At 31.7% G+C, this 138818-nt stretch overlaps 8 protein-coding genes and 2 long non-coding RNA genes across 11 annotated transcripts; 5 read left to right on the top strand and 5 right to left on the bottom strand.

The window, feature by feature from the left end:
- Window positions 1-4431: 4431 nt before the first annotated feature.
- On the top strand, window positions 4432-9521 carry LOC132722661 (uncharacterized; the record flags this gene model as incomplete). Its single annotated transcript, XM_060707182.1, is given in 3 exon segments — window positions 4432-4544; window positions 5115-5183; window positions 5421-9521. Coding segments are annotated over 3 exon segments (2326 nt in total), but the record flags the coding sequence as incomplete, so codon positions are not given.
- Window positions 9522-18630: 9109 nt separating this feature from the next.
- Window positions 18631-27092, bottom strand: LOC132722654 (uncharacterized). The gene is made up of 8 exons (XM_060707175.1): window positions 26471-27092; window positions 24860-25069; window positions 23559-23668; window positions 22308-22476; window positions 21454-21582; window positions 20753-20962; window positions 19482-19601; window positions 18631-19122 (listed from the first exon to the last, which is right to left on the bottom strand). Exons 1-8 carry the CDS (start codon window positions 26535-26537, stop codon window positions 18857-18859), a joined length of 1281 nt encoding a protein of 426 aa, XP_060563158.1. The 5' UTR covers window positions 26538-27092; the 3' UTR covers window positions 18631-18856.
- A 3690-nt stretch (window positions 27093-30782) lies between these two features.
- On the bottom strand, window positions 30783-48281 carry LOC132722660 (zygotic DNA replication licensing factor mcm6-B-like). The gene is made up of 16 exons (XM_060707181.1): window positions 48125-48281; window positions 46545-46688; window positions 45827-45937; window positions 45379-45541; window positions 44861-45000; window positions 40596-40708; window positions 38157-38302; window positions 37494-37644; window positions 36789-37180; window positions 36042-36197; window positions 35219-35347; window positions 34433-34594; window positions 33982-34117; window positions 33383-33529; window positions 32632-32771; window positions 30783-31945 (listed from the first exon to the last, which is right to left on the bottom strand). The coding sequence occupies exons 1-16, from the start codon at window positions 48214-48216 to the stop codon at window positions 31823-31825; spliced, it is 2445 nt and encodes an 814-aa protein (XP_060563164.1). The 5' UTR covers window positions 48217-48281; the 3' UTR covers window positions 30783-31822.
- LOC132722652 (uncharacterized) lies at window positions 40934-43522 on the top strand. Its single transcript, XM_060707174.1, has 3 exons — window positions 40934-41259; window positions 42658-42879; window positions 43243-43522. Exons 1-3 carry the CDS (start codon window positions 41212-41214, stop codon window positions 43381-43383), a joined length of 411 nt encoding a protein of 136 aa, XP_060563157.1. The 5' UTR covers window positions 40934-41211; the 3' UTR covers window positions 43384-43522.
- A 4410-nt stretch (window positions 48282-52691) lies between the features above and the next one.
- Window positions 52692-67302, bottom strand: LOC132722659 (activin receptor type-2B-like). The gene is made up of 7 exons (XM_060707180.1): window positions 66993-67302; window positions 65907-66068; window positions 65337-65525; window positions 63956-64677; window positions 62999-63137; window positions 62541-62671; window positions 52692-61712 (listed from the first exon to the last, which is right to left on the bottom strand). The coding sequence occupies exons 1-7, from the start codon at window positions 67096-67098 to the stop codon at window positions 61488-61490; spliced, it is 1674 nt and encodes a 557-aa protein (XP_060563163.1). The 5' UTR covers window positions 67099-67302; the 3' UTR covers window positions 52692-61487.
- A 4118-nt stretch (window positions 67303-71420) lies between these two features.
- LOC132722658 (uncharacterized) lies at window positions 71421-73450 on the bottom strand. Its single transcript, XR_009624640.1, has 2 exons — window positions 72046-73450; window positions 71421-71737 (listed from the first exon to the last, which is right to left on the bottom strand). It is a non-coding gene; the product is annotated as an uncharacterized LOC132722658 (long non-coding RNA).
- Window positions 73451-77825: 4375 nt separating this feature from the next.
- LOC132722657 (uncharacterized) lies at window positions 77826-80950 on the bottom strand. The gene is made up of 2 exons (XR_009624639.1): window positions 80387-80950; window positions 77826-78759 (listed from the first exon to the last, which is right to left on the bottom strand). It is a non-coding gene; the product is annotated as an uncharacterized LOC132722657 (long non-coding RNA).
- A 4973-nt stretch (window positions 80951-85923) lies between these two features.
- Window positions 85924-86705, top strand: LOC132722662 (chaoptin-like). Its single transcript, XM_060707183.1, has one exon. The coding sequence runs from the start codon at window positions 85932-85934 to the stop codon at window positions 86703-86705; it is 774 nt and encodes a 257-aa protein (XP_060563166.1). The 5' UTR covers window positions 85924-85931.
- A 282-nt stretch (window positions 86706-86987) lies between these two features.
- On the top strand, window positions 86988-88593 carry LOC132722656 (uncharacterized). The gene is made up of 2 exons (XM_060707178.1): window positions 86988-87150; window positions 87742-88593. The coding sequence occupies exons 1-2, from the start codon at window positions 87038-87040 to the stop codon at window positions 88064-88066; spliced, it is 438 nt and encodes a 145-aa protein (XP_060563161.1). The 5' UTR covers window positions 86988-87037; the 3' UTR covers window positions 88067-88593.
- Window positions 88594-89116: 523 nt separating this feature from the next.
- On the top strand, window positions 89117-93324 carry LOC132722655 (slit homolog 2 protein-like). Of its 2 annotated transcripts, XM_060707177.1 has the most exons (5): window positions 89117-89258; window positions 89523-90315; window positions 91357-91518; window positions 92537-92745; window positions 93050-93324. In XM_060707177.1, exons 2-5 carry the CDS (start codon window positions 89537-89539, stop codon window positions 93109-93111), a joined length of 1212 nt encoding a protein of 403 aa, XP_060563160.1. In that variant the 5' UTR covers window positions 89117-89258; window positions 89523-89536; the 3' UTR covers window positions 93112-93324. The 2 variants fall into 2 exon arrangements, with proteins under 2 accessions (XP_060563160.1, XP_060563159.1); XM_060707176.1 differs by having other exon boundaries at window positions 92537-93324.
- Window positions 93325-138818: the final 45494 nt, after the last annotated feature.

Raw genomic sequence — 138818 nt, 5'->3', positions numbered from 1 at the left:
CTCCCTATAAAGTAAATCTTTGAAGTTTTTAGGTGCAAACCTGGATCAAATTCTTTTGGCGTCGCCCTTTGATGCTTTGCATCAATGCTTTTCTTGTTTTGCTTATTCAAATATTTGTATATATTTTTTTAGTTCCGCCCTTCTCTTTACTTGACCATCCTTCTTATAGGTAAAATGGATTTTTGCTATTGCTTTGTTGTATTGGTTCGGATTGTTTTCAAACTTGAGCACACAAGGATACAGTATACTTTCAAGTTAACCTGGTATACCTTCACGTTCACTCATGAAAGACTTTTTAATTCTTAAATTTTATTTATCTATATTATTTTTTAGCTGTAATTGACTATGATCATACTTTGTTATTAATTAATGGATTGACACAACATTATTTAGTTTAAGACCTTATTTGCAATAAATCAAGCTCAAATTGACCTACTTAAGATCATTTTTGACCTTGACCTTGAAGGTTAAATTACTGAATTTTCACTTCTTTTTTTGTGGCAGTTTTATTATTATTATTTTTTTGGCATTATTGACCGTAACTTGGTAAATTATACATTGATTTTCTTTATACTGGAACAAAACAAGCATTTGAAAAAGACTTTCTAAAAGATTGAATTGACATTGAGCTTTAAATTACCTTAACAATCAAGGTCAAATTATTAAAATTCTGTTAAATTGTCAAAATTTTATTTTTGTACGGATAAAACGTTGGATATGTTAAAACAACTTCCTACCAAACAAGCACATCAAATGATTTATATGTGACGTTGACCTTTAATTGGCTGACCATCAAGGTCAAATTAATCAAATTTTATGTTTTTCCTATAACTTGCTATTACTTTGTGTTTTTTTTTGTAAATGAATTTACTTCATATTTAAAACAAAACATTAGTTAGGTCAGAACCTTCATACATATTAAACTCACATTGCCTTGACTCATGTATGACCTTGACCTTGAATGTGAAATTATTGAATTTTCAAAGGTTATTGCTATAATTGGCCACTTAACTTGGTAAGTGATCAATAGATTATCTTCATATGCGTTTGTAAATTGTACAAGACTTTTAAATGGTTGAATAGACCTTAACCTTGAGCTTTAAATAACCTTGACCGTCAAGTTCAAAGTATTGAATTTTAAGTTTTCATATATTTTTTATGTATGTGTTTGATTCATATGTTGACAAAACAACAATTGTGACCAAACAGACATGTTGAATAATTCAGATATGACCTTTACCTTCAAATGACCTTGACTGTTAAGAATGACTTGATAGACCTACTAAAAAAGGGAGGGGAAACTTTGGGGGTTTTTAGCTCGACTATTTTAAGAATATGAGAGCTATTGTAGTCGCCCCGGCGTCTGCGTCCGCGTCTGCGTTGGTTAAAGTTTTTTGTAAAGTCAAATATCTCAATTATTACTTGAGATATTCAATTGAAACTTACAATACTTATTTATAGTAACAAGGTACATCAGATTGACAAGTTGGATAACTCTGTCTACAATATTGACAGAATTATGCCCCTTTTTAACTTAGAAATTTTGGTTAAAGTTTTTTTTAAAGTCAAATATCTCAATTATTGCTTGAGTTATTCAATTGAAACTTACAATACTTATTTATAGTAACAAGGTACATCAATTTGGCAAGTTGGATAACTCTGCCTACAATATTGACAGAATTATGCCCCTTTTTAACTTAGAAATTTTGGTTAAAGTTTTTGTAAAGTCAAATATCTCAATTATTGCTTGAGATATTCAATTGAAACTTACAATATTTATTTATAGTAACAAGGTACATCAGATTGACAAGTTGGATAACTCTGCCTACAATATTGACATAATTATGCCCCTTTGGAACTTAGAAATTTTGGTTAAAGTTTTTTTGTAAAGTCAAATATCTCAATTATTGCTCGAGATATTCAATTGAAATTTAAAATACTTTTTTTTAGTAACAATGTACATCAGTTTGCAAAATTTCATAACTCTGCCTGCAAAATTTGCAGAATTATTTGCCCCTTTCAAACTTAGAAATTTTGGTGAAAGGTCTTCAAAGATATTTACTTGAAACTTTACACATGCACTTAGGGTCATAATTGGAGGGTCATAATTGTATGTCACTGACAAGTTCCATAACTCAGCATTAAGGCTGATTCATATCCCCTTTTCTACTTAGTATCTTGGTTAATGTTTACATGCAAGTTTTTCATATCTTAATTACTATTAAGGATATTTATTTAAAACTTCACATATGAACTTAGGGTCATAATTGTAGGTCACTGACAAAGATCCATAATTCTATCTTGCATTTAGGCTGATTTTTCTCCCCTTTTTCAACTTAGAAATTCATGGTAAAGTTTTGCTTGTAAGCTGTTATCTCAATAACTACTGAAGGGTTTGTGTCTTTTTTGGGACAATTTTATGCATTCATAATAATAAAGCAGTGATTTACTTGATAAAACATCTTAATAACAAGCCTTTGTACCTTTTCTGTCAAATTTATGTATTCATAGGTAATTAGTATTATTATACTCAATAAAACACCCTTGTGACATTACCTTCCGAATAGTCAAGCCAATACTGTATAATTAGACTCTCTCTAAGGCCTATAACATGAATTTATAAAAAAAAATTAGCCCTTTTGTGAACTTAAAAAATTTAACATTATCAAGGCTCTTTTACTATCAAGCACTTAGAAAAGTCGAGCGTGCTGTCCTACCGACAGCTCTTGTTTTTCTTAAATTTTCTTTTCTAAGTTTTGTTTAAACTGTTTATTTGTTGTTGTTTTTTTTAAAAAAGAAGAGTAAAACAAGTTGAGTGTTGTTTGCCCAGGTGTGGCTCTTGTTTATCTTATAAGATTCTACATTACCTAGTTTCTTGTATTACAATCAAGACTGAGAATAGTCTAGCATGCTGTACCTACCAACATCTCTTGTTTAGCTGACCCAATACTCTGCATTAAATTTATTGTTATTCCTAAATGAATCAATGACAAAAATCTTTGTTTTTATTAGTCCCCTACCGGTTTACCGGAGGGGACTTCAGGTTTATCCTCCCTCCGTCTGTCTGTCTGTCTGTCCGTCCATCCGTCCACAAAACTGGATCCCGCTAAACACAAAAAGTACTGAAAATATTTTAATGAAACTTGGTATATGGATAGATGGCAGTATGGAAATTATGCACGTCTTTTTCTTTTCTTCCTATGTTGAAAATTCTGGTTGCTATGGCAACAAATAGACTGAAAATATGGCAAATTTTACACATAACCTGGATCCCGCGATAACACAAAAAGTACTGAAAATATTTTTATGAAACTTGATATATGGATAGATGGCAGTATGGAGATTATGCACGTCTTTTTCTTTTTTTTCCTATGCGGAAAATTCTGGTTGCTATGGCAACAAATAGACTGAAAATATGGCAGATTTTACACATAACCTGGATCCAGTGATAATGCAAAAAGTATTGAAAATATTTTTATGAAACTTGACATATGGGTAGATGGCAGTATGGAAATTATGCACATCCTTTTCTTATCTTCCTGTGTTGAAAATTCTGGTTGCTATGGCAACAAATAGACTGAATTTCAAGATTTCTGATTCTAGTTTTTAAGTTTTTTCACTATAAGTTCTTTATTTCTTAAGGTATTTTCTTCAAACTTAAGTTGCTAGTCATCAACCACATCATATGTGACAAAGTTTACAACTCTAGCACAAAATTTATCAGAATTACCTCCCTTGAACTTAAAATTTTCATGAAAAAAAACATTGTTTTTTTAATAACTTCTTTTTTTCTGAACGTATCTACTTCAAACTTCATATAAATGTTTCTTATTATCACTCAACATTTGTGAGTGTTTCAATACTCTAGCAAGACTATTTCCAGAATTATTGCCCCTTTTGAACTTAGACTTTTTTTTTGAGAAATTGGTAATTTTTACTCCAACTTCTTCAATCATGATAGAATTTTCTTCAAACTCCCACATCATTATAATATGACAAGGTTTATAAATCTAGCATCCATATTTCCAGAATTATCTCCTCCTTAAACTTTTAATTTTTCCTATTTGTTCTTTTAACTTTCATTTACTTCAATTTGAAAATAAATATTCAATATTCATACCTTCATTACTAATTGTTCTTTGTTACACTCACATCATGTATGACATCGTTATCTCCTCTTTTTTTTAAATTTTGCTTTTAAAATGTTATATTTTGATAACAGGGATGTTTAAAAAATAACTTTAGACTATCCTTCAGTCCATCTGTCTGTCTGTTCACTGTGATCACTTTTAAAGAACTTTTTCAACAAATTTACTTAAAATAGAAACATAAGTGAATGGCCAATGGCCCTTCAGAATGTTGCTTGGGCTCTTACCGGTAGGGGACTTATGGATTGCTTGCAATACTATGATAATTGCTTGTTTATTTTAGTTACCATATGGCCAGCAATGGTTTGAGAGATTTAACTTTAAGATTCCCAGATGGAAGAACTGCAACAGTGACTGTAGATTTGCCAACTTACAGATCTGCTGTAGAAGAAAATGGTAAAAGAAAAAATATGTATACAATTAATGTATATAATTATATTATATCTGCTTCGATCTATTCTATATACATAAACTAATATATATGTTGCTCATTTCCATGTCAAAACTGTAAGCTTCTTTTTAGTTGTAACTGTTGTAGTTTGACGCAAATTCATTCAGAATTATAATTTATTTATAATCATTAATCAGATGTAAGAATGAAACTGTGTTGAACAATCCTGACTCTTTATATCCAACAAGTTGTTCTTTATTCAATAAATATACTATGAGACCTTGAAATAAATTGTGTGTAATATATTGAATCACTATTGATCAGCTAGTATTAGCCAGTAGCTAATAAGCCCTGCCTTAATTCACCTGGCATCACCTCTCTGTAGTATCATTAGTAAATAGATTTAGAAACCAGACGGCTGCATTGTTTAATCTCTCTACAACTATAATAAAGTGGTAATATTTTGAACTGCTGTTCATCAATATAGGAATTTGTGTAATACATATGGTATGATGTAACTACAAAAAACAGGTAAATCTTTAGATATATTTTTGTTTTTTTTCTCTTATTTTCAGATCAGTCAGTCATTGATGAAATAGTGAAGAATTACAATGTCGCAAATGAGATACAGCAGCAGACTGAAGGTACTAATCATTATCATAATTAAAGTATATGTCTTGACTATAAGTATTTCACGTTTAAACAGTTTACATTAAGCTGTCAATAATAAATTATAATTTTCCTTAAAATTCATCTTCCATTTAAACTCTGGGAATCTTAAGCCATTTATTTCTAAGTAAGTCATTTATGATTAACTTAAGTATATAATGTAATACATGTATATGTTTGTTAAAAAATATAAATTTTCTTTATCATGTCAGTTACAACTCAGAGTAAGCATCAGCATGTTGCTGACAATGAAGAATGTGAGGATCAAAGCACTGGAAACGGGATGGAATTTAACTCAACTAATCGATCGAGCGTGAAGGAGAAACAGAAAACTAAAGTTGCTATTCATCATGTACAGGATGAGGCCGATGGTGCACATTGTGACAACTTTGTGGATGAAAGTGATGATTTATCAGATAATTCTTCCGTCGAACCAACTAGTGATCATAATGAAAGTTCTGACAGTCTGAGTGAAAATAAGTTTAAGCCTGGTCCATTAGGAACAAAATTCATGGAAATTGGTGAACTCATTAAAGTAATGGGTGGGCCTTACACAGTGTTAGCTGAAGTTCCCGCAGGAAGAAAAGATGGCCATTATTATGTAGTTAATAACAAATTGAACTATGAACGGAGGTCAAACGGTAAGAGAGTGGAATTCTGGGATGACTGTGGGTCATGGGCAAATGGTACGTCACCCATTTTCACGTTTATTCATAAGGGAGGTAAACTTATCTCCATTCAAAATAGATCTGGGATTTATTGTATTGAAAAACAGAAACAGAAAAAGAAAGTATATGAACCTCTAGAGCCCCAACCGTCTGGAGAGGAACTGCTTATTATCAAACGCTTATACAATACTTTGAGTGCTAGTGATAAGGGACTTGAACAATTTAGAAGGAAATGCACCTGGATTGAAAACATACCGTCGTCAATGCCAGAATTATCAGTAGACATTGCTATAGTGGAGTATGTAGGAACATTTCCTGGAAGAAAACCCCACGGCAAATCTATTGTATACAAAAAACCGTACATTCGTACAAAACCTAGTGTAATACGTGAGTTAAAAGGTCAACTTAAAACGCAATCTGTGAAAACTGTTATGAATGGTATGAATAAGAGCACAAAAGATGACTTTTCAAAACAAAGAAACGCGACACAACTAAGGAATTTTAAATACCAGCAGACCAAACTGTCCTCTAATGCTTTGTCAAAGGCAGACAATAAAATTATAAACCTGGCAGAAATGGTGAAGACACATGACCTAGTGTATAGTGTTAAGCATATTAAGGGACTCCAGGACCCAGTTATAACTCTGTGCAACGATCAACAAATAACTGACATAAAACGTTTTTGTGGGACAGGGAGAACAGTTCTGGGTATAGACAAGACATACAATTTGGGGGATTTTCATGTTACGCCAACCGTATATCAAGATTTATCTGTCATTCGAGAAAGCAACGGACATCATCCAATAACATTCGGACCCATTTTCATTCATACAAATTCATCGACTAAAACGCTGTCATCATTTTTTCATGATATTGCTGATAACTTATCTGAGGACGAATTGATTAACCTTGTTATTGGATCCGATGATGACAATTCCTTTAAAGTCGCAATTGAACGTTGTTTTCCTGAATCTACTCATACTCTTTGTACCCGACATCTTCGACAAAATACGGACACTTATCTGAAAGATCAAGTGGGGTATTCGAAGCCCGTTAGACAACAAATAACCGAGGCCATTTACGGTGATGACGGCCTGACGTTTACTGAAGATATCAACACCTACAATTATAGACTGGACCGTCTGAAAGAAACAATCCAGTCACTAGATAGCAATGCAGGTGGTAAAACATTTCTGCCATATTTCAATGATAAACTTGTACCCGTTTTAAAAACGTTCGTGATTGATCCATCAAACAAAGGAAAACTTAAGCGCGGGTGGACAAACAACAAATGTGAGTCCGCAAATCACTTACTGAAATCAGCAGCACAATGGAAACACAGCGATTTACCGAAATTCATTAATTTGTTAAATGACATTGTGACAGGGGAGGTAATCGAGCGTTGTCGTGCAATTCGCGGTATGGGTGACTTCGAATTAGACAGTATGTTTCTACATCACAAAATAGACATTGACCGATGGTCAAGCATGAGCCAGGAATGTAGGGACATTAGAGAAAAAATGTTCTTATCGGATAGTGGAAAATTAAATATAAACACAACGATGTCCGCCAAAGGATCTAGAACAGTTAAAAGAACACCAACCTCAGGCGGAAAAACACGACAAGTTAAACGTAAACTCCCCAGAAGTTCGAAAACACCTAACTCAAAACGTGTATTATTGGCATAGACTTGTAAGAACTCTTGGCAAGCGTTATTTTTCAAACATGGTTTTATATACAGTAGAACTTCTATGAGTCGAACTTCGATTAGTCATTTTTCTCGATGTGTCGAAGTAAAATGAAAGTCCCGATTTTTTCCCTTATATATTCCTTATAAAAACCTATCTATGAGTTGAGATTTTATGTGTCGAGTTTTTCGATGTGTCGAAGTTTTTTCGTGGTCCGTATGGAATAAATCTAGTACAATTTACCATAAATAAGTCGAAGTTATTCGGTTATTTTGACACCTTCGATCTCGAGACATTTTCACACCTTTTCTGGCCGTGAAGACGATTTCCGATCAACTTTAGTGACAGGTGTAAATTACACAGCCGAGTGTTCAAACAGCCTTTGTATGCGTTTAAATGTGTGAAAAAATGCTTTAATTACTACTATTTTAATTGCCCAAGCGGTATTTGAAAGAACATGTAAACAGTAAGAACTATCATTTGAGTACTTCCGTGACCCGGTGTCGCGTGATAATCACTCGCGAAATATTTACTATAAGCTGGTTTAGTTATTGCCCTTTCGTATTGTTACGCCTTTTGTAACTTCATTGTATATGTCAACAGGGAGTCCAAATCATTAGCTGTGAAAAGTTAACATGTCACATTTATCATTTTATAATGTAAAATATCAAATTAATGAACGAAAGAAAAACATGAAATAGGTTATGTTATAAATCTTATAATTAGGGCTAGCCACGGGTTGAATTTTTGTTATGCAATTCAGACCGATTCATGAGTCGAAGTCCCGATGTGTCGAAGTTTTTACGCAAGTCCCTCCAACTTCGACTTACCGAAGTTCTACTGTATGTTCTTTATAATACATAAACCTGTTGTCAATGTTTATTGTATGTATGATAAATTGTATCTGTCTGAGGTTTGAACCATGTATCCAATGCCTGTCTTGATAAACCGCGCCAGTTTGTTTGCCCATATGTAATATGTGTTGATATGTTATCAAGATTCTTTAACCCTTTCCCCCATGAGCACATTGTGAAAAATGGCCGTTTTCACTGAAAAGCCTGCTGTTACAAGTTCAAACTGCTATGAAACTATGAAAAATGCTTCAATATTAATCAAACTTGGCACAAATGTTGACTGGACCATTGCCTTTGTAACAACATGCTCAGTCCTTAATTTCCTGTTACCATGGCAACGAGGGGGCATCTCAAAATTGCCAAAAATCACTATTTTGCCTCGATTGTTTCCATCAAAATTTATTTCAAAGTGCTGCAACTTCTCAAGGGATTGAGATAGAGTCAAAGGCTTTTCAGCATTGGTTACACGTTACATTATGATCGACCTGGGGTCATTTTTAGCCTCTCACAAGTCCAAAATTTTCTTGGCGAAAGTGCGTTGTTTCGCGTATATATGAGGTAAAGGGTTAAAGCATAAACTGTTAACCTGTTGTTATGTTTATTGTATGTATGTTGAATTGTAACTGAATTGAAATTTATGAGTATCTTTACATGGGTAATAACTTTTATAAACATATATTTCTGTATCTCTCTTTCTTTTCTTGTTATTTTAACTTTTTTTAATAACATCAGGTTGGGCCATGAGAGAGTTCCTCTCCGTTGTATGAGCTGGGTATTACATTTCGCAATCACAATCAAATCCATTAATTTATTTTTAGAGAACCTTTGACGAAATGTAATAACTCAACAAACGAAATTTTAAAATTGCTTTTGTTCACTATTTTGAATAAAGATTACTATTATTATCCAAATAGTATTGCGCCAATGAATATGTCTTTATATGTATTTATATTTCAATGATGAGTCATAACTTTATTATATTCGAAAGTATAACGAAATAAAAAATAAACTGTTGATGGAGCAAGCGTTAAGAATAGAAAAAAGTTCAATTATTTGTACCCTGTTAGGCGTTTAGAAAAAGAAAATTTTATATAAAATATATACATGTATTGATTTATGCTGAGTTATATTCTGTATCTTCTGTCCACCACGGAAATGAGTTTTAGACCTGAAGAATGTGCAACAAATGGAAGTCATATATTTTTAGCTCGACTATACGAAGTATATGGAAAGCTGTCCTACTCGCCCGGCATCGGCGTCCGCGTCCAGATTTAAGATTAAAGTTTTGGTGCAGTAAAATATTTTTCACTATAACTTTGTCATTTCTTAAGGTATCAACTTCAAACTTCAAATATATGTTCCTTATCATCAACCACATCTTATGTGACAATGTTCATAACTCTAGCACCAATATTTTCAGATTTATCTCCCCTTGAACTTAGAATTTTCCTTAAAAAATACTATTTTTTACTGTTACCTCTTTATTTCTTAAGGGATCAACCTCATACTTCAAATATATGTACCTTATCATCATCCCCATCTTATGTGACAAGGTTCATAACTCTAGCACCAATATTTTCAGATTTATCTCCCCTTGAACTTAGAATTTTCCTCAAAAAATACTATTTCTTACTGTTTCTTCTTTATTTCTTAAGGGATCAACCTCATACTTCAAATATATTTACGTTATCATCATCCCCATCTTATGTGACAAGGTTCATAACTCTAGCACCAATATTTTTAGATAAATCTCCCTTTGAACTAAGAATTTTCCATAAAAAATATTTTTTTTTTTACTATTACTTATTTATGTCTAAAGGGATCAACTTCATACTTCAAATATATTTACGTTATCACCATCCACATCTTATGTGACAAGGTTCATAACTCTAGCATCAATATTGCAAGAATTATCTCTCCATAAACTTAGATTTTTTTACTAGAAAAATGTAATTTTTTATTATAACTTTTTATGCTCCCCGAAAAAATTTCGGGGGAGCATATAGTCGCCGCCTTGTCCGTCCGTCCGTCCGTCTTTCCGTCCGTCCGTCCCCTTTTCTTGTCCGGGACATAACTTTGAAACAACAAGAGGTATCAAATGAACTTTGTAGGGTTAGATAGATCTCATTGAGTAGGTGTGCAGTGCACAAGAACCGTACTCTGCCTTGCCTAATTTTTGAAATTATTCCCCTTTGTTTATTTTTACACTTTGAACTTTGTCCGGGACATAACTCTAAAAGTATAAAGAGGTATCAAATGAAACTTTGTAGGTAGATTTAGATCTCATTGAGTAGAAGTGCAGTGCACAAGACCGTAACTCTGCCTTGCCTAATTTTTGAATTATCCCCCTTTGTTTATTTTACACTTTGAACTTTGTCCGGGACATAACTCTAAAAGTATAAGAGGTTATCAACATGAAACTTTGTAGGTAGATTCAGATCTCATTGAGTAGGTGTGCAGTGCACAAGAACCGTAAACTCTGCCTTGCCCTAATTTTTGATATTACCCCCCTTTGTTTATTTTCACTTTGAAATTTTTCCGGGACATAACTCTTAATGTAATTAAGAGATATCAACATGAAAACTTTGTAGGTAGATAGATCTCATTGAGTAAAAGTGCAGTGAACAAGAACCGTACTTGCCTTTTCCTTTTTTTAAAATTTTCCCCCCTTTTTTTTTTTTTAAAACTTTTAACTTGTCCCGGGAAAAATTCTTAAAAAATAAAGGGTTAAATGAAATTTGTTAAAAGGGAGATAATTTTATTGAGTATTTTCATGCACAAGAAAAAGTAATTTGGACCTTTCCCAAATTTTTTAATTATCCCCCCCTTTTTTTATTTTTTACTTTAAAATTTTTCTGGGACAAAAAATCTAAAAATATAAATATCAAAGAAACTTTTGTTAAAAATTCATTTTATAGGGGTGCGGGACAAGAACCCCCTAAATCTGCCCTTTCCTAAAATTTTAATTTTCCCCCCCTTTTTTATTTTTCACTTTTAAATTTTTCCGGAATAATTTAATTATAAAATTCAACATAAAAATTTTAGGGAAAATAAAATCTCCCTTTTTAAGGGGTTTTCAGTGAAAAAAAATTTTAATCTGCCTTGTTTTTTTTTTTTAATTACCCCCCTTTTTTATTTTTTCCCTTTTAAATTTTCGGAAAATAAATCTAAATATAAGAGATTAAACAACATTTAAAAAAATTTTTTTAAGGGTAGTTTGACCTATTTGGGTTTAAATTGAGTGCACAGAACTTAAAAACCCGTCTTCCTACTTTTTTGGGGTTATTGCCCTTTTTTAAAATTTTACATTTTTAAAATTTTTTGGGGCATTACTCTAAAATTATAAAAGATATCAAAAATGAAAATTTGTAGAAAATAGGTTTTCCCTTTGGGGGGAACATTTCCCTTAAAAATCATTATTTGCCTTCCATTTTAATAAATTCCCCTTTTTTTTTACCTTTTTACTTTTGTCCTGGGCATTACTTTAAAACTATTTAAAATTTCAACATGAAACCCTTTAAAAAATAGCTAAAAATTTAATTTGGGTTGAACTGCAAGGGTTAAAAACCCAAAAAAAGCCCGGGGTTTAATTTTTGGGGTTTTTTGCCCTTTTTCATTTTTTTTACACTTTCCCGTGGTTCCGAAACCTTTTTGGGGGGGATTTACCCGGGTTTAAGGTTTTTGTTTTTTTTTTTAAAAATTTTACCCTCAAACTTCAAAACTTTCCTTTATCAATTTTCATTTTTTTTGGGGCAATTTTTTAAAAACTTTGAACAATTTTTTAAATTTATCTGTTTTTTTGAACTTAGGGTTTTTTTTAAGGGAAAAATTAACCCTTTTTTACTTTTTATTTAAAAATTCCCCAAAACTTTTTGTAAAATAAAAATATATATTTAAGTTTAAAAGATACCTTAAAAAATTTAATAATTTTTACTTCAGACTTTAAAAATTATTTTTTATTTATTTCACAAATTTTAAAGGGGGTTTCTTTTAAACTTCAAATATATTTTCTTTTCTTACACAAAAAGTTGGTTTTGACAAGGTCCCTAACTCCCGCAAGCTATTTTTAAATTTTTTCCCTTTATTTGGAATTTAAGTTTTTTTTTAACTTAAAATTTTATACATAATGGATTTTTTTTTTCCCTAGTTTTTTCCTTTCCCTTAAAGTTTTCCGTTTTTTTATTGTTTGACTTCGTGTCTCCCGTGACAGCTCTTTTTTAAGTCCCTTTACAAAATGACAGGGTAAGCTTTTTTGACCTTTTTTCCGGGGTTTGTTTTTTCCGCCGTCTTCACCTTTCCCTAAAAATTTTTATTTTGTCCCCCCAAGGGCTACCCGGGGGGAACTTTTTTTTACCCCCCTCCCTCTGTCTGTCCTCCGGGCATCCCGTCCACAAAAGGATTCCCCCATAAACAAAAAGTACTGAAAATATTCTAATGAAACTTGGTATATGGATAGACACAGACATTTGGGGTTTGGAGCTCAAAACGCCTTAAAAATCCAAATAAAATGCATATTTGTCACATGCCCAGCACATGTACTGATCATATATATCAAAAAAACTTAATATAAGCTGTTTTGAAAAATTTCATATTTCAACATCTATGATAATTATAGTTGTTGAAATATGATTTTTTTTCAAAACGGCATATATTAAGATTTTTTGATATACATGTATATGATCAGTACATGTGCTGGGATTGACAAATATGCATTTTATTTGGATTTTAAAGGCGTTTTGAGCTCCAAACCCCAAATGTCTGTGTGGATAGATGGCAGTATGGAGATTATCCACGTCTTTTTCTTTTCTTCCTATGTTGAAAATTCTGGTTGCTATGGCAACAAATAGACTGAAAATATGGCAAATTTTACACATAACCTGGATCCCGCGATAACTCAAAAATTACTGAAAGTTTTTTTATGAAACTTGATATATGGATAGATGGCAGTATGCAGATTATGCACATCATTTTCTTTTTTTCCTATGCTGAAAATTCTGGTTGCTATGGCAACAAATAGACTGAAAATATGGCAGATTTGACACATAACCTGGATCCAGTGATAATGCAAAAAGTATTGAAAATGTTTTTATGAAACTTGACATACGGGTAGATGGCAGTATGGAAATTATGCACATCCTTTTCTTATCTTCCTGTGTTGAAAATTCTGGTTGCTATGGCAACAAGTAGACTGAATTTCAAGATTTCTGATTCTAGTTTTTAAGTTTTTTCACTATAAGTTCTTTATTTCTTAAGGTATTTTCTTCAAACTTTAAAAATAAGTTGCTAGTCATCAACCACATCATATGTGACAAAGTTTACAACTCTAGCACAAAATTTATCAGAATTACCTCCCTTGAACTTAAAATTTTCATGAAAAAAAAACATTGTTTTTTTTAATAACTTCTTTTTTTCTGAACGTATCTACTTCAAACTTCATATAAATGTTTCTTATTATCACTCAACATTTGTGAGTGTTCAATGCTCTAGCAAGACTATTTCCAGAATTATGCCCCTTTTGAACTTAGACTTTTTTTTGAGAAATTGGTAATTTTTACTCCAACTTCTTCAATCATGATAGAATTTTCTTCAAACTCCCACATCATTATAATATGACAAGGTTTATAAATCTAGCATCCATATTTCCAGAATTATCTCCTCCTTAAACTTTTAATTTTTCCTATTTGTTCTTTTAACTTTCATTTACTTCAATTTCAAAATAAATATTCATACCTTCATTACTAATTGTTCTTTGTTACACTCACATCATGTATGACATCGTTATCTCCTTTTTTTTTAAATTTTGCTTTTAAAATGTTATATTTTGATAATAGGGATGTTTAGAAAATAACTTTAGACTGTCCTTCAGTCCGTTTGTCTGTCTGTTCACTGTGATCTCTTTTAAAGAACTTTATCAACAAATTTACTTAAAATAGAAACATAAGTGAATGGCCAATTGCCTTTCAGAATGTTGCTTGGGCTCTTACCGGTAGGGGACCTATGGATTGCTTGCAATACTATGATAATTGCTTGTTTTAAATGACATCTCCTCATAAACCACTAAGCCAATTTCATCCAAACTTCACAGGAATGTTCCTTTGGTGGTCACCTTTAAAAATTGTTCAAAGAATTTAATTCCATGCAGAACTCTGGTTGCCATGGCAACCGAAAAAGAAAACTTTAAATATCTTCTTTTAAAAAACCCTAAGAGCATGAGCTTAGATATTTGGCATGAAACATCTTTTAATGAGTGTCTACCAAGTTTGTTCAAATAAAAGCCCTGGGGTCAAAATTGGCCCCGCCCAAGGGGGTCATTGATTTTCCCTATATGTATATAGTAAAAACTTAAAAAATCTTCTTTAAAAGAACCCAAAGAGCTAGAGCTGAGATATTTAGCATGAAACATCTTCTAATGAGTGTCTACCAAGTTTGTTCAAATAAAAGCCCTGGGGTCAAAATTGGCCCCGCCCTAGGGGGTCATTGATTTTCCTTATATGTATATAGTAAAAACTTTAATAATTTTCTTTTAAAGAACCCAAAAAGCTAGAGCTAAGATATTTAGCATGAAACATGTTCTAATTGGTGTCTACCAAGTTTGTTCAAATAAAAGCCCTGGGGTCAAAATTGGCCCTGCCCCTGGGGGTCATTGATTTTCCCTATATGCATATAGTAAAAACTTTAATAATCTTCTTTTAAAGAACCCAAAGAGCTAGAGCTAAGATATTTAGCATGAAACATGTTCTAATGGCTGTTTACAAAGTTTGTTCAAATAAAAGCCCTGGGGTCAAAATTGGCCTGCCCCGGGTGTTATTGATTTTTCTTATATTTGTATAGCAAAAACTTAAAAATCTTCTTTGAAAAAACCCAAATAGCTAAAGTTTAGATATTAAGCATGAAACATCTTCTAGTAATTGTCTACAAAGTTTGTTCAAATAAAAGCCCTGGGGTCAAAATTGGCCCTGCCCCGGGGGGTCATTTATTTTCCCTATATGCATATAGTAAAAACTTTAATAATCTTCTTTTAAAGAACCCAAAGAGCTAGAGCTAAGATATTTAGCATGAAACATGTTCTAATCGGTGTTTACAAAGTTTGTTCAAATAAAAGCCCTGGGGTCAAAATTGGCCGGCCCGGTTGTTATTGATTTTCCTTATATTTGTAAAGCAAAAACTTAAAAATCTTCTTTGAAAAAACCCAAATAGCTAAAGTTTAGATATTAAGCATGAAACATCTTCTAGTAATTGTCTACAAAGCTTGTTCAAATAAAAGCCCTGGGGTCAAAATTGGCCCCGCCCCAGGGGTGTCATTGGTTTTAACTATATGTGTATAGTAAAAACTTAAAAATCTTCTTTTAAAAAAAAACCAATGAGCTAGAGCTTTTAGGTTTCGCATGAAACATCTTCTTATGGGTGTCTACCAAGTTTGTTCAAATAAAAGCGGTAGATCGTTGTTTTTCATTATATGTGTGTAGTTAAAACTTAACATATTGAAACATGGCCCTCTTGTTTTAATTACCAATAGAATTGACAGTTTTTGTATATTCAGTTACATGTATCTATGAGTTGTGTCGCGTTTAGTTAAAGAAAATATGAAATATATGCATGTATTCGAGTCATATCCGGTATCTTCTATCCATCACGGATAAGACTTATAGAACCAGCAACAAATAGAAGTCATATGACTTGTATCCGGTTACGGAAATCAAACATTTTCTTTTCATCTAGAAATTGTTTTCAACTTGCTTTTCTCAAGTATCATTTGTAAAGTCAATGAATGTTTAAAATGCTGTATTCATAAAGAGTTTTTTTGCAAGCAATTCCACTGTGTTCTTAGTCATATAGGTTTTCATGTTCCGTAATGACATCTCACGCTTTCATATAAATACATCTACTTGTCTTATATTTGATCAAACTCCATGTTTTCCGCGACATTAATCATTTAAACAGGCTTTAAAATGGACAGTAATTTCTAACATTTACACACAAAAATGGAGCATAGGACACTCCACTGTTTTGTCAATATACTAACTCTAGGTCAAATATTTTTTGGGCTACGCGCGACCAAACTTGAAAATTGCAAATCGTTTACTAAGTCAAGGACAAATACTGAATAAATCCACAAGCGAGTGCATAACTGCACATGCTGACCAACATTACTGTAAACATTTAGGACTCCAGGTCAAATACATTTTGAGCGAATTAAAAATTGCAAATTTATACTAAGTGAAGGACAATTAGATCTAACAAAACTGATACAATCCGCACTCAAAATCTTTACATGCTTACGATAGCTTCACATGCTTACGAACATTCCTGTAAAGTTTGTTGATTTCGGATAAAGCACCTTAAGAGGTATACATGACACAACATTTTGGAATTGTCAAAGGCAATTGCTCTACAAGTTATGTGCACAGCCTCATTTCTATAGTTTTGTGGCTCCAGGTCAAATACTTTTTGACCTACGCGCGACACGAGTTGAAAATTTCAATTTTTTACTAATTCAAGAGCAATTACACTACATATATACTGAATATATCAAGAGGCAAACCCCAGGTACACAGCTACATATGCTGACCAACATTCCTGTAAAATTTCATGAAAAGATCAAATACTTTTTGAGCTACGCTTGACACCAATTGAGAACGCACGAACAAGGGCAAATATAAATCCCCGTCCACCCCCACAAAATGAGCAAAGGATGAGACATGTATCTTTTTTACAATTTTTACAGACAATGAGATCCTTTGGTATTAGTAGTTGCATGGGTTTGTTTCCTTCCCTCTGTGACATAGTGTCGTGTGGTCCTGCAGTGTAAGAATGGCTGCTTATGCCTGTAAAGGATAATTAAATAAATAAAGATCAACAATTTCTGGCGTAAATCAAAGAAATATGAATAAAATCAGCTCTTAATACATAAATGGTCAATGGAAAGATAATGAAACACAATGATTTCATACAATTACATGTAGAGGACATGAACAAACGCTTTGATTAGTTAGATAAAAAAAAGATTAGTAATATATATATTGGGACAATCAACTTATATATTGCTACCTTGGTTTCATACACTAGCGGCATGGTTCAATATAGTGTGGTTTAATATAATGGATTCCGGTTAAATAAGGTGTTTTTCAATTCATATAGCCGAAGTGAACTTATATATTATCCAAATGGTTAAATAAATTGAAAAAGAACAATAGACAGCCATGGCTTTCCATACTAGTCTATATAACTTCAAAAATTGTGCCTTATTTCTCAACAGTATTAATAAACAGCATCTCTTCTATTTGTCTTACATGGAAATTTTTAGCAAACAGAATACAAAATATGCCATTACCAGATGAAATCGTGTTGATTATGTATACGTACTTAAAGGCACTCTGCTTAGGTACAAAGGCCTAAAACCTAAACTTTCAAAACTTACTAAAATGAAGTTAAAGAACTTTTAAAAAAATGTGCTAAGGATAATTAAGAAATATACTCTGAATTAAATACAAAATCGATTTTTTGTGTGATCCATAGCCGGATTTGAGTGGTTTTATTTTTATAAAGGGAAAGTGGGGTATCATTTTCCAAAAATACAAGTTGTTGGTCCAAACCTACATTGATTGGTACACAAATCACAGAAAACTATTTCCAGTCCCGTCACGTCAAAATACCCAGTGAAGTCCCTATATAAAGTATGTTTTGCTTGACCAATTGATAAAATCATAATATAAATCAAAGAAAGTTGTACTGTTATATACAGTTATGATGTTTTCATTGACATTGTAATTAAATACAACATAAATACAACATAAATACTACGCAGTATGACCGTTTTACTGTTCGGTAGTATATATAATGAGGGGAACAGCATATATATGATATAGTAACTGGTAAAGACTAGTTAGTAAATACAGTCAATGCAACGCAATTCAAAATCAAACCTTTGTTAAATAAGCTGTTCTTTTATGGGAAATTGGTAGTTTTCAGGTGGCAAGTTCAGTCAGTCGTGTTCTCGCGGTGTAGGTTTTATACATGCAGCAATGTGAATCTGCATGAACATTATGAATTGCAATAAAACGTATCTAATGTAAACTTACCAGCACTTTATGGGAAATAAATCGAGATAAGCATTTATTGTATGATTTTCTCGTACTCCTATTTTGTCGAACTGTCGAGATTTATTTTGTGATTGGTTTTTAACAATGAGCACAAAGGTTACAATAAATTATATTTATTTTGACACACAAGAAATCTGCAATCTAACACAGATCATATAGCACAATATATACATATTTTATATACATTTGTCAACATTTACACACATACAATAGTCATGTACACAATGTTTATATTAGATATAAGTACATGTAGATCTATTAACAAAAATAAATTATCATATAATACACAACTGGTCATATTTTGCTTCTAAAGAGATGAGACATAAAAGTTTAATGGATCAAAATATGTTGAAATAACGAATATTTAGATAAAATGCAACAAACTGTACAACAACAATAGACATTAAATTCGTTAGCCGCATGAAATTGTTTCCTGCAGATGCCGTTACACTGAGAGGCGTGGCAAATGGATCGACAGTTGGGAGAGTTTCAGATGTTGATCCCGCAGATGTAGGCTGTGTAGCCGGTCGTGTTACCCTCGGCGTGGTTTGTTGTGGCGATATGGTCGACATCGGGGTTGTTGGTGAAGGCGTAGATTGTTTTTCTGGAAAAAACAAAGATCACTGTTACAGAACAATAAACGATCTAAATTATTAAATTTTATAGTAATGACAAAATGCCTATCATCTGCTTTGATTTAGAATGCATCCATGTGTATACCCAGGGTCTTTCAAATAGACCCTGGTATACAGAAATTAACCATTTTATTGGCCAGTATTGTTACCGCCATACGTAAAGTCGATTATACTTAATAATGCATGTTGTCGAGGTTTTGTGGATGCATACAAATAACGTACTCGTACATAACACAATGGACTAATTTGGCTCCCTTTCGAGTCTGGATCACTTATGTTGAGCAAAAAAACAACGTTTTTTTATTTCACGTTCTAAAAATAAACTTACCTTGTACGCATGCGTACTTGTGTGCCTTTTTGCACCAATCAACAACTAGTTGCCATTTACCATTTTGTTTTATAGCTGCGAAACATCTGTCTGATTGTTCAATGTCTTTGGGACTGGAGTCTAAAATGATTAAAGATAAAACATGTATTTTCCGTGTCATTTGCAAGTTCATTATAAAAATTTCAAATTTATGATACATATCCTTTAAAACCCAATTAAAGTAATGAAATATATGTATTTATAAGTTCTTCCATCCATGATGATTTGTAGTAGGCTCATACGAAGTTTGATTACTATATGTGCGAGTATATGAACTGCCAGAAATTCTAAGGGTGTTTTAGAATACTGTACCATAACAAGAGCTGTCGGTAGGACAGCAACGCTCGACTATTCTTAGTGCTTGATAGTAAAAAAAAATGCTTGATACAGTTACCTCCTTCTGTTTACAGGTTGGGGTAATGATGGTGAACAAGTGTGCAAAGTTTCAAAGCCATATGTCAATGGACTTGGAAAATATTTGAACTATTACAAAAACTTTAACATAAATTCTAAGTCGAAAAAGGGGCATTATTCTGTCAAAATGCTTGATAGAGTTACCTCCTCCTGTCTACAGGTTTGGGTTATGATGGTGAACAAGTGTGCACAGTTTCAAAGCCATATGTCAATGGACTTTGAAAATATTTGAACTATTACAAAACTTCAACATAAGTGGTTACGCCGACGCCGACGCAGACGCCGACGCCGACGCTCGGGTGACTGCAATAGCTCTACTTATTCTTATCGAATAGTCGAGCTAAAAATGGTTTGCAACTACATCTCAGTATTCAGTATTAACGATCATTCGATATCTTCAATAATTTTCCTTTTTATAAGGGTATACATGCAACAGTTACAAAACGGTGGTCCTATAACAATTTAATTTTCAAATTCATAATGACTTGTGTGTCTGTAGTCTATGCGAAATGAGGTCCGTCCATCTACACTAAATTCAGCTTTCGTTGTCGAGTACTGACATTAAAGGGTTAATTTCGAAACATAAAGTGATGATAATTTACTTCCATGTATATTCCATGGGGTACTAGCCAAAGATTAATTTTGAACCAAAAGAAGGTCACTGAATGGCGGCCAATGAGAATCTAAATGTACAATAACCTGAGACAACATGAAAAGAAGGTAGCCCTGAAAAAGGATGTTGGTTTCCAAGCAAAGGACATGCCATTCATTCCGTTACTCTGTGACATAGTTAAAGGAAGTGTATTTATATGACCTACCATAACTCCAAACGATAACTTGTTTTCTATGAAAAGCGGTCCAGTAAACTGGATCGTTAAACATAACTTTCTGTTTGAAGTAATTGTTGGTTGTCCGATTCACGGTCGCTAAACGACTGGTAGTTCCTTCGCATTGTATGCGTGCCTGGTACCACGTGTTCAGCGCATTACTTTCTAGAACACACATGTTTGGGGGTGCGGTGCATTGCACTGAAATGATGATCAAAATGTCTTAGCAAAGCATCATTGTTTATCAAATAAATTATATGGTATCAAATTCAGCCAAATATAATAATGGTTCAGTGACGAGTAGCGTGTCTTAAAATCATCGAAAAACATCAGATTAAATGATGAAGTATGGATTGTTATACGTGTATTAGTATGCGATATAAAATTATACATGTATAGCTTATTTATCCCACTTTTATAGGCAGTCGTCGACGGAAGTTTAATAGTATGAAACTACAATCTATTATCAATGCAATATTATTTTACATACGTATACGTTAAATATACACATTGACTTGCTTTTTTTAGAAACATTGCAGTATTAATTATATCAAACAGTTAAAATGCTCGGTCAAATAATTTAAAATAATGCCCAAAGGAACATCTTGTGTTTCTCTCTACTTAGGGTGGAAATCATGGAATTTAAAAAGTTAACGGCTACAATAATTATTACCAATGATGTAGGTACTTACACCTATCGCATGTGAACAACTTCGGCTGATTGCAATCTAGTGGAAGCCATTTGTCTGCCTTGGCATTGTATGCAATGCATTCTCCTTGATTAGGGGCATTCATATCCAGTTGAATTTCTCCTGGTTTCACTGCAAAACAAAATAATTCTCGAATAACTATATAGGGAATAGTGCATGAGGTGTGATTCTGGTTGGATGTATTGCTTAAGCCTTAAAGGCACATTATGCTTCAGAATTCCATTTTTTTATAATGTTAAACATGTGTTTAATAATGTAATAGATTTAGAGCATGTTAGATCGAAAGTAGCGCTCAATGTGCAGTAAAGGTAGCAAATTGTGAACAAATTAGTATTTTGACGTCCATACAAAATACTTATTCACTATGATTATAATAATTGCAAACATAGCAAAAGAAGCAAATGATATTTCATGAGTTTGGCAAATGAGCATGTTTTTTTTAGAAACTGTAACAAGATTCCAAAAATGATAAGTTTTTGAGCATTAATGAGGCATCATGAACCTTAAACTTGTTAAGGTGAAGTTGTATTCAATCGGGCCGGTATGATATAGCATTCCATGTGACATTCATATGTCAACACAATACAAGCACAAATATACATGTACAGTATCCTCATGCATCTGTTCACAAATGATTTTATGTTCCTGTATGTATTATATATTCATTCTTATTCAATCTTTTGGGGTCCTAAATGAAGCTCAGACATACCCAACTTTTCGACCCTTTGCGTAAGGACAGAAACCGGAAGTACAAAATGTATACCTGTTGACAATATTGCGCTATTTACCCCATTAACAGACAATAAAAATTAAAAAAAAAAGAATAAACCACTTACATCTTCTATACATTGAAACCGTATTAAACTGGGGTTCTTGACTTCCGCACCAGGACATTTGTGACCCGGAATTATCCAAGGTTTCACCGGGACACGGTCGTCTGCAATAGACACCTGGCACTGAAACCGCTTGTTGCGGAATGTTGTCAACGCAGTAACAAAACTGGCCCTATTCAAATAAATGTAGATTTTGCTAGATATATACAGTCTGTTTACAAAGGAGTACCGTTTTTTAATAACATATACCTAAAACAAAAACCAAGCAATGCTAGACAAAGTCCGAATTTTATCGGTTCAACTGCGATATATTCGACGATATATTCCCAAATTACACAAGTATGCCAGACAAAAGATTCAATGGGGACATAAACTATGCTGTAAATATCTAATCAACCATCTTTAATAATTAATTATTCATATCTCTTTTGAGAGCAACTGCATTATTCTAATTGGGAAAGTACATACACAAATTAAGTGCAATTTGTAAATTACATACAAAATGCTATACAAGCAAATGACGATTCAGCTTTATTGCGCAAGAGTACTGTTTTCGAAACTGTAAAATGGCACCAAAAATAAAAAGCTTTTGAAAAAAATTAAACATTTATTTTTCGTGTTTATTAGGAATTTGCGAGTATATATTTGATATACTGCAAACATTTTAAAGAAACATTGTTACCTTGTTCTTTAAATTTTCAGACCATTATTAATTAAAGGTACGTGTCAGGTAGGCCGGGAACAAGTGACTAATAGTTACGCCAAACAACAATTTCATTCAGATTTTATCCAACAAATAGACATAGTTCATACTGACATTTGTAATATATGAAAATTAGGTCAGGAGTAACAAACAGTACAAGCACAATTGTATTAAATATAGAAAAAATATGTAAAAAATCCTAAAACAAATATGATAAAGAAGCAGAAATGTCAACCTCATTTGTGTAAGGGTTTTTGTCAACTATTTTGTCCTATTTTGACCTGTTTTTTATACAAATACTGTTTACATTGTACGATATTTATATTCGGCTGACAACGGAAAGAAACAGAAATTCTCGATTAAGAAACCGTTGTTATGTTATTAGGACAATGTCGTTGGGTAATTAAGTATTGTGTTTATTTGGATCTCTCATTAGTGGCGATTAATGAACGCATAATTGGGTCGTTATAAAAATTGCTGTATGCTTTTTAGATGTCTTTGAAGTATCATTATTTATTTTTTTGTATTTATATGTTTCTATTATTTTTTACCTGCAAACCTATGTACGCAGTATCCTGACATTCTCGTAGGCACGTGACTAAATAATTATTCACCAATATTTTGCTTCTTTTAACGACGAGACTCATGTTTCTATAGCAACCTAAAATGGAAACAAACATCAATTTACACACTTTCAGAAAATTACAATATTTTTTTTGTCATTATTGTATACTGGGCAATATTGGTCGGGTCTATGCAATTTCCTACAAAGGCACTACATCAATGTGTTTGTTTTCGCTCATTGTAAAGATATCGTGACAGTTCACATTAGGTTATTTGTTTTTAATTCACTCCGTTCAATCTACGCCTGGAGATATATAGTGGTTAGCCGTACGTCATAAACAAAATTTGACAGCTGCCCTTTGGATAAATAGTTTCTTATAAGTTGTAAAATATTTTCTAAATTAAGTTTAAATTAAAGCAGGGGACATAAATAGTTCGAGCGACCCAATCCTACCTGGAGAAATTCCGTAAACCCATAAATTTTTACCGACGATCTTTTCCTGTGAAATACTTTTTCTTCAAACTGGATTTAAATTTCTAAAAATTAACAACTAATTTGAAACTGTGGCCCTAAACACAAAATTGTGTATTCGGCCTAATCATATAATGTACTTGGCTGAACAATCAACACCACCCTTGTCTTTTATAAGATGATAAGAATTTTATCCTTTTTATAGTACCAATATCAGTGAAAGACGTGGGCGATGAAATGTTCTCTGACTAAATAACCGGGGGCGTAAATTTTACAGTCAAATTGACAGTCCAAAACTATACTTGAATGACTAAACATATAAAAAATCATCTTTTAAACAAAATATATCAAATTACTGCGTAAACCGGTATGATAATCAGAAATAGTACTAACTTTAAATGAAAGCCCAATTATGTTATACAGTTCATATTAGAAAGATGGCATTACCGTGAGTTTGCCTTTCACCATGTGTTTCAGCATTTATTTAGTGCATTGTTTTACACACCACTTCCAATAGCAATTTAAATAACTTTAATTTCACTTTTTCTTCAAATTACAAATATTAGCAATATTACAACTAAAATACATATACATGTACATGTCTCTTAACATCTATGCTGACCGTCTACAAAAATACATTATTCGGCTCATATGAATTAGCTAGATCTCATTTCCCCGCCCCCTATAAGAGACCACACTTTTTGTAAGTAGCTATTTTTATACATTCCCTTTCACTATCTTTTAAATCTGTGCAGTCTATACTGATATAACAATTATGGGTTTTACTCCGTATAAATCTTTAATTAAGTGTCTTACCATCTATGGTTACCGTTTGTGAATAGCCGATATAGCGTCCTACCCAGACGCTCTCCCCCGGGGCTGGTTGAATATCTCTGTCAAAAGCTTGTTGTAATTGAACATTGTCTAATATGGCGAGGGAACCACGTATACTTTTACAAGAAGTTGATGCCTGCTGCCATGTTCCCTCGTTCCGAGACAATACAAAGCTTATATCAGCATAACTGCCTAAAAGAAAGATGTCATGTTTTGAATAAACATAGCGAAAAGTTTTTTTATAAGATTTTTAAACATACTATTTATGATTGTGATAAGAAGTACAAATAGAGAGGGTCTTTCAAATAGAATGGTCTGGAAACACGCTTTGTAAACCCTTCTCGCTACAATTAAAATGTCTCGTATTAACTCGGTATAGTTTGCTATGCGCAAATTATGTAAGTGTTCAAGAAAAGGGCTAAAATTAAATACAGGAGCAAAAATTGATTTTTTTTTCTTTAAAAAATCTTTAAATCTTCTATATGAAAGACCCTGTTGTAGACGATTTTTGTTGTGTAGCATTTTGGTCAAGGCCACTTTTCCCATAAAAATCCACACCCTGATTTATTACTAATTACACCGTACTTTTACCTTTGCCGTCAAACAATCCCTGCATATATTTATGGATATATATTTATATCTGTACAGTATTTAGTTTATTTGCATTCAAACTGCACACTTTTAGCTATTATCTGCAAATTTTGACATCCCACGACATAAACTTTTTCTTCTTCGGAGTTTATTTTGAATATATACTGTAGCCACTTTAATACAGTTCAACTGCCGCTTAATACCAAAAATATAAGTCAGGACTGTAATAAAGAATGCAAGTCTCAAAAGCGCTCTTTTATTTCCTACTTAAAAACTCCTAGTGCAAATAAATCTTGCTGAGCGACCATATATAATTTTAACAACTCTCCAGACAGATTTGACTGTAATTGCTCCAGGATACGCAATTTAAGATATTTTCTCGGAGGATTCTTAAAGATACATGTACATGTCCCATTAACACTCAAAAAAAAGAAAATTCGGGGGGAAAAGCGCATAATATTTCAAAGAAATGCTAAAAATACACCACTTACCAAACCGATGCATCAATCGTAACATATGTACTTATTTCTTTTGACATTTTCGAAATTAGTTTTTCTGACCTTCCATTCATTTTGTCTATCATATGACTGGTTAGTTTGTAATTTGTTTAAAGGAGAAGTATTTTAGTAGTTCTAGCATGCTGTTACAAATTTCTTATCAAAACCCTTGGAACAGCAAATTGAGATAATCTTTTCCGAGTAATTAAATCGTTAATACAATCCGTAAATTTCCGACCACATATAAAATGATATTTCAATTCGAAGTTTGCCATAATATTAAAAAAAAATAAGTTAAGAAATACAAATTAAACATACATACTCATGAACATTTTTAAAGAGTTGTGTTAAATAAAATTATTTCATTTAAATATACAATGTATGTCATCATACAAACTATACATATTTTCTTTTGTTTAACAGTTTTCGCTTTATAAATATTTTTTTCCGCGTTCGTTTGCAAAAAAAAATACATTTACCGATCAAAAGTATAATTCATACTTACCAACAAAAAATAATATGAATATAATAATTCCAAACATTGATGAACATCTAGTCCCAGCAGACGACATGTTTGTTACAGCAGAAGTCAAAAAACGGCAATTTATGATGTAAGTTTCAGTCACTTCCTTTGTTACGTTTCAGCGTTCTTGTAATGAATGTATCAATACACACGCTGGGAACATCCATATTATTTACACGTACTAAATCATTTGACCGTTCAAATGACGCTTATTTTTGTTTCTTATGAGGGAAAGGCTAATCAGCTATGAATAATTGACCATAAAAAACGCTTTTTCCCCACTCGTGATTAATAATAACACACTCCCATAAGTGATACAGATTTTTGGAGTCGCGAGAGAACTGTCACCGTTGTAAAACTCCTGCAGATTTAAACAAGAAAACGCCGGAAAATATTTATCTTGAAAACGAAATAAATAATAACACCGTCTGAGCACTATCTAATAATAACATGTACGTTCTGTGCAGTATGCATTTGCAATACCAACTCGATTTCTTACGAGAAAATTTTTGACATGCAAAATATTTCACGTAATCGACTAATTAAATATCAAACTAATTTGAAATTTCGAAATTTGTATTAAATGATTCAACATTTAGAATTTGACCAATTATGTTGTCACCTCAGTCAGTCAGTAAAAAAATAGCCAGAGGGTTTGAAAAATGCTTCCGAATTGAAGTTTTAAAACATGATGTACGGTGATGGATGACAGCGATTGAAAAATAAACGGACATTTTGACAACATTTCCTTGTCAAATTATAAACATTAAAAGTTAAATACCGCGTTCTTACAACTTGTTTACATTTGCTGCATATTATATGCTGTACATAAGATTTATATATTTAAAATAAACACCTTATGAATATGACGGGCAAAATAGCTACAAACATTTGTACATATATAGAAATACACAAAATGTTATACACACAATAACAACAACACACGGAGTTGTGCATTTGATACTACATATATACGCAAAAATCAATTCGATGTAAGAAATATTTGAGAGCATGAACCATTTTTCTTTATTTTCCTTTTTTCTCATACTAATTGATTGACAGTTACAGTAGTGATATAAATTATATCTTACTAGCGGAAGCCAGTGCTTCACTGATTAGCATGAAATAATTATCTATAATCATTAGCAATTTGGTTATACATAATAACTTGTTAAATATTCAATTTAGATAAGATAATCTACTGACGATATTGTAAACACTTTTTTTGCTGCAAAAAAGGACACATAACATGAAGTTTTATGAGATAATTACGATATGTAATTTGTCTTACTTTATTATTTGCCGCAGACAATATATACTGTTTCAAGTTATCTAATATTGAACCTTGGTACCGAATTTCAGTGAAAACCATGTTTAGCGACAAGTTTAATGATTGATGGTACTTGATATTAACCAAGCACGGAGATTTAAGGAGTAATATCAAACCAGTAACAATTTCTGTATACAAATCTACATTTATGGCATATGTAGTAGCATTTATAGCATAATTATGTAGACAATAGTACCGAGTTTTTTGTTGCTGTTGTTTTTTTTTTTTTTTTTTTTTTTCGTTAAAGTTTATCAAAGTGATCTCGTTTAATTTCACTGTATTTTAATGACATTACGCATAATTACAGTCATGAAAAAGTAACATTAAAGGAAAGGCTAGGATACATCACATGGGTCAAAAGAAAGGCATTAAAACTTGTATGACAACTCAGTCGTTGACTAAAAAGAAGTCATACTAAATTCCTGTTGTTTTGTGGGGACTAACTGGGGGCGGGCTCAGTAATAGATCGAAGTTACTCATTTATATACTGTAAAAACACAAATGAATCACATGTAAACAACAGCAATTTAAACCACAGTTTACATACATACATGTACATGTATTGAACAAAAAACAACTGTCAATAATGTAGTTAGATTGATAGTTTTTCTAGTGATGCATAGGTGAGAATGAAAGAAAACCTTTGTACGCATTTAAAAAGATGTCCATTAACTGTAATGTTATTCTGAATATTTGGGTTTGCCGTCAAAAAAAGATTTGAAATGAATCGTTCAACTCCGACTGGCCTAAATTAAATACTACAAGTCATTTTGAACCTTTCGCCGTCTACCAGACCACTCAATACTTACCATCAACATGTTTTGTTGTTATTGTTTTTTTTCTAAAAGTATATGAAAATCAATATATTTATTATTATTATGTTATTTGTACATATGTTTCGAGGTCAAAATAAAAATAAATTTAACTTCATTCAAGTACTCGTATATAGGTTTTCATATATTTTAAAGATAAGAATCTACGTTGCAATGGATCGAATGACATTCTTCACTCTTTAAAGCACTATAACGTGTCTTTAAAAAGAAATGATTCTTGTCTAAGTTTGAGAATTCAAATTAAACCGTATAAAATATGCCTTTTCCAAGAAACTTAACCAAGTCATGTGCCTTAAGTCTACGGCAAAGGAGAACTTCGTTCTTGTCCAATGAGAAAGGAACAAAATCCGTACCTTAATATATTGATACTCGTTATAAACATGTAACTTGAATTACTGCCGAAACTCTCGAAGAACGATTTAGTGAAAATTATGAACTGCAAAGTTACACAAAAAAATAATTGCTTTAATTTTATTATTTTCGGTAATGAAGAAAATCGTCCAGCGCAAAAACCCAAAATAAAACAAAAACAAGATCTATCAGTAAAATACACATCTCCGCATGAAAGATTGTCGCGGAAAAGGCGGGAAATGATGAGACAATAAACTGTCTCCACGTGTTTTCTCAGACATCGGCAGCAGGCTAGTTAAATTAGAAGCTTATATAAACTTGATTTTTTCCCCAATTTTTGTGGAACAAATTTTTAATCCCGACATAAAGTGTTCCATGAGTCTCATCCCATGCTAGGACATTACACCCTGTTGTCACTAAAAAATCAAAATGCCTTCGGGACCAGAACATAATCGGTATTTTATCTAAAGTAAATATGATCTAAGTTAACTAGAAATGTGTGGTCACGCCACGGATGCCCCCGCATGCAGCCAAAAGTTTCTTAATGATAACACAAACCACGTTTATACGAAGTTCAAGGCCCTGAAACTATTCAGGGTTTAACCGTTCGAAAAATGCATGTAGTGAATGATTAGAAATTGTAAATTTTTAAATCTTTTCCAAGTTCAAGGGGGATAACTGTCAAAAAGATCTGACCATGACAAAATTAGAACTTGACCTGTGTTTTCTGGTAAAACACCAGTACATGCAATGTCAACCTCACACATATATTCCTTCTAAAGTTACAGCACAAACTGATTTTTTTTTCTAAGTCAAAGAATGATAACTCTGTCAAAAATCATCAGACCAAAAAAAAAATTCGAACTTAACTTATTTTCTGTTAAAATACCTGCACATGCGATTTCAACCTCACGCATACATTTTCACAAAAGTACGAGTGCGAAACTGAAATTTTCACTTTTTTCCAACCTTTAAAAGGGATAACTTTGTCCCAACATAATCAAACCATGACCAAATTTAAAATACACCTGCTTATTCCTACGATATATCTATTTGTCAAAGAGTTGAATGTGTACGACTGTCGAGATAATGAACAGAAGCAGATTCTTTTTGGGTTTTTTTTTCAAAAAATCATCGAACTATGACCAAATTCGAACTTTACCTGCATATGCTATGATATATGTTATATAAAATTTGAGTTGAATGTGAACAACTATTGTGGAGATGATACGGAATCTGAAAATTTCTTCTTTTTTTTTTCAAAGTTCAAGAGTGATAACTCTGTCAAAAATTAATAAACCATGGCCAGATTCGAACTTGACCTGCACTTTCCGGACATATCCATATGATAAATTTGAGTTGAATGTGTACAACTACTGGGGAGAAGTGAACGGAAACTAAAAAAAAAATGTTTTCAAAATAAGCCAGAAATCATCAAACCATATAAATTCGATCTCTGTCGACGTATCCATACATCAAATTCGAGTTGAATGTGTGTAACCGTTGCTAAGATAATGAACGTTAACTGATGACTGAAAGAAGGAACTGGGTCAGCCATTTTATGGCGGATGCAAAGAAAACAAGGTAAGGGAAGCTGCTTACACTTACACTTTTTAGACCTCAAGCCAGATAATTAATTTGGCTGTTGACTATTGTGACCGGAAAACAAAATCTAAATCATAGCTGTTCCCGTAATCTGCCGATGTCAGCTCAAGGGGTAGATATGGGCTTTCAAGATATCAGAACGAGTTATCAATGTAATAAACAAGAAAACAATATATCCATTTTTTTCTTCTAAATTTCTATTTTTCTTTCTTTTTAATTATCTCAATAGTGACTTATTTACAGAACAAATATTTTATAACATACAAGCACTTACAGTTAATTGGGTCTTCTTAAAAAGTTCAAAATCATTTCTAATAATTTTTCAACAAAAGAAGTCTCTACAGTTAAGTTTGTATAAAACAATACAAAGACTTAAATGACAAAAGTTTTATACAATAATATATTACTGGAAGTATAGAGTACCAAGAAAAAGATATCAAACATATTTTTTTTTTCAAAGAAAAAGCATTTTTTTTTTACAATTTAACACATTATTTTTGAACACATACCCTTATAGTTAACAAGAATAGTTGGATGAACACATCACCTTTGAACACATACCCTTATAGATAACAAGGTTTTTTGAACACATTAGTTTTGAACACATATTCTTAAACATAACAAAATTTGTAACAAGTGAACACATCATTTTTTGAACACATACTGAAAATATCCTGGTGAACATTGTACAAAATTGGTCCCGTTACCAGCTCAGATTATTTATGTATATCAAAAATCATCATATATATTGAACATGTACAAAATATATGTAAAAATTTAGACAGGCAAATTGTATATATATTACAAAAGACAAAGCATAATCCAATTTATCATAATCTGATATATTGTACAAAATCTTTTTAAATAATTGCAGATGGTGTGCAAGTAAATTAACAATGCAACTTGCAATACCCTACCCGATTGTGCTAAGTTTATAGATCGAGTGCACTTTAAAGGAAATCCTCACTGTTTTGTTATTCAACTACAACACAATTCTTTTTTTACCCCCAACAGATTTATAACAAGAATTAATCTATGTAATAAATCAATGATTATAAAAGTAATTTGAAACTATTTTGCTGACAAAAAATATCAATGCTTTGTTACAAAAGGTTTAAAGAAATATTATTTCAAACCGTAAGTTTCAGATCTTGTAAATTTCATTTTGGAGTAATAACAGATACAGAATTGTGAATTCTACATTTTTTTGGTCTCTCAGTCCACAACATAGTTTGGATGTACAACAAGGAATGGGTCATCCTCTTTAATTAAACTCTCATCATCTTTTTTTAATCTTTTCCCAAGTCCAGTCTGTGTTAGCTCAATAAGAACATGGTCCTGCAAATATAATAATGAAATCCAATATTATGCAATAGATATGTTATAGTTGTTAGATCATGCACATCTCATGAAATCAAACCACCTATATAGTTTCATATTCATACTCGCCTGGAAAAAAAACAAGAACTGTCAAGCAAATGCCCCCAAAAAGGTTTCGTAAGTATTGCTTAGCATTATCATGAAAGGAAAAGAAAATATAAGTAACTAGTTTCTTAATATTGTTTTTGTGACGTACAGAGCAATTAAAATATGACGCTCTTTGAAGCATAATAAATGTACGAGTGGACAAGCTAATTCTAGCACACACTCCATTCAGTACAACTTTGTTATGCCATGTAATCAAACAACAGAATTGAGCTTTCTTATAATTTAAATTATGTAATTAATGACTAGGAATAACATCTCTTTTAGCTTCTGTTCCCCAAACTTATTAGCAGCCTCTTATTGTTTGTTCATACAAAATTCATTACATATGAAAAAGGTTCATGTCCTTATTCACTACAACTTTTTATGCCAGCTAAACAATAGAACTGAATTTTCTTACATGTAATGAATGACCAGGAATTATAAATCCCTTTAGCTTCTGGTCCCAAAACTTGCTAGCAATCCCCTTTGTTGGTTAATACAACGTTCATTAAAAATGAAATAGTTTCATATCGGTTTTATTTAACGTAACAACTTACATGATGTACTAGGCGATCTAGTACTTTCTCTACCACAGATTTTTTCTCGATGAGCTCCGCCTCGGATTCGATTTCACTCTCCATCTCACCAAGGTACCAGCTTATCAGGTTACTGCGACGTAAACCAGCGGTGTCAGATTCTGAAAGATAGGAATCAAATTACAACGATATAAAATCTACTGGTATATGTTAAACGACAATATTCAATTAGGACTCAAAAAGTTCAGCATGAAGCACACTTAAAGATACCCAACTTGCACACAAAACAAAAACATTTCCCAAGTGTGCATAATTGAGTAAATAAAGAAACAGCAAATCAATTGTCTATATTGGACAGCCTTGTTCAGGCTGTCCAACTGCCTATACGGACAAAAGAAATAATTTACAAAATCTACTTGATAATTATCATTAGGACAAGTAAAGAAATGCTTCAGATGAAACAGACCGACTTTGTCGCCCAAGAGAATCCATGCTTGAGATACAAGTATTGAACAGTGAACAATAATATATGACCCTAATATCTTAGTTCTTGCAAGATTCCAAAGTCACATGCAAAATCTTTATTAAATGTAGCACAAAACATCACCACAGTGATGAGATGGCTGCAGCAAAAGAACATAAAACATCCTGTCCTATCTTAGTGCTTGCAAGATTCCAAAGTCACATGCAAAACCTTTATAAAATGTAACACAAAACATCACCACAGTGGTGAGATGGCTGCAGCAATAGGACATAAAAAATTGTGTCTTACCATCAGATTCTTCCTCTGATTTCCTCATGTACAATACCATGAGGTTAGCCATCTGTTTGTACTCATCATATGACAATTTGAGACCCTTCTTCGGGTGACCAGCAGCTGCTTGGTTCTCCTCGGGCTTATCAGTAGCTGGTGGAGTATCTAAACAAATCAAATAAATCTTATATTATCTCATAGTTGAAAAAAATGCTTAATATATTAATATACAATATTTATTCTCTTAAAAACATGTCTTACCTGCAGTTTACATGATAATTCTAAAATTAAATTAAAAACTAAAGTCACCTTCTATAAAAATCTAGAATAATGTTGCAAGTATTTTTATTTTGAGCTTTGAAAGCATTTCAGTGATATAGAACAGTTTCAAAAATATCTCGTTCTCAAACCAAGGGAAGCAACCAAGTCTGGTTCAACCAAGGCCAGCAATTATATATTTCTTAATGTACTTGGTTTAGCAACTTATCTATTGCACTGCACTGGTTAAACCAGGGGTATAGTGCATTTATTTAATCCAAGGGAAGCAACAAACTCTAGCCATATACATTTGGTTATTTGATGATATGGCTATAAAATAATGTGAACATTTGACTCACTTTCATCAACTTCCATCTCGACATCTTGTTTATCTTGTTCATCCTCCTCCTCCTCTAGATGAATGTCTGGTTGTTCTACACGTATAATTGACTTGTTCAACAACCGGAACGCTTCCTTCACATGCTTAGGCTGAACCTGAATGTATAAGGTACACTTTAGTCAATTTAAATCCAATATCAAAATTAATTTTTCGGTTACATCATAAGTTAATACTGAAGGAAATTTTCCCACTTAATTTCAGTAAATTTTAATGTATTTTTACTGATTCCCATAAAAAATTGTTTATATCATTCTGATTGCCGAGTTTACAATAAAATTTAAATCTTTCCATTTTATCAATTATCTTGATAGAAGTATTGTTAACATGACATTACTAGGTCTAGAGAACTATAATCACAAAACTTTACATTCAGCATTAACAGTCCAAAAAAATCATCACAACAATTATACCTCATCTTGACAGTGCATCCTGGCCATACCCTCGGACAATCGGATCATGCTCTCTAGCTGACGTACTGTGATCCTCCATGCAGACTTTGCTGCCCCAGTGCCGTCCCTTTGTCTAAGTCTTTTATACTCCTCTATCATATAATCCTGCGCTTCCTTACTGATCTGTTACAAGATATCAATAATTACTGACTTGCTTACATATATTCATTCCTTTTCATGCAAGTAAACACAATAACCTTACTGAATGCTTCTATTTCTAAATTTTAAAACTAAGATTACATTAAACACAAAATTTTAAAGAACTCTAGAAACGCTAATCGTAAATAGAGGATATTAAATGAATGAAGGTTCAATACTGAATTAATTGAAAAAGTTGAATTATATTGTAATATGCAAGCCTCTGTTTAAAGTCGAAATGAATCATTTTCATTGACGCGCCTATAGCATCATGCTAACATTTAGCTCGTCTTTACACTACATTTGTGCAAGGCGAATGACATCATGCCAAAATATATGCATGGCTGTGCAATACCATTTTTACAAGGTCGCAAAATCAGCACAGGTATACAATAAATAGTTTTAATCGTGCTTAAACCATATCAAGTTGGCATGAGCATTTCATTTTCAAACTCATGAATGAGACACAAATTAGCCTCTGCACTAAATGAAAGTTGTTTTCATCATAAAAGGTTGATAATCTTCAGTAAGCTCTGTAATCAATCCTTAAATTATAATAATGATTCGGCTTACGGCAGACACTTAATGCTGCCATAGATTTGCGATTACCTTGGGTTTGAACTGCCTTGCAAACATCAGGTACCTCATAATATCCTCCACACAGTAAACGCGGTCTACTGACTCCTCGTTGCGACTGTGAAGGTCTACAATACGCCGGGCAATAGCATAATCTGTCACCTACAAATAACATAGTTCACATCATTACTTAATGCACTAACTCATAGTTCTATAATTTATCATATCATTTGAAATCTGTATAAAACCCACAGATCTAATTTGATGCATTTATTACAGAAGAATAATGGTCTTTAATTATTCTTGCCTGCTTCTTCAATTGTAAATGTAATAAATCAAGTCTTTATCTTTTCCTATTTTTTTTGACAGTGGTTTCAAGTTCTAGTATCACTGTAAAGGACCATTACAAGGACATATAAATAAATATAACAATTTCAATCTCTAATGTTGAAGATTCAAATAACCTTCAATGAATCATTTGAGAAACTAATAACATCATTTTCCGTTTTCTGAATAGGCAAATTGTACAGAAATTCTATTTATATAAAGAAATCTAAAATTCTTTAGGCATTTACAAGCATGCAATGTGAAACTACTTGTAACTTGTTTTCATTGTTTCAGAAATCTGCAATACCAGTTCATTTTTTCAATCAATCAAGAAATATCAGGGACAAGCCGTTGTTTTCTTGAACAAAAATCTTTTTCCAAATTGCTCAGTACCTGTTGGTTCCAGGAATGGACTCTAGTGTAAGTTTACAAGCTTATAGTTTCCACACAATCAAACTTAAATAAATTCTGTATACACTACTTGAAAGGTGGGGAAAAAAATGTCTGGAGGAAATCAACAAGAACTTACTTCATTACATTCATCTACAAGAATAAAGAAGAGATCAAATCTAGACATGATAGGTGCTGTCAGTGTGATGTTCTGCTTCAGTGACTTTGATCTGTCATATCGTCCACCAATAGGATTAGCTGCAGCCAGAATAGATGTTCTGGCATTCAATGTAGCCTGAGAAAAACAAAAACAGTCACAAAATACATTTCACAACTATGTTTTGGTTAACTTGAAAAACTTAAGCAAATGTGACAAGTATTCTCCACTGAAAAATACAAAGGTGGCATTCATTTTGAATGATTATTAAATACAAAATCTCTCTTTGTTTAGGGTTTTCTGAACCTGTTTCCTTTACAATTTATGACCTTAGTAATCTTTGGTGCAAGAATAGTTTGAAATTTGATTTTACAATAAAGCTTTGATAAGCAAATAGACTTTTTTCATGTCAGAACCCCAACCATTATTGTCTGCAGGTATTTTAACACCTTTCAATTAGATTTTAGTTTTCTGTGGTACTACAACACCTCAAGTGTCCCTCTGTTCATTACATGCACAAACGGGTGCCTGAGTAGAACCACCAACATTCCATACTCTAGCTGGATAGCTTTCTCACACATAGAATCCGAGGGCACTTGTGCTGCTTGAACCTACACTACAGCTGTGAGAGACAAGTGGTTTGAAGCCAATGACTATAATCACTCAACTATGGACACCCAGGTACTTACTTTGAGGTACTTAATCTGTTTACGATCATAGACTACTTACTCTGACACCTGCTTTAGTTATAGAGATGGTCTGTTGTTCCATAGCCTCGTGAATCGCCACCTGATCTTTTGGGTCCATCTTGTCAAACTCGTCAATACAGCAAACACCGTTATCAGCCAACATCAGTGCTCCAGCCTCGATCACAAACTCGTGAGATTCCTCGTCCCTAACAACAGCCGCTGTCAAACCGGCTGCTGTACTTGCCTTCCCACTGGTGTACACCGCACGTGGACTGAACTCCTCTACTTGTTTTAGGAACTGCGACTTCGCAGTACTAGGATCACCAACAATACAGATGTTAATATCACCTCTAAGCTTTGTTTGTTCTAGCGTCTGTTTAGGAACACCACCAAACAACATCAGCAAAATTCCTCGCTTTATTTCATCATTACCTGTAAAGAAAAATGTACTATCTTAACAATAACTTAATACAACTTTTTGTTAATGAACTAAAACAAATTAACTACAGGATCTTGTAGCAGCATTTTTTATTTATTAACAAAAGTAAAATAATGTAAACATATCTAATTGAGAGTGAGCCAAAATTATCTGCATTTGCTATCAGCAGAGCAGAACTAGACTGCAAAGCTAAGCAGACAATATATTGTTGATTTTTTGACTGTTTTTGTATTTTTTTGATATTAAAATATGCTTTCAAACATAATAGAAACCCTGTTAAACATGTAACTGAGTATAAAACATTACCATGTATAGTTGGGAACAGACTAGAGCACAGATTCTGATACAGGTTTTTATCTCTGGACATCTCGTAAACTTTCTGCCATTCTTCATCTGTCATCTGTTTCTTAACATTCTCAGCTGTCATTTCTTCCTCCTTCAATGAGCTTCCACCAAACTATGGTACAATAAGGGAGGGTGAGAAAATAGTTTCAATAATTTCACTTCCATTATATTGTGTGTTACTGCAAAAAGCCACTTTACAGGAAATTTACAGGCAATAAGTTTAACAAGTAAAATACGGCATTCCTAAAGCAAGAGCATTTTTTCCTCTAAAATATGGAAAATGTGAGTTGTCCACAAAGCAAGAGCTTGGTAGTGAAATAAGAGGCCTTTGAATAATTCTTTGAAAAGTTGTATGTCGAAAAAGAACCAAACTTTAATTGCCGTATAGCATAAACCTAAGAAATACAAGAGGCTGACAGTTTTGACTAAGTTTTTTCCTCTACGCAAAGTATAACATATTTAAAAGCTCATTCACATGACACTTTTAAATTCCATCATCATAAACTTCCATAGTCACAAAATTCAAGCAATACACCATCCATATCCCTCCCATATCGGGCATTTTTTAGTCATTACCAAAATCATCAACTCATATATATTTTTCAAGTTATAACATAGACTCACCCTTGCATTTGTTGAAGTGACTGTACATGCCAGGTAAGCCATTCTGTAGTTCAAGTCTCGTACACCAAGTGCCTTCAGGCCTCGTACACCTTCATTCTCATATCCTGAGTTAGCCGATACTTTAGCTGAAGTCTCGGCTCTAGCACCTTAAATTATATCAGAACAAATATTCATTTCCTAGACTGCAGTAAACAGATATCCCCTCTGCAACATTTTACATAGAAGAACAAGCAATTATCATAGTATTGCAAGCAATCCATAAGTCCCTAACGGTAAGAGCCCAAGCAACATTCTGAAGGGCCATTGGCCATTCACTTATGTTTCTATTTTAAGTAAATTTGTTGAAAAAAGTTCTTTAAAAGTGATCACAGGAAACAGTTTTTATGTACAGACAGACAGACGGACTGAAGGACACTCTAAAGTTATTTTTTAAACATCCCTGTTATCAAAATAAACATTTTTAAAAGCAAAATTTTTAAAAAGGAGATAACGATGTCAAACATGATGTGAGTGTAACAATGAACAATTAGTAATGAAGGTATGAATAATGAATGTTTATTTTGAATTTGAAGTAAATGAAAGTTAAAAGAACGAATAGGAAAAATTAAAAGTTTAAGGAGGAGATAATTCTGGAAATATGGATGCTAGATTTATAAACCTTGTCATATTATTATGATGTGGGAGTTTGAAGAAAATCCTATCATGATTGAAGAAGTTGGAGTAAAAATTACCAATTTCTCAAAAAAAAGTCTAAGTTCAAAAGGGGCATAATTCTGGAAATAGTCTTGCTAGAGAATTGAACTTTCTCACAAATGTTGAGTGATAATAAGAAACATTTATATGAAGTTTGAAGTAGATACATTCAGAAAAAAAAGAAGTTATTAAAAAAAACAATGTTTTTTTCATGAAAATTTTAAGTTCAAGGGAGATAATTCTGATAAATTTTGTGCTAGAGTTGTAAACCTTGTCACATATGATGTGGTTGATGACTAGCAACTTATATTTAAAGTTTGAAGAAAATACCTTAAGAAATAAAGAACTTATAGTGAAAAAACTTTAAACTAGAATCAGAAATCTTGAAATTCAGTCTATTTGTTGCCATAGCAATCAGAATTTTTAACATAGGAAGATAAGGAAAGGATGTGCATAATTTCCATACTGCCGTCTACCAATATGTCAAGTTTCATAAAAATATTTTCAGTACTTTTTGTGTTATCACTGGATCCAGGTTATGTGTAAAATTTGCCATATTTTCAGTCTATTTGTTGCCATAGCAACCAGAATTTTCAGCATAGGAAAAAAAGAAAAAGATGTGCATAATCTCCATACTGCCATCTATCTATATATCAAGTTTGATAAAAATATTTTCAGTACTTTTTGCGTTATCTCGGGATCCAGGTTATGTGTAAAATTTGCCATATTTTCATTCTATTTGTTGCCATAGCAACCAGAATTTTCAACATAGGAAGAAAAGAAAAAGTACTTTTTGCATTATCGCGGGATCAAGTTTTGTGGACGGACGGACTGACGGACAGACAGACGGACGGAGGGTAAACCTAAAGTCCCCTCCGGTAAACCGGTAGGGGACTAAAAACTTAACCACCACACCGATTCAAAATGTTTGATGTAAGTAAACAGCTTTGATTTTATTCAGATGCTATTTCCTTTTGTCAGACTTTCCAAACAAGAGTCGGTTGAACCGGGTAGGTTTTGGACACAGAAAACTATATCTTTTATAGTTTTGAGAGTTGTGTCCCAGACAAAGTTCAAAATGAGATAATTCCAAACTTAGGCTAGGAAGAGTTACTGTTCTTTGCACTGCACATCTACTCAATGAGATCTAACTACCAACTTGCCCGCGACACATCGTCTCGATTTGGTGATCTTTTCTGTGAAATAGTTGTAAAATCCGACCTCAAATAACGAAGTTATGGGCCGGATACGATTTTGCTGCAAGGTCATGCTGTGATCTTGACCTTTAAGGTAGCAACCCAAATGCTGCTGGCGACACGTCACAATATGGTGATCATTTCTGTGAAACGTGGTAAAATCCGACTTCAAATAACGAAGTTATAGGCCGGACATGATTTTGTTGCAAGGTAGCAACCCAAATGCTGCGGGCGACACGTTGTCTTAATATGGTGATCATTTCTGTGACATAGTAGTAAAATCCATACGTACGGACTAACGGACGGACAGCCTGACGTCTATATGCTCTCCCGAATTTTTCGGGGAGCATAAAAAATTATGTTGAGCACAAGTGAATCTCAATTCTTCAATTTTAAATCAAGATGTCACCTGTCATGGTGATTCCAAATAAATCTTCAACAGTTAGTGCTTAATATCAGGACACTTATAAAGTTTCTTCTTATAAATGTTACACAACACTTATCAATTTTTATTTTTTAAAGCCATTTAAAATGTCATTTAATGACCAACCTGCGGTAGATAAAGTGCTCACATCTGGTACAACAATAAGAGTTCCGGTAAAGTCACATTTATCTCCTGCTTGTGCCATCTCGACAGCCTCGGCTCTCAACACCACTTCAACACTACAATAGTAAATCAACACACAATTAATACCTCTACACTGCAATAGTAAATCAACACACAATTAATACCTCTACACTGACAATAGTAAATCAACACACAATTAATACCTCTACACTGCAATAGTAAATCAACACACAATTAATACCTCTACAGTCTGCGAAAAATACGCAAAGCCCGAGCCCGAGTCTAGTAAAAAATCATTCGGGATAGCTAAAAAGGCAGGGCACATAGTCCGACGGTCTTGCATTGTTTGGGAAACCGAAATGATTATAAATAGCATTTTAAACACAATGACTGGGAGGGATATAACATATTGATTTTCTTCGAGGTATTGACACGGGATTTTCCAATATACGTTGATACTATTTATAACCGCCGAGAGGGGTATAGCATATTGATTTTTTTCGGGGTATTGACGCTGGTATTTCCACAATGCCAGAGGGGTAAGCTTATTGAAATAATACATAGACACTTTAAGCCAATCAAATACCGCGTTATTAAAATGTCAAAATGGCGCACACAGGGGGAATTTTTGATTGCAACCAAAATGGTAACCTCCTTTTTCAAAAAATAATATTGATTGATAATAACTGTCAATGATTTTAAGATTTTGAATTTACTGGCCAAATTGCAGTTTTAATTCTACTATATATTTAACTTAATTTTCGTAAAATTTACACTGGCCCGAACTTATTTACACTGGCCATGGGCAATTGGGCCAGGGCTAAATTTGATAATGTATCGATAATAAGAGGAACAATTTAATTAAGTATATAAAATTACATACAAGTATATCCATGATTAGATTTACATTCTAAATTTACATATAAACTAGAAAATGTGTCCATAGGACACGGGTGCCCCCACCGCGCCACTGTTCTGTCAATCTTTTTACTAAGTCAAGGGAAATTACTCTACAAATACTGGATAAATCCACAAGCAAAACCCCAGGTGCAAATCTAAAATATGCTGAGCAACCTGCCTATAGGTTAAATGACTATGTCAAATCCTTTTTGAGAAACTTGCGACACAAGTTGAAAATTGCAAAAACTTTCTAAGTGAAGGGCAATAACTCTAAAAATACTAAATAAATCCAGACGAAAATACCTGGTGCACAACTGCACATGCTAATCAATATTCCTGTAAAGTAACATAACTCTAGGTCAAATACTTTTTGAGTTACCTGCGACACATGTTGAAAATTGCAAAATTTTACTAAGTCAAGGGCAATAACTCTGAAAATAATGAAAATTTCCAAACGAAAATACCCAGGTGCACAACTACACATGCTGATCAACATTCCTGTAAAGTTTAATGACTCTAGGTCAAATACTTTTTGAGTTACATGCGACACAAGTTGAAAATTGCAAAATTTTACTAAGTCAAGGGCAATAACTCTGAAAATACTAAAAATATCCAGACGAAAATACCCAGGTGCACAACTACACATGCTGATCAACATTCCTGTAAAGTTTCATGACTCTAGGTCAAATACTTTTTGAGTTACATGCGACACAAGTTGAAAATTGCAAAATTTAACTAAGTCAAGGGCAATAACTCTGAAAATACTTAAAATATCCGAACGAAAATACCCAGGTGCACAACTACACATGCTGATCAACATTCCTGTAAAGTTTCATGACTCTAGGTCAAATATTTATTGAGTTACATGCGACACAAGTTGAAAATTGCAAAATTTTACTAAGTCAAGGGCAATAACTCTGAAAATACTAAAAATATCCAGACGAAAATACCCAGGTGCACAACTACACATGCTGATCAACATTCCTGTAAAGTTTCATGACTCTAGGTCAAATACTTTTTGAGTTACGTGCGACACAAAAGTGAACGGACGGACGGACGGAAGGACGGACGGACAAGGGTAAATCTAAATGCCCGCCACTAACGTGGGGGCACAAAAAGTAATAAAACTGTTATTTCTTTTAAGCAACAGCCAGCCATCCCAAAGGAGCAAGAGTCTGAATTACTTTCTGATAATCCAACAGAGGAGTCTGTTCTTGTAGAGCAGGAGCCTCCAAACCTTCCAGAGGGGACTCCTCCCACCTTGTCAGATCTAGATGCATGTATTATAGAGCAAGAGCAAGATTCTGATATCAACACAGACAAACCTTTAGAAAGTTCTCCTCCAGAACAAGTATATGCTGAAGAGGTATATTGCTACTTTTTGAAACATTTTACATGAAGTTGTTAATTGTTTACTATTAAAAAAAAAACAAGCAACCAGAATTCAGCTCTTTACCTTTACAACCCATGTTCAATTTTATACTGCAGTCTAGACTAACCATATTTTGTATTTTGATACTGAAATCACTTAAAACTTTAAATAATAATTATAAATTGACTGTTCCGATTTCAAAGAAAAGCTATCCATTTAACAAGTTTGCCATGTTAGCTTAGGTTTGAATTTTAATATACTTATAATATTAAAAAGTAAAACATTTGTGTTGTTTTGAAAAATTTTATTCTTATTTAATAACAATGAATTTCACTTTATTTTCCGTAATATTTTCAGCATCATAACCACGGGGAATGTTCTGACGGAGACAGCGACTCGGATTATGATTCTGGTATAGATGAAGATGAGCCTATGGAAATGAGTCAACAAGAAGTTGAAAGAAATCTATTATCTTTCAGTGTAGAATATCAGAAATAAATGTTATTCAACTGACAAAGCTTTTTATCAATTTCTTCACAATATATATAAATTTGAAAACCTGGCCAAATTATGAAAAATTTTGTATGAATTTTCGGGCTACCTAAAATTTGTTCGGGCTATGTGATATTTTAATGGACCAAGCCTGAAAGTCTTTGTCCATAAAAAGTTTTTCGTGCAGACTGCCTCTACACTGCAATAGTAAATCAACACACAATTTATACCTCTACACTGCCAATAGTAAATCAACACACAATTAATACCTCTACACTGCAATTGTAAATCAACACACAATTAATACCTCTACACTGCAATAGTAAATCAACACACAATTAATACCTCTACACTGCAATAGTAAATCAACACACAATTAATACCTCTACACAGCCAATAGTAAATCAACACACAATTAATACCTGTACACTGCAATTGTAAATCAACACACAATTAATACCTCTACACAGCCAATAGTAAATCAACACAAAATTAATACCTCTACACTGCAATTGTAAATCAACACACAATTAATACCTCTACACAGCCAATAGTAAATCAACACACAATTAATACCTCTACACTGCCAATAGTAAGTCAACACACAATTAATACCTCTACACTGCAATTGTAAATCAACACACAATTAATACCTCTACACTGCAATTGTAAATCAACACACAATTAATACCTCTACACAGCCAATAGTAAATCAACACACAATTAATACCTCTACACTGCCAATAGTAAATCAACACACAATTAATACCTCTACACTGCAATTGTAAATCAACACACAATTAATACCTCTACACTGCAATAGTAAATCAACACACAATTAATACCTTTACACTGCAATTGTAAATCAACACACAATTAATACCTCTACACTGCAATAGTAAATCAACACACAATTAATACCTGTACACTGCAATTGTAAATCAACACACAATTAATACCTCTACACTGCAATAGTAAATCAACACACAATTAATACCTCTACACTGCAATAATAAATCAACACACAATTAATACCTCTACACAGCCAATAGTAAATCAACACACAATTAATACCTCTACACTGACAATAGTAAATGGCAATCAACACAGAATCAAGACCTTGACACTGCAATGTCAATGAAATCCATACACAGTTAACACTTATGGAAAGAGAGTTTCCAAAAAAGCTGTTTAAGCTTCCTACTTAACCTGTAAATTTTAAGTATCTTATTATGCAAATGTAAAGATTAAACTAAATCCACACACAAACATCAATATTAATTACACAGTGTTTTAGGATTATGTACAGTCAGTTTTGTTTTAGGATTATATACAGTCAGTTTTAACAAATAAACTTCTGGTATGACTACCACTAGGAAGATGACAGGAAAATATCCAGAAAAGACATTTAGCAAGTTCACAATCAGCACAGAGCTCCCCCACCCCCAAGGCTAATTAACCTGAAAATAGAGGAACAACTTACCTCCTAGGTATGCTTCCTCGAGGTAACTCGGCTTGGGTTTCCTGTATTCTAACTTTCTGGAAGTCTACAAATCGTGACTTGTTCACATCTAGCATGAACTTTGACCTATTGTTGCATACTGGGTTTCTGCATATACTTGGCTGTTGTAAAAAACAAAATCACTTAACGAAATATAACATAGTTTTTTTAACAAAAACCTTAAACATCAAACAATGTACCGTTACTTCATTATCAAGACCAGTAGAACACTGCTAATTGCACAAGTTAACAAAATCTGTTAAAACAGTAAGAAATTTTTTTCATATTTAATTAAATATAGAAGATAGCCATAGGGATGTTTCTGTGCTGTAACTGGAACTATTCCCTGAAATTCATGCACATAAGCAATTATGAAAACATTCTTTTGACCATTTTATCCTTATTTAAAATCATTCCTCTCTCAATGACTAATAAGGATATTAAAATAGCACTGGTTATGACTTTAATGAACACAAATAATGTTCAAGATAAAAACAAACCTGTGTGAATTTAAATTGTTGTTCAACATCTTTGATAATAGTTCTACACTCCAGACACATAAATGTGCCACTGACAAGCTCGGGATGTACAGGGTGGGTGCGTACAACCTGACCAGTTATACGTAGTAGGGTTCCAATCTTAGCTGTGGTCAACTCTCTTACTCTTGATAAAAAAGAAACATCAAATTTTTAAATACCATCAATAAAGAGCCATCAAGTCGCCAATCCAATTAATATCTTTCAAATGTTTTAAGTCTCTGCAAAAAAGTCCATACACCTAAATTTTAAGTATTACTCTCTCAAAAAGTTTGCAAAATTCAAATGTTTTTTCTAATTCTTAACTACTAGTATAATACTTATGCAAACAACCAATTAGCATTTCAAGTAATGAAAACAGTTTTACACAGTTCAGTAAATCATATTTAGAACAAAAACCTTTTTATCTTACTTTAGCCTGGATGGAACATCAATGAAACTGACATAAAATTCTTTATTGGGTGGGATCTGTCCCCAATCTTTGGCATAGTTGCGTACTGCACGGCACAAATATGGGTACACTCTGAAAATAAACACAACTTACCAACATAAATAACACTGACCTTTTACTGAAAATCTTCACTATGATAAAGAAAAGTGTGCATTTAAAATCAACAAAACTTTTGTTTTTATCTTCTAGAAATTTTGTACTTCATATGGACACAAATAACATCACCTTTTCTTTTTGTTAAAGCTATACAGCAAAAAGCAAGCATCACATTGGGTAAAAGGGGATCATGCTTCATCAAATTGGGATTTTCTTTATCCTAGTATTCCTTTCTTTGTATTTTACAAAATTCTTTATACTTAAGGCCAAAATATCCACAAAAATTCTCATATGCATATCCAAGGCAGTTATGAATATTTTAGGTTACAATAAACCACAATTTGTATGAGACTATGGGCACACATACAGAGTCGTAAATATTTCTATCTTTATAAGGTGCTTCAATATAGGACCCACATGAAGATTAATCTCTACTTAAAATACCTTCAGCTGAACAGAAAGAAGGCACATGGTTAAAAACGGCCAGTTTAACCAAACTATCAAAGAAGCCTTTCTGAAGTAAAAAAAAAATAAATTATTTTGCTAAATTTAAATAGCTCAAAATTCCGGGCAGTTCAATTACCTGTAATATTCCTCTAGAACTGCTGTGGCAAGCTGTTGGTTATATTTTTCAACATCCTCAAAACTTACAGTCAGTGTATTTCTCTCTGGTCGGATCAGTTCTTGCACTTCAGCTAAATATTTCTGTTCCCCATCAACATTAAACCTACAGAATAACAATTATAATAGAATTATGCTCATTTAATTGAAATGTTTAGGCTACATCAAATTACAATGGCACTATGTCCAATGCAGCTGCATATCTGACATGTCACAAAAATATGTTAATTGCAGTCAAATATTGGCAGTAAGTGTGTTATCTCCAATTAAGTTTAAGTTATCCCCAGAGCCTAGGATTAAATTAATTGACAAGCTCAGAATGGTACGAAAATATCTGTATAAGCAGTAAGGCGAGTAAGACTAAGTTAGGCGACTTAGTCACTCAAATCGCCCTGTTGCTAGAGCACTGCTTTCATTTATTGAAACACTCATTTATTCGTCCGATTTCTTTCTTGCAAATATATACCTGTAATTTCCGAAGAAAAAAAAACAGACGACAGTTTTTATATGCGACAAGAGGGTGGTGTTTTATTGAATTTCAACAGGGAAATACTCTGGAGCCACAGGTGACAATATCACAGTATAGGTTATTGGAATATTTGATTAATTTTATATAGTTTTAATTGCCCAGCATGATAAATGCTTGTGATATTATAACGATTGCAACAATAGTGTAACTTTGTGTTTCCTGCATAGCCATGATCGATGTCGACCTTGCGCAACTGAATAGTTTTTTTGGGGGCAGCCAGTACTTGTTAAATATAAGAGAGTTAAGAAAAGTTTTTACCTGGTTCGATAGATAAATTATTAGAGTACCCTTTTATTTATGCTGTAGTTTCAAAAACATACTAAGACACCTTCTTATGGGAGTTGTTACCCTTGTCAATGTACTTCTACTTCTTTTTATCATACTGCATTAAAATCGTTTACACTCACTTTAAGCAGGTATACATTGTATACATTAAAGAGACAGCTATGGGATAAAAGGGAATCCGGGAACCAGTCCCTAGCTCTTATTGAATAGACCCCTTGGTTCTTTTACATGCCCAGTGTATAGCACTGATACATGCGAGGATTACATGAATTTCTTACCAGTCCACCTCTAGGTAGGTGGGAAACACTAAAAGTGTCTCTGAAAAATCCCAAGGGTATAACCCAGGACCTCAGGAGTGATAATCGATGGTTAAACCAATGTATTAGTATAAAGTGTAATGGGAATGGACTTAGGATAAATGTTTTCTACCATCAAACACATATTTTGTGAACATTCAAGGAGTCTTACCCCTTTGGTTTTCCCCCCGGGTACAAACAGACACACTGTCACAGCTTCGAAATTAAGCGCAACAGGTCGACTAATATATTATGACCGGTAGTGCTGTAACGGTAAAAGTTTGTTTGTTTCTCCACTAAGGAGACGACATGCTCAAGATTATTTCATGTCTGTAAAGTTGCGAGAGGAGTGGACCAGAAGAGGTGCCAACAAAAATAAACAATGTAAATACGACAGAAAATAGCCATGACATGCGTAATAAATTAACATACTCTTCTAGAAAGTCTTGAAAAAGCTTTTGGCATCGCTCTCCTGTCTGATCCTTCACTTGATTAGTGCGAGCAACTTGTTCTGCAACATCCATTTTCACGCCAACAACAAAGACACTCTTTCCCGCGGTTTGAATCACGTGACTTACGTGTGGTAAATGTACCTAAAGAAAATCAAACTAACACAAAGAATCCATAGAAGTAAATACCAAAAACTAAGACGCTTATACAGACACAATTAAAACTTCTTTATTCAGGGTCTTTCAAATATTTGAAAGACCCTGCTTTATTTAAACAAAAAATTGTAACAGAAATAATTGCATGTTATGTGTTCAACAAGAAAAAGAAACCATAACCAGATGTAAAAACAAAATTGACTTTATAGACGCTTATATCGCTTAGTGAAAATATAATTATTCAATAATTAGGATTCTCTCTTTTGGGATCGAGTTGTATGAAAGCTTGGACTAATAGCAATGTTAACTTTGAAAAAAAAATAGGTTTCTTACACAGTACCATGTACGGTATTAAGTATTTGGAATCTAGTTGAAACCAAATGCAATAGTTATTTTATTGGTCAATTCCATCATTGTTTGTTTTGTTTGAAACCCATTCCCTTTTAAATTTGACATGACAAATTGGCCAAGAAAAAATAATTGGGGCCCGCGTCCCCCAAAAAAAACCCCCATAGGGGTTGGGGGTTTGCGAAAAAGGCATGGATCCGGACCACCTCCCGCATCCGCGCAGCCGATCAGGATCCATGTGTTGGTTTCCCAAAACTCTATAACAATTTAGAGGAAACTGATAGCGAACAGAAATGGATCCTGATAAAGACTGGGGGCAGAATGTGCGGGCTGGTTTTGGATCCATCCCTGGCGAAACCCATTATTGGTTTTGCCCGGGGGACGGACTCTTTACAAACTGCTGCTAAATAACATCTTCTGGCATTGGGGGGTAACTAAAAAAATGGTGGTGTTACTAAAAACCAAAGTAGTTTGTTTTTGGGAAATTTTGGAAAAAGCACATCCCATGACTTACACGGGGTTTTAAAAGAATTGACCATATTTAGAAAAGTTGTGGGGGCTCTGGTGCACTTAATAAAATACAGTAAAAATTAAAAAACCTGGGGCCCTCCAAAAAGGTTTAAAAACAACTGTCCCACAATTTTTCGGGTTTAACTTTCAAATATTTCCTTTAACCCATAATTCACGGGGGAACCCAAAGTAAAACCAGCCTTGCATCCACTTAGAGTTTAGCCCGGCCCTTTTCAAATCCAGGTTTCTGTACTGTTGGAAACTTCAGTATTTAAAATTATGTTTTTAAAATTTTCCCCTTAAACGGGGAAAAAGGGAAATGCTAAAAAAAGTCATAGAAGGAAAAAAACCCCATTACAAAATATTCAGAGGAAAGGGGGCTAAAGAAATTTTATTTTTTTTTTAAATATTTTTGTATTGGTGGGGGGGGGGTTTTGGGGTTTTTAATGTTGAAACCAATACTGTACAGGTCTATGGTGAAAATTCCTGTTTCCCTAAAGGGGCCCCTTATTGGTGATTTAAATTTCAAAAACCCAAAAAAAAAAAAAAAATTAAAAAACCAAAATCCGAGTGGGGCAAACCAACGTTCCTTAAGCTAGCTGGATAGTTTTCCTCACATGAAAAAAATCAAAATTTCCCTGGTGGAATTAGATTTTTTTTTTTTTGGGTTTTTACGTCAAAAAGACACAGAAATAGGTGATTTGGTGACGTTCCGTTTTTACTGGGGGGGAGGAAGACCTAAAAGGGTCCCCTTTTTCCGTGCATTTTTTTCAGGCACGAACGGGCCCCCTAAAGAAAGAACCCCCAAACCAACCCCTTAAAAGCTGGGCTGATATTTTCCTCACAAAAATAATCGAAACCAAAAGGGAAATTTAAAGAAACACAGCGGTTAGGGGCAAGTGGTCTGAATAAATGTATAGTACATTCGTGAGGTAGACATGTAATGAATGTAATAACATAAATGTAGATATGAATACATGTCAAATTTTAAAGAGAAAACAACACAAAATTAACAAACACTATTTTATTTCACATTACTATCAGCATTTATATAATATCATTATGAACAATGGCTTTAAAATGAGAGCGAATGATTACTCTAAAATGTCTAAAATCATCTTAGAAAAAAAAAACGAAAAAAAAAAACAGGTTCATGTGTAAAAAATTTACAATTTCAAGTGAAAGTCCAAGAAATTTTATGGCATTAAGTGTTTTACTAAAAAGTTTCACAATATTAAGAGCAGATGCTAAGAAATAACGCAGACATTTAAATAGCAAACTTCTAAAAGTACCAGTACTAAAGTAAGAAATAAATTTATATAAAATACCTGAATAATAACAGCCAACAGTGGAAGAATTCTAGCTCCATTTTTTTTTTCTATAAAAAAAAAAAAAATAATACCAACAATGGAAAAATATATCTCCAGCCTGAGTGTTTTGCATATCTCAAACAACAAAATTTTAGACCATACCACATGAATTATTTTAATCATTAGTAAGAACAGCTTTTTGTGAAAAGCACAAGATCTGAAATTTTTTATAATGGGGAAAATAAAGGAAAATAAAAAAACTTCCAAATGTCGACCAAATAAGATGTAAACAAATTTTCTGGGGCTGCTTATAACAAAAAAACACTAACTATAGAAGAGAAAGGGGTGAAAATAAAAATGACCCCTGTCACGAAAAAAAAACCAACAAAGTGCTTTTTGGGGACCAAACATGGATCCCCGACAAAACCCCGCGCATTTACCGGGAAATCTGCCAATTTCTATTAAAGTAGAGAAACTGGGTAGGGGAACAAACATGGATCCTGATCACCTGCGCGAAATTTGGGGCTGGGCTGGATCCCTCTGGTCGCAACCCCTTTTTGGTTTTTTTTCATGGGCGGCTCATATCTAAAAAACTTTTTTTTAAAAAGTTTATGGCTAATTTTTTTTGTAAAGTAATGATTAAAAATTTATTTAAAAACACATCAATTCTCAATTTGGGAAAAATCCAATGCCCCCAAAATTCTTGGGAAAAATTTTAACACATCCCCCTTTTAAATTTTTTTATTATAAAATGAAAAAAACATTGAGCAATGAAAGCCCCTAGAAAATTGCAAAAACCCATAATAAAATTTTTTTAAGAAATCATAGGATATTTGTCACATGCTAAAACTTCCTCTCCCATACTAAATTGCAAAAATAGACTTTTCCTTTTGATTTTCAGGGATTCCTATTTTTGGGGTTTTAGGGACTTTAATATCCAAAATTTCTTTGAAGTGAAAAAAACCCCAAAAGTAAAGGTTTTTTCAAGGGCCTTTTTGGCCCCGTTTCTTTTAAATGGCAAAGGGAAGTCAGTAAAGGGGCTTGTTACCAAAAAATTAAAAAGATTTATTTCTATCAAATAACCCAAACTTTCCATGTATTTAAAAATTAACTTTTTAACGGTTTAATATGAATCCAATCTTTTGGGATTAAAATTAAAAATACAGCTGGTTTTTTTTTTCCAACCAAAAATTATTAATACATAAACCCTTTTTTTATAAAAAAAAAACGTAAGGGTTTAAACAGTGAAACCCGTTTTTTTTTCTTCTTTTTAAAGTCCTACACTCTAATTTCACCTTAAATTAAAAAATTTTCCCTGTTTAACTAAAGAGGCTTTTTATTAATGCAGTGTTTTCCCCCCGGGTTTTAAAATTAAATACTTTTCCCTTTAAAGGGAATTTTTTTGTACCAATAAAAAAAAAGTGAGAACCCAAAGTGCCCACTGACGTAAGAATTTTGAAATGAGAATATAAAAGCCCCGCCAAAGACAAAACCAACATAGTGCGTTTTCTAACAGATCCCTGCTGTTTTTCTTACAAAAACCCCAATTTTCAAGGAGAGACCGATAGGGGAACAGCAGGATCCTTTATCAGACTGCGCAGGGTGGGGGGGCTGGCTGGGTCCATGCTGCTTTGCAAACGCACCTTTGGTTGGTTTTGTCCCTGACGCGGGCTCTATGGGGGACAAAAGGGAAAGACATTTTTAGCGGGTATGTACGCTAATTTACATTATCCCTTTATATAATAACCCGCATATTGTTTTTACTGTCAATACACAACATAAATATGATAATAATTGATTCGTAGATAAGTAATTACTACCATTTCATCCCTATATATCTATTATAGGTTCCTCCATCTTAATATTTTAGGAACATACCATAGTAGGAATAAGGGGTGGAAAGGTGGATTTAAAAAAAAAAAAAAAAAAAAAAAAAGAGAGAAAAATTACAGGGCAAGAGCCAATAATACATTTACATGAAACAACAGAGAGAAACAAGAGCTGTCCGTAAGACAGCGCGCTCGACTTTTTTATTGCTTGCCAATAAAAAAAAGTTTTTGCAGTAAAAGGCAATACAAGAATCTCTGTATTTTTAAAGTGAACAATGGCCATGAGCATTAAGATATTTAGTGAAGAATTATTTTACTGAATTGTGTGATACCCTTGAACACTGCAGCAAAGTTTGAAATGTTTAAGTCAAAAGAGGGCTGGTAAGAAAGAAAAAAAAACTTTTTTAGTGCTTGCCTATAATACAAAACATTGACAGTTAAGGGCCATAATTCAAATAAAATCTTTGACAGAATTACCTTCTCCTGGACATGTTTGGGAATCATGATTGTAAACAAGTATTCCAACTTTCAAATTAATATCTCAAACAGTTCAGTCAAAAAGTGGACTGGTACTAAAAACTTAACCAAGATTCTAAGTCGATAAAAGGCCTTAATTTTTAAAACAAATCCTTGACAGAGTTACCTTCTCTTGCGTACAGATGGGGGTAATGATGTGAAATAGCATTAAAAGTTTCAAAGCAATATCTCAAAGGGTTAAGGCAATAAGTGGATTTTACCCATATTCAATGTATTTTCTAAGTCAAAAAGGGGCATAATTCTGTCAAAAAACCTTGACAGAGTTATGTCCTCTTGTCTGTTGATGAAGGTCGTGATGGTAAACAAGTATGGTCAGTTTCAAAGCAATACCTCCAATGGTTTTGAAATAAAGTGAGGTGGTACAAAAAACTTAACCAAGCTCAATACACTTTCTAAGTCAAAAAAGGGCCATAATTCTGTCAAAAACCTTGACAGAGTTATGTACTCTTGTCTGTAGATGGAGGTTATGATGGTGAACAAGTATGGTAAGTTTCAAAGCCATACTTGTAATACTTCTGAAATAAAGTGGGGTGGTACGAAAAACTTAACCAAGGTGTGACGCCAACGCCGACGCCGGGGCGAGTAGGATAGCTCCCCTTTTCATAGAAAAGTCGAGCTAAAAACAGTGTCTGTACACCCTGAAAGTAGCAAACACCCTAAAATTTGAAAAAAAAAAATAATTTTTTTAGCACTTATTGCATTCATCATAACATAAAAACTTTCCTTTTCTAAACTATTATAAGGTATTTCTACATGTTTGCATATAAAACAAAAGTCCCCAAAACGCTTTACACTTCTTAACCCCTGATCAAAAATATGATTTTCCCCTTAAAAAAATCTGTAGAATCTTTTTTTTTTACTTGTGCAAAACACAAATGAAGCTGTTAACAATTTTCACTGTTTGCCATCAGTGTGTGCCTTATTTTAACATGAAGAAGTACCTTAAACATGAAATATTTACAGAAAAGTTTCATGGCATTATAGAATATCAAGACACAAGGAGATATTTCTCCCGTACCAAAACCTTATTCAGGCTTATCAGCATCCTTGACTCTCAAAAAAGAAAGGAAAACAACATTCACTTACAACTGTTTTCTTAAATCAATGATTTAAAAATCAGAAAAAGAACTTAATGATAAAAGTATTTGGTTAATTTAATGCAAACCAATATTTTCATTTATCACAAAGGGACCACCTTTGATTGACACTACATAATACAAAATTATTGAAAATGACAGCCGACAATTTCTTTGTAAAACACCCGAAAATTACTAAGCAGTAAAAGAGCAACAAAATGTGCCTTGCTGGGAAGTACTTGCCTAATTCTGCAGTCATAGCAAGACAGAAATCATCAACTACCATTATAATGTTTATTTAAGACAGCAAGTTCAATTCTATATATCAAATTAAAGTCTTAAAACACAAATATACCTGAAATGTAACACAATAACAAAGATGTATAAAAAAAACCTGCCATTTAATACCCTAAGGATTCTTAATGTTAAAAGCTTACCTACAAAACCATTGAAAAGGTAAATCAAGAAACCTCATATTATAATCATTACAAAATAATGCTTTATATATTTTTCTTCAAAATTTTACAAAATCTATTGTCAATCATAAAAAAAAAATTATCATGTTATCAAATTAATATTATCGTCAATGTAACATCATTATAAATTCATCAATCATCATCATCATCAATCATCATCATCTCTCTCTAACTATCTAAACAAACATTATCACCGGTAGACGAATGAGCCGTGTCATGACAAAACCGACATAATGGGTTTGCGACCAGCATGGATCCAGACCAGCCTGCGCATCCGCGCAGTCTGATCTGGATCCATGCTGTTTGCTTACAGACCCTATAACAAGTAGAGAAACTGATAGCGAACAGCATGGATCCTGATCAGCTGGTCTGGATCCATGCTGGTCGCAAACGCATTATGTTGGTTTTGTCGTGACACAGCTCAAATTAAAACTCTTGATCAAAAAGTCTTAAAATGAGAAACTTACAAAATGTTTACAATACATAATATTCGCATGCTGCTTTGTCAAATATTGTCGTGAATTGAGTGAATAGCTCAATATCACAACACTTAACATTTCTATATCTCATCATATTGTACATTCATCTCTCCCTACAAGCTACTCTTCATACATAAAACAGCCATGAAAATATTAAAGTCCTCATCAGTTAATATATAAATTTAAAGCCAATTTAACTCCGAGAGAGAGAAAACAAACAAAACCAATAAATCATATTCATCAAGTTATTCATTTGTCTAAAATGGTATTCATTCCTACATCAATTCAAGATCTGGGCAAATTAACAATTTTTTTACAAATAATAAGTCAAATTACATTAAATTAAAAGATTCCAAGATTAATTTCCCTATAATGAACCTCCCCTAGCTATTCCATTAATTGTATTATGTCCTTACTCTTGATCATTTTTTGATTTTGCCAATTAACTTGAAACTATAAAGACATTTTAAAGTGTTACATTTGTTGTATAAAGATCAATGGTGATTTTCAAGCTCTCTACAGAAGGAAGCCTGGTGCCCCTCTGTGCGTTATTTTAGCCACAAGCAGGTACTGAAGTAGAACCACTGACTTTCAATAAGCCAGCTGGATAGCCTAGACGGATCCACAAACATATTGATGAGGAACAGATGATTTTAAGTCGGCTTACTTAACCACTTGGCTGTGGCAGCCCTTTCTAATTATAATGTTACAAGATGATGACATTATATAAAGATATATGATTAAGATATAATACACTATGACACTTTATGTTATATAATTCAAGTTATTACCTACACTGGCCATATAAATGTCAATAAAATGCACACATACAGATATCAATTACAAAATAATCATAACTTTTATTCCCTGTAAGATGATATTATAATCAACAGTTTTGTGCAAATGAAATTAACTTCTCCACCATTCATGATCAATAATATTTAGATTCATTGTTAACCACTTAACCTGTGCAACTTCTTAAAGGGACTCCACTGAAGTTTTATGGCATGGTGGGGCTTGAAATAATTTTCTGATTGAATGTTCTATTGATGTAGGTCTAGACCAAGAACTTGTGGTCATTTGCTTACTCCATTTTTCCATACTGTTACTTTTAATTGTGAAATATGACCAAAAATTGGACTAAATCTGACTAAGAGTCACAAAAATACGATTTTCAACTTATTTAAGGGTGTCTCTCTTGATTATCTTGTGCATATCTTTCTGATTTAAAAGGCCCTGCTGATCTATGAAAGAAATTCAAATTTTAAAATTTAAGGCATTTGGACCTCAGTGGAGTTCCTTTAAATTAACTTGACCAGCTTCCATATCTGTAACTTTGGGAGATATCAAGTTATCAATATGATCATTAAAAGCTGGTTAGCCAACAGTATCAAGCCTGGCAAAACTGCATTGATAAGCAGGCATGCCTGGCTCTATGCTAGTGGCAAAGGTTTATATTATAACATTTGTTTTCAGAAGGTCAAGAGTTAATTTATCAGAATTTCTTGTACTATTGATCTATTTATGACAGAAAAACTTTAAATACTGATAAAATTACTGTGACAATAGCCTAAACAACACAAACTTGTACTGACAATGGCAAATTGTGTGCTCAAAGACTATATAAATGGAAGGTTTTCCCTGCCTGACAAAAAATCCAGTAAGTATAATAAACAGTAACTGATCTGTGTAGTTGAAACAATTCTAAAAACAAAAATACTGACGTTTAAACCCAACAAAACCAGCAATCCAAGGCTAGAAGACGTAAAAAAAATCATTAAGACCAATAAATACTTTAGATAAATATCAAATGTTCTCTTTTTTCTCCCCATAAAAATGTCAAACTAACAGAATATGAAAAAGACCGGTAAACATAAAATCCATCAAAAAAAAATTCTTGAAACATACAATAAATTATTTTAAAATATTTCAGTGTTGACATTTTCTATGTGTAATTTCCTAGTGATCTATATGAACAAATGTTTTGAACCAAAATCTGGTAAAAGAATATGAAAAGCTCTTTACAAAGCTGTTCTTTGACAGACAAGATTACAACAGACACATTTTTATGAGACTTTGAGAGACATTATTGAGGCCAGAAAGCATTTTGACACCTTACCTATAGGAACCAAAAGTGATTAAGTCTTTGCTACCAGTATAGGGCAAAGCTGGCATCCACCACCATGCACTCTGACCAGGCTCTTTACTATAAGCAGCTAAACTTTTGTATTCGGATAATGAAATCCCTTTAACTTTGAATGGACAATTCCAAATTCAAAGCTGGGCAAATTCATTATACAAATTCAGTGGGTTAAGGGTTTGATATATACAACATTGTAATGGCAGCAATTATACAAATCAATCAAACACAAAACTATTCATTAGAGGTCAACATATCAGAGGTCACTGCATATATATAAAACTGATTAATCCTATCTTCCCTTCAAATCTAAATGGAACATCCCAAATAAGTAAATCCACCTGCTCTCCTACCTATGAAAGTGAAAAATTTGGAACATTCCATCTCTACAATACAGAAGAGTCCATTAACTAGCATATGAGGGGTAAGACAGGTTTGAACCATTAGTTTTTTTATGAGGTATATTTTATCTGAGATAAACAAGACATAAGTTTCCCTGATCATTACCTGTTTCACAACATATGACATAATATCTGTTTTATTTTTTTATTTATTTCAGCAGAAATCTTAAATGACTGATTTTAAGGCCAAAAAAAAAGAAAAAGACTAACGTTAAAGTACAATGTTGAACCTTTTTTTGGAAATCTACCTAAATCTACCATTTTATAAACATCTTTAAAAAGCTCAAATAATATGTCAATGAAAATTCGTATGAACAATCAAAATATGAGAATATTGATAAACAAATAATATGTGTAAAAAACTGGTATGTAAAGGTATTTACTTATTTGACATTGTTTTTAAAGAGGGCCTTTTATTAAATAAGAATTTTATAACTTGAAACAGATCCAATTTGAGGTATACCTGTTACAATATATGAGCCAAGTTCACATTGTAATAAATCAGGTCAATCATATCAGGTTATAAAGAATAAAAATTGTATTTCTTCATGTAAGGCCCATTATGCCTCAGAAATGCTTTTATTTTTATTTCTCAAAAGCTTTTTAAGTTTGGTGTTCTTTTATAGTATCCACAAAGTAACTCATTGGCCAATTACCATTTTTTTTATTTGTTTCTTTTTGGCAATAAGTACAGTTATAGTGAAATTAGTATTTTGTATGGAAGTCAAAATACTCCTTTGTTTACATTTTTGCTACCTTTATGACAAATCATTTCACATTTATTGCTAATTTCTTCAGGTAACAAACATCTAACATTTTTTAAAAACATTATCTAAACATTATAAAATTTTCTTAGTCCTCCTAATTAAGATCCATATAAACATAGCTTTAAGTTAACATCCATATAATATAGCTTTTCTTAGTCCTAATTAAAATCCATATAAACACAGATTTTCTTAGTACTCCTAATTAAAATCCATGTAAACATAGCTTTTCTTACTACTCCTAATTAAGATCCATATAACATAGCTTTTCTTAGTCCTCCTAATAAAGATTCATATAAACATATTAGTCCTACTCATTAAGATCCATATAAACATCATATTTAACAAGTTTCCCTGTAAACATACCTTAAAAAATCAGTAACAATAATTGTGACCAACTAGACATAAAAACAACAACAACAACAACAATATATATAAGATTGTTCTACGTTCTAAAAAAATCTTTAAATACCAATTTCTTCTTCAATAACACTTTTGATTACTTCACGTCTTGTGATTTTTGTGTCAGTTTGTTTCTAGATGAATAAATAGAATTTAAAATAATAATGAATAGAACTTTGAATACCTTTTTAAAGAAAATATTAACATAAAAGACTTCTATAAATAACTTCCTTTGATAAAAATGTTAAGATTGTATATTGTAAAGCATATAAAAATTACATAGTTAAATTTTGAAAATAAGAATAAAATAAAATCGTCAATCATAGGGCTGTGTGTGTCCCATATTTTCATTATATAGCATTTTTAAAACACACAAAATGTTAATTCTTTTCAAAGATAATTGTCTTACAGTTCCACATGCATAGCAATTTTGAATAAAAATTAAAAATGTACCTGGTATTATTCCAACAGATTATTTGCAAAATTAGAGACATTTTTATCAACTAATGTACATCCCTTTAATAAGGAAAAAATAAAAATAATTAAGAATTTAAAGTGGCCAATGTCCTTATAAATGTATTCTCACATTAAAAACACGGGGCAAGTCAAAAATTGCCATGTGTTGTCCTGTTTTGTAAATAATATATATGTATACTAAAAATTCAAGGTAGCCTATAGCACATGTTTAACTGTATACTTATGACCCACTAAAGTAGCACAGCATCCAATCATTGTCATCTATATGCTGCCTTTTATTGTAATGCCTAATTTACAACATTAAAGTGATCTGACATGTCTCACATGGCACAAAGTCACATGACACTCCCCCCATGTGTGTCACATGATACAGAGCTGCTACATTCAGCAGGTACTTATCTATTTTGCCCTATTTAATGATTTGCATTTGATTCAAATAATGTGCAACAGGGATTTGGAAATCATCTTTAATAATCAAACAGTACTGTTTCTGAATTATGTGTCAATAAAATATTCTTACATGATTATATTATAGGACATTACATCTTACACAGTATGCTGAAACAAATGGATATTAAATAAGTTAAAATTCTTTAATCAAAGCCCAATTTACATAAATTATTCTGTTAAAATCACTCTACTTAACCTCAATAGTCACTGTGACTGTTGGTAAAGAGTCATCCACATTACTGCTGATTTACCGGAAGTCTATTGCTGCAGTCATACAGATTTAGAAACCATCTTCCTTCAGTTTAAACCTATCTATATTTCTAAGCTTAACTGAAAGCTTATTTGAATATTTTCCTGGAATTCACCAGTGCCAGTGTCATACGAGGAAATTGTGTTGAGACTTGAGTAGGGCTCGAATCTATGAGGCAAGACACTTTGACCACACTGTCAGTGCTTTCCATTTCAATATGTACTCATGATCTTTTAGAAGATTTTTTTTTATAAAAATACCATTGATTAATCTTGTAATATTGAAAGAAAAAAATCCAAACAAACATCTATTGAACCTTTAGCCTGCTGGTGCAGATTTCATAGTCTGGCCCTCACTGTTTGCTACTCAGTCATAAATTATTTTGAAATTTACCTAACAGTAATAAATTGTTTTGTGCCAATTAAAAGGTGGACAAGTGCACTTAAGATATTTGGGGTGGCAATGGTAATGTCAAAATTAAGAAGGGGAAAAAATACCACCCACTGTTACACATCACTTGAATCAACCTGTACAAACACAGATGCCTTGAAGTATCTACAGTAACAATGGTGACATTAAATTAGCATTAAATATATCATACAAATACTAACATGCAGTAAATATAATTATGTAAAAACTCTTAAAAGTGCAAATATTAAGAACAATCATCCGTACATGATGCAAAAACACATGTTTTTCCTTAATGTATCAAATCCTTTAAAATGTAACAAAAGACATTGTGTCAATTTTCAAAATCTAAAATGCCCTTCAGTATGTCACTAATCAAATTCATTTTAAGAGTAAAATTTCTTGAGTGAGCATTTAATTTTAACAAAATTCAACATTTTGACAATGTCCCGAGAAGATATTCTTGCTACACCGTATTACCAGTCAAACACAATGATAAAATTAAAGAGTGCAACCTGATCAAAATTTTAACATCCAAGTGTGTCAAAATACAAACACACTTGCTCAACATCACTGTCTCTCATTTATACAAAAACCCATACATATAAAATATTTAAATGTTGATTTTAATATATATGTCCCAGACAAAAATATGCATTACATAAATACATACTTAATCAGCACAGAAAGTCATTCCAATTAACACACTTCCTTCTGAAAGCGTGTAAACTCATTCCATGCATATATGTATGTCAAACATGTAGAAATCATCAACAATATTGTAACTAAATAACTTCACAAATCATGTCCACTTCTTAAAATGTCCAGTTTTCTTCCTGCAAGACGTGGTAAAATAGAATACGAATAAAAATTCACACAAAGTCCTAAAAATTTCAATGAGGTATTAATGCATGATATCATTAACTGAATAAACACACAAAAAATCTTGAGGTATGTAGTTAAATTTCCATAGCTACCTTTTAGCGGCATCTACACTTGTTGTGTGCCACTAGGAAATTAAAATAGCACTGGCAAATGTCTCCAGTCACTCTTTAATGTCTCTTTCTTAAAACTTTGCAAGAAAAAATCTATTTCTAAATCCACGAATATAAATAGAATGGTGTATTAATTAGGTAAAAGACATATTAATGACACACTGGCAGTTAAATCACTGTCCAATAAATGAAACCTGCATCGTTAAGATATAAAATAAAAGTTTTGTTGCCTTTTTATAAATAAAAACAAGGCCATTATAATGCGAGGTAACTGTTGTTGAAGATGTGTTCTGTTGTCCATGGCAACCGTTTTGTTCCCTGGTTACCATGGGTCACGATTACAGAGTCTGCACAACTATGGGTGATACAGGAGGTAATCCCTGGTTGGTATTTATTATAAGAGGTTGTTGTGAGTTGACAACACTGTTACTCGTAGCAAGGTTTGAGGTATTCATTGTCCTACTGAGTTGACATATGCGTTCTAACACACAGTCCGCCGACAGACGTGCTTCTGCATCATGATCCCAACATTCTTCAATTGTTGATGACAATGCATCAAGACCCTGAAATCAAATACAAATGAACAATTTTCACAATGTAGATTCTTTTAAAGAAATACTGCTCTCATCTTTCAGTAAAAGAATTTCATCGCAGGAATTTATGGCAAGTTTCATGCCCTATAACAAGTCAAGTAAAAAAGTTTGTCCTCTCTTAAAAAATATGCCAGGTTTTTTAATGACACTAAAATATTCATAATGTAAAATGTTTCTTGAGAAGTAAATGTTGATAATTCGAAGTAATTTTGAATGAACATTTATATGATTAGAACAATAATTTTGATCAAGAACAATTTATTATCTGCCAAATATAGAAATGTTATATTGAATCATGCATCTCATAATATGTGATCATGTATCTCACACCAACAACATATGTATATTTTTTATATAGTTATGGTATAACAAAACTTCCATTAAAACTAAAGTTGTCAATGTGTTTCTAAGCAAGTAACACACATAATAAATCAGATATATAACATACACTGATTCTTTATTTTTAATCATTTTAAAGTTTTTGTTGAACACAAGAAAAAGCACTATCAAGTTATATCTATACTTATTATTGCCAAAGATACCATATAACATTGTAAAAGATATATAACATTGTAAAAGATACCTCGTATCATTGAACATACAGTCTAATGGTCATTTGTCTTCAACTACTGATTCAGGAATTATGTGGGAAAAGTTGTTGGTCACTTGTGGAGACATTGTTATTTACTGGTAATTTATCCAGGTAGGTCGGTTAGGTGGATCAGTAGCCTGATTGGCCCAACAATATGTTAAAATTAGCAAAAAGAAACGAAAACAATGGGCAAGAAGAAAACATACCGGATGTTTTTGCCAGTGATCCTTGACTGAAGGTCGTACTTTATTGATGACAACTAACTCTTGCATGTCCTCTAGGGTAGGATGCTGCCCTATCTCCTCCTCAAACGGTAACTGATAATCTCCAACTGGACCTAAATGGTACAAGCAAAAAATAATCACAATAGATATAGCATTAACTCAAATTTACAAAATTACATCATGAACAATTCTATAAGTTTCTGTCATTACCAGACTTAGGGAACAGTTTTAACAGTGTAATGAGATAAACAACCATTAATATATTTAATCAGTATAAACCAATATTAACACCTTTGAGGGTACTGACTAAAGTAAAGATGGTCTATATTTGTTAAAATAGCTGGTTAATCTTAACCACCCAACTGCAGCATCAAGCTAAAATAAATATGTGTTAACTTTTGACAACAGCTACTTGTTATTTGTTAATTTTAAGAGCCTACCGTCTGCTGCAGTACACCTTGACATGATTTCCCAAAGAACAAGTCCACAAGCATACATGTCAATCCGCAAAAATGCATCTCTATTGAAACTAATAGCGCCCTCGAGCACTTCCGGAGCCATGTAACGCCTTGTACCAACCTAAAAATCATAAAATTGTTTTATGTTTATATGCATTATCAAAATTTGATATACACACACTTCTACAGGCTTTATTGATCATTGTATAATCACTAGTATTAGTCCTGTTACTGATATCCAACCCAAAAATATGTAGGTTACTAGGTATGAATATATATTCTTGCATGAAACTGCTTATTTAGGTATTAATAAACAAAGAAGAAAAACATGCATCTATAGATTTTGGTGAACATGCACCTTTGTTGCACTTTTTTCTTAAATGCAATGTAAAACAGCTAAATGCTATGACGGCTCAGATAATTTTATCATCAAAACATAACTGTCGAATGACATTGCACTTGCAGGTGGAAGGCATGTCAAAGGCAACATTAACCATTTCTTTATATGAAGTACAGATAATGAAATGTGGGAAACCAATTTAGACATACTTTTATAAAAGAATAGCACTAATACACCTTTTTTCATGAATTAACATCTGGACAAGCACAATGACACATTTAGTGCAGATGTGCAAGAAAAAGATGCATTAACTTTCTACTATTAGTATTAAATGTCTCTAGTTGGCAATTAAAAAATAGGGTAGGTATATGGACCTAAATAAGTCTTAATCTAAACCAGGGCCATACTAATTACTAAACCATGTAAGTTTTATTACATTGTCAATTGTTTTATTCTTAAAAAGTATTATAAGTTCCAAGTTGCTTATAAGCAGACAATTAATGACATTGAATATTTCCAAAAACTGTTTATCAGAGACAGAATGTAATTAAGTAAAAATCCTTAATGTACTAAAGAAACTTTATAAGTTAATGTTTTACCAGTCCATGTGTTTCTCCTGGGTTTTTCCCTGGTTCAAACTTGAGAGCTAGACCAAAGTCAGCAATGACTGCGGTGAGATTTGAAGTGATCAGCACATTTTTGCTCTTGAAGTCTCGATGAGCCACTGCCGGCTTAGCTTCCATGCCCCTAATTGGTGCAATCTCGTCGTGTAAAAATGACAAACCACGCGCTATTGATTCTGCCATTTTACACAACTCACTCCAAGTAACAGTGTTTCCTTTCAGATATTCACACAATGACCCGTTTTGTTGGAACTCTGTGATAAGCCACAACTCTAGGTTCAGGTTATCTCCCCTTCGCTCTGTACCAATGAACCGTAGAATGTTGTCATGACTCTGCATGTGAGGTAACCGATAAATGTCTTGCTCAGTCAACCATGACTGCTTGTCCTGAAGTGGAAATATCTTCACAGCTACAACCTCTTCATGTAGCTGTGCCTTCCACACTGACCCAAACCTACCACGGGCTCGTACCTCAACAAGCTTCAAAGGTCGAGGAGGATGAGGCGAAGGTGGCATATTATGAATTGGGTCAACTGTGGGTAACTGTTCATGATATTCATACTCTTGCCGTTTGAATCGTTTCCACATCCAGAAAACTAGAACAATAACTGCAGCAACTCCAACTAACGGAACAATGGAATAAATGAGGGTTTTTGTCAGTTTACTACTGGGCAGCTTTTTCATCGCAGTGTTGCCTTCTGAAAAACATGATTAGAAATAAATTGAAAACCACAACCAAAAAATTTTTGAGATTGAAAGACATTGTTAGGAATTAAAAAGTCTGTATTAAGTCTATATTAAGGTATGTATCAGTGATTTTTCTATGCCTTATACATGCTGTTTCCCAAAGCAAAACATGCTTTATTTTCCTCTAAAATGGAAGTTGACTTTGCTACATTCACAGTTGTTGGGTGTTTAATTTCAACCAGTTTTTATTCTTTTAATGGGCTATATTTTCCCCTTCAGAAAGTCACAATAAAAATCACTTTGTTTAAACCATTATCCTGCTGTAACCAGAAATGGTAAGCCTTGGTCACCAGTATAGATCCAGGCCAGCCTGCACAACTATACATTTTGACCAGGCTCTACAATGTTGGCTGATGAAATTTTCTGATACCCTAAAAATAATAATGGAAGCTGGACAGGTCCATATAAAAAAATCCACAGACAATTTGAAAACTACATCTGACAGAATACACCTTAACAATACAGAAAATTATATATTAGAAATAAAGAAGGCATACTTAATAACTTATTAAGCATCACAGCTTTAATTCACAGTCATTGTTCATAGCTATTAATGATATCTATATCTAGATAAAACATCACTTTAAAAGACAATTAAGTAATCAAATACCAGTGCTAGTTGGTGGTGACGTGGGTGGATAGTAAACATTTTTCACATTGTTGTTACATCTTGGGTCAGAACAGCAACAAAAATTCAGATGTTTAATTGATGGAGACTGCACACATTGCGAGTTGTTTACACAATTCTCCTCCACTGACCAACAACCTTTCATTACATATTCCACCATGCCATCTGTGCCTGAAATTAGAAACAAAGAAATTTTAAAGCTACTTGGTCGGCTTTATAATTCTCATGTACTATGTATCCCTTATAGATACTCTGTAAATAGACACACAAGAGACACAGTATGTCCACTACGATGTTTAATATCATATTTTACAGAACCTAGAATAAGATCAAAGTTAACATTCATTTCAGTGGTACAATAATCAACAAGCAGTTAAATTCTTAATACAGCTTCATTTTAATTTTAGTTTTACAAAAAATAAATATATCTTTCAAATGACCTTTAGGGTCAAAAACAATTTTTTAATTTACAATTCAATGTATTGGAAAAAGACACATTTAGCCATTTTAGTTCTAAAATGTTAACAACTGATATTAAATTACAAATCTTACCATTTTTCCAGGAAGCAAAACAGTAAGCTTTGGGTGAGCCCTCACACTTTTGGTAACAGCCTCCATTAGCACAATTTGGGTCATTCTTGTCTAAGCGCTCACATTCAATAACATTGACTGTTTCATCCTGAGGAGACGCACTTGCCCCTGCTGATAAGCCCCCTGAAGAAATAATTCAAATATGGAGAAGTACTAGTTTTATTGAGAAATTTATGCGTATTAGATAGTAAAATTAATTATAAATGAAGAATTTTCATTAGGTTCCCAAGTAACGGTATGTTACTTTTATAGCGAGCTCAAAGGGCCTGCTCGCAAAGCGAGCTTTACGATTACGCGAGTACCTGCTTGATAGTGATGGTTTTGAAAACTTTCATCCAAATTACCGAACTGACACATCGCAACTTTTTCGAATTACAAGATAACGATAAAAGCAAAGGTATTCTGATTGAAAACAGAAGCGTAGACTGGTGTCCTGCGCACTTATATGGGAACCATAATCAATTGATAATATGACAGGGAACCAGAATCAATGGAAACAGTGTAAAAAATACCAAATGACAATTTTAAAACGGAAATGTGAAATAAAAATGAACCATTACTTATTACTATTTCACGGTCAAAGTTAATCGTGCTTGCTTTGAGGCTTTGCCTTTTTCATATAACTATTTGGGCTATATCCTGGATTAGACCCCGGGGTCTTTTTTTTAGTGTATTATATACAAGTTTTACTCCTGAAAAAATACATAGGGGTCTAATCCAAGAGATTGCCAAGTATTTACATACAAAATATCCTTCATGGCATTCAAAGTTCAACAAAACAAATATTTTCTTTTTACATACATTGTCACAAAATAATTTACAGACAACAGAAAGAATAAGCGCCTGCTAGTCAGAATTGATTGCTAAGTAGCATATCCCTCTGATGTAATTAAATTATTAATTTATTAATTAACTTGTTAAACTTGCAAATTATCTCGACTCCACAACATAATTTTAACACCTTTAAAAATAGAACCTATTATAAATGTCACATAGGAAAATCAATTCTTATTGTTATTTATTTTTCTAGTTAATGCCTAAACTCACCATGGAGTAGAATTAGTATTAATATCAGCGGACAAGATAAAGGTTTGAAAAATGTCAACATGTTTGTATTCTGGCAAACAATCTTGCTTTTGTTTATCATTTTCATCGATTTTCAAGAAGATAAGGAACTAGTGTTGTATCCATGGGATATCTGCGGCTGGTTTTTCATCTGCATCTACCATTAAGTAAGCTAACACTCAATGAAATACTACAAAATCGAACGAAACTTTGTCAATTATAGTCCAAATTTGTTTCCAAACATCAAACATGGCCGACTTTCATTTCAGATGCCCGGATGTAAATATGGATTAAATCTTTTTTGTACCGTACCTTTACCGTGTGAAATGACTCACCAAAGCGAAAAATAACAATAACCTACCAAGCAATAACGTAAAAAATATGTTTAGCTTTCCGGTAAATTATATTTATCAACATATCAACAGAATTAAATCTTGTGCGATAATTTAAAATATTTCACACACTAGTTTGTCATCAACAAGTTTTACTCTCAACACGGTTTACAAAAAAAATACAAGTTGTAGCCTACTTTCTATCTATCTTAGTAAAACATTTTTATATAAAATACTATAATTTTAATGTAAAAGGTTAATTTTAGAATCTGTCTTTGACAGGATAATTTATTGATATTGAAGTGTGAACACTTTTCTGTTATGTTTCTATGAAAGCTAAAATACAATTATTGGCCGTATGAAATTTATAAATTTATCAGATCAGGTTTTTTTGCGCTGGAATTTATTATAATGTAAATATTATCTTCTAGATTTGACAACACTTGAATATTTCTTTGTCAGATACCATGTATGTTATCAAAATCGTTAAATTATCCTTCACCTTTCAAAATATAGAATGCAATAACAAAACATATATAAAAATAAGGTCAAGTATATTTGTTTAACTCTCTGTTTGTCGGACATCTCAACCACAAAATCTTTAATATTTAAGATTAAAATGTCTTAAGTGTGAAACAGTCTTCAGATGAAACGTCTTACATTCCATATGGAACAGGTTTATATTTTGTTCGTTTTTCGTTGACACACACCTCTTATTCCTCCTACTCATATAATTACATATGTATGATTAATGCATTTCTACCTATTAAATAATAGAGAGGTGCCCAACCGTAAACAATTATAAATCGGAAGAAACACTAAATAACCTTATCAACACTGTCGATAAGCAGAATAGCAACTGTTGAGTCTCCAGCAGAGTGAGGCTTTATCTATGCTTATATAGTTTCACCGTTCCTTTAATAGCGACGCATCAACCATTCAACATCCAACAGAGTGTATCTTCTGCACCCCCCCCCCCCCTAAAAAACAACAACAACAACAAAAACAGCATACCCAATCCATTATCATATTGTCATACATTTTCTACCTTGTTGCCATTAAAGATAACAAAAACAAACAAAAATGGTACTGACTAGCTTGAGAGCTCTTTAATCTAGGTACATTGCAGACATACGGTATTAGGATACGGAATTAGTTTTTATCTAGGATTCTGGTTCAACTTTCAACTACCAAAAAGAATACGGATACACAAAAAAGAGATTATCGGCGTTTTTTTATGGAACCAGGAAACTACTATGAAAACAGTTCATTGTGCGTAGATAGTTGGTGAGAGTATTGACTTTGTGCCTAGTGATTAAGGTCGCCAGGCCAATTAAGCTATTCAGACCATCTAGGAAAACCCGTCAAAGTGTTTTTTCTATCGCAGAATAAAAATCTTAAGCAGTGGTAATGATAAGGTACAATGAATGCAACTGAACATAAGAATGCCCAGGTTTAAAAGCACCCCCCATGATTAGATGCTGAAGTTCCTGTTTAAACTATTTAAGTCATTGACACACACATATGACATTATTTGAGTAAAGAATAGTGGTTAAATGTTGTTGAAGTTGAATTTATTGGAACAATAACAATAAAATTCAATTATTTGATATTAGAATCAGCGTTGAATGTCTACTTGAATTATCAAACGGTATACTTCAGCATCAGTAACTTGCCCTTTCAAGAAAGCAACAGTCTTATCAATGTAAACACACTGTGTATTTTAAAAAAAAATAATGTGACAAATAACAGCACCTGTAGCTACTTCTGAAAACTTAGCATTTTGCTCCCCACCAACACACGATAATATTTTATAAATAGTGAATACTTGCCAAACTTTACAGGTGTTTTGTCATCTTGAACTTAACTTGACATTTTGAATGACTTGCGATATTTTACGCCTGAAGGGATTATGAAATACTTTTTATCCTGATGCTTAAGTGATGCAATCCAATTTAGAATCATGTGAACTTAAAATAAACGATATTTATTTTTATAGAAATGTGTACGTGCACATTTTTATATGTTGTTGACTGTGGCATGTAGATTGTGAAATTCAATTCATGTTTTGATGATGTAGCGTTAGAAATTTACATCAGTTTATCAAACTAAAAACAATTTTATATCCTGACTTGGTATCCTAATGCTGTTCCAATTTTATCATTAGTAATTGTTCTTACATCATCTTACATCAAAGTGTGTATGTTTTCATGCAACTCGCAACTTTTTCTTATATATCTCGTTTTGATCATTGATATAGATGTATGTAGAATTTTAATTGAATTCTAATAAACAAGGAACTCAGCAAGAAACAAACCCTTTGTTTCTTCCATTAAACCAAGCCAGCAAGATACCTATTTCATCTCAATTACATTTGTTATTCATGAAGATATTTTCTCACTTTTTCTTGTTTACACATTCAACTATCAAACTAGTATACTGAGATAGAAAACTATATTTTACTTTTCAGATATGCTGTTTATTTTTTCAGAAATGCTGTTTTCGTTTTTCATTTATCAGATAAATAAATCTTCATCTATTCGAAGAATGACGTCACGCAGTTTGATGGTTTACGTGTGTCCGCCTGAATGCGTAGTGAGTAAGAGATAAAGCGAGTGAATAAATTAATGTTCGATTGATTGATTGATTCATTGATTGATTGACTGGTGGGTGGGTGGTTGCTTGATTGCTTGCTTGATTGAGCGAGCGAGCGAGTAAGCGGACCAGAGCAAGTACGTAAGTAAATAAGTAAGTAACTAAATAAGTAACTAATATGAACAAAACAACAAAACACAAAAACGTTTATACCGCTGGACGTATTAAAAAGTAACAAATGTTTTGTCACGTTAAAGACATTTTGTATTAAAGACCTTACTTAATAATATATCATATAATGAAGATAGGGAACACAGAGCGACGATACTTGAAAAGTAGCCCACTTTATCAATAATTTGGACACAGTTGTGCATGGACATTTATACATTATATATGGATAGGATGATAAACTTGAACTTTGACATTTTAAACTTTTTACTACCAGGCCACGTGCGCGCTAAACATTTCCACTACAAATCATACCATCTAAAATGTGTTACACTTAACGACCTCGCTTTGCAATATGAATTTGACCGATATTTAGTGCGTGCCTATCCCTTGGGAAAACAATTTAAAAAAACAAGAAAAGGTATTCATGTACATGTCAGTTAAAAGAGGCATTGACTCTTTCAAAATACCGTAACTGTTAAAAGACTAGTTACAGTTGCTTTACATTCTTTTGAATTTAAATTGCATGGGATGAATTTCCGAAGTCATAAGTCATTCATACATACAATATTGCAAAGATTTACGTAGGATCGTCACAATAAAAATAATGACAACATTTTTTTTTTCACAAAAAAGTTTTTTAATTCCGTTCATGATAAGTATCGTGTTTCATTTTATAACAATGATTGATGAAATACTGAAAGCTACATGATAATTAATGTTTAAACTGAACAAAAGCATGAATTTAAAATATTCAAAGACGTTTATTGCAAGTAACCCAGTGACCTGACCTATTTTAACAACAGTCTCGAATAATAAAAAATAGCACGTATTCCGTATTCATTCACTCAGGCATTCATTCTTCTTAACAGATTTATGCACTTTTAAATAAGCGTGAGAATAAATACCCGTAAAACATGTATTATTATTAATTGACATATCCGAAATAGCAATACATTGTCAAAATTTTCACATAATCACATGATTCCGCATTTTATCTTCATCAAAACGTTTAAGCATATTAACAATTATCATAACAATATGTCTCGAATGCTCAAAACTTGAAGAAAACACACACATACTCTCTTTTTACCAAGCGTGGAAGCATAAGTCTACTAGATAAATAATCCACATTGTGAACATTTGGTCATTTATTAGGTTTTGCGTAAAAATCTTATTCTAATGTTTGTTTTTTGTTGTTTGAATTTTGTGTCTGAAACAGTTTTGAACTCAATTTTGTTGCATCATCGCTGTGTTGATCTTCAAGGCCCAAATACACTTTTGAAAATATTCCATTAAAACAGAACATTGCCGGTTTTTGGTCTTTTACCTCGGAAACAATTGGCACAAAAAATGAAATAAATTAAATGAAAAATAAATCCTATTTTCCACTCGCATCAAGACTGTATAACACACACACAAAGGTTACGAGGTCTTGTCCCATAGTTTTCACATTTCCCACCTTCCATGTCACTGCAACCATGATCCACGCATCCAACCCAACCAATACTTGTACATAAGCAAAGTGCGAAGGAAAAAGATATTATTACTAGAAATAACGTTCTCCAAATTTCACGAAATAATTGTGTAAAATCCATTTTATTCTAGGTTGTATTCAACGCAGATGTATACCTGCAATGAATGTATGAAATATAAGAATAACATTTACCGGAATCGTTTTTAAAATCGGTGAATGAAAAAAGAAAAAAAAGAAACATAAGAGCACAATATATTGCATAATTTCAAACAAAATATCATTGTTATTATTAACCATCCACAATCAATTATCAATTGTTAAGCTTTATAATATAAGATAAATGTTATAGTATAAAATAAAATAAAGCTGTAAATTCATCACTTGTTGTGGGGAAAATATAAATGAATAAAAAAAATCACAAGAATACTTTTATGAAAAAAAATAATAAAAACACCCAACTTACTCAAAGTAGAAGTAGCATGCACGTCTATCTGTATGAAACGAGTGTGGTAAAGAGAATGTTAGTCGGTAAATAGCATGAATATGTATTTTATCATCTATACAGCGTGCTATTTTAAAGGTACTGCACTTAACATTAATTTTCGGTTGAATTATTATTTCGGTTGAATCGTTTCATATTTAAATATAACGGCGATCGTGCTCTGACCTGGACGAATCGGAATTAAGCTACGTTCTAACTACTTCCGCGTACTAAATTTATTGTTTACAACTTATTATTATTATACAAATTGCTAAAAACATAGGATTGGTTTTTCGCAGATAGTTATATTATCTTTGAGGACAAAAGATAATTTGACCACAAGGGATGGTCTTCTACAGTGTTCGGATGATTACTGAAAAAGTCATTCTTATTTGTTGCAATAGTTGGCAGTGGTTCAGTGGTAGGAGCTCCGAGACGGAGAAGTCTGGTTCATATCCTATACTAATTTCCTTTGGCAAGGTATTAACATTACATTGTTTCACTTTACATGGCTTGCATGGCCAAGTGGTTAAGGTTGTTGAGTCTAAATAACATTTTCTTCTTTTCCGTGGATTCGAATATAATTAGATTGGATCACGTGCTCGACAAAGGAAGGCCGAAGGTTTTTCTCAGGTGCCCGCTCATCCCTGAAAAATTGCACGAATGGTTATGTGAGGTTTTCCCGCTTGAAAGGCAACCATGTGACCGCAAGGATGTCGTCTTAATCACTGAAACACCAACAAATTATTACGATTACTAGTAGTTATTCACTTCACCTAGGCGCAAGGATGTTATAAATGTAGCCATAAGGTTGATTGCCATATTCGGAACGAAAGACTGCTTTTGAGAACGAGAGATGGATTTAAATAGCCCAATTGCGTAGATTGTTGTCAAGTCTCTGAACTTATGCCTGAAACATTGTTATTCTCTTTAAAGTGGTATTATGCCCATCTTATGGTATCTAGTGAGTGAACAGGTGAAAGTCAAAATAAGTTTACATTATGCTGTAATTCTTTTTAATATTATGATTTACTTCGCATGAATGATATATAACTTGTGTGACATTTATATTCATCAGAATTTATCTGTCAATTTATAAAAAAGAATGGGACTTTCTTTTTACATTTTAGGCAGATTTATATTTTATACAAAACATTTTCCAGTATCAACTGTTGGTCAATCTCCATTATAACAGTAAATCTTCTGAAATATATAGTCAATTCATCTCAACTTAACAATGACAAAAATAAGCAGAATGTCACTTTATACTTTATGTATAAAATAAAGGTGTGTTTTGTTTTAACAGATAGGTCACGTGTGACTGTACAAATACTATATGAAGTCAAATCAAAGATGGTTTTGTTAGCATATTTTTGTTTACCGCTTATATCGGAATTAATGAAATCATTGTATTTAGTGCTTTGATTTGACCGCTAGACTGTCGATACATGAGCTTTCTATTGTTTTGTGATGTTCTTTAAATGATGATTTAAATCCTCAATTTCATCTTTTACAATTTAGCCATTGTGTTGTTGCATTAAATGTTAATTGGTATGTATGTTTTATTGATTCATTCAAATGCAATGATTAGATTTAAATAAAGATTGTTACTGTTATATATGTAGACATGATACAAAAGTCGAATAAATATACATATTATAGATCTATATCTGTAGAATTCATTAGCAAATAGTTGAAATATTTTGTTTACGTTGTAAATAGACGCTAATAATAATGACAAAATAAACAATATAAACAACTCAAAAGAAGCGACGTAGGAGTGACTGTGGCTATTTTAGACTTAAAGTAATTAACTTAGCTGTTTATCTACTTAGGCGCTCGCACGCTTAAACACATGTTTCAAAACTTAAAATAAATTCTATTGGAGAGAATTTATACGAAATCAGAAAAAAAATCAAATTTAGGCCTCCTCATTGGACGAAAAAGAGCAATGAACGCGCGCGTTATTCTAAATCTGAAGATCATATCATTAGTTAAACCACCTTTAACAAATTCATGAAAGCACTTTGTGACCCTTCTTCACTGGGTATTACTAGTATTAGTAAAACAAAGCAAACAATAATATTTTGAATTAATCGAAATCATTTAAAAAAGAAATTAAAACAGATCAAAGTATGAATGATATTCACAAACGATAAAAAAAGCTTGGAACTGTTGTTTAATGCTAATGAATTTAAAAGTTTAATATTTGACTTTGATTTTTTTTAATTAATTAACATTGGAGAATGGTTTGAAGTGTTCAAGCATCTTCGGATAAATTGATTTGCCAATTATTATATTATAATTAACATTATTTATATTATTGTTAGTTGGTCAAATATTCCGGCGTCATAGCAAACGTACAAAATTCATCATTTCACATTTCGCAGTGAATGCATTCATTGTTACATTGTACAATCTAAAATTCATGGCCCTATATAAAATATTTTGCAATTCATTATTCAAAAGTAGGTGACAAATGATAATGTTTTAAGAAATATTTAAACTGTCATGATCTAATGAAATGATATATCTTCATTCTAGTACATGTAAATTATCTTACATCTTTTTTAATATATAACAGATAGAATTGCATTAAATGACAGTTTTTTGTTAATTTCCAAGCATATTACTAATAGAATAATAATAACTAGGCTTCTTATAAATATGACAGTTTGAAATGTTGTAAAACTTACATTTTGTGACCGTAAAACATTTGGGGGCTAAACAACCATCCCTTCTGAATCGGCATCTTTTGTAGTGTTGCAATGATAGGAGAGCGACATGCATAGTGCGATGGTATTAAGATCATTCACAACTGGATTTGTAATTAACTGGCTGGTAAAAAAAGGAAAACGGCGTACGGCGTTTATTCATTTGTTTGGGAGTGGTCTTCTGTCTGTAGATGTATATCGTGTTTTCATTCTAATCATGTTTTTAAAAGAATATTTGAAATGCGTTGTGCCTTTTGTAAATTGAAATATATATATCTCTGAGAATATGTTGAAACTAAACAAAAAAAAAAACATTATGAAAAAAGACCTACTGGAACAGAGCATTTATATTATATATATGTTTAATATGGAATACATGTAGTTTAAAACTATATTGCACGATTTTATTATTTATAATGATAACTATTAAAAAGACGTCCGAAATCGAAAATGATTTTGTTCTACAATTTTCAAATGTCGGGCATGATTTATATTCTTAACTTATGCAGAAGAATTTACATATTACCGGCATGTCAAGTGGTTCATTCATAAATATCACGTAAATTAGGTTACATGAATAATTTTGTAATAAATTAACTTTAACAAACGTCCTGTTAATAAATGATATAGTAGATTTTTACTGGCGTGTCACTGAACCAAAAACAGAGACTTTTTCCTTTTTTTTTCTTTTTCACAAAATAATTTTGCTTCATATCTTTTTCAAAAGTTATAAAATTAATTATATATTTCACACATGTATAGATATAATAAATATTTGAATTTGCTGTCAACATTACAACAGAAAGTATGTTATGTACTTTTACCGAAAAGGAACATTGTTGTGACATGTGTTAATAAATACTAATCAAATAAGGTTGTAAAAGTGATAAGGAAGAACTGAAAATATGTATTGAAGTAATTTTACTGAAGAGAGACCCTTTGTGAGATGTGTTAATATAAATCAAATAAGGTAATAAAAGAATCATTATGTTAACTAACAAGTCTTTGTGATCTTTATATTCTCAAAAGGGAAGCAAAACCGCAGTCTTCATATTTATACACATATGTTTGTGACAGGCAGTAACAGTTTATTGCAAATTGAAACGCGGAAAAAGCTTTCTTAAAAATATAAGTTCAGACATGCAGATTGGCTTGTAATCTACTTACATTGGACATCGCCATGTAATTGACAGACACACGACACAATCGCAACTTTTCTGCCCTTTCCGTCAGTCTTCGGATAAGGACCTCGAACACAATAGTAGGAATACACAGAACGGATACGGTATTTCGGTCTAACCTACACTAAGAAACTAAACATGTAAACAAATGGTAATCAGAAATATCAAGTAAAAGTCGTCCACCTAAAGTAAGTAAGTTCAAAGATATAACAGTAAACAATGCATTATTTATATACTTATCATTATGGTTGTAGAAACAGAAAGTACAAAATGCCAACCTGTTGACATTTAGTCGGATTTGTTTGAAATTGTACATCAATGGTCAAATAAATTAAAAATGGTTGTCAGACATATTTTCAATCATAAATGTACCGAATAAGACTATATTTTTCTTTGGATATAAACATTCGTTTTGCATTATCGAAGATAATCTCTTAACATCTGAAATCACGGGGTAGAACTACTTTCACTTTGTATTGTTTCCGAGGTTATTATAAATAATAGCCGAGGACATTCCGATTGATACACGATACGCACCATTTTATCTATTTCTCAATACAAATATTTTTTCCAGATTTCTCACACGACTTGCTGTTTATATACAAAAATGTACACATGGTCCTTTGGCCTGTTGAATTTGAAACAGTTTTCTTCTACAAGATGAATGGAATTTGTGCAACTTACGATGCTGTTTATTTACATGTACTTCATTACAATTTTATTGCAGATAAATTCAATTAAATTGCAAATAGATTATGAATTTTTCAACTCGAACTTGTTGTCAGTTAAAATAATTTGCAAAAGTTCAACATTGGCGAAGAATCAGCTGAATAGGATTGACACACATATGTTTTGTCTGTTGATTGTTAATTTTGAATAAACACATGTTCCTAGGGTTACGTTATATTTATTAACTACATAAACGTTTCTGTTGTTTCTTTTTAATACATTTTGTATTCTAAAATCTGTCAATCTCGATATCTGTTGAACAGAATATTTGTTGTATGTATTTACATGTTGTATTTGTTCATCAAACCTCCAAAAATGTGTATACGAAAAAACGTATGTATATATTTATATCTTGCTTTATACTTTAAATGCTGGCTATTTGTCAACGATGGTTTCAATATTTATCCTAATTAATAATATAATTGTTATGATAATGTAAATAAAATGCTTTTTTTTGTTATTTATTATTTATAATTATTTGTATAGAACGCAATGCCAATTTATGAAAAACATATTCAGTCGCCATGTATACAAAGGGTGAATGAGGCCTGCTCGAATTGATTTCTGTTGACAACCATATACATTTGAACGGATACTGTATATTACAATATCACGAACCTTCCAGAAATAGGCAAGTGTATTCTCCCTGTCGGACGTGGCAGTCAAGTGTTTTAAAATAAATGTTGTGTAAGCAATCTAAATTAAGACATGTTAAACGCATAACACAGATGACACATAATTATCAATGAAATGGTTGTAAAATTATGACCATTATTACGATCCATTGCATAGCAAATTGTTCAGTTAAAGATTAAAAATTATATCAATGGCAGTAATAAAAATGTGTCCGTTCGTCACTTTTGTGTTGTAATATTTCTTCAGGACATTAGGAATCATTGGTAACAGCACATAAAATATGGAAGACTTAATACTGCTGTTGAAAATCGCTAAAGCCGCTGATAGCGGACAGCATTTTGTGTTTTTCTGATGATCCCTTGTGAAACTGACCTTTGCAATTTTCATGTTATTTTGTTTTAAAAGCTTCCAAGGGTCCTCCCCTTTTCTGTTGTTAGTATATGCAAATGGCAAGAGCAAACAGGGGAGATCAGTGAAAGATAAGAACACTTTAATGACAATGTTAATTTAACTTTTATTTCTTACTTTATTTAAAGACATAATTTCTTGTAAGAATGCATGAATGGCAACAGCTCAAACAAAATATTGAGTAAACAGATTTCTATCCCATGTAAAGCGTAAGAAAATAATAAAAATGTATATAATAACACAAAAATATTATCAAAATTCATCCATTAAATGCAATGAATTCTGAACAAATGTAATAGAGAAAACAAACATAACGATGAAACACTATATTCATGGAAAGATGTTGAAAGTTAAACAGAAAGGCAAATAGAATAATGTTTTTCTTCTTTACATGATAAGTTCAGACCTGTTAATTTGTAGGCATAGTTTAGACAGCGAGCGGTTGAAAACGTGTTCTTTTCTTTTTTTCGTAGCATCCTTTTCTTCTTTTTTCTATGTCTTATCTTAAATATATTTAGATGTTAGATTATGTCAGTATCAAAATCTTGATTACTTTAACACTTCCTTTTTTAATGAGTTCTTTTTACATGTATTTGAGATGATATAATGATACATTTTTCCATTTCCAAGTTTTAGATTCTATTTTAGACTAAACGGATTCTGCAAAATTATCATTCATCCGTTGCTCAAGTCTATCTTCAAACTCAATTTGGTCCGATCGAAGTAATTCCATCAGCGAAAACAATGAAAGCACGAGGTCTCATATTTATATGTCAGTGATCTATAGTGCAAACACATATATTTCTTGGTCTTCTTCCAACATTTTGACATGTTCCTTCTTCATATTTTGAACATCCATTGTCCACACACCCAACCCAACCGACACTTGCACACAGGCTGTAAGCCAAAGTCACAAATAATAAAACTAACACTACTGTTTTCAATATCCTGACACACATTTTTGATATATCCATCAGTTCTGGCAGAGTGATATTATTTCACACACCTTGGTTTCTGTCTATTTCTACCTAAAAATATAAAAAACGGCATTAATGTTCTATTCTACTGGAACGATAACCTTTTGTCATTTTTTTTTCAAAAAGAGCACACTGCTTTATCAATGAAAGTATTTAACATTTAAATATTAGATCATATACGTTTGCCTGTTTCTTCTTTCCCTTCTCTTTTCAAACTTCCTTTCTATATTGTGTTCTCAACAAGCTTGCTTACTTACACATATATGTGTGTTTCTCATGACAACGGTTTAATAACTAAAAGATGTTCGGACCCATGCCTGTTTGATTCTCTATAAATTGGTGCTTTTTCTCTTATAAAATACGATTATATGAACTCTATCAAGCCCTCTTTCGTTTTTATGATTTCCTGCTGGTTATTTAGTTGGGAATAAATATTTTTTAAGAAATTGTCAAAATGGAAACTGAAAAGACCGCTCAAACTAGAACGAAGTTGTAATGATATCAATCTTAAACAGTTTTGTTAGTGTACGGGTATTTATTTACAGTGCACTTAATTTAAAAGAAAATAATTAATTGTCTATAAAAAAAATGAAAACTGACAGAAAAACAGGCAAATACTCAAAGATATTTTTACAGATATAAAAACATAAGGTAATAGTATTGTCTCTTCTCAATAATAAAGTAATAATATTAGTTCTATGTTTTAGAAAGCAATTCAAATGTGTTTCTGTTTAAAGAATATGATTATAAGTATTAATTGCATGAAATAAAAGAATCTATTTTCAAAAAACATTTTTATAAATAAATAAATAAATAAATGAATAAATAAATAAATAAATAAATAAATAAATAAATAAATAAATAAATAAATAAATAAATAAATAAATAAAAGTTTTTATTGCATATCAGAAAGTATGATAAAATACAAATAAAGATGATTTACGCACTTTTTATATTCTTTTTGAAACTAAATGTAATACTGAGAAACAAAAAAAAAAGCAAAAAAAAAAAGAACACGAATAATGCAATTTCAGTTGAGTTTAGCAGTAAACCGTTTTTAATTTTGCTTTTATTAAACGTACGATTTTGCAAGACAATTGTCACTTTAATTAAAGGTACGATTTTGCAGAACAATTGTCATTTTAAGTAAAGGTATTTTTGAAGCAGAGAATGAATTAAAAATTTGAAAGATTTAATTGATATTGCAATTTTATATTTGGTAAATTTATGACTTTAAGATAAAAAATATCTAACAAAAATTACACTAAACAAAATATGTCTTTTGATAAATGATATGAATTGATCTTAATTTTTATGATTGAGTCGTCTTCACTTTCTAATGCAAATATTTCCCGTTTCTCTTTTGGGATATCAAATTGATATTTGAATCGCGTCACGACAAAACCAACATAATGGGTTTGCGACCAGCATGGATCCAGACCAGCCTGCGCATCCGAGCAGTCTGATCAGGATCCATGCTGTTCGCTATCAGTTTCTCTACCTGTAATAGGGTTTGTAAGCGAACAGCATGGATCCTGATCAGACTGCGCGGATGCGCAGGCTGGTCTGGCTCCACGCTGGTCGCAAACCCATTATGTTGGTTTTGTCATGACACGGCTCATTTTATTAATTTAAAATTACAATGTGGACTATAATTAATAACTAGTAACTTAATAACGAGCTATCCTTTCAGAAATTTTATAATGTTTTTAAAATATTGAACATGTAAGCATGTTCACATAAGTTAAATAAATCAGTATCTTTAGAAAATTAATTACTTCGGCACAGCCTACTTTTGATTTCTAAAATTCTTACCTTGACGATATTCCTGCGCCCGACAACGTTATAAATAAGCTAAAACCGCAGGTGAATATTTCGACATAATTTTGAATAAAACGTGATGTCAAGTCAACCAGCCAATAGGAATTTAACATACTTTTTATCTGTCCAATTGTTATTAAACGGACATTGCGGTTTTTTATTGACAAATATTACTAAAAAAACACTCAAAAAGCTTTTAAGCATTTGCGTATGAATTATGTTAATTATAAAGGTCTAATTTTGACCAATATATCTTAAAGGTATATGTAGCTATATAAATTTATTAAACATTTGCGTTATAAAATGACAGACAAATTATACATATGTAAGGCGGTTGTCCAAAAATTTTAAGGCTTATCACATCATTTTAGTCTAATCAGATAATAATAATAATAATAATAATAATAATAATAATAATAATAATAATAATAATAATAATTAAACTATATTATAGAGGAATGTTATTAATGCCCCTTTATTTGTGTATAAAGAAGCACGTGAACGCATTCATTGCCTAAGCCCCTAAAATGTTCTTGCATTTATGATCATTTGAACCTTGCAATATTGATTAACTTTCATCTTTTGTAGATATTGTGACTTTGCTATTAAAATGTGTTCGATTTTCTCTAAAAAAGGTGAATTACTTAGCAGAACATAACGGATATATGTAAATATTTTAAGACGCATTCCTGTTTAGAATTCCAAAAAGAGGCTATGCAGTAACTATTACAATGTATAAAGCATTGTTCAAATTTTTCAAGAAAAAGATTTTTCTCCCCACAAAAAAACATTTTGGGATCCTTTTAAGGAAAATCCAGTCAAATTCCCCGAATGAAAAAAAAAATAAAAATTTTTCGTACTTTTTTTTAAAAAACCCCCATAAAATTTTTAAACACTCAAACTGGTAAACTGCTTTAAAATTCCCCAAAATTTTCTCGGGGTCCTAGTATACAGTATTTCTCGAAAAGTATTCACCTTTCCAACGAACTATTTTGATGATTGATTTTTTTTATAAACATCAAAAATTTTCTTTTACCAAATGTACTTAAATGTTTTTTAATTGCATCTTCAAAGGAAAACATCCGTAACAATAATGATTGAAAGAATTTAAAAATTGTTCTTTAAAAATATTTTAACACGCTTCGACATTTCCTTATAAACGATAAGCTATTCACGCAAAAAAAGTCAAAATTCGTAAAAATAAACCCAAAATGACGAAAATTAAGAAGAAAATTAATTCTACGCTCAAAGTAGTTCAACATATTTTAATAATTTTTTTTTTTTCTTGGTGTTTTAAATTGAATAATATTAAATTTCTTGCATAAAAGTATAAATTTCCCCGGGTTATTAAAAAACTTTGTAAATTACACTGGGCCGGGACGGAAGAAATCTTCTGTCCCCGCTCAGACTTATTGGCCTTCGTGATTATATTCCTGCGCATTTGAACTCCGACCCTGCATTATTCTACATTAGTGCACTCAAAATTGATATTAGGACATAAATATCAATTTTGAGTGCATTGTTGCAGAATGATGCACGTTTCGAGTTCAAATGCGCAGGAATATAATTACGAAGGCCGATAGGTCTGTGTGATTAATACGATAAACCGTGCATTATTATACTACAATGCAGGAAAAATTAATATATATTTCCATTAATACATGCTAATAAAAAAGAGCATTGATAAAATATGTTAAACTACATTTAGCGAAAAGGTAATTCTTCTAACGTCATTTGGTTTATTTACGTCATATTTTACGTTATACGATGACGTACAATCATTCGTTTTTCTTGTGCTGTGCATATATCGGGTAATAATGCACCTTGCAGTCCTGTATGATAGTGGAATAGCGTGAAGCGTGTCTGAATAAAATGTAATTTTTTTTTTGATTTTGGGCATACTTTTTCCCAGAACTTTATGCAAGTTTATCTTCAGTTTATTGTTCAAGTTATTAAATGCCATGGTTGTGGATATAAGTAGCACATAAAGAATTAAATACAAATTATAAATATAAAATATTTTACACTGATGATTTCGCAACATAAAGATTCATATACTATTTGTGAATGCAAGTCATTATTTGTTTATACTTGTTTTGATGTAAAGGTAGTTAAGTGTAGCATTTACTTACGCATGTAAACTTACGCATGTAAACTGTGTGTGACCGCATTTAAGTCACGTATACAAAATAGAAGTTTGTAGTATTGCATCATACACTCATGGTGTTGTTGCGTTGATTTTGGAAAATATTTCCAGCGTCATAAACAACTTTTTTAATTGACGTAGTCGAACAAAAATTACGTGTTTTTTGTGTTGTTGTTGTTTATTTATGAAATGCGATGCTCATGAATGAATTATGCGTGAAGTTATTTAAGATTATGATACTTTTTATCTTGTCTTTCAATTTAATTATCGCTCCTTTGGTATGTTTTATAGCGAATATATCCAATCAAATTATAGATCGTTTCGTTTGATTCAGTTTTATTTCGTAGTAACTTAGCAAATCATTAGAATTCAAATTCAGTTCAAGTGAAATGAATTATTTGAAGTCATTCTTAAGTCATTCGGAGAAGAACTATATAAGATTTCACATCTTTCGTTCTAATCCATTTCAAACATTGTATATATAGAATAAATGTATATTATGTACTGTGTATGATTATGAAAAAATATGACACTTAAAAATAACGTATGAATTACTCCCAACCCAAATTATAATAATGATAATAATAATTAATAATAATATATAATAATAATAATAAAATAAACGCAAATAATGATAATAATAATAATAATAATAATAACAACAACAACACCACCACCACCAACAACAACAACAACAACAATAATAATAATAATAATAACAAAAATAATAATAATAACACCATCACCTACACCACCACCACCAACAACAACAACAACTACAACAACAAAAACAATAATAATGATAATAATAATGATAATAATAATGCTAACGATGATGATGATGATAAACGAAAATAATAATAATAATAATAATAAAAAACCCAAATCATAATAATAATAATAATAATAATAATAATAATATTCCCAAATCACAAGATAAAAGTATAACACTTACCTAAGATATTCTCAGCTTGAATCCTTAGTCCTTTCAGAAATAGCTATTTGTTGTGAAATCCCAGGCAAAGTTTCAATAAATAAGCAATATTTTTCATGCTATTGTAAAGTAACCGAGAATGTTTGTGGTAAGTGAGTTATGCAGGTACTAGTTCTGTATCTTCAGTGTATGCCAATCTTTTGCTGTATCTGCACTTTAAACATACCAATATGTTAGTATATCAATATCAAAACCACAATTTTTGTTTGATGTATATTTCCATTCCCTTCCTAAATAATTTGGGTTGGTCGAAAATCGATGGAAGTTTTCAATTTTGCGGTGTTGGCCGGTCTATGAGGGTTCAATTTTTATCTATTTCGTTTTATTTTCAAAGTATATCAACACTGCTTTGGCTGAATGTTTTCAGACTTAAACAAATATATACTTTGAGTTACTTTGAAGTCTATTTATTTTGCATTGAATCGAATGTCAACATGTTAAACTCCTACACTGGTTTGTGTTCCCAACTAGATAAGTTACGGTGTATATATCTATTTTGTATCAAAAGTATAATTGTTATTCCCCTAGTAGAGTTGCCAGTACTCCCCCACATCCAAAACGATAAATACTTTCGTGTAATATATAAATGGGGAGGTAGACATCAATAGTTTTATTTCTACCGGTGTATCGAATGCACTTTTAACAGTATTTCGTTGAAACTTCAAGTTTATAACTTAAACAATTATTTACTAATACTAATTAGACTGAATTATTTTTCAAACTTAAACAATTATTTACTTATACTAATTAGACTGAATTATTTTTCCAAACTTAAACAATTATTTACTTTGGGTTACTTTTAAGATCAAATCGAATGCCAATATGTTAAAAATCCAGCACTCATTTGTGTTTCCAACTTTAAAAGATAAAAAATAAAGAATGTAAATATGTGTTTTTTTTAAATATCATCTTTATTCCTCTCAGTACCCGCCCCTCTAAAAAGATGAATATTTTCGTTAAATGTATAATTGAGGAGATTGACGAGAACGATTGTTTTAACGGTGTATGGGAATTAATGTTCACTATCAAAATGGATTTTAGTCGAATTCAGAAAAAAAGGAAAACTTAGTTCCTTCCTTTTTAAAAATATTTTCGATCGTAAAAAGACGGACTTCGTGTATGACAAGGGTAAAAGTTGGGTTTTAAAATTTCTAATCTTTTATCAGTTACTTTAATGCATAATATGAATTTCATAGATTATACATTAGCGAACTTATAACTAAACAAACAAACAAACAAAAAACAACAACAAATAAAATCAGCAAAAAAGACATTAAATGCAAAGGAAGCTTAAAAAAGATACGAAAGATGTTTTACTTTTATATTTTTATTGCTTTAACATTGTGTGCATTGTATCCAGTTTTCCCACCTAACAAGTTAATGTTTGAAGCTATAGATAATCAAACGTGTTGTTATCACAGTATAATCTTCAAAATATTTTATCATTTAAACCAAACATCAGCAGGCCCTGTACTGAACACAAATCATGTTTAATCAAATACTGACAGTTGAACACTTAGGATGTTAATAAATTTTGTTTTAAACTTATATTTAAGTATATTTAATCTATGTTGGGTAAAACAAAAAAGTGTATCAATTTTCTATGCATCATCGTCATATTTTTGTCAAGAATTTGTATTTTTTGTTATACTTTAATTTGACATAGATTCTCTTTTGATGTATAACAAATTGAAAACAAAATCTCAGTACATCTTAGTACTATTTTGTACGTTATTTTATTTTATCAAGCAATGTTTCACCTTAGAATTTCGAATTTTGATTACATAAATAATTTTTGTTCGGTAATCGTTTAGAACGCAAACACGTGTACATGTATCTGCCTCAACAGCATGGCAAAGATGGTTTACGACGATTAACATGGCATGGCGTTATGTTCGGAAAGTGTGAAATTTCAGGCCGGGCCTCAAACCATGAGTCAGCCTGCCGATTACACGGGAGAAAAATACAGTTAACACAATAGCATGACATCATTCATGCTCTTACTTTTATTAACACATCAGTATAATTTGTCCTGACTTTATTGTACTGTAATTTTTTATTTCAAATATCTTACTAGTTTTTATAATATTATATTAATTGTCCGACACACTATTGAATGTAAAATAAAAATGTAAACATGCTAACATGCTGTGCACCATAAAATGCGTTATATAATATGCAACATGATAAATGTTCAATGCTGCAATATCTATATGGAAAATAACAAGCTTTGCTCTCTTTTTTCCAGAACAAAACTCCGAAATGTTTTCAAAGATTGTGTGTATTGTTATAACATTTTCAACAGTTGTTGCAACGGACATTGCTTCAAGTAAGTTTACAAAGTGTTTTCAAAATGAAAATATTTTCAACTGCAGTGGTCAAGAACTTTTGACATTACCTGAAACTGACTATATTCCATCAAACATAGCAACATTAGACGTTTCTTTTAACAACCTAGTGAACATCTCTTTCTTAAATTACCATGAATTAAGCTATTCAGTTTTGACATTAAACTTGTCGCACAACAGGATATCGGTGATAAGTAGCAATGCGTTTAAATCATTGAACAATACTTTATACCTTGATCTTTCAAATAATCTGGTTTCTGGCCATACCTTAAAAGACATGGATTTGTCTGATTTAAGACGGCTTCGTCACCTTAAGCTAAGCCATAACCCACTTAAAGTGATTCATTCTGATACTTTTAACTTCTTGGAGTATCCGTCGGTGACTTATTTGGATTTGACTAATTGTGAAATCAAAGAACTTGAGAGTGAGTCTATGGAAATTCGATCACTTGAATATCTTGACCTGAGTTGGAATCAACTTGCTGCATTTAAAGAATCCTCATTTCACATGATGCCAAGTTTGAAGACACTGGATTTGAGTCATAATTGGATTACAGTTCTAAATGAAATGCCATACATGCCGGAGTTGATCATACTGAGTCTTGACAACAATGCAATAGAAACAATCGCCATCAAAAAACGAATTGAAGACTTTTCGGATAACTTGCAAGAATTGTATTTAAGGTAAGTAATACTCGTAAATCGTTGCAACAAATGTAAACTTTTTTCAAACTAAACCCAATGCACTCTTATTTTTATTCTAGTAACTGACGTATTGTGTTAGTTAAAGTATATATGACATGTATTTCTTTAAAGCAAGTTACCGTTTAACAGAATAAGTAAAGCTTTACAAGTTAAGAACTGCGATTAGCAAAAGCTTCGTATCTTTAAATTTTCTATATTTAATAAATGTACAATGATTGATAAAATGTTAAATTCCAATTTAATACATGTTAACAATGGATTTTGCACAGACACAACAATATTCTGCGATTCACTGCTGACAGCTTACCGCTCCAGATGGATTCACTTTGGCTGATTGACTTGTCAAACAATAGACTGCACTGTGACTGCCGAATGAGGTGGATAAAGGCTGGACACTACAATTTTGACAAGAAAAGTTTCACATTCGAGTAAGATAACTTTGATATTTTTAATTTTTCACTAAATACTCAGTTTTTTAAATATATATTTTACTCCGGTATTACCAGATTGGCACATCTTTCGGAATTAACCATAAACTAGGTCAAAATAGTCATCATCCATTATTTGCCTAATGTTGACCAACGATGCAAAGGTGATCATACAGCGGTTATTTCAGCTTTCATTCGAATCATCTGACAAAAAATTGCAAAGTAACATTAACATTTGATTATGGGAAAGTCATGGTACGGTTCGAGTGTTTATTGGATCAATATATCATTTTAGGACAATTAATTGAATAGTCATTGAAATTAAAAATGAGAACAAAGCCACAATCCCGAAATTAGCCCGCTTTCTAAAGCAGGTCAATATCTTATCCTTTTTAGGCATCATTTAAATAAAACTTTTCACAATTTGAAAGTTCACAAATGAAAGTGAATAAAGGAAGAAATGTAAATTTAAAAAAACACAAAAAAGAGAATTCTCAAACATTTTCTTTATCATTTATACTTTACTAGTAAGGACTGTCAAATATGTTGCATTTTATTAATCTTATGTTTTTTTTTTGTTTTCTTCTTCAGATGTTCCTATCCATCCAGCAATAGCGATCGTGATTTGTTGGCACTTAGTAACGAAGATTTAATATGCGGCAATCATCATACGGTGAAAACTCTCTTTATCTTGCTGATATGCAGTGTATTATTTGTAGGGTTTTCTCTATCAGGCTTTTTTATAATAAGAAACCGTCGGCGTCGGAAGAAGTTGAAGAGAGCAGCTGCAGAAGATGACAGCGGTGGTGATTACACAGCAGTATATATTCGCGATGATGATGATCAAGCTACAGTGTCATTACCGGATGATAAACATCTCTTGGAAAATGACAAAAATGTAGAATGTGATGTTTAATAATTTGGATGAAAACTACCTTGGATACACGATCTTACGACTCTAAATTGAAAGTTATTGTCTCAGATAAAATACCACAAAATATAAAAAAATGTTTTCAGGATAGGGTAACTTACTAAGGATTATAAAAACTAATAATGGTCTTACAGTTGGCACTGTTACCATGTAGCTATATAGTAATGTCAGATATATAAGTTATGAAAATGTAGTTCGGTAACCAGATGAGTAAAACATGTTTCAGCATTATTCTTGTTTCTTTAAACAATATTTGTTTTTAATTTCTATATATTTATAACAATTTTAAAAGTCAAATAAGCTGATCCTGAAAACTGAATTTTCTGTTCACAAATATGTATGAAAAAAGAAAAAAAATCATTTTAAGTGGAAACGCTCGTTTGTTGGTCATTTCTTACATTTCTATAAATATTTCTTTTAAATAAGACAAACTTTTAACTCAGATAATATACTGTTCAGATGTGCTGTTGAACCTTCCGTAGAACGGCAGATATCAGGATAAAGGTTCCTTTTAATTACTGTACTATCATAAAAAGCACATCCACACGAAAACACGCACAGTCACACTGAACAGTACCCCACGGCTGCTGGTTGAAATCAATACTGAATCTTAAAAGCAGTTCATTGTGTTACCATTTATAAAAGGTAACATAAATGGTATTTTATAAACTGACATATTGATAATTTTGTAGATGTAAAGATAGAATCATAACAATGCTAATCGCACAGGTAATATCTATTATAATAACCGATTATCAGTGTGTTTAAACTTTGACCATGATAACAAAATTATTGAGGAGGACCTTGAAAGGAAATGACTTTTTTGTTTGGTATGTTTTACTATTATTCGTTCGCTAATTTTATGTATATGTTGGATAAAAACGGTTATTTCATATTTGTAGATACAAAATTGACTATTTTCCTATACACAACTTTTATACATGGCTTTTATGCTTACAAATTGATAACTTAACAATTTACACAAAATGCGTCAAATAAAGTCATGACTTTTATCAAATTATTGAAAGATATCAGGGTACAGCAATCTCTAAAGTAGGGCCTCAGTCGAATGAATGACAAATATAGATGTGATGTTTGAAATAACGTCATCCTCTACATCGAAAAACAATATGCAATGTGTTAATGGCTTAACTTTAAAAAGAATCTATGTAATTTGGTAAGTTTAGTTTTTCTTCCTTTTTTTTAAAAAAAAAATTCTTATGTGTGGTAAATTGATTACAGTATAATTTATTACTTATGATAGAAATTATTTTATATCATATTACATAAATTAAAGGCTAAACATCCATTTATTTGAAACTACTGAGTATTGTATAAATATTTTTCTTACTATTATATAAGTTATATCAAGTTACAACACAATTATTAATTGTTTGACTACATCAAATCGAAGAGTTAAAATGATTTGTTTTCATTTCAGTTTGTAACTATAAAATGGCAAATTCCGGCATGTGGTCTGTTTTTCTCACCCTGTCTGCGTCTGTCTTTGCGTTGACGGCAACGTCGGACAGTATATATGGGGAATGTGACAACAGTAAAAATACATTTAACTGTAGCGGTGTAGGATTGACAGAAATACCATCTGGAGACCACATCCCTTCTTACATGGAAACGTTAGATTTATCAAACAATCATATAAGTAATATAAACTTCACTGGTTACCCTATGGTAGGTAATGCATTGACATTATTAAATTTGTCAAACAATCAAATATATAAGATTAAAAGAGATGCATTTGACCATTTTACAAATCTAGTGACACTCGATTTGTCCAAAAATCTTATCTTTGGACCAGATTTGGAAGAAAGAATGTTCAATTATTTGAAGATGTTGAAATATTTAAACATGGAAAGAAATCCTATAAGACATATAAAAAAGGATACGTTCACTTTCTATGAACTTCCTTCTATAAAGATTTTAGACCTATCTCATTGTGAAATAGGCGAGTTGGAAGCGGGCTCCCTTGACTTACCCCCTTTGGAACACTTGGATTTAAGTTGGAACAAGATAGGGAGTTTCAAGGAGGATTCGTTCCGTATGCTTGTGAGTCTTAAGACGTTAGACATGAGTCATAATAGAATCAGGGTATTGGACGAGATTCCTCACATGCCTGAACTCGTGTCATGGATTCTCGAGAATAATGGAATGGAAAAGGTTCAAATTAGAGATGATATCATAAACAACGCAGATAATTTACAAAAACTGTACCTAAGGTAACAAGTACAATTTTTCTCCTTTTTCCCCCTTGTTACTGTTATTGCTCTAAGTCCATATAAAAACATGCGTCAATATTTAACTTTGTTATTTTATCATTTTAATATTGAATAAAGCGTTGTTCTACAGCAGATTTTTTTCATATTCAACTATAGTTGATGGTTGAATACTTAGTGTTTGTTTTTCAAAACATGTATTGACCAATGAGATTGTGTATCGTGTATCTTTTGTGTTTAAATTTCAAACAGAATGAATTGAAATATAAGATAATTATTCTTTACATGTGTATGTAAACTTATATACATATATATATTTGCTTTATAAAGATACGTTAGTGATATATAGATTATAAATAGAGATTATTTGACAATACTGGATCTTGATTAAAGTATTTGCATACTGAAATCTTAATATGATTTTTTGATAAGTTAATCGGTTGTTTAGATTAAATAAGTTGATCTGTGATTATATGTAGTGTTTGATAGCATAACATGTTACCATATTGTTCTGTACAATTAAAGTTAGTGAGTACGTAAGGTGAGTGAGTGAGACGGTCGGTCGGTCGGTCGGTCGGTCGGTCGGTCTGTCTGTCTGTCTGTCGGTCCGTCAGTCAGTCATTCAGTCAATCATTGAGTTAGATTGGTGGGAGGGTTTGCACACATGCGTGCATAAGTTCGTTAACTTATTAATTTGGCGACTTCCTTAACAATCTCGAAATTTTTTATACGGTTTTAGATCTTTAGTTAGTGCAAAAGAAAATACAATACATTTCAATGGGGCCGATCAAACGTTACTTTATACCATTTGTGCCGATATGCCGCAAAGCAAAAAGCTAGCTAAGAAGGGACGCTTTGCACTTTTATTAGTAAATTTACATATGTTGTGTTATCATATGATACTTATATTTAATACTGAATGATGATAATCATAGTTGTCCATTGCTGTAAAACTCTAGGACGAGGTTTTCAATGACACATCAAATGTTTGTGTCTTTTGCTTCTAGTTGGCCAGAAAAAATATTTTGTAATTCGTATACATAGGAACAACGATATAGAGCGATTCAATGCAGAAAGTTTTCCTCTCGACGAGCTGGATGAGCTGAAAGTGATTGATTTGACAAATAACAAACTGAAATGTGATTGTAAGATGAGATGGATCCTCACTGATGACTATGATTTGAAGGAGAAGAGTTATACCTTCATGTAAGTACTATAAGTATTTATTACCCTTCCAGATTTGTTCCACCTTTTTGATTGGATATTGATCCGCCGAAAGAAATTGATATTACCGAGCCAGACGGGTAATATACACACCTAAATATACCCGTTTGGTACCCCACGTTGTAAACAACATGCGTGATGGTGATGCGCATACGGTTCGATTTTGCGCGGTGTAAATTCCGATATACAAGCACTATTTAAATGTCAAATGAAAAATATTTACCAAAAGAAAGTAATGATGAATATTCTCATCAGTATTGAAAACAAAAATGGCCTCGCCAATGCTTGATATTAATATCAAAAAAGTGTCTTCGACAGACTACCCCTTTTCTCTTGTTTACATTCGTTAGGTACGAAAGCAAATACGTCATGTATTTATGTGACGTCATGTTGTGGTGAAGAGGTACCCTAAAGGGAATCTTATCTCGACGTTACAAGTTTGAAACAGCAATGATTTATTTTAAAATCTTACTCGGCATGGGAAGGGTAATAAAATTGTTATTTTGGTTTTGGAGTGATATATGTGGATATATTACCTGGTAAGATTTTATATCACCCTCGCCTAACGGCTCGGGTGATATAAAATCTTGCCAGGTAATATATCCACATATATCACTCCAAAACCAAAATAACATATAATATGATGGATGGATCGTAACACATATTTTTGCAAGATAAATATATTACATTAAAAATAACTTATACTTGTTCCTATGGTATTACAAAAACGTTCTTACTGACCCCATTCATTTGATTTCTTGGTGTGATATTCACATTTTAGAAATGCTTATTTTTTATTCAGATTCACGAAAGATGTGTTTTAAAATGCCTATTTATTGATAAATGTTTGATAAGATATTTGCAATGTTTTTTTTTTACCTTAGTGTACACCATTTGCCTTTAAATAAATGATTATGTTATATTTTCAATTAAAAAGCAATTAATCACCTGTTTCAACATGTTCTTCTAGTTATTTGAGATATGTTTTATTTATCATCAGATGTGAAGACCCATCAAATTTGAGAAACAAAAATCTACTAGAAATGGCACCGGAAGATTTAAAGTGTGGATCATCGTTATCAAGGACATTATTTATTGTTTTGGTGTCAGTCGTAGGGGCACTAATACTTATTACCGTTACTTTCTTTACCGTCCGACGATGTCGCCGTCGTATGCGTGAGCGGAGGGCAGCAAGGGGTGATACTCTTGGTAATTATACAGCGGTTTATACACGTGACCAAGATGATGCCGTTATCTCGATGTCGGATAGAAATAATCTCATTGCAAATGATAGTGGAACAGAATTCGACGTTTGAATATTCAGTTCATCTTACTCATTTGTAAATGTTATTCCATATTTAAACGTTTAATTGATAACTCTTAAAAGAGTTGAGATAAAGCAACCTGATCTCTATGTTGACTATGCTTATATCTTTTTGCAAAAATTGTTGTCAAATATTAAAGATGTTTCAAAGTTATTTCTATAGAATAATTCTTGCTTTCTTGATTACAGGTATACATGATTCTGGAGACCGCGCTCCACTGAACATATATACAGTAGCGGTGGAAACTTAACAGGGGAAATAATTGCATTACATTTAAGTCTTTAGAAAAATGTGTTACATCCCTTGCATTTTAGATTCAGTTTTCGTGTCTTTTAAGTACGCTTTAATGTGCTAATGTGTTTGGGGTTTCATTCGTTGAATCCCGCTCTTCTTTGTTGATCTTGTTTTTCAATTTTTACAGATTAAGCAGATATTCGTGTGTTTAATAAATTGGACAAACTAATGATATTTTTTTCATTACATTTAATATTTAGATAAAAGAACACGCATGTAGTTGGTGAAATGAGAATAAGATTAAATGAAAGTTTAAGCAAACAATAACTACTGATTTATAATTAGGTTTAATATGTAATATGTAAATTCATTAATTACTGACCACTTAACTTTTAACAAATGACAACATCGTCAGTCAAACATTTTTTTTTGTATAATCTACTTACTGCGTTAATAACACAGTAACCGACATAAATAGAAAAGATAATTCATTCAATATAGTCATGTGTAACAACAATGGCTGGATCTTTCAAAGTAAGTTAATGTGGTTTAGCAAATTAATTTCAAATTGATATACTGGTAATTATATATACATGAATATGATGTTATTAATAAAGTATATCTTTTTAAGTGCCGCCTATCAAAACTTAAGTATTTTCTACGTTTCCTTGATTATATTTGATACATTCTAAAATACCGTAAGTCACGGGCCAAGGATCCCGACTTTGACCTCTATCAAGGTCAAGTTGAAAAGTATTCGGATAAGTGTTTAAATTTCGGCTATAAGCAAATAATGAGTAAATAATACAGAATAGATATTTCTAAATGTTCAAAAGGACATTGGTTCAAAAGAATAAGAATGTCGTTTAGACAACATCACATAAAGGATTTCTCCAAGCATTAGTACGACAGCATTGATGATAATTCTGCGCGCGTTACCCCACCCACTTGTGGTATAGTGACAAAAGTGCGTCGCGACTTGTTTACTGGCAGACAACTGGGCAAAGAAGTTTAAAATGATATATTTTAAAAGTGTTGAATAAAAAACAAAATTAATATCCAAGAAATGTTCAGAATTTCATTATTTTCTTTGTAAATTTCTGAATACTTGCTTACTGTTCGCGTATGTTAGTCGAGTGAAAAAAATAATATGGCCCTAGATATGTTTTGAAAAAATATTCAGTATCATTTACTTAATATAACATCAAAAGAAAAAGAAATTCTTATTACAACATGTTTTATATTTGACAATACATTTAGTATAACACTGATATTTCTTAAAAAAGCGTGGTAATTTTGACAGTTGGCATATGCGGTAACCATGGAAACTGCCCGTTTACAAAAAACTAACACGTCAACATATATATTTTATTTCTATTTTTGAATCCACAATCAAATGTTACTTGATATATCAATAATGTAGAAAATTCTATAAAAGAAATTTCTTGATAGCTTTAATTTTTTACAGAATTCATGTTTATTTTTCTTATTTTTTATTTAGTTAAAAAGCATGAAAACTCATTTTTTTTAAGAAATATGTTCAAATTATCGTTTGTTTTTATACAAAACCCTAAGATAAAGCAAGCTTTGTATAAAATTATGTTTATTGTGAGTGTAATAAGCTATTTTATACATTATTATAACACAGTTTGACTATTTTGACAATTTTGAGATACATATACGGTTACCACGGAAACTGCCATTTTTCGAAATATCCGTTACGCCAACATATATTTTTCTTTTTCTTTTTGAATTTGTCATTAAATTTTACACAACATACAAAAAAATTAGAAAATCCTATGAAACACTTTTTTCAATATCTCTAATAATTCTGAGAATTCATGTTCATTTTTCTCATTTTTTGTTCGGTTGAGGAACATTTAAAACTCATTTTTTAAAGAAATATGTTCAGATTATCATATGTTTCATACAGAATCATTAGATAAGTTTATCTTTGCATAAAACAATGCTCGTTGTGTGTTTTAAGCTATCTTATACATTTTCTATTCGTTATAACACATTTAGGCTACTTTGACAGTTTTAAGATATACGGTTACCATGGAAACTGCCATTTTACAAGAAATCCAACACGTCAAGATATATTTTTCTTTTTATTTTTAAATTCGTCATTAAATTTTACTCATCATACAAAAAATTTAGAAAATTCTATGAAAGGATTATTTTTTCATAAAACTGTAAAAAATGTCTTTAAGTGGACAATACACAGTTTTCAAGGCTTCTCGACAAACAACTGACTGCGCCACAATCAAAACCTTACACACAAGTCTGTAAGCACACACCTGAAATACACGCATTTCATATATAACATATACATATATATCTCACATCAAACAATTAAAATACATGTCCACCTTCTAGTTTTCTGGCACATAGCCCTGTGTTTTTCATTGTTTTGGTCGCGAAAATCAACGACAAAAAGAGTGGATTACAACTATTCGAAAAATAACAAAAATATATTAACGTAAAAAAATTAAAATCACAAGCTATAGTGTTTCTTCCTTCTCAAATAATACACATTCTGAAAATAACATCCAAACAGGGTGACATGCACCTACTTTTTCACTATTTTAAGTCTTCTGCATACCCTTTAAATTGAAGAGCTGATTTCCGAGCTGGCTTTATGGGTCATAAATTCGAATATGACAGGTACTCCCCAAAATGTATGGGTCAAACACCACTAAAATCAAGTTAACTTGATAACCGAAACACAATACTAGCCACTGAAACTTGAAATATAGCAACTTTGAATATTTAGAAGCTCAAATATCCACTTCAATTACAAAATGGTCTCTTATTTGTAAATATGACCCTGGCCAATTCGAAACTAAACGACCGAAACTGTGTACTGCCTCCAAAGGAAGGTAATTCTCGACAGCGGAAAAGCGAATGTTTGATACCAAAAAGAACGTTTTTAGGCGATATTTCAAAATATTCTTTCCATTGTTTCATTTATTTTAAGAGGGATTTTGAATTAAATGGCCTTTCAAGTAGTTCTACATTAAAAGTGAATAATCAAGAATGACTTGTAACTGTTTTATAGCGATACATATATAAGAGGGGTTACTTTCTTTAAAAACATTTCAAAAGTAACATTTCAGATACGGTGTCGCTATCAATGTCGGACAGAACATGATCAAGGGATCATTTTGGCAAAAAATCTACACTCCCGTAATAAGAATGCTTTGCCTATTAGTGCATCAGGCTAACTCGTTTTTTATTACCATGCCAAATGTATCAACTCAATAAACCGTTACACTTGCCAGGACAACATATCACAAAATCTATTAACAAAAGAGAACAGTTGCAGTGGGTGACTTTTGACTTTTCCTTCAGTTGATATTTTTGGGTTTTTCGTATCTTCATTTAAACTTAGACCTAAGATTGATCAGACTGTGCAAATCATTTTTTCTCTTGAAAAATAAAATGTTAAATAAACATTTGAAAAATTGTATATAAGCTAAATGCAACACATTATTTGTTTCCACTACTTCTGTAATATGAAAAGAGAAACGTGTTATGATATCTTAGAATGTTTATCGTCCCAAAAATCCAACACCAATAATATTCTACCTTCATTGATGCCATTAATTACCACTTAGTTAATATTTAATAAAAATAGCAGGAACCATTGAACAATGTTTCAAAATTTTAAATTCTAATATTAGTTATGATATATGTCATGTCTGAAGATATGTGTATAAAGCGCTAACAGAAAATAAACGTGTAAAAATTAAATGGTATTCATTTTCTGCATTTCACAAAAACCTATCTTTGTATATATATATATATATATATTAGATGTACACAAGAAATCAAACTTCTCTTTTGGTGATGATGATTATAGATGGTTATGCCTCTTTTTTAAATAAAACTCAAGACACATTGGGCACATTAATTGCAATCTCAGGATTGAAAGTTAATTTTGATAACACAAGATAATATTAAAACAAATTGAAAACTGTCTTTGAATAAGCAATGTTTTGACATGTTAAGCAACACGTTTTATGTGGATTTTAAACAAATGCTTAAATTAAATCCGGAAATGGCAAATGCAAAACATATTCCTAACTTGTGAAAGAGAAGAACAATTGCATCGATTGTAAGAAAACTTACCATTAAAGTTCTAGTACTTTCACTTTTTAACCATTTGTTTGTCTTTTCGCCTTATCCATTCAACGGGTAGAAACTTAATTTAATCAATTCATACGGAAAGGTTATGTAAGGTAAAATATGTTTTGATAATAACTAAGAAAAAGGGACTATATGTGTTAAATTTATAAGCTTTTATAAAATCACTTAACATTGCTTGGATCAGGCGAATTAGCATGAGCAATGGAAAATGGTTATTGTTTCTTAATTGGTTGGTGCATAGTTAAAAACGCTTAAAACAAATGGAATTTTATATGATATCCACGAATTCAATTGGTTTTATAATGTAAATTATTTTTATAATGTAAATGCCTCATGATGCTTATTTCTCGCATCTTTTGAGCGTTCGTCATACAACAGTTAAATATATACCGATGGTTGCAATATCAGAGAATTGAAAAATGTCATAAGACGTTCTCTCATATATGAAAAATGAAAGAGTTTCCCAAGAGTGCATAATAAATTAAAATCAAATATCATTCAAGGTTACTCTTTCTTTCCATTAAATGTTGAAACGCATTTATTAAACTGTCTGCAAAGATGAAAACAAGTCCAATATGAGCTCACATTTCATTTCTGTAGAATAATGTCAATGTCAAAGCCTTATCATTCAATGTAAAATCAATTTTTGTGTCTGTCTTTTAATTCGTCCCTTGTACTTACATTTTTTTTAAATGGTGCAAAATTTCTGTATATCAAACGTCGTTGTATGACCTTAACTCTTTCCACTATAAGAACCTAAAATTACAACGTGCGTTTAAATGAAGGCTTTAATGTAAGATAAAAAACGGTGAAATCACAGTCTTCATAGTGATATATTAACGACTTATGTTTCATATATGACCTTATATAAAACTGCATTTTTTCAATATCAATAAAGTTCTGATCTTCAAGATATGTAAAACAGTGCTAGTATTAGATCGAAGAGGTTAATACACGTCAGAGACGGCTCGGGAATTCATTCCCCGGGGTCATTACTCATTTTACTAGCCGATTATTACCTTTCGGTCCTACTCTGCCGTGTGTTAACCTCTTAATAATATGATCTTTTTTTTCGGAAATTCAAATACGTATATATCTGGATATTTGATATTTTTATTTGGTTTAAACATATTTATTTTAGCTCGATTGCGAAACAAGTTCATGCAACTTATATCAATCACTTTCGAGTCCGCTTCCTGGAACCAACCAGTACTGGTGTCATGTGAAGAAACATGGTCGTGACCCGTGTAGGGCTCGAACCCACTGGGTTGAGAGGCAGACACCTTAACCACTAGGCCACCGCTCCCCTTGTATATTTTTTTTATATTTTTATTTGACAGAAGTAAAGTTAAACAAGTGAGATGCAAATCTAAAATTTCTATAGTAATCGTTCATGAAACTGTTTTTTTTACTTGATGTTCCGATTTCTTTCAAACTGGTATTATATACATCATCCCGTAAGTGTCTTTTTATTAATCTAGAAAGGTCTGTGACTAACTGTTACATAATATGCAGGTTGTCATGTTATTAATTGGGTAAATGTAAATAAAAGTGCGCGATTTTCTACATTCATTCACATGTAATAACATGACAACCCCATATTACATTGTATATGTTATCGCCCCCCCCCCCCCAAAAAAAAAATAAAATAAAAAAATAAAAATAAAAAAGTAATGAAACAGTTAAAGTACTCAATAGCTAAGAAATCGAAATATGAAATGATAAAACATTACTGATAAGGAATTTCAAATAGTTGTCCTGTACCAATTAAAATAGATAAAAAATCACATTTCATTCAGTTGAGAAAAGCGCATACCTTTATCGCTGTCGGAAATCCAACTTCCAGACACAAATAATATTTACTAGCCAAAAAAATCTCCTTTAAGATTATAGAATATATAAAGGTCCTGAAATGTTTTAGCTGACCGATTGTTGTCTAAAACCAAGAAATGATTGATTTATTAAATATGTTAAGAAACTATAAACATATCCAATACTCTATTTCAAGTGACATTTGACACTAAATTTGGCATCCGACTGCTGTATACTGCATTTGATTTACAATTTGGAGCATCAAAAACTGGCATTGATTTATATAATTATCTACCTATAGCTTATTTTTTTCCCTTGAAAGACTTGCGAAACTGGTTTAAATATTTGTGCAAAACAATAAAGCATTAATTCAATCCTCCAGATATAGTTTCCTATTTATTTGTCTGGACACGCAATCGAAGCATGATGGAATAAATTGCGCCTAAATACCGAGACAATTAACATGTTGATTGCTCCCATATATTCTTTATTTTTCACTTCTCCGCACTCTTTCAGGAAACTGTTGAAAATATTAAACATCAGATACGACGCGATTATTCTAAATACAAAATAAATGTCTCAATTAGATATCATTTCGTGGTATTTCTTTTTAAATCGGATGTGTCTTGTAACTTTAACTTAAAATTAAAATGAAAGCAACCATTTTGTGTTTTAATTTGTACTTTTTGTTTCCTAATTATTGCTGATTTTTTTAATGTCCCGGTGATTAAAATTAGGATATAAATTTATCTGCTCTTTGTCTTTTTAAACATGTTTTTTAATCAATCTTTTTTCTTTTTTGGTATTCTTTACTTATTTCTAGACAAGTTTATTAACGGTTGTATTAAATTACTTAGACAATTTCATAACTCTAAGACATTGTTTACAAGTGTCAATTTTGGCACACACTTACTGAATCGAATAATAATTATACTTGAATTTTTAACTTGTAAACATGCACTTTGGTGAGCTAAGTACCTAAGTAACCTATTCGTATGTATGCCTCAGTCACAACAATACTCACTAAAAACCACACTCCAGAGCATATCCTATGAAGGTGCCCACTTCTAGACTACGGCCTCAAAGCACCCTACTTACAGACTAACTGCAAGCAGAGAAGCTTCTGAAGACATCATTATTCAGTGCTGTAACTTTAGACCCCGGAGATACAAAAATAAATGAATACATGTACTTAAATCTTTACACTGATTTTCATGGCCTCAAAACTAATTTTCTTGGCATGATGTGAAATTTTGAGGCCTGCCGATGATTGTGATGACATTCAATGTCACGATATGAAATCAATATGATTTGGCATGAGCGAGAGGCTTGCTAATGACTTTCTATTTCAAACAATGTAATACATATATACATGTACAACAATTTTTAAAAATCTTAACATTTTCAGAAGTTTTCAAATTGACAACATAATTAAACTGTAAAGTCACATTTATGAAAAACATCTTCCTCAATAATTTTAACATGATTTTAAGCAGTTATAGTAATGTAGCACGCATTATTGCATAAAAAAGAACTTTAAGTTGGTGGTAAATCTTATTAAATGATAGTCTGTCAAAGATTGACAAAAGTCAGATATTTTATTTCCTTAAGATCGGTTACAAAACTGTCAACATATAAAAATAAAGACACACAAAAAACACTAGAAATTTATTGAATAATAATTACATATATGTTTTCAATCTTGTTTGTAATTGTACAATATTTAAATGCTGAAGATTATTTTGGTACATCGTGCATTTGATTTTTTCACAGACTCTAAAATATTGTTGTTGTTTTTTCCTGTTTTTGTAATAACATATATTAAATGACTATTGTCAAAAATCTTTTATTCTCTATAAACCTATTAAAAGAGCATGGATCTTGCATATGAGATGTTGAATACAAATATAACATTGTTCCATAATTGCAGAAAAGAATTGTTTCGTATTCTTAGTGCAAAAAACATTTAACAAACTTGTACATGTCAGTTGTTTAGTGTACCCTTACTGAGCTTGTTCAAACCATGGTCGTCCTGGGTATAAAATTTGTCCCGACATGGGTAAATTTACTTTACAAAGAGTCAAATTTTTAAAAATCTTTTTCTCCCAAACTACAATGCCAACACTCTTGGCCATGTAAACATATATTAAAATTATTTGGTTATATATTACTTTCTATTAACTCTTTTTATCTAAATTCTAAATTTGACTGTGGCGCCCATAACGTGGATGAACATACTGATGGTTTTGATTATATTCACGTAAATCAGAATTGGTAAGGGAAATATAAGAATGACAATCATATGGATAACCTTCCACCTGAAATTCTTTTTCTAAAATCTGAAAATGGTGCTATTGCCTATCCGTTATGCTTACCGAAAAAAAACGTCCACGATGTTGCCAATAAAATCGCGTTAGTCCTTATAGCCCTAACAAAAATATGATTATTTACTGGGACTACAAAAATATTTTTTTCTCCATGATGTACATAATATTCTCATTCATCTTCCGTGTATCATCATAGTTCAACTCATTCATATATGTACAATCATTTAGAGAATAACCTAAAAGCAAGCCTGGTATGTCATCTTTTGCAAAATATTACATTTAAAGGTGCCTTGTGACCTTCTTATGCAACCGACTGGAACCATTCGAGCAACACCCAAAAGAACATTCCCGCGGGGGTTATTTACATCAAGTCATTGGTTAGAAAGACAGTATTGGTGACGTACACCACATGACGATGGAAAGAGATTCCAGCTCATCATGCATTACAAATCGATAGATAAAAATCGTTAAAGATTTAACTTTCAAAATCTATTTAAGGTTTCTATTTGATCAAGGTATGCACTGGACCGAATCTATTTGAACAACTTTCGAGAGCTTTGCACAGGAAACATCACGAAAATTATCACTATTATAATACTTCTGATTTCTTTGAAAAAACGAATGCATAGCACGTAATCCGAATCTAAAAAAACATTCGTTACCAGGTTTGCTGCCAACTACTTGGCATTAGGTTTCATGTAGATTAATGATAATGGGTTGGGCGAATAATTAAGCATTGTCTCTAAATATTAAGATTCAAATAAGCTATTAGGAGTGACTGCATGACCGAGTGGTTAATTGTGACCAATAAACCTTGTAGAAAAATATTTTGAAATCAAGGTAAAATCATTTATATGTCGCGCCTGTCATTTTACTCGTCTTCTTGTTATTTGTTCTTCTTTAGTATATTTTAAAGCTGTGCATTACTTCAGTTGTAAAGTTGTATTCTATGAATAAAATTGAATTCATGCAACCATGCAGAAACTGCCAAAAATCAACTTTTAGATTTGGACTTCACACTTTTTATACGTACTTTGTAATCTGGAAAAAACTGTGATTTCTCGGAAGCATTTATTACAAAAAGTACACGAAAATTGCAGACAGAAATCAAACACCGTGTTATGACCTTAACTTTATTCTTCGCTATAAGGATTTAAATTACAATCTTTATTTATAAATGGAGGCTTGAAATGTTGAATTCTGCTAAAGCCGGTGGTAGAGGGCGTGGTCGGTAACGTTCACTTTCCAGAACCGTCTATAAACAGGCTCAATCAAAAGGAGTCTGCAACATTTTCAATTTTGTCATTTTAGGCTTTCTTTAAAGATTCAGTTTTTCTCTATTTTTATGGTTTTCATTCACCAATGAATTTATTTTATTACATTAATATAGTAAAATTGGAAAAGATTCACTGAAACGACAGTCTTCATAATGAGATATTCAAGACGTATTTTCATATATAACAAAACAAAATAAAAACACAACAGAAACATAAATAACAATACATGTCCACGTCTGATGAGAGTTTCTGGGAACAACATATACAACATATACAAATGAGGTGCACATAAATCAATAGTAAATTGAAAATCACTTTCATACCAGACACATTAATGGAATGTTTGAAATGGTTCTTTATCCATATTTTAATGAAAGTAGCAAGTAAAGCTTCTAAGTATTGTGTTCTATAAATGGAAATGTTATTGTTGAATTCAGGGAGAAAATTTAAGTTAACTGAAATAATGTTAAATGAAAACCTGTCAAATTTTGACAATACCCAGACTTAAAATATTCTTTAAGATCAATAAAGAAATAAAACGTTAAAGTAATATTAAAAGCACGAACTGTTGCCATATGTTTTATGTCTGTAGAATAAAGTGAAGAGGTGCAAGAGACATCTTTTACAATATGTATTATAAACAACAAAACAAATTACTTTAAATATTTTCAAATATATCTCCTGCACGCACTCAACACAGAAATTAAAAGTATTAAAATGAAGACATGCCAACTTTTGTAAAGTTATTTCAAATAAAAAATATGTGATAGGAGGCATGCTTGCTTTGAACGTTACTCTTCCTTGATGATCTTTACTCTCCGTTTTGATATCAACTTCATTTCTAATTCAATTTACTTTTGCAGATAATAAACTTAAAGTATTCCTACTATATGTACCATTTTGGTCGCTGATCTTTACAAATGGGCTATTGAATTATCCGTCGTGACTGTATGAAATATCAAATAAATTAATCACATTTAAGAATTATCTGATATACTCACACGCTAATTGGGATATAATTTAATAATATAGATTTAAACGTTTCCAGCATAAATGATACTGAATATCGCCTATCTACATTAACAACATTTCATTTCATAACCAATATTTTAAAAGGCTTGTTAAGCTTGACCCAATACATATTTTAGCTTTGAGGATTTTAAAGATTTTATTGTTGTTGTTGTTGTTGTTGAAGAGATGTAAAAATTATTGTTGTTGTTGTTGTTGTTGAAGAGATGTAAAAAATATCTTGTTGTTGTTGTTGATTTACAATGAAACTCACATCAGTAACAAAACACGTTGACTATATCAGATTACTGTTTTACTCAGAGATCTCTTTCAGGCAATTTCTCGCCACAGAAAATTCTTTCAATATTACCCTTTTGCTTCAACCATAACAAATACATATATACACACAACTGTTGCAAATTTTTTTCGATCACTTTTACCATTACGGGTTTTACCTAAAAGGAGACTGTAAGAGAACTGTGGCTGGAAATAATTACAATGAAAAGTTAATGTTCAGACATGCATAACTGCAATTGCTTGTCGATTTGTTTTTTGATACCATTTAAAACAGTGGATGAAATACCATGTAATCTATCAAACAGTTAGAAATGTTTGTATGAGCACTGATGAACTTTTGATAATGACGTTTGATAATGACGTTCTCGTTTCATTACAATTACTCAGACATTCATTTGAACAATAGGATGAATGTCATATCTATAGCGAATGCTAAGAGGGATGTTTGAAAAGCAATGCAGTGTCGTGGTAACATTTAAAGGACTGAGCTATACAGCCAAATTCACTCTCAAGTGTTTAAATATTCCCTTCTTTTCTGTGAATTCACATGTTCAATCGTTTAATCGTTATATCCATGACCTCAAGCAAATTTGATACTATACAACTGGCATACGGAAATGGATGCCTCATAATGTTTCCTTGCTATTTTCTTTTGGCCTTTTAGTTAAGGAAACAAGAAAAAGTCTCAAGGTGGGTATTAAAGTACTGTCACTTGTACTGTCTTCTTTGCAAAAATCATCTTACTGTCTCTGTCATATGTGAGTGGGACATCGTCATGTAACAACTATACAGGTATTTCAGGCCATTTTATTTAGGATCGACTAGTGTGACTGTTTCAAATTTGGGTTATCGGTTCATAATATTGAATGCATATTTCGTCGTCTTTAATAGGATGGACACATTTAAAGTGTTCTTGGAATACAACCTTTGCAATTTCTTGATACTTGAGATTCGCATCATATTTAACGTACACTTAATAAAAGCAACATCTATGTAGCACAAATTACCAATGTTTCGCTTTGTTGTTCCGCTTTTACATGCTCTTGATCTGATTAAAACCGCGTGTAACAGTATTAATGACAATATTTAATTTACTCATAACTTTAAAATAATCAAATATCAGTAACATGTCATTTTAACGATGACAAATAGTTTAACGTTGCGTTTGTCTGCATTTCTTGAAGGTCTTATCTAATGGAAATGAAACATGAATGCCAGAGACATATATTACATCGACAAGTTTTAGGTCTTTTTTTCCTCGTCTTAAAGACTGACTGAAGGTGAGCTTATGAAAATATTTATAAACACATATTGTGCCCTTTTTGTAATGGTACACTTAAACGTTTAAACTGTATTAGATATTAGTATTTGAAACTATTTCATATTTTGATTTATCCACGAAAAAAGAGTACAGAGATTCTTCGTTCAAAAATAAAGTCACCGTTTGAAATTGGTACCTGGAATATATAATGCATTTGATTACTGAGCCGCGCTAGTTGCAAAAAATGTCTTTACAAAATTAATGCATCAAGTGAATGAGAAGACATCCGTAATCCTTTATTCTAAATATGACCACTTAATATATTCTTATTTACATGTACACCTATATCACTTTTTAAAATATTATTTTAGAAAATATAAATACAGATCTATATATATCTTAATTAAATGATTGTTCTTTTTTTCTGGAAAGGTCAGTATATTAAATGACTGTGTTTTGTTCTGGTAAGGACTGGCAAAACTGGTATAAATATGTAATTGACATTTCTGAGCATATTGTCCCTTTTGTGCACCGATGTACATGTACCAGAAATTCTATCAGAAATTATTGCCTTTTTGTTTGGGCACGCAATGGAAGCATAACAGAATTTATGTCAACATTTCAATTTGTTGTATCTTTGCCTGAAGAAGTTTTCTTTGTTTGATAATTTTCAAGAATAACAACTACACTTTGAAATTGAAATGGCCATTTAATAATAAATGACGGAAAAACATATAATACAATGTTGATATGAAAGTTATCAAACTAACATAAAATTGTGAAATGGCCATTTAATAATAAATGACATATAAACATATAAAACAATGCTGATATGAAAGTTATAATATAACATAAAATTGTATACAAAGCAAGCAAACATTTCTGAAAAATGTATATAAAATTATATACACACATATCCCGAAAAATTATCAAAGGTTGGGTTCTAAGAATATTGCCTGCCTTGCCTACAACTGTGTATGAAATTAATATACACACATATCTTGAAGTGAAAAGAAAAATCATTTGTACATAAAATTATAAACAAACACAAAACCTTTTTGATGTTTATAAGCTTGTCAAAAATTGAATACTGAATGTGGGTGGGATGGTGGGTTATTGAAAATTGTTATGAATTATTTCCTCTTCTAAAATGGCGGACTTAATCAGCATCAATTATCACATTGTACTTACTCATAACGATAACCTTAGTGTACTTACTAGTACGGCTTTTTCGAACCCAATATATTTCGACCTATGACTAAAGACCTAATGAACCCACCATCAAGCTTGTAAGTGACCATAAAAACATTTATTTTGCAATAAATTAAGTTTTATGTCAACATTTCAATTTGTTGTATCTTTGCCTGAAGAAGTTTTCTTTGTTTGATAATTTTCAAGAATAACAACTACACTTTGAAATTGAAATGGCCATTTAATAATAAATGACGGAAAAACATATAATACAATGTTGATATGAAAGTTATCAAACTAACATAAAATTGTGAAATGGCCATTTAATAATAAATGACATATAAACATATAAAACAATGCTGATATGAAAGTTATAATATAACATAAAATTGTATACAAAGCAAGCAAACATTTCTGAAAAATGTATATAAAATTATATACACACATATCCCGAAAAATTATCAAAGGTTGGGTTCTAAGAATATTGCCACAAATTGTGTAAAACACAATTCCCCCAACCAAAACTTCTTTAATGAAATTGACTAGTCATGTAAAAGGGGACAAACAAAATTATTCTTTAAATGTTTGAAACAATGCTAATGAAATAAACAAGAATATTAAAAATATGTACATCACAAGATGATAACTAAACTACCTAATATAAGACAACATTTTTATTGGCACTACGGATTTAATTGACTGTATGTGTTAGAAGGTACCTTGTATGTCAGAGGCCCTTGTCCCCATGACATAAAGTAAACTTGTGACTGAAATAAATGTTGTCTTTATTTAGATTACCTTTTTAGAGTAAAGGTGTATACTGATATCACCATATGTGTAATATCCAAGTAGATCTTAAATTGATACAAATTAAAATATAACCATGCTGGCATCTTAACCTAAGACATGAAGTTTTAATTTACCTTAACACAAAGGAATAATCATGAATTTAAAATTGAACATTATGTACATAACAAGAGATATACAAATTCTAATATCGTAATATGAACATATAACATATTATTGGCACAAACGTACAAGTGAGTGTCTGTGTTTGAAAACAAGTTTTTGTCAGAGGCCCGTGTCCCCATGACAAAAAGTGATGTTGTGATTGTAATAATTGCCGCCATTCCTTGAAAAATACATAAAAAAAAGATTATGTGCATTCTGATGCAAAGATATTAAAGATTGAAAAGAAAAAGTGTTAAATAGCAAACTCCAGGTACTTCAAATTGGCACAATGGTTTAACAAATATATATTGTTTGAAAACACCTTACTGTCAGAGGTCCCTGTCCCCATGACATAACTTAATTTAGTGACTGTTGTAATGCTAGAAAAACACATGTTTACAAATTATTTGCATTATTTGTGCAAAGTTGTACATTGAGATCATATTAATTTGAAAGAAAATGTAATCAAAGCAGAATGACTATGGCTATATGTCAAAGGCCCTTGTCCTTATGACAACAAAGTTAACAAATTGTTTTTACAAATCTTGTGAATGCTGCTTACAATTAATGCATGTAAAAACTTATTATGCATTTGTTAGAGGACTGCTATCCATTTGCCATTAATTACACTTGTAACAAAGGAATTCTTATATACTTTTTAAAATGCACAAGATGACCATATGCATGTAAGTTCAATCTTTTCTTCTGAAAAAACCTTGTTGCGCTGCAGTGGAGGCAGCTCCAATGTTCCACAGTCTTATTCTTTAGCACACAACTGTGCAAGTCCCCATTTGTAGCAATGTGCTATAGACAGCAGTAAATGTGAAACTAACACGGGCCTTTCAAGCTTAAACAATATGAAATAGTTCTTGTACAGTTATGTGATATTTCAACCATTCATTAGGCCAACTGGCTGAAAACCATTTGTTTGACAGGTACCCTCCAAATCTGACATTACTAGAATCTGTGAAAAGATTTAATGACACAGAAGTGACTCAATGGTCAGGTAGAAACATCGACTTGCCATTAAATTGAAACATGAACGATGACCATGCCAGAAAATCTGCTCTAGCATCTTTTGATAACTGTCGATGATGGTGAGATTTCTTTAAACCAATAGTTAGATCAATGATACGACGTAAAAATGCCCTGCCTGGAACAATAACAGCACAAGCAAAATTAAGCAAACCAATAACAGACTGTAGTTCAAGGAGAGTTGCTTTTTCCCGATGCTTGAATTTGTCAAGAGCTAGGCGAATCTTATTAAATTTTTCTTGGGGCAATATTTTCTCCATTAGTACCGAGTCCAATTCAATTCCAACAAAAGACATGATTCTGCATGGCCGACAAGTTTTAGCATGATTAATTGGTAAACCAACTAAAGCACACCAGCAATTAAAATTTATTAACCTTTTTCACACAGTTGTTAATTGTCCCCAACAAAAAAGAAATCATCTAGAATGTGTGCACAATTATATAAACAAGTTTGTTTTCTGCAATTCACTGAATATCAGAACTGATCCTGTCAAACAATGTGCAAGCATAGCTCAGACCCATAGGTAAAGTAATAATATCTATCATTTATTTGAACCCAAGAAGTATCAAAATCATCTGGGTGTATAGGAACAATACGATAAACATTGTTGATGTTTACTTTCATCATGTACGAATACTGACCACAAGCTCTGACTAATGAAACAGCTGTATCAATGTTTGGATAGGAAACCCTACAGTAATTATCTGGGATACCATCTTTGAGTTCAATTTCGTTTTAAAGGCATGATAAATATCTGGATTTAAACAACAGACTTGAGTGAGTAAATTAACTTGACATTAATATAATTTATAAGAGAAATATTAATGTGATAATACTATATGATTAATACACATTAAGCATATATTGAAAAATTAATTGTTGTGTTAACTGGTAAAATAGTAATATGACTGTGATTGAACATAAAAATATTACAATCTATGCAATAAAGTTACATGCAAACAAATTGAAACAATACAGCAAAGGAATTTACAATCTGATCAAACAAATACTAAATGTTTAAGCATAGAAAGGTACCAACAAATAACAAATGATTTAAAAACTAAAAGAAATTCATACTACAACTTTATAAAATAACAAAACAGAACAGTCTATATGGAAAGTGGCTTTAAAATTAAAGCTTTATCTCATATTCCTTAAAATTAAGGAACATTGACTAAGAAAAGAACTCATATTCCTTAAAATCAAGGAACATTGACTAAGAAAAGAATTTTAACTCGTTGAAAATTATCACCTTACAATTAAGGTGTATTTTACTAAAATAATATTTAGCATTAAACAATTACCTTACAACTAAGGCACATTTAACTAAAGTATTCCTTACAATTAAGGACTTTAAACAAACTGTTAATTATTAGGGACTTTACGACTAAAGTCGAATAAACCACCTTAAAATTAAGGCGTATTTTACTAAAATAATATTTAGCATTAAACAATTACCTTACATTACAACTAAGGCACATTTAACTTAAGTATTCCTTACAATTAATTACTTTAACAAACTGCTAATTCTTAGGGACTTTACGACTAAAGTCCAATAAACCACCTTAAAATTAAGGCGTATTTTACTAAAATAATATTTAGCATTTAACAATTACCTTACCACTAAGGCACATTTAACTAAAGTATTCCTTACAATTAAGGACTTTAACAAACTGCTAATTCTTAGGGAGTTTACGACTGAAGTTGAATAAACCACCTTAAAATTAAGGCCACCTTAAAATTAAGGCGTATTTTACTTTAAACAATTACCTTACAACTAAGGCACATTTAACTAAAGTATTCCTTACAATTAAGGACTTTAGCAAACTGCTAATTCTTAGGGACTTTACGACTAAAGTCGAATAAACCACCTTAAAATTAAGGCGTATTTTACTAAAATAATATTTAGCAGTAAACAATTACCTTACAATTAAGGCACATTTAACTAAAGTATTCCTTACAATTAAGGACTTTAGCAAACTGCTAATTCTTAGGGACTTTACGAACTAAAGTCGAATAAACCACCTTAAAATTAAGGCGTATTTTACTAAAATAATATTTAGCAGTAAACAATTACCTTACAATTAAGGCACATTTAACTAAAGTATTCCTTACAAATAAGGACTTTAGCAAACTGCTAATTCTTAGGGACTTTCCGACTAAAGTCCAATACACCACCTTAAAATTAAGGCGTATTTTACTAAAATAATATTTAGCAGTAAACAATTACCTTACAATTAAGGCACATTTAATTAAAGTATTCCTTACAATTAAGGACTTTAGCAAACTGCTAATTCTTAGGGACTTTACAACTAAAGTCGAATAAACCACCTTAAAATTAAGGTGTATTTTACTAAAATAATATTTAGCAGTAAACAATTACCTTACAATTAAGGCACATTTGACTAAAGTATTCCTTACAATTAAGGACTTTAGCAAACTGCTAATTCTTAGGGACTTTACGACTAAAGTCCAATAAACCACCTTAAAATTAAGGCGTATTTTACTAAAATAATATTTAGCAGTAAACAAGTACCTTACAATTAAGGCACATTTAACTAAAGTATTCCTTATAATTAAGGACTTTAGCAAACTGCTAATTCTTAGGGACTTTACGACTAAAGTCCAATAAACCACCTTAAAATTAAGGCGTATTTTACTAAAATAATATTTAGCAGTAAACAATTACCTTACAATTAAGGCACATTTAACTAAAGTATTCCTTACAATTAAGGACTTTAGCAAACTGCTAATTCTTAGGGACTTTACAACTAAAGTCGAATAAACCACCTTAAAATTAAGGCGTATTTAATTTTACTAAAATAATATTTAGCAGTAAACAATTACCTTACAATTAAGGCACATTTAACTAAAGTATTCCTTACAATTAAGGACTTTAGCAAACTGCTAATTCTTAGGGACTTTCACTAAAGTCCAATAAACCACCTTAAAATTAAGGCGTATTTTACTAAAATAATATTTAGCAGTAAACAATTACCTTACAATTAAGGCACATTTAATTAAAGTATTCCTTACAATTAAGGACTTTAGCAAACTGCTAATTCTTAGGGACTTTACAACTAAAGTCGAATAAACCACCTTAAAATTAAGGTGTATTTTACTAAAAATATATTAGCAGTAAACAATTACCTTACAATTAAGGCACATTTGACTAAAGTATTCCTTACAATTAAGGACTTTAGCAAACTGCTAATTCTTAGGGACTTTACGACTAAAGTCCAATAAACCACCTTAAAATTAAGGCGTATTTTACTAAAATAATATTTAGCAGTAAACAATTACCTTACAATTAAGGCACATTCAACTAAAGTATTCCTTACAATTAAGGACTTTAGCAAACTGCTAATTCTTATGGACTTTACAACTAAAGTCGAATAAACCACCTTAAAATTAAGGTGTATTTTACTAATAAAAATAATATTTAGCAGTAAACAATTACCTTACAATTAAGGCACATTTAACTAAAGTATTCCTTACAATTAAGGACTTTAGCAAACTGCTAATTCTTAGGGACTTTACGACTAAAGTCGAATAAACCACCTTAAAATTAAGGCGTATTTTACTAAAAAAATATTTAGCATTAAACAATTACCTTACAACTAAGGCACATTCAACTAAGTATTCCTTACAATTAAGGACTTTATCAAACTGCTAATTCTTAGGGACTTTAAGACTAAAGTCGAATAAACCACCTTAAAATTAAGGCGTATTTTACTAAAATAATATTTAGCATTAAACAATTACCTTACAACTAAGGCACATTTAACTAAAGTATTCCTTACAATTAAGGACTTTAGCAAACTGCTAATTCTTAGGGACTTTACGACTATAGTCGAATAAACCACCTTAAAATTAAGGCGTATTTTACTAAAATAATATTTAGCATTAAACAATTACCTTACAACTAAGGCACATTTAACTAAAGTATTCCTTACAATTAAGGACTTTTACAAACTGCTAATTCTTAGGGACTTTACGACTAAAGTCGAATAAACCACCTTAAAATTAAAGGCGTATTTTTACTAAAATAATATTTAGCATTAAACAATTACCTTACAACTAAGGCACATTTAACTAAAGTATTCCTTACAATTAGGACTTTAACAAACTGCTAATTCTTAGGGACTTTACGACTAAAGTCGAATAAACCACCTTAAAATTAAGGCGTATTTTACTAAAATAATATTTTAGCATTAAACAATTACCTTACAACTAAGGCACATTTAACTAAAGTACGTATTCCTTACAATTAAGGACTTTAACAAACTGCTAATTCTTAGGGACTTTACAACTAAAGTCGAATAAACCACCTTAAAATTAAGGCATTATTACCTCCTAACTATTTAAATTCATAAATGTATAATAACAATAATGGATGCAAGAACATTATGTATAAAAAACAAATATTTCACTAGCAATTTTCAAGTAAATGTGCAAACATAGTCCTTACAATAATTTGATAATATATAACTATCACATTAAACCACAATTCATATCAGTCCCAAGATTCACTTTGGGACTAAGATGTAAGGTAAATAATTGTCTTCTTCACTTGAGATCCAGGAAATTTCACTTTTCACTTGTTGGTATGTACTTATTATGTAGTCGATCCGGAATATTGGCATGTTATCCGCTATACCCTAAAATCCGCTACTGCCTAAACAACTGTATCTCCTGTATCTCTGGTATAAATAACGTGGCCTAGGTCTGAGAATAAACTGCAACACCACAACCTCCGCAATGTTGTATCGAACTTGTAATGTAGCAAAAATGTTGACTATTCACAAAACAAGAAGTTCCAGTGATGCACTAGTGAAACAATATCGTTTCCACCTAATTGTACGATAAAGCATTTTGGATGCAGTTCTGATACACTCAGTTCTCAACAGTTAACGTGGTGTTTATTGTAAATCTTTCCTCCATTTATACTTCGAAAATGTACATCTGGGGCCGGGCTTTAAAGATTTGTTATTGTTACCCTTTTGTCGAAGAAATCGTTCCAACCAGTGTATATGAGATGTTCCTAATATTAGTATAGACATTTTACTAACATAGAATTGAAGAGTTAATCATCCACCGGTGTTTTTATACACATTATGCAGTAATCCAATCGCAAAACGTACTGTAGACACAGATTCCTTTGTTTACAAAAATGTGAAAACAAAGACAGTCAAAATACCAAACTGTGGCAAACATTCCTACAGTGTTAGCTATTGCCGGATAAGTTGTAACCTTCCTGGACTAATGAGCGATCAAACAAAGTATAAGTACCGTGTATAAAAGCAATTTATTGAAAATTGTTATGAATTATTTCTTCTTCTAAAATGGCGGACTTAATCAGCATCAATTATCACATTGTACTTACTCATAACGATAACCTTAGTGTACTTACTAGTACGGCTTTTTCGAACCCAATATATTTCGACCTATGACTAAAGACCTAATGAAACCCACCATCAAGCTTGTAAGTGACCATAAAAACATTTATTTTGCAATAAATTAAGTTATATTAATACCAATACAAATGCAAGCACAAATTAACATATTGAATATTCTCATATATAATTTATTTTGCACTATAAAATTTGAGGAAAACTTCTAAATCTTTCAGACAGGTATAACTACAGCTGTAATTAATTACTTTGACACTTTCATAAGTCTTAAACAGTATTAACATTTGTCCATTTCGGCACACACTATCTAAATAGATTATGTATACTTAAATCCAGTAATTGTTTATATGCACATTTCTGACAAAGGTACAAGAAGATACTTTTAAAGCAACCAACTTGAACAGAGAGTTTAAGGCAAAGTAGATGAGATTTAGAGAACAACATTGTACATTGCTGCAACAGTAGATGCTTGAGATGCACGAGATACAAAAATATTACATCAACCTTCATGACCCCAAAACATTAATCTTCTTGGCATGATGTGAAAGTTTGAGAAATGACGTTAATCGTGATGGCATTCAATGTCACGATATGAAATAAATACGATATGGCATTAAAAGGCGGCGGCATGATAGATGACTTTCTATTTTGAACGTTGTAATATTACTATGCTTACAAATCTTTTACATTTCCAGGAGTTTTCAAATTGACAAACATGATAAAACGGAAATAAACAATTTAATAGGGACTGAAAACCACTTTACTGAAATACATCTTCCTCAATTATTTAACATGATTTTATTCATATTCTAATCAACTAGTGCAAATAAAAAAAATGAATTTTCCAGTTATAGTACAGTAGCACGGCATTATTGCATAAAACGGAAATTTTAAGTTGGTGGTAAATCTTATTAAGTGATAGCCTGTCAAAGTTTGACAAATATGAGACTCTTAACTTCCTAAAGATCGATTACAAAAATGTCAGAATGAAACTTGAATGGAATTTTGTGAATAAATACATGTAGTTACATATTTATCTTCTCAATCTTGTTTTGAATATACTTCGGTTTATCATTCTTCTTTATTCTATTTGTCTTTTGTCTTTTTATGATCAAATAAATCTTTTTTCACAGATTCCAAAATATAGATATATAACAAGTTAAGCACACCAGTCATTTGCCTCAATTTTGACATGACTACAGCTGAAATCTTAAATGTTTTTGGGCAATGTTATGAACCACCTATAGTCAACCTGAAACAGCTGGAACAAGCTCTGCACAAAGAATGGCAACATTTACCTCAAAATCGCATTAGACGCCTTACTGGTAGTATGAGGAAAAGGGTGAGGCTATCATCCGAGCACGTGGCGGTTACACACGTTATTAAACAAAATGGCTACATAATGTTATGTTAGGTTACGTAATCGTTAACATTTACCAAAAATATCCACCAGTAAATATTTTCCAAACGGTCCAACACCATACTTATAAACACTTACAATTTTGGTTAAAAACAACACAATTGCTTATGTTTCAATAATTTGGTTAAGAACAAACTACACTCATAGTTAATAAATTTATGATTACTAAATTGGTATCGGTACGTATCAAATAACTATTTCTTAGCTCAATTAAGTTGTCATCTCATGACAGTGCTTTCAATCACAATAACTTTTAAATTTCCGTGATGGGCTTAACTTATTTCCAGGTATATATTAGTGTAAATGATATTTTACATTTGTATTTCTTTTTCTTTTGTAACAGCATGATTTTATTTTCCATACACCCGTTAAAAGTACAGTAGAATCCCTACTTAAGACCACCTCGTAATAAAGACCACCCCACTACTGAGACCATTTTTTGAAAGTACGGAATTTTCTGTTCTTTATGTCAATGGTTAGATGATCCAGAATTAAGACCACCTCACTTATCCACTTTTAAGACCACCAGATTCAGTCCCATTTCTTTGTTTTGTTCTTTATTTGACCCCACTATTGAGACCACTGATTTAAAGTCAACACCTACCTAGATCTTAAATTTGTTGTTATTATCAGCTTGAATGCTCTAAAGCATGACACCTAATTTCACAAGGTGTCAAAAACACTGTACTGTTGTATATCATTGGGATATTGTATGAAATAAGGTGAGAAAGTAAATTGTAGAGTGGTTTAATCTTGCTTTAAGCGCATTGATAATGGGTAGAACTAATGTTTTATTTGATGGGTGAATTATGTACATCATATAATAATTAATATTGAAATTGATATTGAAATCAGACAAAATGGAATTTGATATTAAATTTCTTTCTTCCTATCAAATATTAATTTATAACATAGTTTTATGTTGTATTTGCAGGTATAATTATATTTTGTTTGTTCATAATAAATGACTAAAAAAGACCATGGTCAAAAAGTGTGTAAGCATTGATAAGAATATTCACAATTAAGACGCATTGATAAGAATATTCACAATTAAGACCACCCCGCAATTAAGACCACTTTGGTCCAGTCCCGATGGTGGTCTTAATAGAGGGGTTTTACTGTACATCGATCTTGTATATCATATGTAGAATAAAAGACAAGAACTATACAACATACTAGTAATTCATAATTGCAGAAAAGAATTGTATTCATTTTCTTTATTCTTTTTGCAATAGTTTCGGAGGCCAAAATTGTACTTGTCAGGGGTATAGAGGATCCCAGGGTCTCTTTATTTTATACAGAGTCATAAAGCAAAGCCTTTAAAAATATTTTTTTTCTCTCAAACTACAATGCCTACAGCTTAGGACCATGCATGGAGACTATATATTGTTTTCTATTCATTCTGTCTCTCTTTGTCTCTCTTATACTTCCAGAGGTCACTTTATTTTCCATAGAATCATATAGCAAAGCCGTTTAACTCTTTTTCTTTCAAACTAAAATGCCTATAGCTCAGAATTAGGTATGGACATGGAAATCATTGGACTATATATTTTTTTTCTATTCATTCCACCTCTCTTATATTTCTGGTTATATTCATGTATATCAGAATTGGTAAGAGAAAATGAATCACAATCATATGTCTACCCTACCCTTCCAACCAAAAATCGTTTGTAGAAAACTTAAGGGATGTACTGAAACTGTCAAACAATCACCTTTAAACGTTTATTGGCAACCAGATATTTCAGACTAAATTAGAAAATACACAATCAAACGTCTTGACATACATGACCTAAACTTTATTCTCATAATAATTGTCTGAATAAAGAGGTTTTAATATTTGTTTTCACAAAGCATTAAATTCAATGTTATACCCATAAAATAGTAAAATTAAAAAAAGCTGAGTCGGTAGTCTTCATGATGAGATATTTAAGACGTATTTTTCATGTATGACCTTAAAATTGCAAAATTGCAATTTCATTCAGAATAAATAAAACCATAATTTTCGTTCCATCTTTCAGCAATATTATCTATAAACAATAATCTACGAGATGTAGATGATGTACTGATCTTTAAGATATAGTCACAATCTGAAACGAAACTTGATATGACATGAAAATAGAGCTGTCATAGATTAAGACAATATTAATGTATCGTTGATATTTTTCTTTCGATCAATAATCGATACTCATTTGAAAAAATCGATAATTTTGATTTGAATTATCTAAATGTCTGTAAATAATGATAATTCACCCAAAACATATACAAAAGCAGATTGCTATGTCTAACACCAAGTTGTTGTTACATAATGGACACATATCATAGCAGTCATGAAAAAAATAAAGGATATTTATAAACAGAACATAACATTTTTGTATGTTAACAGAACATGTATTTTACTAAAATCATTTAAACAGATATGAAAGTGAATTATGTACAAGAAATTAGGAGTAAATATCGATATATATCAAATAAATGTGAGACTAAGAGAAATCAATATTAAATTGAAAATCACTTTACACCAGACACCTTAAAGGATATTTTGACAATTTTCTTTATCCATGTTTCAATCAAAGAAGCATTTAAAGTTTCAAATTCCTTTGTTCTGGTAGATTGAAACGTTATTGCTGCATTCAGAGAGAAAACTTTAGATAAGAGAAATCATGTTAAGTGAAAACCTGTCAAATTTTGACAATACTCAGACCATTAATTTGCAAGATCAATAATAAAAATAAAACAAAACGTTAAACATAAGATAAAACGTAATGTGTTTTATGTCTTCCTTGGACAATGAAGAGAAGTAATGCAGGAGATGATTCCTTTACTAGGACAACATCTTTTAGAATATGTTTTATAAACAATAAAAGTAATAACTTAAAATCATTTCAAAATATATACCCTGCACGCAACCGAACAAAAAAATACTAAAATGAAGACTTGTCAACTTTTGTACAATTATTTTGAATAGAAAATATGTGATATGAGGGTTTACACTGGGCTGCAGTTTAAAAATATACATTGAAAACTTATAATTTTAGTCTGTAAATTATATGGTTATTTAAATCCGTTTTACATTCTGATTGAACCATGAAAAGACAGGGGTAAATTACGTTTATATCACTAAAAAGAAAGATAATTTGTCAAATACATGTATGTACATAAAATGCACGGCAGTAGTTGCAAAAAAAGGTTGATTTTTAAACAGACAATTCTTTTCTAAAATAAGTGAAGGAACAATAGAATGAGCAGACATCTAAATAATGGTGTTCTTTATAAAAAAGACCACTCAAAATATTCGTTTTGTCAGCTATGTCCTTTTTAACATTTCTTCAGAAATGTATTGTAAATTGAATTATAAAGAATGCATGACGGAAAATTTTCTTATCGACAAAAATTATGTGAACTGGATTTTGAAATTTGCTTTAACGAATGAGACAGTCGTGCATTGAATAAAATTAGATGATTTAATTTTAGAACATTTGCGGTTAGTCTTGTTAACGTAATTTTAATTGAGGTAAATGAACTGCGCAAGTAAACAGTAGTGTTCTCAGGCATTATTCCATCCATCTATAGCATTGAATTCTTCTTGCAAAATTGCGACAATCAGTAGAAGCAAACAAAGGTCTGGTCATATAAATATTTCACCATAATTGATAATCATAATATGTCTGCCAAGTAGTCTCAATTTTCTCCCACCGGTTAAAAAGATACAGACCGGACACGACAACTCGTAACAGACGAATGGACGAACGACAGGTGTTTAACATTATACGCCGAATGTTCTTTTGGTGAAAATCTTGTGTTCCAGTCACAAAATAAAATAAAGCTTTAAAACCCCTAACATTGCCTAGATATCAATTTTATGTATGAGTATTGACAACTTGCATATGAATAACAGTAAGTTATTTGATTTTCAGACAGCCATCTGTACGTGAACCATTACAGTAGATACACGAAATTTCAGATTTTCATCTCACTTGTATAACTTTACTCCTTTAAAGAAAAACCCCAAATATCCAGACACATATACCATAATCCATATATATATATAAATGCCTTGAAATGTCAAGTAGATAGATTGCGATCTAAAGCGTTGAAAGATAAATTAACTTAATGTATTAAAATCTATAATAAGTTCGACACTTAAATTGCCGTCTACATGAATTAATCATATGGGAGATAACCTGGGCAATATTAGGCATTGATTTTAGTATAGTACAAGCTATGGTCAAACTTCGTTCCCTTTTGATAGAATATATAAGCCTATGTACAAACCGATATCTTAAGTTTAGTTTAAAGCAAGTTCATCAATTTGATAGATCATAATTACAAAAAATGTAGATACATACATATATAAAGCAAAATTAAATGATTGTGCTTTTGTCTTATAAAAACTCACTAAACAAGTTAAAATGTGCAATTGTTGGTAATGAGCATGCTGTCTTTTTTGTGCAACAGATGTACCAGAAATTCAATTCTGGAAAAAAAATTCCTATTTGTCTCGGCATACAATTGAAGCATACTAGAATAAATTGCCATCAAAAAACCCGAGACAAAGACATCCACAAATTAATATGTTATATATCTCTATATATTCCCTAAGTTTCGACTTTAAAAATCCTCTCAAAATACAAAATATATTTCTCGTTTAAAGTTTTTTTCATTTTATTTCTTTTTAAATCAAACGTCTCTTGTGACATAACCTTAATTTAAAATGATTTGTAATCTTTGTATCCTAATTCATGTTGAAGTTATTATCTTTATTAGACGTTCCAGTGTAAAAAAGTGATAAAAAATATTTTTTATTCGTCTTTTCAACTTATTATTCCTTTAATTTAAATCCTTCCTGTTATTGAAAGTATCTGGCATCAAGACAAGTATAATAACGGCTTTAATTAATTTCTAAAACACTTTCATCAAGATCTGAAAGATCATCAACCATTACAACAATCTTCATGGCATCAAAACTTAAATCTTCTTGGCATGATGTGAAATTTAGAGACATGACAATAATCGTGATGGTATTCAATGTCATGACTTGATATAAATACGAGGCGGCATGATAGGTGGCTTTCTATTTTAAAGGTTGAAATATTACAATGCTTACAAATTTTTAATATTTAAAGGATTTTTCATGATTGAATTGTAAACAATGAAATGAAAATCGTGTTAATGAAAAATTTCTTCCTCAATTATTTTCACATGATTTTATTCATGTTCAAATGAAAGTGCACAAATGAGTTGAATTTATCCCCTTATAGTAAATTAACACGGCATTATTGCATAAAAAGGAATTTTGAGTTTCTGGTAAATCTTATTAAGTGATTGCCTGCACAGTTTAAGAAATGTGAGACTCTTAAATGGCCAAAGAGCAATTACAAAAATGTTAATTTAAAATGAAACTTTGGAATTTTGTGAAATAATAGATACATATTAAACCTCTCAATCTTGTTTGTCATTTAACATTATTTAAACATTTAAAATATGGTATCTATACATAGGTTAAAGACACATCTTTATTTATTTTTTGGGAGGGGGTTAATTTTGTTTTTATTTAAAGAAATTAACACATATTTTGTTGAATCTCTTCACTGTTTCTAAAATGTAATTGCACATGCTATTTTAATGTTGTATGTCTTTGTTTATGATCGTATATATTAATTGTATTTTTCATTCTTACTGAAAATGTGTATGTTGCTTACTAAAAATAAATAACAAGAGCACCGCATGCCGTGCGGTTTTAACGCTCGTCTGTTCAACTTTTAAGTTTAAAAGGGACATAACTCAAAAACTGCACCATGTCATGATATTCAGAGATTCATGTTGATATCTTTTTGCCACATGTAAGTTTTTGCATGGCGACAACGATGACGACTCCGCACCAAATATTACAGCTCGACTTTTAAAAATTATTTTTCATATTTTACAATCTATATAATAATAATGCTACATACCAAATATCTAAAAAAAAAGTTTAAAAGTTGGTAGGTTTTCTGTTCCTCTCTGTTTTCTTGAGAAAATATCGTTTTATAATTTTAAGTCATTAAGCTTATATTTGCAATTTAAAGCCGAAAAGTAGCTTTGAAACAATTACACTGTGTTCTTTGAAATAGTGTCGAAAAATAGGGCTCAGTTTAAAAAGTATATTTGTTCCAACAAAAATGATATGAAGTGTACACGTTATTGTACTTTACAGTGATTCAGGCTGTTGTTATTGGTGCTTTGGCGTTTATTTACAGTGCCTCTGCTGTAGAGAGAGGTATCTGTAAACTATGAAGCAATCAGTGGGTACCAGAATAGTATGTTGTAAATACTCAGCAGGGGGGTATGATTTAGGCTGAGCAAAGAAAAGAAGAAATAATTATATATAATTATAAAGCTAGGGGCATAGGTCCAATAGGTATTGTGCAAAGTCCCGGTCAGAGGTCCGAAGGCAATTGGAATTTCACATTCTTTGCGATTTAAACCCCACAAAAAACAACTACACATGCCACAACATCATGCTAACTATCAACATATAAACGGCTTAAAATTTTCCTGTCATATCTGACAGCATGGTAAAGTAGGGACTTGAGGACTGTAATGAAATTAGTATGGCCAAGATGAAAAGGAAATCTCGTATCTTACTTTATCCTATTTAAAACAATTTCTTTTGAAGCGAAATAGCAATTTTGATTCCAATTTGCTTCCGCCCGATAGCATTAATTCTGCACAAAATCAGGATAATAATATCCTGACCCTGAATTTCTCTTTGTTAACACACGGTCTAAAACTCTTTTACCATAGAGGACATTCTACTATAGTTACAGCTCGTTTAAAGTCATGTGTTAATAAGATTTTTAAAATCTTCATGAAAAACATGATATATTGTCTTATTCTTTTTCGTCCAGTATAAACAAATGAAATAACCAAAACAAATTTTTATTTTCACATTTCACCTGATACATTAAGTTGAACCAACATAAACATCAAAACACATAACAAAATTTTAAAACACATTTTATGTACATATAAATAAAAATATTTTCTATTTACATTGATATATCGTCATGGTTATGGAATAAATACATTTTTTTTGTAATTCTTTTACAAATTGCAGATATTTATTATGTATAATGATGATCAATTTTTAAAGAAATAATTTATACTATTATAATTATGCACTTATCGACAAAAAGCATTTTTCTTGGACACAAATTTAACTAAATTCACATACATGTATGTAATTCATGCCTTGCACAAAACCCCATTGTTTAATTTACTAAGGTTGGCCCCGTGCTTTTGGTGGCCGTAAAAAGCAAATCTCTGGCTTCATTTTTTTTAAATTTTTTTAGAAAAGTTGTTTCATGTAAGCCTGTCAGATACACATGTGCATTTCGCTATAGAAGTGTGTTCCAAAATAAAAATGCAAACAATCAAGAGACAAGAGACTGTAATATAATGTCATGCATCTAATCTAATTTAGTTTATCAATGCATTTATGTGTTTTTAACCTTTGCATTAAATTGTTGCAGAAATACAAAATACATTTGCATGGAGTTTTTATTGTGCTACATGTATAAAAATCCACTCACCATTGTACGTAGATAGCATAATTCAAATATAATAAAAAGATATTCATGGTGTATTTGTATGTTCAACAGTTTTTAATCCTCATATACTCGTAAAATACGTTTTGCTTATAATCTTTCATTAACAAGGTTTTCGTCTAAACTAAGCTTGTCAAATTGTATTATCAACTGTAGAAGATAACCAAGCTAATAACATGAAGATCGTGAAATAAAGACACACACAGTGCCAACCAACATTAATGTTTGCCAAATATTACATGAATAGATAATACTTTTTAGTGATCACGGTACGAATCCATATCAGCCGCTGTACGAAATTTACTGAAATGGTATATTTTCGCACATACAAGAATCATTCTATGTTGAAAGCAAATCGGTCATGGACGAGAATCAAATTAATGTCCATTTTACAGATCAAAGAAGGCATGTCATGGATAAAGAAGTATACCACGCATGGACACCAGGATGTTTGAGTTCTGTCTGTTTTGGTTGTGTGACTAGTCTTCAATTAATCCAAAATCCTACGTGTTGCCTCGCCCACTGTCTTTCGGGATTACTTGGTCTGAGGGAAATGTAAAATCCACAAAACAGTCTACTTCCGCAGCGTAAAATAAACATATAATTTATTCTCGTCCATGTCCGATTTGCTTTCAGCATGGAATATATCGTGCATGTTCAAAAAATGGTAGTGTTTGTAAATTTCACAAAAGGTGCCGATATGTTCCAAATGTACCGCGGTGAAGCATACTGTTCAATGAAAACGATGAGGATCGTTTTTTACTCCTTTATTTGTTCGTAATACATTATTTAGATCTATACAAATACAATATTCTTTCTTTCATATTGACCGAACAGATCACTTTTTATGTTCAACCTTCGATCAACAATTGCAATCATTCTGGCTTCAAGATTACGCAACAAGATTTTTTATAAATTTCAAAGTCAAACATTCTTTAAGTAATGAAATACATTAAAACACACAAAAACACAACTTTTCCTCATAGCACACAATATTGCGTGTCTTATGAAATATATGGAGATAATTATTTTCACAGAAATACCCCTTCTACATGGCATAATTATATTCAATACACACAATTATCTCACTACACGTAATTAAATATCCTGGAAACCTGCATAGTGTAAGGAAGGCAGGTTTTAGCCGAACCCTTTCAACCTAATTCAAGTCTCTATTGCTCTTTACACGCTTCAATAACTTTCTATATTGTCAAATTTCATTTAATTAAAATACAATTCTTCCTAACACTTCCTTCACAATGTGAAGTGTAACATGTTTTCGTACGTAACTGTATTCAATCTGGCGGACCAAAAGCAGTTCCACGTTGGTTTTTTTTTTATCTTTAATAGCCCTATGCACACACGTACTTAGCTTAACATATATTTATGGCATACACAAAAATATGTTCCAGCACTTTTCAGTTTATCATTACTCATCAGCTTACCCTACGGGTCACTTGTGTGACATTAAACAAAAGATAAATGTCTACAACGAAAAGAAATATTTCACTGTTACCTTTTTCTCAAAGTTTGAACCTTTTTAGAAAATCGTTACAATTAAAGGATCATAAACCTTTTCTCAAAGTTTGAGCCTTTTTATAAAATCTTTTCAGTGAAAGATTCATAGTTAAGCATATATTTGCAGTTTTGTATGGCACATGGCTGATGCTTTATATGAACGTTTAAACACAGCGATACACACTTCTTTACAGCACATTAAAGTGTAAATCATTCCCTATTTCAGCTGCACGGGAAGCAAAAAATAACACAAGGACCAATATCTCTCCTACTACACCAATCTCGAATTACCGTCTCGTCGAGCTATACCATTTCCTCTTTGTATAAGCACGTGTATTTGCAGTCACCTCCGTGGGTCCAGGGGGCGCTGTGAACTGGGACACCATTTCCTACACGTGAATGATGTAAGAGGCTTTCGTTGACTCCCTCGGCTGAAAACAATAAAGTGTATTCTAGTTGAAAACCAAACCTTGAAATTACATGTTAAGATATTTACGTCAAGTTGACAGATTATTTTTCATATAACGCAAACCTGTCCTCGGTGAAAAAGGAATAATATATATTTATAAGAAATCGTATTTTTTTGATGATCTATATATAAATGCTATTTTTAATTAATTGATATTGAAATTCATATCTATGTAGGCCACTGAAACCATTATATACATTGCTCAAATTTCGAAGAAAATAATATCTTTCTAAAATGTAAATCTCTACCTTGCTAAATATATTTATATAAATCATGCAACAATCTAGAGTGTTGTTTAATCATACTATACCAAACCAACAAACTTCAATATAAAATTTCCAATAAATAGGAAGAGTTTTATTAAAAGTAAGCAAGAGAAAAAAAAGTAGAAATTTGTCCAACATTTAATATATAAATATATGTATATATATATATACTTTAAGTCTTCATGTACTCGCTTTAGAAATTGTTATTAAGGTAAGTGTCGAGTTCTGACATTTTCTTTTGAATCGTTTCAAAATCATTTCCGCAACCAAACAGCCTTCCCGACATACTGCAGTCTCGAAAAAAATATTTCCAAACAATTGCAAATCAAAGTTTCGTTTGAAGTAGTTGAACACAACTAATGTGACTTCATTTAAAATTTCAACATTTCGTGCTGCAATACGTTGATTAGTTCATTATGCCTTAATGAGATGGCACTTTTGACATCTTAAGTTTCATGAACGCAATTACGATTAACTTGTCGTCTGCAGTTATATAACAAAACGAAATGAACGGAGAAACAGAATTTCGAAAAGGTCTTTTCCTGGAGAACGAATTGTATCATTTTCCTATTTCAATTTCATTGCAATGTGAAAGAGGTTTATTTTTCCTGTCCGAACGTTCATGCAAAAATATTTCTATATAAATTTTGACAGCACATTCAAGAACATTTATCGTTGCTTTACTCCTTTACAATATACGAATAAAACTGACAAATATTTGGTTTTTTTTACATACTACTTATGTACCGTGGACACTTTAAATTGACATCAAAACTCAACATCTAAAGCCTGTGTTATTGCTGTCTTAAACTTTACAGTTAGATTATATTCGCATATACAAACTGTTTCTTCGATAATGTATGATCCTCTATCCAAAGGTATACTTTTAAACAAGACTAAATTAAAACATCAGAAAACATTTCAAATATTGCCAACACTAGTATTTTGCAATTACCAGAAACTTGTATCCAGTGTTCCCATTTACAGTTTAAGTTGGCGGCCTGAACTGAATGGTTGGTTGGGTGCTCAATAACAGTTATTTGACGGCGTTCATAATGCATGGTTAAACGTATTAGCAGATTTGAGGATAATACCTGGGCCAAAACTAGAACTTTTCTAATTATTAAGACATGTGGTCATATTTTTTCGTTTCATTGAAACAGAAATTGTCAGTCATCTCTTCAAAATAAAGAGACCACCAAGCTTCTTCCAAATCACTTAATAGGATAGATAAGATGCAAAATGCAAAACTTTTTTTTCATAATCCAATGCCATGTTGGGATTGAGATGTAGGGCCTATTTATAATTTTTGCAACAATATTTTAATTTCCACTTGTGTAAAAAGCATATTCCCCGTTTTTAAATTTCAAAATTTTATTTATTTAATGAAAAAATTTTTTTTTTTTTTATTTTTTTTCCCAAAACCCAAACAAAAAATCACAATCTAACTATTTTTTTTTTTTGGCCGTCATTTAAACTTTTAAAGATAAAATCCATTGGTTTTTTTTTAGTAATTTATAAATAAATTCCCAATTTCAAAGGGGCCCTTTTCTTTATAAAACTTTTTTTTTTCTAACCAATGCATTTTTGATTTAGGGAAAATTAAAAAATATTAGGATAATGGCCCTTAAAGCCCGGGTTAATCGAAATTTAAATGTTAACAATTTAAAAATTTTTTTTTTATGTGAAAGAACCCAATAATCAGGACTTTTATCTTTTAAAAAAGAGCCCAACCTGGTGGGGGTTCCCTCGTTTTTTTTTTATAAATGAAAAATCCTCAAACTTATCTTTTAGGACCAAAGCAAATTAAAATTTTATTTTTGAGTTATATAAGGCTTCCCAAAGGTTTTTAATTTCAATTTTCAAATTTTTTGGGAAAAATGTAAAATATAAAAATTAAAACAAAAGAAATTTAATAATTTGACCACATTTAATAAAAAAAAGGTAAAAGGGATATTCATTATTAATATAGGGGTTTTAAAAAAGGGTTTTTTTTGTAATAAAAATTTAAAAACCAAAAAACTAATTTTAATAAAAATGTTGGAAAAAAGGGTTACATTTACAGAAACCTGAAAAAATGAAAAATTTTTATGGTTGGGGGCCTTAAAATATTTGGGTTTTTGATTTCTTTTTTCATGTGGTTGCCCATTTTAAAGTTTTATTAATTATCTTAATAAATTAGAAGAGTTAGTTTTTGGGAACTGCATTTTCCTCTCCAATTTTAAATTTTAAAACATTATTTTTAATTTATGCACAGACAAAAGAAAAAGGAAAACAAAGGGGGCAATATCTCTGCAAATACTGAAGATGTAGTTATGGTTATTGTGCACTGCACTTTGTCTCACTGCGCTAGACCAGTATAATATTATGAAGTTGCATTGAATTCCAACTTTAGTTTTCAAGAAATGCGCTGGACAAAAAAGTAACAAAGGGGAATAACTATGTAATTAGTCCAAATAGAGTTATGGTTCTTAAGCACTGCCCTTGATTTCACTGCGCTTGACAATTGTTTGAAGTTACCTTGAATTCAAACCATTAATTTTCAAGTAATGCACAGGACAATAAAAAGTAACAAATGGCAATAACTTTAAAATGAGTCAAAAAAGAGTTAAGGTTCATGTGCACAGTATATATATGACCTTTGTATGAACTTTTATTGAATTCCAACCAGTAGATTTCATGTTATGCTCTGCGACAAGGAAAAGTAACAAAGGGCAATCTCCCTATAAATTCTCTAGATAGAGTTATGGTTCTTGTGCACTGCACTTCATTTTATTGTGCTTGACCATTGTATGAAGTTGCATTGAATTCAAAGCATTAGTTTTCATGTTCTGCACTGGACATAAGTGAACTTTACGGGCAATCAGCAGTGCTAGCTTTTTAGCCAATTAATGTGTTCTTTAATAACTCAAGACTTTCTTGTAGATTAATGAAAACTTCATGTTATTTTCTTTACGTTTCAAATAAACAATTATTCTATATAGTATTTAACAATTTAACTGCGCAACTAAGGAAGACATTTGATACTCTTGCCAATTACAGATACAACGGAAATCTTCAAGCTGATATTGCAAGCAAACAAAAAGAAATCTGAACATGCAAATCATCTTTATTACAAATAATACTCTTGAGTTTTCCATCCTCTAAAATAAAACTGGAATATTCCACTATGATACAAACACATATAACACTGACAAATACAAAACTTTAAACAAAAACCTTCAAAACATGCATTTATATTTACTATTATGGTAATGGTCATGTAATGACAATCTGCACATGCATTAAAAGTATATATACTTATTACTTTTTTTTCAAAGAATGATAATGAAAGGCGTTAAAGCTGATGTTTACCGAAAATAATAATAATTATATATAGAACATTAAGTAATTGGAAATGTACTTAACATTGTCTTTAGTGGCCCATTACCATAACTGAAACTTTTAAGTTTTTATTCACAAAGAATTCTTGAATACGGGTTTACAACATCTAAATTACAACCAAATAAACATATCAAAAACAAAGAGATCAGCAAAATATAGCAAACATATCCTCATAAACAAAGTGTAAAGGTTATAAAATATTGAAAATGATAATTTAATGAATAGCGAACAATGCGCAAATGCGTAACATTCAATAGAGACGTTTGTGACGTTAGTCTCTACCCAATTGCGAAATTTACAGAAAAATGTACATGTATGTGCATAAACATGCAGATGGTTACAATAAAAATAAAACATGTTTTAAGCTTGAAACCACATATAAATTTTACAACACAACATGTAACAAAAACAAAAATATTATGTATCCCGTCTCTAACAATCATATTCGTCAATCTCACTTCCTTGCTGTTTTCTCAACACTCCACGTTTTGCTTTAGTGTCTAGAAAGTGTAATGGGGTCAGAAGACTCTCGGAAATGTTCTCTTCCTCTTCATCATATCCATTACTATCATCATGTCCTCTGTCACCGTTTACATTCATTTCATTACTATTAATTGTATTGACAAGTTTGTCATACACTTCCTTCTCGAAAGTCTCATTGTCTTTTCTCTTTAAAGAAGGCCTTGTTACATTTATTTGGGGCAGAGAATTACCGTGTTGTCCGGGATTCTTTCTAGAAAAAGGTTTTCTAGATCCATTTATACTTTTTGGTAAAGACCCAACACCTGAGTCTACATCAACATACTGATCTGCATTTGGATGATATTTATGAGATTTATGTTTGAGAGAACCTATAGCGACATTTCTTGAAGATTTGTCACTTTGGTTATCTTGTTGACCTTTAACCTTATATTGATCTGAGACAGTATCGGACTGAGTTTCAGAGGGTAAAGATCTCGGGGATAGAGATTCACAGGAAACTGATGACGAAGGAGCTTCTGATGTTTCAGTTTCGAAACTAGAAAACGCAACATAAGCAATGTTTCTTTTTCGTTTTGGTGTCATTGGTAAACTATGAGAGTTTTTAGTGTGAATGATTCTCTTTGACTCGTCCGGGTCAATTTTGATGACAGGTCCAGAAGCATAGCTCAAATTTGAAATTCTCGAGATTCTGGACCTCATTGATGACTGTGACCTCAATGACATAGTTTTACCAATGCTGTCATCAGAATCGTATGCTCTATCTTGGTCATGCTTTTCTGCTTGTTCTAACGAATTGGATCTAAAATGAAACAATGCTGTTCTTCCATGTTTTGCCCGACCTAAACTTAAGAAAGGTTCTTTTTCCACTTCATCAAAAACGTCATGACTTTCATCATGACTTTGCTTGAGTTTTTCTTCATTTTCTTCATCACCTAAGAGTTTATTTTTCTCTGAACAATGATTGTTCAAGTCTTCTTCACTATTTGACTTTGAATTGAGGGTTTTATCAAAGTAAGATTTCAGAATTTCTTGGAGACTATTTCGTTTTTTCTGTGACTCTTCCCTTAAGTCAGTTTCACTGGCTTCTCTGTTCATGTATATAACATCTTTACTTGACATTTCTACAGGACAACCATTTGAGTGTGTCTGTTCAACAGCTTTGTCTTTTATCAAACGCCTTTGCTGACCTGACTTTTCACTTAAACCATTATGATTTGGTGTATGTATCTTTTCTGTACCAGGCAATACTCGTCTTATTGCATTCACAACTGAACTAGCTTTACCCCATTTTGAGTCATTATGACTTTTACCATTTTTCAGTATTTCTTCTTTATGCTTGTCATGGCTTTCAATGAGTCTAGATGGCTTTTCAATAGGATTGATACTTTCTGGCCTTCCATACAATTTACCATTTTTTTCTACCTCCGAGTACAAAGGTAATGATTGCTGTTTGTCTTGTGTATTTATCCAACTATCGTTTTTACTTCGCATAAAGTCATCGTCTAATTTCCTTTTTGCATTTGTGTGTTCAGGATTGAGACTATTTTCACCATACCAAGTTGGTGTCTGTTCATTATTTACAACATAAGAGGCAACATGCAATTTATCAGAGCAACCACCATCAGAACTGAAAAGGGCGGGAGCATGCATGCCAGAATAATGGGCAACAAACTCTGGAGAGTCGTCATTAAGACTAACGGGGCTTTGGTTTTGCACACGCGTGCTGGCATTCCCATTGCATGCAGGTGCACGTACAGAGAATGGTGGCGTTCTATCAGCACTAATCACAGATATGCTATCTACTTCTGACTTAACAATTGGCGCACCGTGCGGTACATGATTACATGAGCCAAGCTCAGTTTCTGCTACCATGCCGTCTAGTCTATCAGCACCTTCAATACTTTTTTCATCAGCCCTCTTGCTCCTTGGTCGTGGTCCCTTGTGGAAGAATTCGCTATATAAAAGAACAGAAAATGTATTACATTCAACTGAGTGACTATCTATTGATAAAGGTTTTAAGAAATGTCAGTGAGAAATCTACATGTATCTCTAACTATTAACAGTATCATTGGAATAAAAAAATGCCAGTTCCTTTATCTTGGGGTTTAATTTATTCTGCACTATTTATATAATCAAATATACAATTTTTAAGAAATTATTGAAGAGTAAGAAATGCATCTTGTTTAAGGCAGCACAATTTCACGGCAGGATCATTTTATTGCAAAATAAACAACCCAAATCCCTGGACAGGTGGTTCTGATAATTTTTTAAAAAAAAAAAATGAAAACTATACAAATTATGAAAGAAAAATCTTTTAAAAACATTAAGTAAGAAACACCTTGAATACATGCAAATTAGTGTATGTGTAACATATTGTCTGATTCCTGTAAAAAAAATGCTAATGGTACAAATGCAACTTCATCCATGCTGCTATAATTTCAAATAAAATTTCATTATCAATATTTTATTGATTGTATCATAAAATCAATATGGAATATCACTAAAATAATTATCATAACTTGCAAATAAATGAAACAAATGTTATACCGCATTATTGACAATATAACTGATATATAATATCTTGAAATGTCAGGCATAAAACTATATAAAATTGCTTCAACTGTTTGTATTTTGGTATCATACAAGGTAGAGTGTATAAATGCATTTATTACATGCTTTTCGGTAGTTTATAGAAATATATCAGTGAAATAAAAATCTGATATTTCACTGTTTGAAACAGTGAAATTATAAATTTGATTATTTTCACTGTTTTGAATTTAAGCCAGTTACGTTATTTCAGTGAAATACCAGCTTGAACAGTACTGGAAACCAACTTTCTGACATTAAGTTGTAAATGACGTCACATTGTATTATTATTTAGCGCTTTTCATTTAGCATTAGGATAAACGTCTTTTTAAATGTTTCTTTGCATATAATAAAAAGAAAATTTGTTTAGTTTAGTGTAAGGATCGAAATATATTTCACGTTGTAAGGCAGACCAAATTTCATATTTTCACTCATGGGCTGCGTCACTCGTTTGAAATATACTTTTGGTGCTCACTCGGTGAAATATATTTGCAATCTTACACAGAAACGTTAACAAATATCTCTAATGTACATGTGTTTCTCCACGAATCATGAAAAACTAGAGGAAAAGAAAAAAAGATATTCAAGGGCAAGATATGTCATGTTAAATATTTTATTTCAGGACACTATATTACCTGATAGGATTTCATACCAGTGCTTACTTTAATTGTCATATATTAAAATAGTTTACATAAATTTTTTATGGATTTAAAAATAAATACTCAGAATTATCTTTAAAAGCTTGTAAAAAATGACAATGACATCATTTTACATTGTCATTTTTAAAATTCTTTATTTTAAACCAGGAAGTGTTTTCATTTAGAAAGGGATAAAATAATCAAAATTGCAGTATAACCTCAGTAGAATAAACATTGCCACTGCCAGAAATATCACAAACAGGTCCCCTGCAGCAATACAGGGCTACATCCCTTTAATTGGTTGGCCATCAGTTAAATAGATGAAACAAAAAATTTTAATCCTTTTGAACTAAATTTTTGGTTGGACCCTTTTTCTAAAATAAGTTAAAATTAAAAATAAAAAAACCCACCTCTTGGACCATTTTTGTGGAAAAAGTCAAAAAATTAAAGTTAATCCTTTCATACAAAAAATTTTGTTTACCCTTATGGAGGGAGGAATTTCCTTTTTGGCAGGTTAAAAATTTTCTTTTGTTTAAATGTTAATCTTAAAAAGGGACAAATTCCCATTTTAAAATTTATGCATTTAGTTTTTGAAAGGTTTGGGTTTTGAAACCATTGGGGTTGCTTTTTAATTTGAAACACCCCCGGTTAGCCAAAATTTTCAACTTTTCCTGTTTCGGCCTAAACTGTGTTGGTGCGCTGTAAATACCCCCCCCCCCCCAAAAAAAAAACAGCAAAAAAAACCCACCAAACAATATTGTCAAGATCATCAGTTGAAAATAGACAAAATTTAACATAGTATAATCCTTAGTAATATACATTCATATATTTTTTGAACCATCTGCTGAAAAAAATTTGAAATGCAACACAATATGATTCTAAGTTCAATATTCACTATATCATCTAGATATTAATCATTACTTATATTTAGACACACAAAAGTCAATGGCTTAACATAACCTATGTGCTCTTTGAAAATCTTAACAGCCCTTTCAAAGGCCTTCTTGTCTAAGGCTCATTTTTTTAAAAAAACCCAAATGTTATTTAGTCTAGACTTTGGGTTTAACATCAAAGAAAAACCAAGAAGAACAATTCTATAAGTTTTTGTCCCTTTAATTTCTACAATTAAGTTTAACTTAGAAGGATAAAAAAACACTCTTAACCTGCTGGAACAAAAAGTGTTTAGTATGGAGCCAGGCCAGTCTGCACATCTACACAGTCTAACTAGACTCTATACCAGTGACTGGTTAACTTTAATTCTTTAGCTTGATATCCCAAAAACTTATAAAGGAGGGTTTCTATAAATGGAAGCTTGACAATTTAAGAGGCAGGTTAAAGCCTGTTATAACTAATCATATGAATGTCTATGGTAATAACATCTTTACAGTGTGACCAAACTCTATTATCATATTAGTTTAAACATATCTATTCTCAGAATATGTACATAATAACATTTGAAATATATACACATACAAAATTTGACAATATTCAAAGAAGAGGATTAGAATGAAAGACTAGGTCTTATAGAATTATACTATTATCATATTAACCTTTCACAATTTATTTTTTGCCATTTATATTGTTTTTATTGAAATAAAATTTATTGTGTTTAAGTGAAAAGTTCTAAATTCAAAGGGAGGTTAAAGAGCATTTTATAAATTAGGAAAGGCACAGGTTAACACTGTACATGTAGAAGGTGTTCAAACAAACCATTTAACAAGTCAATTACCTCAACTTATCTTCACAAAAAAAACACACTTATATATATGGTACAGACAGAAATATCAGATATTTTACCATGTAAAATCAATCCTCTTAATTTTACATCCAAATTAATTGAGTCTTGTCTAAGACATTCAGTTACAGGGATCAACTTGTACAAGGATATATCACAGTCATTGAAATCTGTATGAAGTACCATTCAGAACAGGAGGATAAATGCACTGTATATAATAGGTTCATACCCAAGTATGGTGATCAAAAAGAATTCCCAGAAATCAATTACTGTTTTTCTTTAAAGACAACGCCTCCCCCGCCCAAAAGAAAAAACAACAACAAAGAAACAAAACATGCTAACCATACAGAAGATAATTTATGAAGTATGTTAGACCATACTTCTACAATTAAGTCTGGTCATATTATTTCTCAAGACATTCCCTTAAAGTGAGTTCAACCAGATCAACAAAATAATATTACAGTCAAAGACCTTTTCAATTTGTACAGTTTATTGTTTCTCTAGAAAGTAATTAAGGATTGTACTAAAAAACAAATGCTTTGACAAAGAGTAGTTCAGAGTTGATTGATGATAATGAATGTACAAAGGTATATATAGTTCAGATATAAATGACCAACACTTTATTACTTAAAACCCTCTATATTTATTGTCATCTTACATGCCAGTACATAATGGTCAAACAGTACTTTTATTTTGTTTATTTGGTTTGACTGGTCAGTTTTAATGCCATATTTAACACATTTTTGGTCATTTCTTGGCCATCAGTCGACTTTAAACTGGCCTTCCTGGATAACTCACTAGCTACCAATTCCTCTGCAAGGGACCAATTACTATTTCTGAATCAGTTGTGAGAGACAAATGATCATTAGACTTAATACCTGAGATAAACTGTCATTGAGGAATTTCTACTTGCCAGAGGATCAAATCAGTGACCCCTTGGTTACAAATTCAATGCCCTCCCTATTGAACTAAGCAAGCAGATTCTCTGTTTTGTAATAGTTTGAAGTTCTGTAAGCATGACTGGTTTTTAATACATACAGATAGAGAATAGACATGATGACTTTTCACTGACCTTCTGTAAATCACAATGAAGGATTGCTTCCTCATAGATCTAATACTCGAGATAAGGGACAATAATAAAATTAAAGAATATGATAATTAATCTTGAGTGACAAGTACTTACTCTAAAACAGAAACTGTCTTGACCAGAGAAGACCCTGCATTTGTATTTGTTTTGGAACATCAGTTTATTGTATTTTATTGCTTCTTTTGTTAGTTTTAAGATTTTTTTTAGTTAGGTTTTACTTAATTGCCAACTTTACTGGTGGAGGAACACCAGTAGAACAATTGACATTCCATAAGCTACCTGGATAGCTTCCTCATTTTAGGATTCAAACCCTAAGCGGTAAGGGGCAAGTGGTTTGAAGTCAAATGACCTTAATCACTCACGCAAGTTATACAACTAAGTCAGGCAAGGTTATATGTTCATATGATGATAAGTTTTACTTCAAATTATCACTTAGTCGCCTATTTTAAAAGCAACTGGATCATTTCTAACTACAGTACTTGTACTCAATGGTCTGACTCTCTTGTTTTGAATTTGTTGAATTTCAAGTCACACAAACATTATCAATTTCATATGGCAACCTTCTAGCTTTACTATAGGAGGATGACTTCAGATGTCCCTCAGTGCATTATTTTGGGCAATTGCAGGCAACTGGGTAGAACTACATACCTTCCATAATGTAGCTGGTCTAAGTCTCTTCACATGAAACAATCCAAAGTACCTGGTGGGATTCAAACACCACAGTAGTCAGGGGGAAAAGGTTTAAAGTCAGTGACTGTAACCTGAACCTTAGGATGTGACCATTCACAAGTTTAGCGTTTAAGCTATAAAAAAACAGTGTTCTATATGCTGATAATACCCTTTAATCAATCTGAAGATTTCTTTTTTATATATCCCCTAAAACAAAACCCATACAAATTCTTGTATCATACAAAACATTGAATCTGTAAGATAAATTCAATAAGACTTCTTAAAAACAAAACAACTGATTCTTACATTTACGCAAGTGATAATTTGATCTCCCTATGGCACTTTAGGTTCAATATAAATAGTTTTTCTCACGAAATCTGTCAAGATCACAAGAATATGTGCCGGAGCTATACAAATTATATAGAACATTAATTTTGGTCTAAGATAATGTACAAACTTTCTTTGTTCATCGAAATTGGGTGGAAAACTTAATCTATCTTCCTAAAACGGCATGACTTAATGTAAGTTCCTACACAAATCAATATCAAGTGAAATTGGTATAAATATTTTGGTTCTTATCAATTGTGAATGATGGGTCTGCAATTAAAGAATGACATTTTATTGTGACATCCTAATTCAAGGCAATTTTCTGGTTGAAACAGTTTTTTTTACCATTAAGATTACTGAAGTAATTTTGAACAAGAAACATGGCAATGCCATGAAACCAGGTTTTCAATTATCACCATTGTAGATAAATATGTTGTAGTTGAAATACAAATACAAGCAACAAACAATGTAACTATGAGCAATGTAAATCATGAATAATGTTGGAGGAATTGCGCACAGAAGAAGTGTTCACTAAAAAAAACAAAGGGCCATAATTAGGTAAAAATTCTCCACAATCACAAAACCCCGAAAATATGCGCCAGGGCACTTGATGACAAAGCTTCTGTGAAAGTTTGAACAAAATCCATTGAGAAATTTAGGAGGTGTTCAGCACAGAAGAATTTGTTCACTATATATTTATTCTGTATAAGGAAAAAAAAACAAAGGGCCATAATTAGGTTAAAATTCTCCACAATCACAAAACCCCGAAAATATGCGCCAGGGCACTTGATGACAAAGCTTCTGTGAAAGTTTGAACAAAATCCAATGAGAAATTTAGGAGGTGTTCAGCACAGAAGAATTTGTTCACTATATATTTATTCTGTATAAGGAAAAAAAAAACAAAGGGCCATAATTAGGTAAAATATTATCCAATCACAAAACCCCGACAATATGCGCCAGGGCACTTGATAACAAAGCTTCTGTGAAAGTTTGGTCAAAATCCATTGAGAAATGTAGGAGTTGCACACAGAAGAAACTGTTCACTATATATTCTGTATTAGGAACAAGAGGGCCATGATGGCCCTGGGGTCGCTCACCTGAACATAGGCCCTCAGGGCCGGGCCAGTTTAAACCAAAGGGCTTTTATTTGAACAAACTTGGAAGACACCCATTAGAAGATATTTCATGATGTTAAGATTTTACTATACACAAATTATGAATAACAATGACTTTTGCCCCCCCCCCCTCCCCCTGGCAGGGCCAATTTTAACCCAAGGGCTTTTATTTGAACAAACTTGGTAGACATCCATTAGAACATGTTTCATGCTAAATATCTCAGCTCTAGCTCTTTGGGTTCTTTAATAGAAGATTTTTAACTTTTTACTCTATGTATATAGGGAAAATCAATGACCCCTGGGACGGGGCCAATTTTGACCCCAGGGCTTTTATTTGAACAAATTTTGTAGACACCCATTAGAACATGTTTTATGCTAAATATCTTAGCTCTAGCTCTTTGGGTTCTTTAAAAAGAATTTTTTTTAAAGTTTTTACTATATGCATATAGGGAAAATCAATGACCCCCTGGGGCGGGGCCAATTTTGACCCCAGGGCTTTTATTTGAACAAACTTGGTAGACACTGATAAGAAGATGTTTCATGCTTAATATCTTAGCTCTAGCTCTTTGGGTTCTTTAAGAGAATATTTTTTTAAGTTTTTACTATATGCATATAGGGAAAATCAATGAACCCTGGGGCAGGGCCAATTTTGACCCCAGGGCTTTTATTTGAACAAACTTGGTAGACATCCATTAGAACATGTATAATGCTAAATATCTCAGCTCTAGCTCTTTGGGTTCTTTAATAGAAGATTTTAAACTTTTTACTCTATGTATATAGGGAAAATCAATGACCCCTGGGACGGGGCCAATTTTGACCCCAGGGCTTTTATTTGAACAAATTTTGTAGACACCCATTAGAACATGTTTTATGCTAAATATCTTAGCTCTAGCTCTTTGGGTTCTTTAAAAGGATTTTTTTAAAGTTTTTACTATATGCATATAGAGAAAATCAATGACCCCCTGGGGCGGGGCCAATTTTGACCCCAGGGCTTTTATTTGAACAAACTTGGTAGACACTGATAAGAAGATGTTTCATGCTTAATATCTTAGCTCTAGCTCTTTGGGTTCTTTAAGAGAAGATTTTTTAAAGTTTTACTATATGCATATAGGGAAAATCAATGAACCCTGGGGCGGGGCCAATTTTGACCCCAGGGCTTTTATTTGAACAAACTTGGTAGACATCCATTAGAACATGTTTTACACCAAATATCTAAGCTCTAGCTCTTTGGGTTTTGTAAAAGAAGATTTTTTAAAGTTTTTACTATATGCATGTAGGGAAAATCAATGACCCCCTGGGGCGGGGCCAATTTTGACCCCAGGGCTTTTATTTGAACAATCTTGGTAGACACTTATTAGAAGATGTTTCATGCTTAATATCTTAGGTCTAGCTCTTTGGGTTCATTAATAGAAGATTTTTTAAAGTTTTTACTATATGCATATAGGGAAAATCAATGACCCCCTGGGGCGGGGCCAATTTTGACCCCAGGGCTTTTATTTGAACAAACTTGGTAGACATCCATTAGAACATGTTTAATGCCAAATATCTAAGCTCTAGCTCTTTGGGTTTTGTAGAAGAAGATTTTTTAAAGTTTTTACTATATGCATATAAGGAAAATCAATGACCCCCCTGGGGCGGGGCCAATTTTGACCCCAGGGCTTTTATTTGAACAATCTTGGTAGACACTTATTAGAAGATGTTTCATGCTTAATAT

The sequence above is a fragment of the Ruditapes philippinarum genome, unplaced genomic scaffold, assembly GCF_026571515.1.
Source record: "Ruditapes philippinarum isolate M1 unplaced genomic scaffold, ASM2657151v2 ctg3513_1_1_1_1, whole genome shotgun sequence".
In the NCBI taxonomy this organism is placed as follows: domain Eukaryota; kingdom Metazoa; phylum Mollusca; class Bivalvia; order Venerida; family Veneridae; genus Ruditapes; species Ruditapes philippinarum.
This window is presented reverse-complemented; position numbering and strand designations above follow the sequence as displayed.

Coding starts and splice junctions, on each gene's coding strand:
- LOC132722654 (XM_060707175.1), bottom strand. CDS start 26,537: ATGTCGTCTGCTGGGACTAGATGTTCATCAATGTTTGGAATTATTATA. Junction 25,070..26,470: donor ATTCATATTATTTTTTGTTG/GTAAGTATGAAT, acceptor TCTTTCTTTTAG/GCAGTTATGCTGATATAAGC. Junction 19,123..19,481: donor CAAGTACGCATGCGTACAAG/GTAAGTTTATTT, acceptor TGTTTTTTCCAG/AAAAACAATCTACGCCTTCA.
- LOC132722652 (XM_060707174.1), top strand. CDS start 41,212: ATGTCAAAATGGCGCACACAGGGGGAATTTTTGATTGCAACCAAAATG. Junction 41,260..42,657: donor TTTTGATTGCAACCAAAATG/GTAACCTCCTTT, acceptor ATTTCTTTTAAG/CAACAGCCAGCCATCCCAAA. Junction 42,880..43,242: donor AACAAGTATATGCTGAAGAG/GTATATTGCTAC, acceptor TAATATTTTCAG/CATCATAACCACGGGGAATG.
- LOC132722660 (XM_060707181.1), bottom strand. CDS start 48,216: ATGGATGTTGCAGAACAAGTTGCTCGCACTAATCAAGTGAAGGATCAG. Junction 34,595..35,218: donor CAAGGCAGTTCAAACCCAAG/GTAATCGCAAAT, acceptor ATCTTGTAACAG/ATCAGTAAGGAAGCGCAGGA. Junction 33,530..33,981: donor CGAGATGGAAGTTGATGAAA/GTGAGTCAAATG, acceptor TGATTTGTTTAG/ATACTCCACCAGCTACTGAT.
- LOC132722659 (XM_060707180.1), bottom strand. CDS start 67,098: ATGAAAATGATAAACAAAAGCAAGATTGTTTGCCAGAATACAAACATG. Junction 64,678..65,336: donor GTCACCACCAACTAGCACTG/GTATTTGATTAC, acceptor CATGTTTTTCAG/AAGGCAACACTGCGATGAAA. Junction 63,138..63,955: donor CAGGAGAAACACATGGACTG/GTAAAACATTAA, acceptor TATGATTTTTAG/GTTGGTACAAGGCGTTACAT.
- LOC132722662 (XM_060707183.1), top strand. CDS start 85,932: ATGTTTTCAAAGATTGTGTGTATTGTTATAACATTTTCAACAGTTGTT.
- LOC132722656 (XM_060707178.1), top strand. CDS start 87,038: ATGGATTCACTTTGGCTGATTGACTTGTCAAACAATAGACTGCACTGT. Junction 87,151..87,741: donor AAGAAAAGTTTCACATTCGA/GTAAGATAACTT, acceptor TTTCTTCTTCAG/ATGTTCCTATCCATCCAGCA.
- LOC132722655 (XM_060707176.1), top strand. CDS start 89,537: ATGGCAAATTCCGGCATGTGGTCTGTTTTTCTCACCCTGTCTGCGTCT. Junction 90,316..91,356: donor TTACAAAAACTGTACCTAAG/GTAACAAGTACA, acceptor TCGTATACATAG/GAACAACGATATAGAGCGAT. Junction 91,519..92,536: donor GAGAAGAGTTATACCTTCAT/GTAAGTACTATA, acceptor ATTTATCATCAG/ATGTGAAGACCCATCAAATT.